This window comes from Hoplias malabaricus, chromosome 16, assembly GCF_029633855.1.
Source record: "Hoplias malabaricus isolate fHopMal1 chromosome 16, fHopMal1.hap1, whole genome shotgun sequence".
NCBI classification, from domain to species: Eukaryota; Metazoa; Chordata; class Actinopteri; order Characiformes; family Erythrinidae; genus Hoplias; species Hoplias malabaricus.
The window spans coordinates 24,814,639-24,932,874 of record NC_089815.1 but is presented as its reverse complement, the minus strand read 5'-3'; the positions used below and the strand labels follow the sequence as shown (position 1 = coordinate 24,932,874).

Genomic DNA, 118,236 nt, shown 5'->3' with positions numbered 1-118,236 from the left:
GGAATGAACTTCTAGGCCTTATCAAAAAACATGAACGTATGATGGCACCTTACTTTCTCATCCCAGATTTCTCTATGCTTGAAGGTTTTGAGAGAAAGTGGTACTCCAACAGAGGAGGGAGTGGAGTATCTTTATGTGGTACATCAGGACCTCCGTAAACACCAGGGAAGTGGTTCTCCACAACGCAAGTCTCCACTGTTTTCCACTTGGTTTAGCAGAGCACTGAAGTGTGAATGCGTAATGAAAGGATTTCTTCCTCAGTCTCCCATAGCCTCTTTTGAAGACTAGAAAACACCTGTTCTGTATTCCTCAATCCTTACTGCTGTAAAAAAAAAAAAAAGTGAAGTTCTCCTATTTTACTGATGTTGTGCAGGAAACCGTATCGTGGCAGTCACTCAGGGCTCGGTGTAGTCCTAACATGATTTGGTACATTAATGTGATCCAGTTTCCAGCTGAGTAAACTCTCTCAGTAAGCAACTGAAGCAGGTAAGAGGCAAGTGGAGAACATATTCCCAGAATCAAAAAGGATGGTCATAAGGCTCAATATGTCAGGAGAATGGCCACAGGTCGGTTTATGACAGAAGATCAAGACATGGAGGAGTCTGAAATATGCTCCAGGTTCCAAACCCTGCCTGAACACTGTGCTAGTCTTGCATCAGCAGTTGAAATTCTTCCGTGATCTGTCCACAAAGCAGCTTCTGGAATTCAGGAAAGTGCAATCTCCAAATGGACGTCATGATCGACCCACATGGAAAATATATGGCGGCATGCTCGCCGTCTTTACTCGGCTCCTGCAAATCAATCAGAGCGATGTCTCTGGAGCTGCTATTGTCACAACACAGACTTAGTGCCTTGTTTATCAATGGCGGTGTCATTGATGATTTCTTCCATCAGGCAATGGCTTGGAAAAGCTTTTCCCACCCAGAAGACAAAACTATGCTGCTGGATAAGATTCAAAGCTTGCCAAAGTCTGAAAGGCAGGTGAAACTACAATGAAACAGATCAATGACGAAACTTCCATTGAATGGAGTGAGAACACACAATTTCCATAACATAGCAATTGTCTAAAGGTAAGGATAGGACATTTGACCTTACAGGGAATGCTGGAGATGAAAGCCTTGCAATTTTAAATAAGTTTTAAAAAGGTGTTTGGTTTTATTTTTTGGTACTTGTTTGAACCCCCAAACTACAGGAAGCACTCTGCTTCCTCTGTGTTTTCCATGCCTCGTTGTTTTGGGTTTGCCTCTGGCCCCCTGGCTAGGACCATCCCCAGTGGATAGACTCCTGCATTTTCTGCTATTGTCCTGGAAGATAACCCAATAATGAGGCAGAGGATGAGGAAGGAGAGCCGAAAGTCTGCATTACTAAGACTCTCATTGAGCTCCTCTGGAACTAGTGCCAAGTGCAGAAGCCCAGTTCTGAGATTACCGGCAGGGAATGAGAGAGATAGACGCTGTTAAGGTTTTTCTTGGGCAAACTGAAATGTCAAATGAAGAACACTTAAAAGTTCTGGAGTTCTGAAAATGAGAGAAGTTATATAACTTTCCAAAGGAATTTAGAATCAGCGAATTGACAGAAATTGGGCAAAGTGTGTTAAATTCCTTGTGACTTTAAGGGTCAAAATTTCTGAATATTCAAAATGGTTACAAATAATTAGGAGCTGGAAGTGCAGAAAGACTACTGTAGCCGGCTAAGCCCTGTGCTGCTAGATGGCCATAGGCACAAAGCACAGCTATGAAGGCATATTCGAACATTGCCTGGGTCCAAAGCCTGCACGGAATCACTGGGCACAAGGGAGGAAACTAGAGCACCCACAGGAAACCCACGCAAACTCATCACAGGCAGAAACCCAAGGCAGGGCTCCAACCCACAACCCCAGGAACATATGTTTCATAATGTGTCAAACATTGTTGTTGTATATGAGAGCAACAAAAGACAGCACTGCCTTGACTATTAAAAATGTACAGGCATCAGTGACAACAATTAATTGTCTGGTGACATTCTTCATTTTAAGCCCCTTTCTGGCAAGGTCATTCTTACTGATACCATTTGGTGTTGATTCAGCCCCAAACTGAATTCTTATCCTTGCTTCATTTCTCTGTAGTAGCTTTCTGAGGACGTGTGAAGTCTTTGCTGATTAATAATGGTTTCATTGGTGTTTGGATGGTCTGCTGACTTTGAATACGAACCACGCACACAAAAGCACAATCCTTTTATGCACCGATGCTCTGCTGTCTGAGCGAGTTCAGGATAAAGGCAGCCTGGAATTAGGCTGGAATCATGTGGCAGGATTTAACGCTCCCGGGAGCTCCTCCTTTGGCACCGCTGAAGGGGAACCGGGGCAGTTGTGATTCCTTAATATGTAACTGTCCCTGTGATAATGTACTTCCTGCATTGGAAGAGACAGTGGAATCACATTGGTTGCTGAGGGCAGAACAGCCCGGCCGGCCTGTGCATCATGGAATATTTATGATTTGCTTGCCTAACTCCCAAGCCTCTTAAATACCTGAGGTGTTGTGATCATCTGACAGGCAGGTTATTTGGAATGCAAGCTGCTGACAGATGCACAGAATCATGAATGAATATTTTCAAACACTGGAGGAAGGGAAAAGATGAAATGCTATTCCTCTCTGCCAGTTTTGGGTCGGCAGGGGATTCGATTGGCCTGGCTCGTCATGGCCTGGCTGTCCAATGCCAAGTAAAATTAAGCAGAGCGCAATAATATAATATGTCCTGTAATGTAATATTCACAATTTTTTTTTGCTCAGCAAAAAGTAAAGCCAAGTGTGGTCCACCACCCACAAATTTGAATGGAAAGATGAGAATGCTAACAAGCTCTGGCTAACACCTCTAGCTCTAGATTAAGTCTAGGTCACCTGGTCATGGTGGCATTTGGGTATTTCCACCTTTACATAATCCTCAGAGATTACAGATGTTCTTTGCTCTGATGCAGGGAGCTACCTCGCAGGAATGTGTACAAAGCCCTTGAATGCAGCGCTCCGTCTTACATTTCACGCTCATGTGGTAGTGCGGACGTCTGGGGAATTTTAAAACACCTATGTGACATTTAAAAGCACAGGACTGTGTTCCGCTGCCACTATCTGAAAGGAAAGCACCGGGACATGATGCTGTTCTGCTTGCTTTGAAAGAGAGGGAAGCTCATCTCTCAAAGGCCTGCTTTTGAAACTTGATCATCCACCTTTAGATTCCGGAGTGACTAGCTGTCTGGCAGTTCCACAGTCCATCCCCAGAATTACTCCACTCATCGTTTATTGACTTAATAATGTGTAATAGTTCTAAGAGTTTAGTTATAGTTCTTTGGGTTTTCTGATTACGACTAAAATCCCTCAGGGATCCACATTAACGCCACTCATGCATAGGTTGTTACGAGTTCATTAAGACAACATGCACAAGCAAGTCTTGTTTTATTCATTATATATAAGTTGGCAATAGTTGCACTGTTAATGTGAGCTTGAAAGCAAGCTTTGTAACAGCTGAACCTTTGAGAGTATCCAGTGTCTTGTGCAATATGGTGACATGCTAAAAGTGAAATGAGCTAATTACTGAAGAAGGAAAAATACTGATAAACAGTGTTTTCCCTCACAGCCCACTTTGCCAGTTGTGCTCTGTTGTCAAATAGACTTTTAGAGCCTTAATTAAAGCCTATATCTGCAGCTATCTACTGGAGACTCCTTAACAAGTTCATGGTGGTCCAGCAATGATAAAGGACTTAGCTAAAGCTCTCCTCAAACAACAATTAAACTATCACGTTCCAACCACATCTTGGCCTGTAATCTCTTCTTGGTCGTAAACATGTACACACAGCTGATGCCGATCATCCCAAAACTGAGAGACCAGAACTCTCAGGAACGAACTACGAACTCAGACAGAGAAGATCTAGGTACTTCGCCCGGATTTGGGTGTTGGGTGATTTGCAAGAAGCTTGAAGGTGGATCAAATCAGTTGATACTGCACTAATCAATACTGTCTCCAGGAAATTGGCTCGGGGAAGTTGTGCTAAAAAGAAGCCGACCTCGCTGACAGCAGTGACAGCAGCTCCCCTAATGGGCTGAGCATTTGTCTCCCTCCCTTAGCTTCACAAGGTGGGAGAAGATGGCGATGAGCAAGACCATTACGCATTCAGCACAGGTAGCACTGATTGGACATACACTGCTTAATGGTTGCAGGGTTGTGCAATGTCACTTTGTGGGGAGTTAGCCATTGTTTTCACAGTTCACAGTTTTGCACAAACAGGGCTTTAAGGCTGTGCTGGGAGTTCATATTTAAAGTGGAATTCTAGTGGGTTTTCAACATTTTGGCAAAACTGAGCTGTTAAAAGGTGAAAAAAATAATTCAGAGATTGTTCACAGAATTTAAAGTCTTTAAAATACAACTCAGAAAATTATTAACTTGTGTTTATTGATACAGTCACTGATGCCATGGGCATTTATTTAGTTATTGTCAGGCATATAATTGCAGAAAAAGTACAGGGGTTAGACAATGAAACTGAAACACCTGTCATTGTAGTGTGGGAGGTGTCATGGCTAAATTGGAGCAGCCTGGTGGCCAATCTTCATTCATTACACATTGCACCAGTGAGACCATGTGCATCCAATGGTTCAAACATTGGATCCTGAAGGCGGTGCCGTGTATCAGGACGACAATGCACCAATACACACAGCAAGACTGGTGAAAGATTGGTTTGATGAACATGAAAGTGAAGTTGAACATCTCCCATGGCCTGCACAGTCACCAGATCTAAATATTATTGAGACACTTTGGGGTGTTTTGGAGGAGCGAGTCAGGAAACGTTTTCCTCCACCAGCATCACGTAGAGACCTGGCCACTATCCTGCAAGAAGAATGGCTTCAAATCCCTCTGACCACTGTGCAGGACTTGTATATATCATTCCCAAGACAAATTGACGCTGTATTGTCCGCAAAAGGAGGCCCTACACCATACTACTAAATTATCGTGGTCTAAAACCAGGTGTTTCAGTTTCATTGGCCAACCCCTGTACCTACAAGGTGTTAAAATGCTATATATTTTCAAAAAGTGGAAATCTTAATTGTTTGAAAGATAATTTATTGACCATTATTGAACTGTACAAATAGGAGTGTTTTCAGTGGTTGGATGGTCTATAAAATGGCTATATTTGTGGTGCAGGCACTGGAAAGCTAGTTCCCTTCACCACAACTGTAAAGGTTCTTAATTATCCAGTCCATAATTTCTCATCACACTTACTGTTGCTAACCAATAGAAACCATTTATTAATCTTCTGTAACTGCTTCATTATGATCAGGGTCTGAATCATGGGGCACAAGGCAGGAACACACACTGGACATGTGCCAGAGCATCACACGGCATCGCATATTAAACACAATCAATTCCCCTACAGGGGGGGCAGTTGGAGGAATGCTGAGAATCTGGAAAAACTCCATGCAGACACCATTCATTCATTCTCTGTAACCGCTTATCCAAGTCAGGGTCGCGGTGGGTCCAGAGCCTACCTGGAATCATTGGGCGCAAGGCAGGAATACACCCTGGAGGGGGCGCCAGTCCTTCACAGGGCAAAACAGCCACACACACATTCACACCTACGCACACTTTGGAGTCACCAATCCACCTACCAACGTGTGTTTTTGGACTGTGGGAGGAAACCGGAGCACCCGGAGGAAACCCACGCAGACACAGGGAGAACACACCAACTCCTCACAGACAGTCACCCGGAGCGGGAATCGAACCCACAACCTCCAGGTCCCTGGAGCTGTGTGACTGCGACACTACCTGCTGCGCAGAGCAGCTGATAAGTTCATATGATGTATAAAAATGGAAAAGTAATGATACACAGGATTGTTGGAGAATGCTGAAATATCTGTGGATATAATTCAAGGACAGTCTGTATCAGTCTTCATTCTGATGTGAGGAAGCAGCTGTGTTGTAATTTGTTTACTGATTGTGGCCGGATGCAGCTTGCTGTCAGTTCATTAGGAAGGTCACTGAGTTAACTCCAAGCCAAGCTTCAGCTGAGCATCCTCATACTGCCTCTGCTCTGGCCCGCTGGCTTTTCTGCGTTGTTCTATAAAGAAATGGTCATATAAAGTTTATTATGTGGTATATGACATTAAATATATAACCTCATTCATTATAGATTGTGAAAAAAGATAAACTTGCACAGCCTGTACTACAACTGGCAAAACTGATGGTATTACGACCCAGTGTTGTTCCCCCAGCCTCCTCCTACGTAGCAAATAAATACATTTAAAAGAAGTGACACAAAACAACTTTTTTTTTTAAATAAACATTTTGGCTTCATGAACCATACCTTAAAAATATGAATTATTGAATTGCAACATTTTCCTTCCAGATATAGTAAAAGGAGGAGGAATAAATTATATTATAAATAATAAATATTATTTGCATTTCTTTAAAAAATTAAAAACAAAAATTAGTGCAGATTGTAGTGAGCTTCTGGACCTTGTGAACTGAAAGAAACTATGGCCTCAAAGGGAGTAAACTGCTACAATGGGAAGGAATATAAAATTCCTTTATCATGGCGTATGGATGACTAGATGAAAGTGCTCCATTTCATTAGAAAATATTGTTTTCAAATAAAAAACAATAGTTTAGTGTCTTTTTTGTGATTTATTGACTACAAAGAGTAAAAATAAATGTAGTCAAAATCCTCCAAATGTCTTGATTTCATCATTTTTGCTGTGGGAGGGAGGGAGTACTGACTCCAGTTTCAGTGCTGGATAGCTGAATTACAATCAACTTTTCCTCAGAACAGTTCCAAACTCTACTCTAAAGTCTTCCCAGAGGAGTGTAGGCTGTTACTGCAGTGAAGGCCTCACTATATCCTTCAGTTCAGAAGAATTTTTCTTGAGCGAGTGTCCAGAAAGTTTTAGTTTATTGTAGCGGTTTTCAGGCCGCAGCTACTCCTTCGATAGACTTTCTCACGGAGCACAACATGGCGGCCAAAGGCGCCTGTTTTGGGGGCGGGGATATGCAAATTGAAGCTTTTTGATAATTGGTCGGTTCTAATAAAGCCAAGTCTTCGTCAATATCGGGCATTTCCGAAGCTATTTGTGAAGTGTGATGTTGTTGTTGTGTGTCCACGGGAAGTGAGGCGTGTTTTTTTCTGTGGATTTTATTTTACATGTTTTTTTTTTCCCCCTCAGGTTTTAATGTAAAATCAACTCATATTTGGAATCTTTTTATGCTGCGGCTCGCAGCATCTTCTCATCCACAGCCTTTGCTTTTAACACAGTAGTTTGAAAAGTAGTTTAATATAAAACTCCGCCTCATTAGCCCGTCTTGGTCCCGTTTGCACTGTTGAATGTTGTGTCTCCTGCGAAGTGCTGAGAGAATGAGAGTGGAGCTGCTTCTCCGCCCCCTCCTCTTCTCCAACACACCCTCTCACACACTCCACACACTCTCACACACCACTGCTCACCCCGTTCACGGACCACACGCGCGCGCGCACGAGCTCCCTCCCCGAGAAAACAAGGACCTACGAGGGAAGACAGAAGGAACCCAGGGCGAGCAATGCTCTCTTCTCTCGATGCCTCGTGCCGTTCGAGAGCGAGGCAGGATGAGTTTGGTGTCCTCGGGATTTTTGGCGCGCTTTTACTTCGGCGTGCACGTCGTCCTCCAGTCACTGCACGCGCACCCGCAGCCGTGCCGCGTCCTCGCGCGGATCGGCCACACTGTGCGCGTGGGCGCGCTCGTGCCTCCGCAGCAGGCGCTGCGCGTGCACGCGGCGCTGGACCGCGCGCTGGCCGGCATGGCGCGCGCCGGCGGCGACAGCGTGCTGCCCTACAACCTGAGCGTGGAGTTGGTGGCGCGCGCACCCGCCAGCGCGGACCCGGAGTCGCTGGTGAGGTGCGCGTGCCAGTCGCTGGTGGTGCGCGGAGTGTCCGCCGTGCTCGCCTTCCCGCAGAGCCACGAGGAGCTTGTGCACGTGCAGTTCATGGCCTCGTTCCTCGAGATCCCCTTCATAAGCATCATTGAGCACGGGGAGCCGCTCCAGACGCAGGTAAACCGCCGGGAACGCGCCGTGGCTTAACACACACTGCTTCAGTCAATGGCTCATGCGTAACGGGGACTTGCTTGGTGCGTAAAGCTGTGGCGCTAGGTCTGCGTTTGCCGTGACCTTCAGAGCCTTCAAAACACCTGCTCCCCCCACCTCACTACCCCCCCCCCCCTCTCCCCCCAGCAACATCACACACACACACATTACTAAGCAAAAGTTAGGACTTTACTAAAGGGAAGCATTTTCTGCATTTGCTCCTTTCATTTTTCTTTCTCTGAAAAAAATCACTTTCACACATTGTTTCCCCCCGTATATTATATTTAAGAGTATGTTCTGTGCAGAGGACGTGCCAAAACATGCAGTTTAACTACTGTGTGTGTGTGTGTGTTTACACTCACAAAGACCTCTAAACCTTGTGGGGACCCACCATGTAAATCATTAAAAAAGAAATAAGGTGAAGACATGATTTAAGGTTGGGGTTCACCAAATGTAAGGAAACCTATGAAATGTCCCCAAAATTCACAGAAACAAAGCCAGCCATGTGTCTGTGTCGGTGTGTATTATACAGAGAGAAAGATGGATCCATAATGTCATTTTCTCCCAATAACCAAACACTACAGGTTCCATATCCATTGTCCATTCAGATTAATCACACATTCCAGTGTAAACAATGACAGGCGTTAGGTTTTTGTGTTGACTGTAATGGAGTGTGTAAAATGTTGTTGATTTATGGATTTATTGGAATGTATAAATGTGAGAGCTGTGAGGTCTGAGCTCTGTTGCTGGGTTGAATCCGGGACACTGACAGCTCCTGTATGTGCAGGCTAAGACGAGCTGTGTTCATTTACCATTAAAAGCCTCAGTAGTGGTGTATAATGGAGTCAGAGATGTTGAAAGTCAGCTGGACTAAGACTTGTCTGTTTGGCTTTGTGTCTCCAGACATTTTATTAATATTCCAGTGTTTTACTTATAATATTGGTCTGGATTAAATCAATGTTATCCGTTCTCTAACATCTCTTTATTACTGTGATGTTAAAACTGACCTCTAGTAAATGATCTCTGTTCTCATTGGCTGTCCCATTTTATAATATAATGCACTCAGAAAGCAAAGGGGAACACTCTTTATAGCTTCAGCCTGAGTGGGTGGGGCTAAACAGCTGAAGGCTGAGTGGGTAAATAGCCTGTGAATGACAACAACCAATGGATTTAAAATGAAGTGTAGTTATATTGTGTATGCACTGGGACATGAAGAGTGCCCACAGCTTGTTTATGTATTGCAGCTCCAATACTTAATTCCTAATTGGCAGAGAATATTTAGTTTTCTTCCCTCACATTGGTGCATTAATCCTGTTGTAATCAGCAGTGTTCAACAGTTGACATTTGTGCCCCTCGAGTCTTGATTGGGCTTCAGTTTGGTTGGTAAACATGCTGCGCCCTGAGCTGATGAAAGAGGACTCCTCCTGATTGGCTTAGACCTGCAAATAATTGCATGACGGTGTCCTTCATTTGCTCTTTCTTGCTGTTTGATTTTTTTGACGTAGCAGAACACACGTCTTAATATTATGTTTGCAGTAGAGCAGTCATCCAGCTAAAGTGAGTGTGCTGTGTGTTGTGCACCTGTCACGACTGCTGTGTGTGTGTGTGTGTGTGTATGCGCATGCACTTCTCTGTGACCAACTGTGTGTGTGTGTGTGTGTGTGCTGCAGGGACCAGCATCTCCAAGTCGAGGGGGAAAAAAGCCCCCCTTACATCACAAGGTACTTTAAGAAATTAAAAAGGGGGAAAAATCACAGGCCGTAAATCTGGCCACCACTCAGAGAAAGCGCACACATTTGTCTTGTTTAATATCCACTCATTAAAATCGCTTTGGGGTTTTTCTGAATTTGGGGCGAAAATAACGGACTACTTCAGCAAAAAAGGGGAGGGATCTGGGGTCTGCACCTTTATTGAGCTTTATCCTTTTTACCCACTGTCTGTTCCCTGGGGTTCAGCTGAGATCAGTTGTAGGAGGTCATTCTTCTGGAACGATGGACATGACAATGACAAGAGTGTAACTTTGGGCTGGATTTTGAGTGGACTGGACCGGACTTTTTGGAAGAAACGGGGCTGATCCGGCAAATATCACAAAATAAATACCCCACTATACATCCCCCAGTAATTATAAATTGGCCTTGTATTTGTTTGTGGTGGTGGTGAGGGGGTGGGGCTTAGATGGCTGAAACATTTATATTTTGGGATGTTATGGCAGATTTGTAATTATATATTTTTTGGGGGGTACATGGCAGAGGTTTTCTTTGTGTGTGTGTGTGTGTGGGGGGGGGGGGGGGGGTTATGACTGTGACTATTCCCTCCCTTTAAATTCTCTGGGCTCTGCTCTTCTGAACAGGACTGGGAGTGAGTGGTAATTGTTCTGCTGTCATGGGACCAGCCCCAGAGAAGATCAGTGAGTGACAAAAGCTCCTGCAGCTTTACAGCCTCTAAACCTCTCCCTTCCTCTCCCACGATCTGCCAATCAGTATAAAAGCCTGGCTTGATCTGTACATTACACAGGAGAAGCAAACACAGCATAAGAGAAATAGGAAGTGGTGAGGGAAGTATCCAGATACCGTTGGAGAGCTGGGGGAAGCCTGCATGCTCCTCTAGTGGATTTATCACTGCTTTTCTTTGAAGAGTGTGTTCTTCATCCTTTTCCTCCACTCTTCCTCACTGCATGTTGATAATCATCCAGCAATGCTTGTATTTTTCACACATCTGATTCAAAGATCTCTGCCCCACTGTTGCGGCACACTCAGGGCAAACAGTCCGCTGTGTACGGAACTGTTGACGTGGCTGAGCACATGTTTATTTGCAGTGGATTGTCATTATTTCATTTATTAAGGGAACACTCCAGAGCTTTTCCAGTCTGATCTCCAGCAGCTGTTGAAGATTATTGTTATATTAGACCAGGGTTTTCCAGCTCTGGTCCTAGGCTACGCACTGTCCTGCACATGTCGATGTTGTTTCTACTCCCAAAATGCCTGGTCCAACAATCCCTGAGCTGGGTTTCTCATTACTCATTATATTACGCACTAAATTACTGCTTTATTATAGGATTTCAGGAGGATAGTGAATGATTCCGGACACTACCTCATTCATTGTCTGTAACCGCTTATCCAGTTCAGGGTGGGTCCAGAGCCTACCTGGGATCATTGGGCACACCCTGGAGGAGCCACTCACACATTTACGAACACTTTTGAGTCACCAATTCACCTATTTGGACCATGGAAGGAAACCCGATCACCCAGAGGAAACCCACGCAGACACAGGGAGAACACACCACACTCCTCACAGACAGTCACCCGGAGGAAACCCACGCAGACACAGGGAGAACACACCACACTCCTCACAGATAGTCACCTGGAGTAAACCCACGCAGACACAGGGAGAACACACCACACTCCTCACAGACAGTCACCCGGAGGAAACCCACGCAGACACAGGGAGAACACACCACACTCCTCACAGATAGTCACCTGGAGTAAACCCACGCAGACACAGGGAGAACACACCACACTCCTCACAGACAGTCACCCACAGGAAACCCACGTGGACACAGAGAGAACACAACACGCTCCTCACAGACAGTCACCCGGAGCGGGACTTGAACCCACAACCTCCAGGTCCCTGGAGCTGTGTGACTGCGACAGTACCTGCTGCACCACCCAGCCCTACCTCAAGCAGGTTTTTATTCAAACAGTGCAGTGCATTGTGGGATTGTTTGAGTAAACTGGGAATGATCCACTACAGTTTCGGACACTACTACAAAATGGCAGAATCCCAAAATAGTACACTATATGTAGTGAATGAAGTTTCGAACACAGCGTAGAACCAGGGTGAAAAACCTGTGCCAATTTGCAGTTTTTAATAAAGAACCACTTTCAAATCCCATTCTATTAAACGCAAACTATGGACTTCCATGTAGCGTCACTGTACCGAACACTTTGGTTGTGTAAACTCTGAATTATAAATGACTATCAACAGGTAGAGTAGCTGAGGACACTTTGAAGGTCAGTGTTTGAAAGGAGTCTCCCTTTAACACACAAAGCCCGTATTTCAAAAGACTCGGAACTAGTGTTTAAAAGGCTTACAGACAGAAAGAAATCCCACCGCTCAAGGCAATGAGCGCAGCCTGTGTTGTTGTGGCCATCAATGGCCATCTTGCTTGAGAAACCGGAAGAGAACTTGACAAGTCTGTCACTCAATTTATGGAGATTATCCACTGAGGACTCATGAATCAGCGCTCATTAAAATAGATAAATAAATGAGGCCTGGAGCCCGAGAGAGCACAGTCTGTCTCACTCTCTCCAGGTGGGCAAGATGGTGCTCTCCCTCTCTATCCCTCTCTCAGCACGGAGCTAGACACCTCAGGCATCTATAAGCTGATATAATCTATTAGGAGTTAGTGTTGCATTCACACTCCTGCAAGTGTTACATGTGTTAGAGCACACACACTCCTAGCTTGTGTGTGGAACTGGAAATGACCGAAAATCAGAGAGAAATTTGGCAGAAAAATAAATTAAAAACTACAAATAAGTCGGTAAATAAATAAATAAGTAGAGTGAAGTTAATAAGTCTAAAAGCATACTGGCCAAAGGCATATGGAATCACTCCTGACAGTGAATGTAAATAATTATCAGTAAGAGAAAGAACAAAGAAATTGACTTTATGGAGATTTAACATTCATCTCATACTGTAGGCCCTGTTTCTTAAATCATTTTAAAGCAAAATTAGAAGTATTTATGGTTCTGCATCCTTTCTTTCCTTGTTGTAAAAAAGCAACACTAATCCTCTCTTCCCCTGCTCTGTGTGAATGCAGTTTCTGACAGTAAAAAACGGTGCTCCTCGAAACAATGACCCGGAGTGTGTGGATCGCCCTGACACAGCAGCATTAAGGTCAAACCATAAATCGCATTGAGGGTGGTCCGAGGGAATAGGACTGAACTTGAAAGAAGGGAAAGTGGGACCGCTGCATTTTACTGTGAGGGTACTCTGCTGCTGTTTTGCTGTAAAGGTAAGAAAAGTTGCTATCTCCCAGTCTTCAGTGGGTACGTCTCAGCAGCTGATTTTCAAGGAGGCTTTGTGTTGGGCCTTGTTAGCTGTGGTCAGCGCTTCCCAGAGATACACAGGAAAGTGAAGTAATGAGGATCGGGCAACCAGCATTTTTTTTTTACTCTGCAAGATGCTTTTTGCAGCAACTCTCGTTCTGAGAGTGACCAGTTGTACCCAAGAGTTTAAGCTCCGGAACAATAAAAGAGCTTCAAAGTGAATTTGTTTTATCTGAGTGGAAAAAAACCCAGAATTTTAACATAAAGCTCTGTGTTAGATCAGGTGTACCTCAGAGCTCTGGAGGTTGTAGGTTTAAGTCCCACTCCAGGTGGCTGTGGGAGGCATTTGGTGTGTTCTCCTCTTGTCCATGTGGGTTTCCTCCAGTTTCCTCCCACGGTCCAAAAAAACCCACACCGGTAGGTGGATTCGCAACTCAACTGTCCATAGGTGTGAGTGAGTGTGTGTCGCCCTGTGAAAGACTAGCGCCCCCTCGTGGGGGACCCTGAACTGGACAGTTATAGACAATGAATGAATGTCTCCTACAAGAAAACCAGCTGTGGCCAGAAACAGTTTATCAAAAGAACAGTGTATGACACCAAGTGCTTTAATAGGGAGTTTGTCACAGTTTCTACTGCTTTGGGAAAGCATTATACTAGACGTTGGCACATTTCTGTGAGGATTTTATGGCATTTATTGACATTGAATATTTATTTCTGATCACAAGAGCCACTTTAGCTCACCCCAAGGACAACTCCAGTGCACCATCATTCTGCTCCACAACCCAATGCTGGGCTTGTATTTTTTATTATTATTTTTTTCATCTAGTTAGCATTATGTGAATTATGCTCCCGTGCATTGCCTTGTCATTTTTGTTTGCACTGTGGGAATTGACTTGAGAGCCTTTGTGATAGATGAAAGTTTATTGGTGATTCCTGATACTACCACTAGAGCTGGGCCGACTTTGGGTTTTGACTGTAGTCTCTGTTGCTGAAACAGGTCGTCCAGTAGGACGGTCAGTGGATATCTGGGTTGTCTGATGGGTCATTTAAGGCACATGGCAGAATGCTGCAGTGTGCAGAGCAAAAATCGATGAATTTAATCAAAAGCATAAAAGCCAATTATCTCTCCGTAGTGTCTGAGGAGAGCACATTCTCAGACGAATGATTTATTTTCTGTGAATGTCAGTGCACTTACACCAGGACATAGGACATAGTGTGACCCAAGCGGTCTGCTGCACCCAGAGCATGGAGGCAAGTGTCCATAGATTGGGGTGTTCAGTGACCTGTTTGCACCTAAGGTGCATCCTATGGTGGATGAAGCTGGTGTTTGGGGTTGATACAGGCTGAGCGTCACTAAACTCCAGGAGTCTAGTCTGGGCTGTACACAGTGCACTGGGTATAAGCTAGTGTGGAAAAACGGCAAATAATTTCGAGACTTGTTGCTTGTTATTGTCACTTTTCTAGCATGGCCTGTCAAGCACAGACAAGTCCAGTAAAATATGACAACTGACCTTGACACGCTTCCACATAATAGGCCTGTTGCATAACATTTGTGCAAGCTTCCATCTTGTCTCTGGCAAGGTTCCTTGCTGAGTAGACGCTAGTGAGGAATGACTGGCAAAACCCTAATAAGTATAAAATTGAAGTAGTAGTAGAAAGGGAGCTTGGAGAAACCAGCAGAAGATAAGTTGTAATGGCATGCAGGTGTGCAGCAGCGATAGGAAGAATTGCCTCCTGGGCCAGGGGCTTCACAGAGAGATATCTGGCCCAGATGTGCGTGAGTGACAGAGTGCTTACTGTGTCTGAACATCTCAGTATTGCTGTAGCTATACCCTTCTGTGTTCAGTTTACAACCAGACAACAGATTTGATTACATTTGGGGGCTCATAACACATTAGGGATTGTATGAGCAGATCTGGTCCAAGTAGCCTAAATCCATAGCCCAGTAATAGTGTTAGATCAATAAAGCAGAAATAGCCTAGCACAAAAATAACATGACTAGAAGTAAAAATGAGTGTAAAAAAATTAGCCCTGGAGATGTTTCTTTGTTGCTGTTCATACAGAGCTGCAGTTGAGCTATTAGCATAGGAACTAGTTAGCATAGCATTCCAGACACTATTTGTCTCTTTAGAATTGTAAAAATTCTCTGTAAAGCGAATCCATTTGGAACTCTCCCTGATTTATACATGTTATAAAATGTATGCATATGTATCAGCACTGGTAGATGTGTGTATAAATTATTCAATATCAATCTTAAATACTAGAAACCACCCAAAAGTTTAGCAAACGTAAGGCAAACCAGGAATTAGGAACATTCCTGTATAAATTCAGGCTAGAATGAACAGTTGTGCTTTAAAAGGTGATATACTGGTTATGACATTGCTGGATAAACCAGAAACAGACCAGTTTGAATCAGCTTTAATGTTTGTTTAGGGATATTCTTTAGTAAACGTGCTATGATTTTAAAATACTTGAGGAAGAGCAAATCCATCACAATGTCCACCTCTGTATTGAGCTAGCTTTGTCGTCCATGAAAATGCCTGCTGTTTAAGTAGTTTGCCAGCTAACAGTGATGGAAGACTGGAAATTTTCTTCTGTAGAAAGACAGAAGATATCTTTGTGCAAAGAACTATTCTTAGACACAAAAAGTGAATTTGACCAATGCTCTGATTTTCCCTAGTATTTAAAATGAACGTACCTGTTTAAGTAAAGCCATAGCAGGAGCTAGCAAGGCTAACTGTATCAGTGGAACATTGTCTTGGTGATTAAGAATGATTTCTTGATGATTTTCTTGGGAGAGATTTTTCTCCCTTGTCCCCTTCAGACTTTGGCCCAGCCACATTCTTGGCACTAGAAAGATGATTAGCTATTAGCCCAGCTACAGTGGCATCAGATAGGCAGCCATATTGATTTGACCTCTCACCCACTGCACTTTAAAGGATGCCTTGTCCCAGTAGTTACGAATGAGAGCTTGGCGTTTCATATCTTTATAAGAACAGGTCTATCCCAAGATCAATGTTTCCATTTGTTGTTTTATTGATCCAGATGTGGATTCTTATTAGCCTTATTAGCATAGCTTTTAGATTCATTCAGTGCTTGGACCCTGGAGGCTTTTTGTTAATAATAACAAAAAGCCCTGAATGTTTAAATGTAGAGGAGGTAAATAGAAGTTTTCATTGTGGCATTTTTAATGGCATATTTATGCTCTGTTCTTATATTGATTACTTGCCGAATTGGCCTTAACCAAGATCACTCAGTCAGCTAATTGTGCTCTGCCTAATCAAAAAATATGGGACAAAATGATCCAATTTACGTTTGGCTTCCTTTGTTTTGTACTAAGAGGAAACCATTTGTTCTGTACCACCCCCTCATTTGAGTATTTCTATTTCCAGCAATGGATCTCCTTTCATGTGACAGTGCAGAGGACAGAAAAAATATAGATTTTCGAGCAAAAGCATAGAAATAAGAAAACTGAGTGAAAAGTGTTCGTGCTGTACACATGAGGGTGGGGTAAATTGTGGCTCATTGAAACAAGCTGAAACCTGCCTTTTGAACAGGACAGTTTAGACAGGGAGAGAATGGTGCTCTGGTGTTTGATCTCTGTGTTATTTTGACCAAAATCATGTCACAGATATCATTAAGAGCCTAAATCTGTATTAATTTGTGGAGAAGTGTTAGAATATCACAATTAATCAGAATTTATTATGAATAAATGCTCTTTGTTTACTTACAACAAGCACAAATCAAATAAATATACAGAAATTAAGATATCCTCTTCCTTACATAAGTATCAGATCTAGATCAATTGCAGTGTGCAACTCAGAGAGCACTCATTTATTTATATAATTTCCAGGAAAAACAGCCATTCATTTCAAGTTGTTCATTTTTTCATAATGAAGTTTCATAAAAACATAGACATATATTTAACAGGAAATGACACACAAGCTTCCAACAAGGTATGTTATCTTATCTCTCTTTATTCAGAGATTAAATAACAGATAATTAGCTTGAATAAGAAAATGGAATATCAAAGGCAAATAAGTTATAATAAGTTACAGTAATAAGATCAGATTTAAAGCTTTCATCTTCGACAGACTGGAGAAAATCCAGCTCCAGACTTGCTTCATAAAAATTAAAAAATACATTCGCATTTCTGTCCGTCTTTCCATTGTGAGAAGACAGCTCAGTGATATGGGTCTGAATGGATGTGTAACTTTTAAAGAAAAACAGTTCCAGTTTTCACACCCCAACCCAGCTAATGACCCACAGAGTAGTTTTGACACGCGTTTTATGCTGGATGCCCTTCCTGACGTAAACCCTCCCATTTCATCAGTAGCTGGCACCAGGAGAACACAAGCTTATCCCCAGTGCCATGGGGAAGAACACACAGAAATTTCACATTGACAATAACAAGACAAGGGTCAAACCCAGGCCCCCATTGTCCCAGAGCTGTGTGTCAGATAAACCACCCGCCGTCCCATTGTTACTCTGTTCCTGAAATAGACAACATAGAGAAACACAACCTACCTTACAACCTGTCCTTGATTTTCTAGTGTAAACTTCTACCATCCCCCACACTTGTTGACGCAGAGACAGCCTAGCTTTGCAATTGTGATGAAGGGGTGTTTACCTATGCATGCATCCCGACTTCAGTGGAAATTTATAGCCTCCTTGAATCAAGAAAATCTGCAGTATTGTGACGCAGGTGCAAATACTCAGCCAACTGCTGAAGTGTGAATTGCGTGATCTCTAGGAGTACATCAGAAACATCAATATACTGCAGTGTGCAAAAGTCCTTTCAAAAGACCACCTTTCATTCATTTGCTTTCTAGACAAAGCAAGTTGTTCAGTAAATATTTAGTAGAGTCATTGGGCTCAAGGCAGGAAAACTCCCTGGACAGAGCACCAGCCCAGAATGCGGGCAGCCATGTTTAACACAGGTTTCTCTGATAGGTCCCAGCCATTTGGTGTCTACGCCATTTTTTAGAATATTTAGAGAAAATGTCTGCTCCTTTAAGAGATGTCAGGGTCATAATGTGAGAACAATGCTGTGCACTGTGTTGCATAATAAATTGTGTAGTTCAAGGGCAGTGATCCGTCACATGTTGGTAAACAAGAACAACAAGTGACTACAAGGTCTCTGACCAGCTTTCCTTGACACGGTGACAGGACATGCATGACAAGTAACTGTGCTCTCGGACAGTCGCACTGCTGTGTGTTTTCTGGTTACTGATGCGAAGTTATTGACCCATCATTACGTTCCGAAGCCATCTATGCCACTTTGCTGGTAATGAATTCAGCTGAGCAGGCATCGGTGGGATGAAAGAGCATGAAACTGGATGGAGCTCGTTGGCGTCCTACTTCAGAGCTAATGTATTGTCTTCTCTTCAGACTGTCTCTTGGCAGCTGTGCGCTGAATGGATTGTAGAGAGCTGTAATCCTGCCAGAGCCTGTCACACAGCACTGCCGCGTGGCCTCTGATAGCAGCCAGCCTTATAGTTATGTTATATCTTGTTCAGGTCATGACCACCATTTTCGGAGTGCTAGCTGTCCTGCTCTTTTCGTCCAGAGCAGCTCGTGGCTAAATGGGCAGTTTGGACTTTGTGGACTTTAGGGTGGTTCTAATCTCCCCACAGTGGCCCTTGCAGAAGCTCCTCCAAAGGGCAGCACAAATGCACTGTAGTGGTTTTGATAGTGTGTCCATCCACTATAATCCATCTCACTCATGGTTTTGATTTTTTTCTTTTGAAATACTGGCCACAAAGACATGAATGTGTGTTTTTTCTTCTTCCTCGCTGCAGTGTCACTGTGGTAAAGCTGCTCACTTTGTCCTCCTATATCAGAGAAAGAGTGCATTCCCGTGTCAGTGGGTGTTTAATTGAAGGTTAATGGAGATCACCCCCTTCCAGACCAACAGCTCGTTCAAGTGCATTTCCTAATGCTGGCCCCCTGCTGCTCTTGTCAGGCCATTTAGCAGCAGCAGCAGCAGCACAGTTGCCAGAATCATATCACGTCATATATAAATATATAAAAATCATTATTTTATCAATGTGAAAGCAAAGCTTTGGCCACTGACATTATTTTTCCATTCCAGGAGACACTAAAAATCAAATATTCTTTGACCAACGTTTCTGTATGTGTTTCTGTATAATATATATATATATATATATATATATATATATATATATATATTGCACATGGCTGTTCTTTTATCTGTATTTGAAATGCAAATACAAAATATCAGTATTTATTTGTATATATTTTTAATTATTATTTATTATTATTTATTATTTATAAAAAAAAATTTATTTTTATCTCATAAACATGACCTGGAGTCAATAAAACACTAGGAATGATGTTAATTGATTAAAAAATGTTTACAATAATCAATTTAAAATAATTCATTCATTCATTCATTGTCTGTAACTGTTTATCCATTTCATGGTTGCAGTGGGTCTGGAGCCTCCCCGGGCACGGTGGCGCAGCAGGTAGTGTCACAGTCACACAGCTCCAGGGGCCTGTGGGTTCAATTCCCGCTCTGGGTGACTGTCTGTGAGGAGTTGGTGTGTTCTCCCCGTGTCCACGTGGGTTTTCTCCGGGTGCTCCGGTTTCCTCCCACAGTCCAAAAACACACATTGGTAGGTGGATTGGCGACTCGAAAAGTGTCCGTAGGTGTGAGTGTGTGTGTGTGTGTGTGTGTGTGTTGCCCTGTGAAGGACTGGCGCCCCCTCCAGGGTGTATTCCTGCCTTGTGCCCAATGATTCCAGGTAGGCTCTGGACCCACCGCGACCCTGAACTGGATAAGGGTTACAGATAATGGATGGATATATATATTTAAGGCCATTGTCTTGATGAAAGGAAGTTCCACTATCTGTAAACTTCATGGATGGGTGCCCTGAAATCCTGTAGAATTCCTTGATACAATCTAGAATTCACAAATGATGGCAAGCCGCCCTGAGCTAATGACAGCAGAACAGCCTCAACCTGTGATACTGCCACCATCATGTTTTTGCTGAAACGCAGTGTTTTATTATTTATTTATTTATTTTTTGCAAGCCTAACATTTCTCATTTAATCCATAAAGTTCTGTTTTGCCTTATCAGTGCACAGAACATTTTTTTTCAGGAGTCTGCTGGCTCATCCTTGTGGCCTTTAGCAATCTTTCAACTGGCAGCAATGTTCTTCCTGTAAAACTGCCGCTTCCTCTCTATCATTCCGTACACACTGTTCTGGTTCGGTTTTTGCCTGGCAGTAGATTCATGAACACAGACATTAGCCAGAGCAAGGAAGTCCTGCAGGTCTTTAGACATTACCCTGGTAATTCTTTCAGATCTCTGTGAACATTAAATGGCTTTGTCTTTGGAGTGATTTTTGTTTTAGATTTATACAGAAATGTGAAACCATCTTTTCACTGTAAGTCTGTTTTAATCTGTAACTGCTCCCTCCCATTTATAATAATCAGGGTGAATGTGAATAAACATAAATACAGTAGGAAATACTGTAAAAACGTTACATAGTTCCTGTTCAGGTCAAGGGTTAACCCTTAAAAACTAATTTCTCCTCATTCAGATCATATATTTAAAAGTTATTTCCAGGTAAATACATTCAAATGGATCAGTAGAGGCTCACCTTAGCTTCCATTTAGCCTGAGTGTGTGATTGGTCCCTGTCTCTAACCCAACTTACCCCTCCACCGCTCGCCTACAGCTTGAAAGCACAACACAAGTTGACAGGATTGGCTCCTTAGGTATATGACATAACAACTTCTGACAGTCTGAATTCACCCCTTTGAGATTGTGTTTGGAGCACTGCAGTTTCAAAGTGAAAATGCTCAGCCATCGTTCTGACAGCTTATTTCACTCATGATACATCTTCTAGCGTACATCGACTTCATGGGTAAACACTTGATGTCATTGTAGGGGGTCATTTTTGGGGTCCTTAGAGGTTACTGTGTAAAGATGAATGCTACAAGTATGATTTATACATAGCTCTGAAAAGAACAAGCTTTGAGATACAGGGATTTGTTTAGAAGCTGGTAACTTTGCAGTTGGAGAAGGAGGAAGAGGAGGAAATAAGGAAAATGTCCTTACGTTTTAATAGAAGTTAATGCAGCAGTAATTTATTCCAAGTCATTTTGGACCATTTCTATTGGGCCATCCATCATGTGCATTAGACACAACGCAAAGGGCAGCTGTCATTTTCAAATTATGTCAAAAAATGAAAAAAGCTGTGACTGATGATATGCACTGTATGGGTAAAAGTTTGTAGCATTCTTGAAGCATTGCTGTGTGGATTTGATTGGTACTGATCACAAACACCACTCCAACTCCAGAAGGTATTGGGGAGTGTTCCATCATGTTTTTCAGTCCTATGCCGGGGCATGACTATAATTCATGCCCCTGTAGCTACAGTGCTTTTAGATGGAGATTATGTGAACTGCATGTGAACAGTGACCACAGTGGGTGCAACTGGACTCAGTAATTTGGAGAGTCATCTACAAACTTTTTTGATATATAATGTATGGACAGAGTTTTGAAGGCCCAGTCAGTTTGAATAACCAATGATAACGTAACACACATACACACACACACACACACAAACAGACGCTTGCTCTCGCTAGGAGACCACTTGTTGGAAGGGCACAGAGTTCATTTGCATAATAGAGGATGACTGATAACACACAGGAACGATGCAGAAGCTAAAGAGAGGCACAGTGCTCTTCCAGCTGAACGAACCTGTTCTCGTCGGCTTTATCTGAAGAGGCAGGTCAGACCTTCAGAAAAGCTGTCTTTCTTTTTGTCTCCGTCTCATTCGCTGAGAACAAATTGAAGTGTGACAGACATCTGTTGGCCAAGTCTTGATTTACATTTGATTTTCTCTCAGGAGTGTGCTCCGCTGAGCGTTTGACTTTAGACAAAGTCATGCTAACACTGCCACTGAACTCGGCCGAGCTGAGGATCATGGGACCTGGCAGCTCACTGTGGTGTGGGTTCACTTCGTTTCTCGTTCTCAGTTCGCACGTCCTCCTGCTCCTCGTCGATCCTCATTGTTCCTCTGTTTGAACACCGCTTTGATTAAGATGAACGTCACTTCAGATATTGACCAGACCTGGTTTCTGTTTCATTCTGCTCTGAAGTCACTGCTGTCTAATGATTCTGACTGTTGTGACTGATGCTCTCTTTTGTCTAATAATGTGTCGGCAGCTGGGCTTGATTCCCGCATTCATCAAACCAGGCATCAATACTCTGACACTGCGAGACTCGGTGGGACGCTGGCCTTAATTTTACCAGAAGCTAAACAGCGCTGGATCAAATCAGAAAGGATTTGTCATTTCCAGCGCATGTTTGTTTTAAGGCACTTTATCAACACCATACATTGGGTTTCATATAAACCTCTTTTGAGATTTTATTTAATCATATCACCCTTTTACATTCTCAACACTGGAAGGTGCTCTTATACAGAGTGACTGTATAATACATTCATTCATTCATTCATTCATTCATTCTTTATCTGTAACCCTTATTCAGTTCAGGGTCGCGGTGGGTCCAGAGCCTACCTGGAATCATTGGGCACAAGGCTGGAATCAGGCCTGGAGGGGGCGCCAGTCCTTCACAGGGCAACACACACTCACACATTCACTCACAGACTCACACCTACGGACACTTTTGAGTCGCCAATCCACCTACCAACGTGTGTTTTTGGACTGTGGGAGGAAACCGGAGCACCCGGAGGAAACCCACGTAGACACAGGGAGAACACACCATCCTCCGGGTGACTGTCTGTGAGGAGAACACTTTGTTCTCATCAGGGTGGCTGTGGGTCCGGAGCCGAACCCTGGACATAATTCCAGTCCATCAAAAGGGAATCACCCACTCACACCCCTGTGGACACTTTCACACACTCACTCTCCTGTTCACTCCTGTGGACAAATGCACTCACTCATACACTAGCACCTGTGGACAATTTCACACAGCCAATCCCCTTAAAGACGTGTAGTTGGATCCTGAGGAAACCCACACAGACACAGGGAGAACACACCAAACTCCTCACTTGTGTGGGTGACAATGTAAGAATTTCATCGGAGAGAAATGTCACCACCTCTAGACACATTCCTCGGTGCTGAGAAGCTCTCGGTGGCTCTGCTAAATTGACCCTTAGGTGGGTTTCGCCTGACACAGACAAAATGGCATTCTCAATGATAAGTGACATGGATCTCAGCGCCTTGGCGTTGGTTGGCTAGGCAAAATGATTGCTTTGCTGTTAGCTGGTCCTCGCTCTCTCTGGGATTAATGACCACTGCTCTGCGCTGCTCCAGCTGACTCTCTTTATTTTAGATGAGGCTGTTGTCTAGACACAGGCAGGCCCAGTGTGAGCTTGTTTTCCCGATGAGTGAAGAGCAGGTCACAGCGTTACTGACTAACTGACAACTTACAAGACACATAAGCCTCAAACTCTCCTCAGTGGTCAAGGCTGGAGTTTATTTTAGGGTCTTAGTGGAGTAAAGAAGGAAAGAAATCCAGTTAGAACATGTAGTATTCAAGTTTGGCTTGAAAATACATCAAATATAGACCATTTCTTACCATATGTTGCATCCTGATGGTGGCTGGTGGTTGCATGTTTTGATGCCTTCTAGAGTCCTAGACCTAGACCTAGACCTAGAAGGTGGGTGGAGAGTTGGAGAGAAACTTCCCCTTAAAAGCCCCCTCAAAACACACAGCCCCAGGACAATTCTATTATTCCAGGACAGTCTTCGGGCCTCTCTGTAATTTCACATGTTACAGGATTAGTAATACATCTGTTTCTCTCCTTCTGCCCTTGAAACTATTGAACTATCAGAGGATTTATGTTTAAACATAGTCATCTGTTAAATCGCCTCCAACTCTTAAGGGTCAACCCTGACATTGAGGAATGAGGCAGTAAACGCTGTGAAAGATACAGTGAGTTAAAAATGAAGAGAAGAAAGAGCAATCTGCCATGTTCTCCACTCCACACACAGCACCTACAGCTGGGTTTTAATTCATGCTTCACTCTCACCTAAAGAAGCTTTTCGAGGATAACACCTCCAATGACAGGCCTAATTATTTGTAAATCTGCTCTGAATGAGAGGGTGAACATATACGTTCACACTGTCGTTATTGTATATTGTCGTGTAAAATAGTTTGGGATCACTGTGATTTTAGATAACATCTGCAAACATTCATTCATTCATTATCTGTAAGCCTTATCCAGTTCAGAGTCGCGGTGGGTCCAGAGTCTACCTGGAATCATTGGGCGCAAGGCGGGAATACACCCTGGAGGGGGCGCCAGTCCTTCACAGGGCAACACACACACTCACACATTCACTCACACCTAAGGTCACTTTTGAGTCGCCAATCCACCTACCAACGTGTGTTTTTGGACTGTGGGAGGAAACCGGAGCACCCGGAGGAAACCCACACAGACACAGGGAGAACACACCAACTCCTCACAGACAGTCACCCGGAGTGGGACTCGAACCCACAACCTCCAGGTCCCTGGAGCTGTGTGACTGTGACAATACTTGTAGTGACACTACCTATTGTTGCTGTCCAGTTTGTCGATTTTTTTTTAGTTTACTACATCATTTGAACACAGCATGATGAAATTTTGTTTTGATTTTCTTTGAAAGGTATATAGTTTTTTCCTTCTACTTTTAAGTTACTATTTTGCCGTTACATGTTTTTCTTTGGACATATATAATGCGTGGTAACTGTTGTGCAATCCATAAGTCATGCTTTATTAATTTAGTAGGGTAAAATTCTAAAATAAATTAAAATAAACTGTAATTCTGCATTAAACTTTGCAGGTGTGGTTGTTGCCGCCAGCTCTGGGGCCATGAGGGCCTGGGTTCAGTTATTATCTTAGGTCACTGTTTCTGTTCAGTTCGGTGTGTTCTCCCCTCATCTGACACCCAGCCTTTGGGGTCATGCTGGTGTGCCCCAGCTGCTGGTTCCAAGCTGGAGTGAAACATAAGGGTTGTGTCAGGAAGAGCATCTGGCATAAAACCGATGCCAAGTCTGTTGTGCAGCTCGTCGACTGGTTGTGGAAGCTGCTGAAAAACAACAACACATTTGAGGAGCTGTAGATTAAAGAGGACAATTGAGAAGACACGAGCCTATAATTTCTGGCATGACCTGTATTTGTAATAGGTCTTATTGAAGCCATCACCCTTAGGTGCCCAAACAAACTATGACGTGCCAGTTTAAGCAGACACAATTATGTATCAGTGTCAGTGTGTGCTCCTAGTAATTGGCTTTTTAATCTCGACTGGTGCCATCTCACTGATGACTCGCTGTGAAGTAGGAAAGCTTGATTGTAGGCACAGAATCATCTAATTTCCCCCAACATCAAAACTGTGCGGAGTCACGGCTGAGCACAGGGATTTCACTCTTGCAGCCATTGTCATAAGAGACGAGCAAAGCTGGTCATTAGCTTGTCATTTAGGATTTAACTTGTGAACTCTCTGCACTCGGGCTTAACAAGTCCTGCATGGTTCATCTGGGAACACGAGCTCTCCGCAGCTGCTCTAGGCCTCAGGATTCAAACTCCCATCAGAGGAGCCATGTGGAATGAAAATAATGTGAGAGCTGTCAGCGGTGTAATGCTTTTCCACTGTGTCCCACCACTGACGTGATTATGCAGAAATCAAGTACCTGCTGTAAACAAGTCCTCTGTGTGTGTGCGGTAAAAAGACGCTGCCAAAGGTAGAGCTGTCACTACAAAAGCACCACTACACAGCCGAGGCTAAGTGGAGTAATTAAGAGAGTGTGATCAAAGCGCTGTGGGCAGAACTCTGGAAGTGGATAATGAGAAACAGAGGTGTCTGAGAGGGAGCCAGTCTTCGGCATTGATGTCTCCATAAGCTACGAAAACAGTTGTCCTCAGTCATAATGCTCCTCTGCAGAGTCTTCAGTCAAACTGTGCAGGTGACGGAAACAGTTTGGGATCCTTTTGTACTTATTTGGACCTCTGCATGTTTGCATTTATATAGTTCTCACAACATGACTCAAAGAAGCAGACACTTCTAATGAAGGAACATGAATCTCATTCATTCATTCATTATCTGTAACTGCTTATTCAGTTCAGAGTCACGGTGGGTCCAGAGCCTACCTGGAATCATTGGGTGAAAGGTGGGAATACACCCTGGAGGGGGCGCCAGTCCATCACAGGGCAAATCACCCACTCACACATTCACACCTACGGACACTTTTTGAGTCGCCAATCCACCTACCAACGTGTGTTTTTGGACTGTGGGAGGAAACCGGAGCACTCACACAGAGGAAACCCACGCGGACACAGGGAGAACACACCAACTCCTCATAGACAGTCACCCGGAGGAAACCCACATAGACACAGGGAGAACACACCAAGACATCCAGAGGAAACCCACGCAGACACAGGGAGAACACACCAACTCCTCATAGACAGTCACCCGGAGGAAACCCACATAGACACAGGGAGAACACACCAAGACATCCAGAGGAAACCCACGCGGACACAGGGAGAACACACCACACTCCTCACAGACAGTCACCCGGAGGAAACCCACGCAGACACAGGGAGAACACACCAAGACATCCAGAGGAAACCCACGCAGACACAGGGAGAACACACCACACTCCTCACAGACAGTCACCCAGAGGAAACCCACGCAGACACAGGGAGAACACACCACACAGACAGTCACCCAGAGGAAACCCACGCAGACACAGGGAGAACACACCACACTCCTCACAGACAGTCACCCGGAGGAAACCCACGCGGACACAGGGAGAACACACCACACTCCTCACAGACAGTCACCCGGAGGAAACCCACGCGGACACAGGGAGAACACACCACACTCCTCACAGACAGTCACCCGGAGGAAACCCACGCGGACACAGGGAGAACACACCACACTCCTCACAGACAGTCACCCGGAGGAAACCCACGCGGACACAGGGAGATCACACCACACTCCTCACAGACAGTCACCCGGAGGAAACCCACGCGGACACAGGGAGAACACACCACACTCCTCACAGACAGTCACCCGGAGCGGGAATCGAACCCACAACCTTCAGGTCCCTGGAGATGTGTGACTGCGACACCTACCTGCTGCGCCACTGTGCTGCCCACTTGAATCTCTATTTATTTAATTTACAATTTGTGAATACTTCTTGAGGAATGGAGTCACAGAAAATGTACCAAAACGACTTGAAAAAACATACTTTACGTAAACCTTACATAAGCTTTGAAGTCTCAGTTGCAAGTCATAAGATTTGGACTTGAGTCATGAGTCGATAAATTAGGATTCAAGCGAAACTCGAGTCATTAGTCTGAGACTCAAGTCCCTCTCTCTGACCAAAGGATTCTTAAAGCCTTGTAGAGGAAATGGAGAAAGTTCAGCACTGTTGCTACTCTAAATGCGAGGAGCCTAGGAGTGGGCGTCCTAAAAAGTTCAAGTCAAGGGCAGGCACAATGTAGAATCCTCAAACAAGTAACAATGAGCCCTAAGGTGACAGCTAAGGATCTGCAGGCATCACTCACACTGTTCTCGGCTGTACCATAACAGAACTCTAAGCAGGATGGAAGTGCTTAGAAGGTTACTAACAGGATTAAATTGGGACTTGGGAGGTAAAGTAGGGGAGCTTTTTCCTTTCAAGGATCCTAGCCATGAGGAAACAATATTCCTCAGTTTATGGGTTTATGAATATTTACTTAAGTATTCATTTATATTTACACTTATATAGCACTTTCCTAGGCACCCAACGTACATTTACATTCTTTGGAATATTACCCAGTCGCCTCCGCCACCACCAATGTGCAGCATCCATCCGGACGATGTGACGGCAGCCAGTACTCACAAGTACACTCGCAACAAATAAGCTACATGGTAGAGAAGTGACAGCGAAAGACAGGAAACACGCCCTGAACTGTGCGCCAGTCCATCGTATGACATCACACACTCACACCATAAATAACTGATCTAACAGCGAGTGGAATACAATAAAAAAAATGCCTTCTTTATAAAACATATACTTCACATAAACCTTACATAAGCTTTGAAGTCTGAGCTGCGAGTCGTAAGATTCGGCCATGAGTCATTAGTTGATAAATTAGGATTCAAACATAACTCGAGTCATTAGTCTGAGGCTCAAGTCTCCATCTCTAACCAAAGGATTCTTAAAGCCTTGTGGAAGAAATGGAAGCACTCGTGGAAGTGCTGTATAAGTGTAAACATAAATGCATGCTTAAATAAATATTCATAAACCCATAAACTGAGGAATACTGTTTCCTCATGGCTAGGGCCCTTGAAAGGAAAAAGCTCCCTTGCTTTACCTCGCAAGTCCCAATTTTAATCTTGTTAGTAACGGCTGTGGGTGTCTTCTCCAGGGTGTATTCCCACCTTGTGCCCGGTGATTCCGGGGCTGATAAGTGGTTATTTCTCTACATTCTGAAAACCAGTGTAAATGAAAGGTGCTCTGTAAATAAACCTGCCTTGCCCTGCATATAAATTTATACCTGGGACCACGAGCTTGGCTAATGGCCGAGTGGGAGAATGATTTACAAGCAAGCTACTACAGATCTTACACTCCAGCAGAACAAAACACACAATACCCAGTGTCAGTGATGCAAAACACCACTGTTGCTATTTACATTTTTGGTGTGTGTGTGGTCATCTCCACAACCCAGGTGAAGTAGTGTTACCCCTGCTGTATTGTCAAGGTACTCTTTGATTCTGGTGCAGCGTATGCCTAGCATGATTCTGTTTTTTTTTTTTCCTGAAAACTGAGTTACAAAAACAGCTCTAAAGGCTGCTCTGGGTGTTATTAAAACAACACAGATAATGCAAGGTTGAGGCATAATGAAGTAATTTATGTGACAAGTTGAACCGTGGAAATGTACTTTGCTTGATTGTGAAAATTGGCAGAACACGAGGAGGTGGATGCACTTAAAAAAAAATCACATTAATAATGCTGTGCCAAAGAAGCAAATGATCATAGAATAATGTTAGAAAAGTGGGAGTGTAGATGTCTAAGGGTTGTCTGTCTGGGTTGTTTATCACATCAAATGGCTAAATGGATTTGTGTAAGATTGTATTAGAAATCATTTACATTTTCATCAAATTATAGCAGTGAATCTCAGCTTCATTTTCCTTTCAAATAAACCAAAGGTGGGCGGCACGGTGGCACAGCAGGTAGTGTCACAGTCACACAGCTCCAGGGACCTGGAGGTTGTGGGTTCGATTCCTCCGGGTGACTGTCTGTGAGGAGTGTGGTGTGTTCTCCCTGTGTCCGCGTGGGTTTCCTCCCGGTGACTGTCTGTGTTCTCCCTGTGTCCGCGTGGGTCCCCTCCGGGTGACTGTCTGTGAGGAGTGTGGTGTGTTCTCCCTGTGTCTGCGTGGGTTTCCTCTGGGTGACTGTCTGTGTGGTGTGTTCTCCCTGTGTCTGCGTGGGTTTCCTCTGGGTGACTGTCTGTGAGGAGTGTGGTGTGTTCTCCCTGTGTCTGCGTGGGTTTCCTCTGGATGTCTTGGTGTGTTCTCCCTGTGTCTGCGTGGGTTTCCTCCGGGTGACTGTCTGTGAGGAGTGTGGTGTGTTCTCCCTGTGTCCGCGTGGGTTTCCTCTGGATGTCTTGGTGTGTTCTCCCTGTGTCTATGTGGGTTTCCTCCGGGTGACTGTCTATGAGGAGTTGGTGTGTTCTCCCTGTGTCTGCGTGGGTTTCCTCTGGATGTCTTGGTGTGTTCTCCCTGTGTCTATGTGGGTTTCCTCCGGGTGACTGTCTATGAGGAGTTGGTGTGTTCTCCCTGTGTCCGCGTGGGTTTCCTCTGTGTGAGTGCTCCGGTTTCCTCCCACAGTCCAAAAACACACGTTGGTAGGTGGATTGGTGACTCAAAATGTCCATAGGTGTGTGTGTGTGTGTTGCCCTGTGAAGGACTGGCGCCCCCTCCAGTGTGTATTCCCGCCTTGCACCCAATGATTCCCGGTAGGCTCTGGACCCACCGCGACCCTGAACTGGATAAGCGCTTACAGATAATGAATGAATGAATGAATAAACCAAAGGTGTAGGAGCTCTGCCTTGCTATATCAGAGCCTGAATGGATCAGTGACACTGGGTTTGTTGAGTAAAATGTTAAGGAAACTTCCTGAGAAAATCCGGGCAATATGAAATGGTCCAAAAACAGGAATAACTCAACTACAATCGTATATTCAAAGACCCTGTCAGGAGCCAGTCCTATTTGGAGGGATGCCATAGAACACTGCTACACAACAGTCAGACTCTACTCTGGGGTGTGTTCCCTCCTTGTGCCCAATGATTCCAGACCCACTGTGAACCTCATCAGGCCAAAGCAGTTACAGAAGATGGATGGAGGGAGCGATGGATGGGCGAACGAATGAATGAAGGAAGAAAGGAAAGAAGGAAGCCTGTTTTACTTAAGCTGTACAGATATTGTAGAAATACAATTATTTTATTGTTATATTTTGATTGGAAAACAAAGTTTAACAGAAATGACCAAAATCTGTTTTATTTACCTGATTTTTGACCAATTTTTTAATTTGTCCAACATTTTTAGTCCAAACTGAATGCCTAGCTCTCTCTCTCTTTCTCTCCCTCTTAGCCTTTGATTCACTCTTGATAAAATTCTGTACAATTCAGCAGTGTGTTGAGTCAGTGTGCATTTCGGAAGTGTAATATCCTGTCTAATCTGATTCTCATTACCTTTCATTAATGCTGTCTCCAGTAAATGCTGTTGAACATCACCCCAAGTTATCTTTCCGTCATTTTACGTTTAGAAATTATTAGCCAGTCGTTTATCACGATTTGGCCGTAAATCCTCAGACATTCCCGTTGACAGCACATGATCCAACAGTTCCATTGATTTCCTTTTCTGAATGCCCTGGATCATTGGAATTAACAAAAAGTCAATGTCCACTCAATTGTTGCACTTTAAAACTCACACTACTTCACTTCCTCCTCTTTCCTGCAGCTCCTTAAGTAATGCATTTGCTTAAAATAATCCCTTAAGCATTACATAAAGTTTCTCAGCTGTCATTTCCATTTCACTGAATGTTAATGTAAGAAAAGTGTTTCCTTTTGATTTTCAGGCACCACGAGGCGCTGAGGACACTGATGAGTTTTGGAGATGTTTGAGGAGAAATACCTTTGCAAATTATTTGACAGAGAGATTCCTCCGAGATAAAAATTAATGACAGTATTCAGATTTGACTGCTTGTGTATAAAGTGTGTGTGTGTATATCACACACTTATATAATCACAATGAAGCAGCATTAAATTGGTATTATAACTTTAGAAAAGCATGAAATGAAATGGAATGCTCTGGAACAGCTGTCCATTACCAGCCTTAGGTCACTATGCTCAATGTCAAGTGTAGGCTAGAGCAGTTAAAAGCTCTAAACATTTGACTGTGAAGCAGTGAAACTGCATTCTGTAGTGATTTAACTCCAGTTACTACCTCTGGGGTGAGTAGTGTTTTGTTGATACCCTTTATTTCAGAAGAAATATTTGAGCATTTTCCGTCGGTGACAGCAGATGTGTCTGGATCCTCACCCTATTTGTTCTCTTCAGTGCGTCAGCCATTTTAAAGAGTTGTCAAAATTCATAGTCTGCAATTTGAGTTCCCTATTTGTGGGGTGTATTTTGGTTCAGTCAGTCATTTTCCTGAACTGATTCTTTTGAATTGTTCATTTAGAAGAATGGGGAGTCAGATTCAAGCGATTCACTTTGGCCTCAGGAACTTTAACGGAACACAACTACATCTCTCTCAGAGGATGTCCATGATGGTGAACATACTGGCGAAGTGACGTTAATGAAATGGAGTGTGAAATGTAAGGGTGTTAATGATAATGTAAAGTGAGCTACAATAAGTCATTCTTGTGTACAATAAAAAGCATCACAAGATTTTACAGGATTCATACTGATAAGATGGCAATATAGAAGTGGTTGTGGGCATGAATACATTTGAAGCAGGAAAGCATCACTTAACTGACTCTGCAATGTCTTGTGGTGTCATGAATTTAGCTATAAATATGGTACCACTTACAAATGATAATGTTTCTGGTGCAAGGAACGATTGTCTGAATTCTGTGTATTTGGTGTTCAATATTAATCCGTCTATAAAGTGGTTAGTGAATGAGTAAATGAGTGAACCATTTCCAACACCTTTCTGATATTTCCACATTGGAGATCGGAGTAGGGGAGGGGACTAGTTTGTGAACGAAATGCTTCTAGAAGTTCTACGTAAACTCTAGAAAAACAAAATCCCGGACGTTTTTTATGTCTAAAAAGAGGAAATGACCGGGTTAAAGAGGAAGTCTTGTCACCCTACTAAAGCAAAACCAGTCACTATAGTAAACCCTACAGTGTTTTGACGCCTCAGAGATTTCCTGCAACAAACTAATTTTATCTACCATTTAATATTAATTAATTACAGGTAAAGGAAACCCTTTTCCTAAATTTGATACATAGGGGAGAACTTTAAGTTGTTTCATGAGACCAACACCTGACTCTTGATGAGTTGAGGCAGGTGTGATAGAGCAGATGAAACATTTCTGCAGGTTCTGCAGGTCTGCCGTCCTTCTGGGGAGGAGAAAGTGTCTGGACTCATCAGGCACTGGGAAAGATTTTCATTTAGAAGTTCTTTTGTGGGTTAGTTTAGTATGCATGAATCAGGAAATCACCAGCTGCGAGCTGTATGGAGATCCGCTCGCAACTCCGTCATTGCGTAACAGCCCTCCTTTATGTGGAGCTTCTGAAGGATTTCAACAGCACTGGGTTTTATTCTTTACTATTTTACTCGGGAATGTAGACACTATGGTCCTTTATACGGTGTCACTGCTTATATACACACACCAAACATTCATAACATTCAAATGACCTCTTTGCTTCAATTACAGACTGAAGCCTATATGTTGTTCTGCATACTTTGTTAGCCCTCTTTTATCTGGATAATCAAAGTCAGAAGCCCCACAGAGTTCTGCTGAGATACTGATACAGTAGTAGTGTGTTAGTGTGTGTTGCTTTGGTATACGAGTGGATCAGACACAGCAGTGCTGCTGAAGTTTTTAAACACTGTGGCCAGTCACTGGTCATTCTATTAGACACACATTCTTTGCTGGTCTACCTTATAGATACAAGGTCAGAGACAGTAGCTCTGTTGCTGCAAAGTTAGTGTTAGTCCTTCATCGGTGGCAACCCACAGGACCCAGTTGGTTGGATATTTTTGGCTGGTGAACAGTTCTCAGTCCAGTGACACTGAGGTATTTAAAAACAGAATGATCCAAATTATACCCGCCCTGTGCTGGTCCTGACCATTTGAAAAACAGAGCAGGAGATGGGACACCAGGTGTAATTAGATATTACATAAAGTAACTGTATAATCAGTGGTGTTAGTTATGGCTGATAAGTGGACACTGCTGCACAAAAGTCAGAGACCACCTTTCCTGTATTTCATTTCCAGTCATTTTCTGGAGGTATCTGAAAGTGTGAGATAGTCAGAGCGGTAAAAAAAATGATTAGAAGCTGCTGGTGTTTTCCGAAACACTGACCTTCCCCCAGAGCCGAGACTTTATCACTTAAACATAACTCATGAGAAGTAAAAAATGCAACCAACGTCTAAGACTGAACTCTGCAGGTGTGGGAAAATATTTTCCCTGAAGCAAGTACTTTTGTTGCTCTGTTTATATTCAGCCTCTCTCTCTCTCTCTCTCTCTCTCTCTCTCTCTCCCCCCTTTAGCCCATAAAGTTGCCATTTTGTTTACAGAATATGACGTTTTGTTATGACATCGGTGATGTGTAAAGAGGAAAATTGTTCAAAAGTGGTACCGCTCCCGCTCCTGTGGTGCAGTCTTCAAAGGATTGTTAAAGGCAGAGGAGGGGTGAAAAAAAGGAGTGTCATTTTCATTATCGAGGCTTTTTAGCGAAGGCTGTAGTGCTACAATGCTGTCTCCCTGAGCTGCAGAGCAGACACACTAATCTCCAGCCAATTCCGGCTGTGTTTAGAGTTTGCGGCGGTGCCATTCGGAGTGCAGATAGCTTTCAGTGCTGATCCGCTCTGGTGACAGCGAAGAGGAACTGTCGACTGCGCTAATGAACCTAGCCTGCTGCCACTGGCTTTTTTTGGAGGCCTGTACTGTAGCACAACACATCTCGGTTTACCTCGCTTTAATTCAGAGAGCTTTAGCCGAGCAGGGCGTAATTACAGATCATTAGAAATGCATTACACAGCAAAGTCTTATACTGAATGTTAAAGTGCTGTTGTTGATGCTACTTCATATCAAATCATTATTCTGTTTAAGAGCCGATTACAATGCAGTTCACATACAGACATAACTCTAGCATGGTTAACCCAAGCAAGTGTTTTATTAGCCAATAAAAGAAGTGCAGTACACTATATAATTTACTGTAAAACTCAGATACAGCATAACACCAGATGATATATACACTAGCCTTAAACTGAATGATGTTGTTGTTGATTCATTTCAGATCAAATTGCTGTGCGGTTAGAGAGCTGATTACTGGATAGCTGATTACAGCTCACACCCCAGCAGAACAAAATAGAGTACTCTTTACCCAAACAGCTTTTTATTACCCAATACTCCAAGTGAATAATGCTCTATGAGGCCTTTAGTGAATGGTAAAGTGTTGTTATTTATGTCGCTTCAAATCAAATCCTTATTCCGTTAGAGAGCTGATTACTGGAAGGAGTTCAGGACAAAATCCAGTTTTATTTAAAGCAGGAATCAGTCATTTTTACCACTGAAGTTGTAAATATTGAAATTCAATAAAAAAATTTTTTTTACAGAGCTGGTGTTGTCACAAAGCAGCTTTACAGCTTTCTGGGACCTAGTCCCAAGTGAACAAGCCGAGACGAGAGCAGAAAAAAAAACTCCCTCAGAGCAAGAGGAAGAAATCTTGAGAGGAAACCAAGACTTGAAATGGGAACTCATCCTCCTCTGGTCAACACCGGAGCTAAAAAACAAAGAGCGGTGTATAAACAGAGAAAATATGAATGAAGAAACATGGAGTTACCGGGAGTGTACATAAATCTAAAACATGAAATGACAGTTTTAACTGCTGTGCTAATGAAGGACTGTGTGAGGCATATGAACAATGAGCAGTTCTAATTAGAGGAAAGCCCAGCTCATCACTCAGTTGGTGGGCGTGAAGGTGAGACACTGGCAGATGCAAAAGACCTCTTGTGACAGTATGAATGTGGCTATTTATTATTTTTTTTTACTTTCTTCTATTAAAAGTAAGCGCTACAATTGTGGGGGAACTGCAGTTCTCTCTGGTTTGTTTACGTTCAGAAGCGCTGTGTTTTTTAAGGTGGAATAGTATGTTTGAGGGGGAAAAAACACTTATTTGTGATTGGCTGAAGTTTAAAGTTTTTACTCACTGTTTTAATTACCACAGAAAATAATTTGTAACTAGATTTAATTAGTTGTGTCACACTTTCTCTGTGTTTACTTTTATTCAGTTAGCGCTCTCCTGAATTTAGGGTGGGTTCCTAACTAAATAATCTGGAAGAGCAAAAATAAGTCAATATTACACAGGAAGCCAAGCATGTCTGATCGATCCGCTTTGTTTTTTTACTCATTTATTGACACCGGGTCTTTGAAAACACATTTGTTTCCAGGGCACAAACAGACTGAAGAGTCATCAAAGGGTGAGGAAACAGCTTCTGAAATTTATAAAAAGTGTTTTTTGATGACAAAAAGTGTAACTAATGTGGCACACAGAATCAAATAACTTCCTAGCCCTATCATATCATATAATAGGTCCCGCATATTGGGACAGCCCGGGTTCCACCTAGAGTTAGTACAAAGTCTGTGATACAGCCTGGCCACTAGGCGTCAGTGTAATGGCTGTTTTAGAATGTGAGGAAAAATCACAGGATAAAAAGGACTTATCGCTCCTTTAACTGAGCAGTGTTTTATTTTCCTGCGCTACAAGTGCCATATGAGTCTCACACTGCATGTTGAAAGGGTTGTTGTTGTCAGCACGTAATGGAATGATGACTCTGTGGGTGAGTTAATTATGGGATGCAGCTCTTTATTGGTCCTGATTGAGTTGGAGCCACAGCAAAGAGCGAGAGAGCAGTCTGTTTAAATTGATGTAAATATCTGCTGTATGCGAGACAAGGCTCTGAACTCTTCACAGGGATGTGAGTCTCTGACTGGAGAATTGCAGTAATTGGCTGCAAAAGAACTTGCAGAAACCCAGCATCCCTCAGCTCTCCGTAGAACCTCTCTCTCTCTCTCTCTCTCTCTCTCTCTCTCTCTCTCTCTCTCTCTCTCTCTCTCTCTCTCTCTCTCTCTCTCTCTCTCTCACTCTGTGTGTGTGTGTGTCACTCGCTCTCGCTCTCTCTCTCTCTCTCACTCTGTGTGTGTGTGTGTCACTCGCTCTCTCTCTCTCTCTCTCTCTCTCTCTCTCTCTCTCTCTGTGTGTGTGTGTGTCACTCGCTCTCTCTTGTCTATTTGTGATCGCTCTGTGCCTATATGCAATGTGTTTATTTCAGAATAATTTTCTCTTTTCTCCTCTTTTGCTTTTCTTGTCTTCTGTACCTTTCTGTTTTCATTATCCCTCTCTATCTCTTACTTTCCCTCTCTTATTCTTTTCCTTTCTCTTTTCTGTATCATTTTCTCTTTATAAGCTTCACTGTTTTTCTTCAGCTTCTCACACTCTTTTCTCTCTCATCAATGTTTCTTTTCTAAGCTATCCTCTCTCTCTCTCTCTCTGATTATATGCAGTGTTTTTTTATTTCAGAATAAATTCTCTCTTTGTGGTCTTGGCCCTCTCTGGACTCAGTTTCAATCCCAATAATCCATTTGCTGTGGGATTTGGCCTCCAGTGGAAATCCCGCTCAGGTACTCATCCGTGTGAAGTCTCTCCGTCAGAAATATGAGGGAATATCCGTTATTCCTCAAGCCTGGGAGAGGGATGGAGAGCAGCTTTTCACCCCTGCATGATGCAGTGAGAGAGGAAGAGGAACTGCCTTGTTTAACATGACCTACAAAAACCTGCTACACGCTTTCTGATCTGTTCAAAGCATCTGCTCTGAATGCTCCGAGAATGCTGTCTACTCTCGAATAAAAAGACTGACCTATGTCAGGACACAGTTTAGACCTTTGCTGGTGAGTGAGAATACATCACTCAGTCAGAACAAAACTGTGTCTCGGGTTGTGTCATTTTTAACATCATTTAGAAAGAAATAATTAATTCACTCATCGTGTGTAACCGCTTATCTAGTTCGGGGTAACGGTGGGTCCGTAGCTGACCCAGAATCACTGGGCGCAAGCAAGTATTACACCCTGGAGGGGGCGCCAGTCCTTCACAGGGCAACACAGACACACACACATTCACTCACTCCTATGGACACTTTTTTTGAGTCGTTAATGCACCTACCAACGTGTGTTTTTGGACCGTGGGAGGAAACAGGAGCACCCGGAGGAAACCCACACAGACACAGGGAGAACACACCACACTCCTCACAGACAGTCACCCGGAGGAAACCCACACAGACACAGGGAGAACACACCACACTCCTCACAGACAGTCACCCGGAGGAAACCCGCACAGACACAGAGAGAACACACCACACTCCTCACAGATAGTCATCCGGAGGAAACCCACGCAGACACAGGGAGAACACACCACACTCCTCACAGACAGTCACCCGGAGGAAACCCACACAGACACAGGGAGAACACACCACACGCCTCACAGTCAGTCACCCGGAGCAGCACTCGAACCGACAGTCTCTAGGTCCATGGAGCTGTGTGACTGTGACACTACCTGCTGAGCCACAGTGCCGCCAAAGTAATCAATAAACAAATTTCAGAATGTCAAAAATCTTTCTTCCAACAAACAATGAACACTAAGAGCTCAGAAAATAAACACAGCAAATACATTTAAATGTGAGTAAATGGCAGTGGCCGAGTTAAGCGTGTGTCCAACATAAATACAACAACTATCACACACTCAATATATTTCCCATTCACAGCTCACACGAATGTGTTTCACTCGTCCGTCGTTATTTGACCGCCATTACACCTGCTTGTTTTTTGTTTCTGTCTCTACTAGTAGTGGAAGAGTGTGAGTTCACGTGAGTTTACTCCATTTGCTTTAGTTCAACAGCAGTTGGTGCAGAGTGTGAGCACATGTTTTTTTGTTTGTTAAAAAATCAGCAGAAATCAGTCCGATTGAGTGAGAAACCCAGTCTTTTTGGAAATCAGTTCAGATTTAAAAAGTCATGCAGTGTAATCCAGGCTTTACACTGAAGGTTAAGAAGATCTTCTCCGTTTTCAGAGATAGGAGGTTTTCTCCTGACAGCTCTGATATGTTTGTGTAATGTTTCTGTGTCGGCGATTTGTTTCTGATTTATTTTTATTCCGTTCATTTTCAGCGGGCATGTTCTTTTGACGGTTAATGCTGAAGCGATAACCGGCTTTGAGCTGAAATTTACATTTAGATGCGTTCACTCCTTCCTGTTAATTGGCAGTTGTTAGATCTGCGGAAATACGTCTTCATCTCCATAGATTGCATTAACGCTGCCCTTGTTTCTGCTCTGCTGACGACACGTCTAAATCCCACTGCAGCATTTTTAATCACCTTAAGGCCTTGATCTGGCTATAGAAATGTTGTGCAGGAGTCTCTGAAAAAAGAGGAAAAGTTAGCTTCTCCCTGACTAAAGAGATTTTCTCCATTATTAGAGTAATGTAGCAGGGAAATATCCATCACCCCGGTTAAACGTATTATTGCACTTCCCTCCCAGGTCTTAAATTTCCACCATAGATCTCTCTCTCTCTCTCTCTCTCTCTGTCTTTCTCTCCCCCTTTCCAAATTGTTATGCATGATGTTGTGCATTGAGAAATCTTCCTTCATTGACTGCATTCCGGCAGGTCATTTGCAAGAATGGATCATCAGTAATCGCCTTAATAGCACTCAGATTCAGACATTATCTGCTTATTTCGTTGGAAACCCTGGAGTCTTCAATATTCATGTAGTCAGATGTGAAGGATGACTGTCAGTGGAGTACAGCAGATACAACTATAATTCCAGGAGATCCAAACTCAAGTTACTGTCCGTGGGATTGCTTCTGAGGTCACAATTAATGCTCCGAAGTTTGCTTTGCCCCTCAGCGGTGCGTTCTCAAAGCTGATGTTTTTCTCTGATTGAGTTTTGCTGACTGATTCCTCCCGGGACGCAGGCCCAAGCTCTGTTCCCATTGTCCCGTCTCAGACATTTTACAGTAACATAAAATAAAAGTCTCTGGGAAAGATGAGGCCATTAGCAAAACAGTGCTGCCATTAAGGCTCTGCTGTGTGTAATACAGCTCAGTGTAATGAGTGTGTTCTGGAAATTTCAGCATAAATCTGCACACCTGCACTGAAGATAATGATAGTGTTTTCCATTGCAAATTCCTTGAAGGTCAATGCCATTCAATTGATTGCTCAACGTTCATTCCATTTTGTTTTGCGAAGAGCATGAGCGAAACGAAGGGGGGCACGGTGGTGCAGCAGGTAGCGTCGCAGTCACACGGCTCCAAGGACCTGGTGATTATGGGTTTGAGTCCCATTCCGTGTTTTGGGTGAATGTGTGTCGCCCTGTGAAGGACTACCCCCCCCCCCCCCCCCCCGGTTACAGATAATGAATGAATGATCTAATGAAGCTAAATATTCATATGGTACTGAGCAAAAGTAAGTGACCACCCCTCTTTTTTCATTTCCAGTCAAAACAGCTTTTGAGTGAAAATAACAATGTAACTGCCATGCTGTCATGAAGCTATTACAGAGAAAAAAATACATTCAATTCAGACAAAAAGTGTCCTGCTATTGTCCGCAGAATAACGAGTTACAAGAACATCCACAATCAGCAATTTGTGATTACATCACCGTCAGGTTTGATAGGTCAGTGCAAAATAAAACACTGCTATTCTTGTCCGCTGCTGTCATTCTTCATAAGTGCATGAGATTGTTGTGCAATATCCCACATGTGTTCAGCTGCTCAGGCCGAAATACCTTTTTCAAGGGCACAGTAGCAGTGGTCAGTTGAAGGACACTTGAACCTAGAGTCCTTCCATACAACATCAGTGGCCCTGGGAATGAAGCATGAACCCTCTGGCTCCAATCTGTTCAGGATCCTGATGAAGAGCGCTAAAGGAGCCATTACCTTTATTAGGAAAGAGTAAATGCCATCAGACTGTCAGCCAATGGCCCAAAGCTCCTCACTGCTGCACTAGGTCCAGTGGATGATAAACACAGTCAGAACTAGTCCATTGTGTGGACCGTAAACACAGTCAGTGATGGGCATCTGACCATTGGCGGTATGATGTGGTTAATGGAAAAGACCCCCATTCCAGACAATGCTGAGTGATGGGGTCCACACGGTGGCCTTGCTGGTTGCTAGATTGTGGAGCAGTGACCAGTATGATGTCTCTGCCCACGGGAGGTTACGTTAATAACTGACAGGGGAATATGGGCTATGCTTGTGTGAGGTCACAGAGCCAATCTTTTCAAACGTCGATGCTTTTGTCGCATTCGAGGGTTGGGATCTTCACTGCGGGCTCTGGATAGACGCCTCTCAGCCTCCATCTCCTAGTCTGACCTCTGCGTCAACATGAGAGAAAGAGTCAATGATTCACCGCATAGACAACTTTATTCACCGTAGCATCTAATAACTCTAATGAATCTGGAAACTATTCAGTTCTTTGGATGGCTTCATTCGTCACGCAGCCTTGGCTTACCGAACGCATCTGCTGTTTAGATTTTATTTCCTGCCTTCGTCAGGGGTCCTGTAGATAACATTAACCGCGATTGATAAGTGCAGGAGTTTTAAGCAAAACAGTGCTGTATGTTAAACTGAGGGCACGGTGTGAGGTTTCTCATCTATTTCTATGTTCTTATTTGTCTTCTGCTTTGTCTCATCCAAGGTGCTCAAAAAAGCATTTCCACTTTACAAGTGCAACCTTTGTTGAACTACTTCCCTCTCCTCTATTAAACGAGTATGTGACGTAAACTTAATAAGTCCTTTCTTTTCGGTTGAGCTCTGGCGCTCCTCTGGTGCCTTCATTTGGCCCACGTCCTCCAGCACATGCTCACGGAGCACATAAAGTATGGAAGCCTGTGTTACGCCTGCAGTACCACGAATGAAATTCTGGCGCTCAAGACAAAGAGTGCAATTTGTTGCCTTCCTGAAGACTTCAGATAAGCTGAGGTCCATTCACCGCAGCATTGTGTACCTCCAAGTAGGAGCACAGTGCATGAAATAAAGGAAGGCTTTAAAGTGTCATTAATTATGGTGCGCGGCCCAAACTCTTGTTTCCTCGGCAGCGTCTCAGGCTGTCAGTCAAGCCTGTTTAATAAGCGTGTCTCCTCGGAACGATACAAATGAGAAACATGCCTCCACAATGGAGGACAAAAGACAAATATGGGTTCTGATCAATATTTCATTCGCCCCAGGCAGCAGGGCTTTTCTTTGGCTTGATCTCGGCAGAGCCACTGCCACACAGAGATGAGAGGAATTCGATCAGTGGTGGCCTGGCCTGAAGACCCGGGAGTTCTGAGTCACTGGAGCAATGAGCTGTTCAGCAGAAGCAGGTGCTAACGCAGGACTTAAAAAATCAGCCCAACCTGGAATTAAATTCACTGGACAAAGCTTTAATAGCAGTAAAATCCTCCAGGGATAAATATATTTAGTATTCTGGCAAAAATAAAAACAAGGATAGTTCAATCATTTGTGTGAACTGGAATTAGCCAAATACACCCAGACTCTCCCCACACAGCTGCAGTCCAATTTAGGTTCACGTTTAAGAAACACGGCCAGGACTGGTGCTACTATTAAAAATTGTAAAAGTTTTGTGGCTCCTTTTAAATCTATGCATGCCAGTTTATGGGATTGCTGACTTTACCTTAATGCTAAGACTAGAAAATGACAACTGTGTGTGTGTGTGTGTGCCCAAACATTTGACTGACTGTGTACATTGATGGATCTTGTTCTTTTAGCTGAACACTGGTGCTGAACTGGACTCTTCACGAGCTGGACATACATTTGCTGCTAATTTTTCGTGACGTCTTTGAGGTGTCCACCGCACTTAAGCAGTGGCTTATGATGGATGGAGAGGGAGGAAAATGAAATTGTCAGACGAACGCTCATCCATCGATCTAATGCTGACACAAAGGGAAAATGACAAAAATCAGAGTGGGTGTGTGTGTGTTTGTGTGTGTGTGTTTGTGTGTAAAAGCATGGTGTCTGTGATGTACACTGATGTTGGTGATTAAAGGGGATTTGTATTCTGTGGACAGCACTGGCTTGTAAAGGGACAGGTGATAAAACTAAAGCATATGGCAGGATGACACACACTTTTAAATAGGGATCATATCAAATGTCTCCCGTCATTTTTTCATGGTGGGGTTAAAAAACACACAGAAAGTATTTGTTCATCACTTTCCATTATCCTCTCATTTCACAGTGCTTGGGTACCTCACATCTGGGGGCCTCTGGAATAATTAGTTCATAATCAGCATTCACTTCTCTTAACCTCTGTTCCATCTGGTGGTTATTGACCATTTTGTACTAGACAAACCACACACTGACTTAATCTTATTCCATTAGCACCATTACTTTGATCTCTATCTTTTGAAATAGGTAAATTCTAATGGAATTAAATCATTTCAGTGATAAAATGACTTACTTTCGGAATATTAAGGAGTCTCCATGCCAGTACACTCACCACAAATTAGATATTTGGTATGGAGTATAGACATCACAGAGCAGGAAAAGGTTGTTTTTGAATTTGGGTTGTGAAAGGAAACTGGAGCACCTGGAGGAAACCCACACAGACACAGGGAGAACACACCTAACTCCTCAAAGACCGTGACTTAAAGCAAGGGATTGGCAAGGACTGAACTCGGGAGAAGAAAAAAGGAAATATAAGATACACTGACTGGATTTAGGAAGTTTTTATAATGTTTTCACTTGTTTGTGTCAGAACGCAGTAGAGATGTTTTAAAGCGCTGGTAGAAATAGCTTTAGTGACACTACAGTGTCTCAGAAATGTAGAATCAGTTTAAGACATGAAGCTAACGGGATTACAGCCCTCTGATGCTATTTTCTCGGCTGGCAGAGGTTTCACGTCGCATTTAATGCTCGTATGTGAGGAGCTTCATGCTTGGCCTGACACCACACACCACAACATAGCAATAACTTTGAAATACTTGACCACACAAATGCATCATAAACCTTGTTTTCTGACAGATGTGTTGTGGGACGTTAGGAAACAGACAGCAGACACATTTGGGTTTAATCTGTTCACACGTAGCAGTTATTAGTAGCAACATTGGCTTAGGAACCGCGAGGTATGGGGGGATGTGTCTGTATAAAAAATATATACCACAGAGAGAAAAAAGTAGCTTTTCTGTCACAAACGCCACCGAGGTTAACGTGTTTTGCAGTGAGTCAGACACAGTGGGCCTTCTTTCAGCCTTCGTTAAGGCGCCTGTTCAAACAATCATTCACAATCATTCGCCTGCTCCAATCATTCACTGGCCTCCGCTTCACCATCAGAGTCTGGTTTATAAAGTTAGTTTTTACCAGCTCTGGGCTTGAGGTCAGTAACAAGGGCACGACAGATAACAATTAAGGTTAATTACAGTTATGAACGCAGCTTGTATATAACTGTTAATGTGACAGAGGGTGACCTGAGAGTTAGAGAAGGTTAATATTAGCTCAGGTTGTGAGAAACCGCTCTAAACAGGCAGCAAGCTGACGTTAGTCTCTGGGTGTGTCCCAAACGGCACTGAATAGTGAGCAACAAAATAATGTACCACCCTTAGCAGCCTTCTCTGTATTGTAGTATGTAAAGTTCCATAGTGTGTGATTTGGGACACAGCCTCACTCTCTAACTTTAATGTTAATCAATTCTGCTCCGCATAGGGTGACCAGACGTCCTCTTTTACCCGGACATGTCCTCTTTTTTAGACTTAAAAAAATGTCCGGGGAGAATTTCACAAACGTCCGGGATTTTGTTTTTCTAGAGCTTACATAGAACTTCGAGAAGTTTCGTTCACAAACTAGTCCCGCCCTCCCCTACTCCGATTGGTTCGCTTGAGTGAGAAGGGGGCGTGGTGAAGTAGCTTAAAATCTTCTGATTGGACGGTCTGATTGTAGAGCTACCGTTATTGGTCGATAACCTTCTTTGTAAACATTTAATTGGTCAGTCTGCACGTCAGTAGTCCTTGTTTATGTCAGACAAAGCTCATGTACCTACCCTCATCTCGAGCAGCTATTGCCGAAACGAAAATGTAAGTTCTCGGACGAATGAAAAAATAAATTCCCATGTTTAGCTAATAAAGCTGTAAAGGACCTAAAAGCACACATAGGTTCAGCTAAACACACAACGGCAGCGAGGGCAACGACACTCCCCAGGACGTGTGTCCTCTTTTTCACCATCTCAGATCTGGTCACTCTAAGTATGTAAAGTTCTATAGTGTGTGATTTGGGACACAGCCTCACTCTCTAACTTTAATGTTAATCAATTCTGTTCCACATCATTATAAATGCAGTATTGTACTGCCTTATTTACATAGGAATCAGCTTATAGCTTAATGAAATTTTTTGGGAATGTGGTGGGCTTTGACTCAGCAAATATGCCCCCACCCACACACACACACAAACACAATATATATCACACTCACTCCTACGCCCTTTTTTTTGTGTAGGCTTGACTCAGGTTATGGCATGACATTAAGCCTATATAAGTTGGACTTGTGGCAGAGTTGAGGCAGCCAGACTCACTCTGAGTCAGCGCTATCATTCAAGGTCAAATGTGGGTCATAAGAGAACTGCAGATATGAGCCACATCTGGGCCAAACTTTCATTGCTATATCAAAAGGGCCATTACTTTTATGGTAAATAAAATATGAGTGGAGCAACAAGAACATGTGAACTAAATATCCAAATGTTCATAGACACCCCTTGTAAGAAGTGATTTCTGCTGGGGATGTATAGGTTCTGCTGCTAAAGGTGTATAAACTGTGATGGCCGCCACTCAATAATTTTGGGAAGACTGGGAATGACATTTTTGATACAAAACTAGTCACATATCGGTACCTGATTTCATGCTTTCATGACAATATGCCATCAGATCCTGAAAGAAATGTTCACACGTCCAGTCTAAAGCTGTAGTAGAGGTGAAACTGTTACTGCAGCAAACGTGGACAAACTCCCTATTAATAGCCTAAATATCAAAAGAAATATTGATAACCATATTTTGCACTTTTATATATTATAAAATATTATTAGATATTATTTTAAATTAAATTAAAATGTAGCATCTGAATGAAATGTAGGATCTTGGAGTACAACTGCCATTTTGAGTTTAAATGTATCCTTGCGACTCTTGAATCTCTCACTAAATTTGCTGCAGAACCGTTAGGCTCCAGTGCGTTTTATTCACTCAGCAGCAACTTAACACGTCCTGTACTTCTCCAAAACTCTGAGGAAGGAAGAGAATATTTTCAGAAGAATTAGAATAAAATGCTGGAAACTGAAGCAGAGAACTGTTCAGGAGCATGTCATGAAGCCACTAGAAAAAGCATAAAGGAATTTTAATCGACATATTCATATTCAAGTGTGCACTGAAATCAGAATTAAAATGAAAATTTCAGAATTTTATGCATAAAATGTAAAAACTGAGATTATATCCAGCTGGAATCATTCATAAATAAATATAAATATAGCTTTTACTCCTGCAGAGTTGCACATTTAATTAAATTAATGAGATGGGGATATATTAGCACAGTTGTCCTCCAGAGGGCTACAAATTCATCAGTAAATATCAGGCCAATGTCGATATTTTTAAAAGAAAATGTTATGGATGTAAAGAGCTCATAAATGTCGTAATTCTGATTATAAGTGTTAAACTGCATGTTTTCCTCTCCGCTAATTGCAATGACTGACTGGTGAACTCAGAGATGTGGGTTTTTGATCTCCTCTCTCCCCAAGCCACGTGAAATACTTACAACAGACGCCAAATTATCAAAGAGCATGCACTCAGCATCAATATCAGGTTGAAATATTAAACATGAACCTTCATGAGGCTCTCAGACATCAATCTAGGATTAGCATCTCGTTAATGAGACATCACACGGTCATTCGTCAAGGATCTAAACAAATCAGATTTTGCCTGTAGTGACGACACTAGCTGACACTTGGTTTGGGTGGAGGATGTTTTGAGAAATTTTGAGCTAACTGTATTTGAGAACCACTGGTTTGGCCAAACATCAAATATTTGGGATGTTACTTATCCTAAATAAAGCTGACCTTCAAAGACATGTTGGTGTCTGAAGGTGACATGTCTAGGTTTGTTGTGGAGCTACGTGTCTGCTGTAGCTGACAAGATTATAGCCCAGATATGGGGTAAAGTGCATGCTAAATCACTGTACACTTGCTTCAAATGAGAGAGAGCGCTAGTGCCCTTGATATCCACAGATGCTTGGACATAATTGCTCTACATTTCCAGAAAGTCTAATTGAGTATTAATTCTCATATTTGATGCATAAGTTGTATATCACTGGTCATAAAACCAATCAGTGTCATTCATTTCTTACTGAAAATATGTGCTTGTTTGAGCTTCCTCTTGATATGATTTTTCATTTCAGTAGCTCCCTCTTGTGGAGAAACTTAATCATGCTAAACACAAGTGAGTAAGTTACAGGCCAGGTCAGTGAAGTTCTTGGCATTAAAAGTTTTAGGAGGTATTATAAGTGTTTACTGCATCAAGTAGTTACCATAATATTTTTTGGGTATTTTTTCAATAAGAAACACCCCACCACCCATCATAACTACACTCCATGACATGCTACTAGTTCAGACACTGAAGCCTGAATTTTGACTGTATGTTTATGCTTTATTTTCATTCATTCATTCATTGTCTGTAACCGCCTATCTAGTTCAGGGTCACGGTGGGTCCGGAGCCCACCCAGAATCACTGGTCGCAAGGCAGGAACACAGAACACACCCTGCAGAAGGTGCTAGTCCTTCACAGGGCGGCACACACATTCACTCGCACACTCACACCTATGGACACTTTTGAGTCGCCAATCCGCCTACCAGCATATGTTTTTGGCCAGTGGGAGAAAACCAGAACGTCCGGAGGAAACTCACGCGGACACAGGGAGAACACACCAAACTCCTCACAGACAGTCACCCGGAGCGGGACTCGAACCCACAACCTCCAGGTCCCTGGCATGCGCCACCGTGCCGCCAATGCTTTATTTTACATAAAATGATTTCATACAATGTCATTAAACACACTATGTGTGTGATGGTTTGGTCAAAACAAAACAAACTAGTGATTTTTGACTGTGTCTGAATCATTAGTCTAGCTGGGTTATGGAATACATCATTGGGAATACAAATACTTTTGCTCCAGTGCATCTGTTTACTCCTTACCACAGGCAAGTTTGTTTCTGTGAGTGTTTGTTTCTGATAATGATGATGATGAGGAGGCTAAACCCTCTAGTGAATCTGTACAACAGCTGCAGTAAATAAGAGCTGATTGATTTGGGACCATGTTAATTCAGCTGGACATTGCCACACAGCACACAGGACAAGTCTCATGTAAGCATCTGCGCAGTGTGTTGGCTGCTAACAGATGGCTGGTGCAGTGCTGATGTCATTATGGAATATCAAATGTAACTATGTGGATTACATGGGCATGTGTGGCTGATAATAGATTATCTATAATTTCACACACTCAGTGTTGTGTGATTGTTTTTGCTGGGAGTAGAATACGCTCTCCTTTAGCTTTGGTTTGTAAAAATAGCTAATGTTGCTAGCAGTGAATAATCATTTTAAATGGCCACTAATTAGTGATTCTCACAGGGCTTGACATGTTCTCTTACATGAATATCTGGGGACAGCCATACAAATTTTAGATGAGTCAGTGCAGAGACTTCCGAGGGTTATATCAAACTGAAAGTGAACATTCTAAATCAATCAACATTAATGAATGTAAATTTATAGCGTGTTGCGCTAGTCAAAACTGTCTGACTGAAAAGCCTGTTATAATCCATGGTTTTAATACATGTCCATCAAAAATAACTCCAGCTTGGAGATGTGTGTTTGCTGTGTGTTACAGTGAAATTAATCAATAACTCATTGAAGAAAAGCAGTTCCAGTAGTTAGCATTAGCATTTCACTAGCTAGTTTGTTATGCTTTTCTTGTACGTTGGACTTGCATGGACTTTCTTGTTGTTTGGACGTTAAAAAAAGAATAACACACAAGAGATTTGGAGAGGGTATTTGCATTTTTATTTGTAGGATTGTAGAGCGTCCTTGGGTTTGTGAAAGGCACTAAATAAATTGAACTAATTATTATTATTATTATTATTTTTGTCATATTTTGCACTAATCCAGAATTGCAAGTTCAACCAGTTGTATTCAGATTTTGTTTTTGCAAGATTATAAATTGCCCTGTGTGACAGCTACCTACCAACAAAGCTTCGTTAGGCCAACTGTTTCCAAGATAAGCACGGCCACTGGGTGAGTTGATACATGGTCTGTTTTGTGACTCGGGTGAGCTGCATATATCAGATAAATGTGGGAAGCCCAACAAGTCCAATTTGAGGCGTACATTGGCCCATAGTGGGATGTACAGCCCAGATGGTCACTATGTTTGACCTATCCTGGTCCAATTACTCACCCAGGGGGACATCCATATGTACAGCTAGCATTTAGATAGCACCCCATTGTGTTAGCTGGGTAATTAGCATGATGCAAATAAAATAAATAAATAAAAAGGCTACAGTAATTAGTGTCTAATACCTTCCATTAATTGTAGTCATGTTAACATACTTGGTCTATAAAGTCCTGTTCAATATTTCAGTGACTCCTTTAAGTGCTAGCCTTTAAGCACCTTCTTTTGTGTATTTATGCTCATCACTTCTTAGCGCTAAGTAAGGGTGAATTCACAGGCACAGAAAGGAGTTGCTTATGCTCAAAACCCCCACTTAACCCCATAGGACTTGGATGCTTGTACGCAGTATGAATGCATGCTTTATTTTTCATTTTCTGTGACTGCACACATGCCAGGATGTATTCCCAGAGCACAGCGTCTGCCCTCAGAGCGCCGGTGAAAAGCTCTTTTAAGCTGCTCTCATGGGCATCAGCTGGGCCTTGATATCCAAAATCTGGACACGAATTTCAAGTTTGGATAAATATGATTGGAATGTTTTCCACCATCCGACTGTTGGAGAGATATCAAAGACTCAGAGCCTGGACTTTATAGAGACGTTCACGTCCCAGCAGCACCGGTATGGGCAGCTAAAGTCAGATAGGGGTTACACACAGCTGGGAAAAACCAGCGAGACAGACCATGAATAGCAATCCCCTCCACAATCACTACTGCCTGTTCTGTGGTGGCCCAACAAATTAACTTGTCAGGCAGGTCGCTGAATCCTTGCCGGCCTTTTCTGAATCAGATTGCAAAGCAGTAATTGTACACGTCCCTTTGAAACAGGTGGTCTATTGTAATTCTCTGTAGCTAGTGTCTGACAGATTCAGCCAACAAGAGGATATATGCATACATTAAATTTAGTTCATTAAAAGGACAGTATGTATAACAGTAGGTGGAGCAGCAGTAATCAGGAATTGGGATTAGATTCAGATTAGGCTAGAATTTTCTGATAAAACTGTAACACATATATAATGTTAACAATTGCCAAGAATTATCAACTGTTCCGTTAGCATGTGTACGAGTAGATCATTTCTATGACTAACCTAACACAAGTTAACACTTATGCCCTTTCCTCCACAGAACCGGTTCCACCTGCAGATGACGACCCGAATCCCTCCGTCTGGGCTGGCCGAGCTGCTGTTGGCGGTGCTGCAGCGGAGCGGCTGGGAGGAGGGCATGGCTGTGCTGTGCCAGGGCTGGGAGGAAGCTGGTCTTCTGGAGCTCCTGGAGGTGCACAGTCATGCGGGCAGTGGTGGCTCTCGCTGGCACCTGCGGGCCGCCCTCAACCTCACTCGCAGTAGCACTGATAATGTAAATGTATCCCAGTTCCTGGCAGAGCACTTCAGCCAGGACCAGCCTCCCCCGGCCTCGGTGCTGCTGTTCGGGGACGATCCGCAATGCGCCTCCTCTGTCCTTCGCAGTGCCCATGACCTGGGCCTCACCCTGCCCACAGTGCACTGGATTATGGGATACCCCTTGAGCCCGGATGCGTTGCACTCTATTGGCCTGCCTCTGGGGTTACTAGCCTATGGCGAAGTGGACCGCAAGCCTCTGGACTACTACATTGCCGACGCTCTGCAGCTGGTCAGCCGAGCCGTCGCCACGGCTACGATCATTCGGCCCGATCTAGCCCTCATCCAGAACATGGTCAACTGCTTCGACAAACCCAACAAACATGAACTGCCATCGTCTGGGCAGTACATTTCCAGGTAAATACACCTTCATGTGAATTTTTCAGGTGAAGAAGAGTAAATAGATGACACTCTGCCAAGCTGCATGTTGCCTCTACAATGCAGTGTCCCTTACACCCTCAAAATGGGCTTCTTAAGGTTTTTATAAAGAACTATGTATACTACACTTTTTCAATACTATAAACCTTACTACTAAACTTTGTGGCTAACTGTACATCTCAAAACCCAGCCAACACAACCACGTCGCTGGGCTGGGGTTAAATGTTGCTTTCCAGGGTCAGTGATTGGATATAGATGGGTAAGACATGGACAGCCCTTTTAAAAGGGCTATTTAAGTAGGCCCTGTCCATATGGATCTGGATTTTTTAAAAACTAAAGATGATATCTATGTTTTGGCTTCCATCCAAATGAAAATGGAGTTTTAGGTTACTGGAAAGGAGGCTTTCCAAAAAACACTTTCCAAAGTGAAGATTTCGGAAAACCCAGTTGTCACTGGTGTTGTGTTTACGGACAAAACACAGCTTTCTGAAAACGCTGACATCACACAGCATGCCTGTATCTGTCTGAAATTCAAATAACTCTTAAGTCTCTATAGAGTGAATTATATAAGACTTAAAGCTACAAATGTATACATGCAGATAGTAGTAGATTTCATATTCCCTCATATATACACTATATATATATATATATATATATATATATATATATATATATCATGTTTTATTACAAATGTATAATGCACTATTAAGATCTAGATTTAGTAATTTCATGACTTGCACTACAGAGGGATATTGGAGTGATTTGGGATTCAACCTGTTTCTCTCACGCTTCGTGGAGTTTAATTATAGCCCAACTATCTGGATATGTGTTGACAGGGCCAAAGCTTCCCACATTTATCTGACAGGCCGTCCACCTGGGTCCCACTATTAATCCCTGTGCCTTGAATTCTGCCAATGGTGAAGTGAGGCTAGAGTTATGTTTTTCAAGCACATATTGGGCACATTTGATTTGATTTGGCATAATGAACTTGTAAAGTTTCATACACTCTTCAATGTACTGTGTTTGACTTTGTCTGTTTGAACTTGTCAGCTTGAGTTCAGCAGTGAGTTCAGAGCTCTGAGCCATGCCTCATTAAGACGCAAAAAAAGACCAGTGAAAAGGAAGATAATCACTTTAGAAAAAAATCACAGAATTTCTAATGCTGAAATAAGGGTCTGAACTTGAGCAATCTGAATTTTTTGAGAGCTGTCTGTTGTTTTAGAAAAGGTACAAAACTACTGGCATTTAGCCCGGAAGGCAAATGGGATTTACAAAACAAACTGTGGTTAACAGTGTAGCACAGTGGGGAATTGAAAGTAAATGGCCTGGTGAGATTCGAGATTTATGCTCTGTTGCAGACTTTAGATTTGTTCCTCTCCACACTCCACACCTGTGTCTATTGCCCCAATATTGTAATAGAATTGAAGAGAGTATAAAATGTACCGCACCGTGTAAAAGTCAGAGACCACCTTCTATTAACTTAATTTCCAATAAAAACAGCCATCCTTTGAAAGTATAGAAACTGAGTATCTCTTGTATTTTAAAGACAGAATCTTTAGGTGCCGTTGATCTGATGCGACATACTTTTTGGTGTTTGCATGGTTTTATGAGTTCCATTTGCCAGAGGATTTGAAAGAACTTCTCAAACCTCTGCAAACTCCTGTTTTTTATTCCTACAATAGATAGCATTATAACTAATGTTATACATATGTCATCCTAGCAAAATGCTGGGCTATTAGAAGGCATGTTGAGGTCAAAAACAGGGCTTCTCTCCTTAGGCTGGCTGCTGAAAATGCTGGTCTGGCTCTCAGGCACTCAGCTGGAATGCAAACATGTTTTGGAGCTTTAAGCTGTATTCATGAGTTTCACTCGGCTGCCTTCCCATGAGGTGGGGATCACTCTTATCAAAAGAGCCCACAGCAGCACACCATGCCACACCACTGCAGAGTGTCTGGATCAGTGTGGCATGTTGTTTCTCTCTCTCTCTCTCTCTCTCTCTCTCCCATCTCTCTCTCTCTGAACACAAGTACAGATGCTCTGCACACAGCCTTGTCGACAACCCTGCCACACAGCACAATAGGATAAAGGCAAATAAAGCCAAACCAGACCAGAACCAAGCTGCACAACAGCGGACAATCACACAGGGCCAAAGCCTCCACTCCAGACCGACAGATCAATAGCCCTGAGCGGCACTGAGGCCAATCGCATTGTCATGAAAGTAATCGTTTTCTGATTTGATCTCCCTCCAGAGCAGATTAGCCTCATGCCTCAGACAACATCACCAAATATTAATAGCAGTCCTCTTTGAACACATAAAGTTAAAATGCATCCTGTTGTCAACTGGAAACATTCATTCATTCATTATCTGTAACCGCTTATCCAAGTCAGGGTCACGGTGGGTCCAGAGCCTACCTGGAATCATTGGGCGCAAGGCGGGAATACACCCTGGAGGGGGCGCCAGTCTAACGTGTGTAACGTGGGAGGAAACCGGAGCACCTGGAGGAAACCCACACGGACACGGGGAGAACACACCAACTCCTCACAGACAGTCACCCGGTGCGGGAATCGAACCCACAACCTCCAGGCTCCTGGAGCTGTGTGACTGTGACACTACCTGCTGCACCACCGTGCCACCCATCTAGAAGCGTTACTTCTTCAAAATCAATTCTAAAGGATGTACTATAAGTACTTAATTTCTCAGTTCACTCAGTAATACACTTCATCAGAGTGTGCCACTGTCATTAGAAAGTGTATAATCACACTTATTAAAAATTATTTACATATTAACATGTAACCAACATAAACTGAAGGTTTGACAGACATAGCAACAGTAACCACATGAGGTGAGACTTGTCAGGATTGTGTAAATGGTGAGTCACACTGTTTAAACCATCAACAAGCATACTTTTTAGATTATTTTATTGTTGATTACATTGACAATTCTTAGTTTTATTACTAGGCAGTAGTTATCATGAAATGACAAAAGATTAGAAGAATGTTTCATTTTATTCATTCATTCATTCATTCATTCATTCATTTATTATCTGTAAGCGCTTATCCAATTCAGGGTCGCGGTGGGTCCAGAGCCTACCTGGAATCATTGGGTGCAAGGCGGGAATACACCCTGAAGGGGGCACCAGTCCTTCACAGGGCAACACACACAGTCACACATTCACTCACACACTCACACCTACGGACACTTTGGAGTCGCCAATCCACCTACTAACATGTGTTTTTGGACTGTGGGAGGAAACCGGAGCACCCGGAGGAAACCCACGCGGACACGGGGAGAACACACCACACTCCTCACAGACAGTCACCCAGAGCGGGAATCGAACCCACAACGTCCCTGGAGCTGTGTGACTGTGACACTACCTGCTGTGTTTGATTTTAGAATTACAATTTTAAACCTTAATTGTACACCACAGATTATGTAAGAATAATCTAGATGTAGATGAAAGAATTGTTGATCATTAAAATTTGTTTATATGATCATGACAATGACGGCACTGTGGTGCTGCAGGTAGTGTCGCTACCACACAACTTCAGAGTCCTGGGGTTGTGGGTTTAATCCCTGCCTTGGGTCACTGTCTGGGATGAGTTTGCCGTGTTCTCCTCATGTCTGCGTGGGTTTCCTCCAGGTCCTCTGGTTTCCTCCCACAGTCCAAAAACACAGTGTTTTGACAGTGAACGTGTGAGTGACTGTGTAAGTAGGTCCAGGGTGTGTTCCTTCATTGTGCCTAATGATTCCAGGTAGGTTCTGAACCTACCTTGACCTTGACCAGGATGCAGCATTTTCAGAACATGAATGAATGAAATAATGACCCTGGGAGTGCAGAGACATAAGTCTATTTTCATGATCTGTGTATCACTACACCATGATGCATTGTTTGTAAGTCTATTTTAAGTGCATGGGCTTTTTGAACATCTGAATACTTGATTAATCATTTAAATCATATGTAGATAAGTTGATTGGTGATAGAATTGATACTAACAACCTTAGTTCAACATCTGAGGTGGTGCTACAGAACCATTGGTGAATTAGCATGATCTTCTTCAGTCTTCTCGGAGTGCTGATCACCCTGTGAACGAAAGAGATGAAGATGGATTTTAGGTAATTACAAGCTGCCATTTTAACAAGGAAGAAGTGTAGTCTCCCAGCGTCATTCAGCAAAGAGTTGCATGTAGGAGCCTCTGCATGTGGGGCATTCCAGTGTATCTGACAGTTTAAATTAATGACAAAGAGGTTTCAGGCCAAATTACGTTTTCTTTTTTTTTTCCTTCCTTAACTTTTTATGAAGCGAATCAGCACTGGATCCATGCCATGTCTTTTATTAATGACTAAAGACATTCGATTGGGAGCCCAGTCTGGCTGGCTGTAGCGCTGCCTTGCCTTAAGTGACCTGATCTCCTGCCTGTAGTTTCCGCCCAGCCGGTCAAACAGCCCTAATTTATTGAAGGAGATGGAGTTTCACAGCTGAATATACTGCCCCATGAAAGCAACTTCTAAAAGTTTACAATGTGAAGGGAGCCAGATTGTGTCAGACTTCCCGATCAGGTCGCCCCCCTCTCAGGCCTGCCCTCTCAGTATTTACTGTCTGCCGGGCTGTAGCTCTGGATAAGACAAGCTTAACTGTGAGTGCAATCCTGTTAGTGACACCAGACATCTACTTTTCTCGAAGCACAGGAGAATTATGACCACACCTGACCCAGAGCTCTTTATCTCTATTCCCCTGACATATCTGGGAGCACCAAAACATCTGCAGCTGGACTATTTCCAGCTGAATATATGGAACAAAAATGATGCATTTTGTTTTGTCCTGAGTGATGCTGCGGTCTAAGGCCTTATCTTCAGGAAATCACGGGTTTGATCCTCAGTGAAGTTCTGGTTATCCAAGGCTGGGAGTCCTAAGAGAGCGCTAATGACCTCTCTCTCTCTCTCTCTCTCTCTCTCTCTCTCTCTCTCTCTCTCTCTCTCTCTGGGTGTATAGGATGACTCCCTCCCCTTATCACATGGCATGGATGCAGCCAGCCCATGCGTCTCTCAGCTGATGTGATGGACCTGGGCATTCAGGGCTCTCCTCTGGCATAAGAGGCAGTCCAGTGACGGTTCATTAGCCGCAGTGTGAATATAGGCAGTGGGCAGCATCACGTGTCCGAGGAAGCACATGTTTGTCCTTTCTTTCCCAGTGCTGGTGGCATCGTATGTGGCAGGGGGAGTTTAGCTTACAGGGTGGAGGACTTATGATTGCATGAAAATTCTGCAAAAGCCGCAGTATAAGAATGTCAAGATCTGTCCATCATTCTCACATCAGTGCATCCTCAAAGAAGGAACATGTTTACAAAAAAAAACAAACAGGAAAAAACAGATGTGTTTTTATCAAGTCTGATCTTCTGTTCTCTCACCTATAGGTTCTTCTCTAACACCACCTTCACAGGGCTGACTGGCACAGTCAGTGTGCAGCGCAACATCTCCCGGGTGCTCACCTCTCAGCGTGTGCACGTGTGGAGCCTGCGGCGGGACGCCGTAGGTCAGCCCACCTGGGTGACTGTGGGCAGCTGGGAGGGTGGAAAGCTGGAGGTTGAGGAGCAGGGACTGTGGCAGGGTTTGTCCCGTCGTCATCGTGCCGATGGGCAGAGAGGCAGAGAAGGCACTCGCTGGAGGCCAGGCTTCCCTGTTTCTGGCAGCCGTGTGCGAGTGGTCACTCTGGTGGAGCATCCGTTTGTCTTCACCCGAGAGGTAGACCCAGACGGGAATTGCCCGGCTGGACAGTATTGCTTGGACGCAGGAACCAACCACTCAGAGTCACTGGACCGGTACTTTATGAGTCGGGCCCTGGGCAATAACACGTTCGTCCCTTTGGATTACAGCAAGTGCTGCTACGGCTACTGCATCGACTTGCTGGAGAAACTGGCTGAGGACATGGATTTCGAGTTTGACCTCTACATCGTAGGGGATGGCAAATACGGTGCTTGGAAAGGTGGACGCTGGACCGGGCTTGTAGGAGACCTCTTGAACAGCGTGGCCGACATGGCCGTCACCAGCTTCAGCATCAACTCAGCACGCAGCAAAGTAATGGACTTCACCAGCCCCTTCTTCTCCACCAGCCTGGGCATCCTGGTACGCAGCAAGGATACGGCTGCACCCATCGGTGCCTTCATGTGGCCACTGCACTGGTCAATGTGGGTGGGCATCTTTGTGGCGCTGCACATCACCGCCCTCTTTCTCACCCTCTACGAGTGGAAGAGTCCCTTCGGCATGACGCCACATGGACGCAACCGCATGAAGGTCTTCTCCTACTCTTCGGCCCTCAACCTCTGCTATGCCATTCTCTTCGGCCGCACCGTGTCCAGCAAGACGCCCAAGTGCTGGACTGGCCGATTCCTCATGAACCTCTGGGCTATCTTTTGCCTGCTGGTTTTGTCCAGTTACACGGCCAACTTGGCCGCAGTCATGGTCGGGGAGAAGACGTTTGAGGAACTTTCAGGCATACATGATGCCAAAGTGAGATCCTTATTTGATGCATTTATTCCAAAGATGTTTTAATCACCACGACTAGGACTAGGGCTGCTGTTTAGGGTCACTAGTGTGAATATTAGTCTGAGGTCATATAGCTAAAGCGGACCTCCTCATCCATGTTTCCAAATATAAATTATACACTAGTTACACAAGCACCAAGTCTTAACTGAAGGATAGCTGTACCTGTTTCCTGTGTATTGGCTAGGATTGGTGAGTTATGACTCATGGTGGTTCTGACTGTTTTCTCTTTGTGTTTTTAGCTCCACCACCCGTCCCATGGGTTCCGCTTCGGTACTGTACGGGAAAGCAGTGCGGAAGACTACATGAAGAAAAGCTTCCCTGAAATGCACGAGTATATGAGGAGATTTAATGAGCCCACCACTCCGGATGGTGTAGCTACTCTCAAGTAAGAGACCATGCAATAAAAAATAAACAAGCACTCTGGACATTTTTATGTCAAGTTGCTAACCTTTCATTTTAAAATGTCCACAAACAAGTGGTTTCTAACTGCAGTCTCCAGATGATCAGGAGAGTGTGAGCTGTGTTTGGCTCATGTTAATTCAGAAGGCTGGTTGGCCAAAGGTTCTATTTTATATAGTTAGTACTTACCAGAAAATCCACAATTCACGTTACTATCGTTTTTTTAATCATTATTAATAATATTTAAAATCCCCAAACTTTTGCCATTGCCATTTTTAACCTGGATAGCCAGGACTCCCCAAGTCACACACAATGACTTCACCAAGTGCTATTCCTTTGAGACTTCTGAAATGAATCACTGTCTCTCTTAGAACTGCTAACACAGCACCACTGGAAAAGTTAACACACTTGAGAATGCTGCTTACTATCCAGTTCTGTCACCACAGCCAATAGATACTAGCACTAGCTAGCTCTGATCTTGTGTGATGAGGGATACAGAGGGACACCCTACCCACCCAGAAAGAATGAGGCCTGATTGTGCACTTGGATCTTGGGATTACAAACCTGGGACTTGCTACGGGTGGCTGATGGCTGAGAGATAGTGAGGGATCAAACCAACGATCTCCTGATGATAGGGTCAACACTGAGACCATGTACTGCAGAATGCACTGCAAATGTACAGTGCACTAAGCAATGCGTAAAATTGCCGTGGAAGACTCACAGGATCATTTAAAGTGGAAGGTATTGGAAGGGGCAGCGCAGCAAGGAAAATAAATGAATGAGGGGTGTATCAAAGTGGGGGGCCATGCTCACCCAGCCAGTCGTAGTGAATTCTCCAGACACAGCCTCAATTACACACCAGGTGGGGGCGCTCTAAAATATTGTGATCTACAAAAGTGGGGCACCAAGGTTCAAATGTTTTCAGTTTTTGAACACCATGTATAGACGTTCCTTCCAACGTAAAGCTAGGGTTAAGTTTTGGATCCCTCTTTCACCGCTGCAGGGGGTCGTCCCACTTTTACGTTTGAACGGTGCGTCTACCTTCAGCGTGAAAGCAGCTTAATTGAGACTAATTTACTGCCACCAGCTTCTCACTGCAGGTTGTTATGAGAGGTTTTGACAGAGTTTTTCCTTCACTTGACTGATGATTAATATCGATTCTCTGAAAGGTGTGTTAATCTTCATTTTACAAACAGTCAATTAGCTGATGAGTTAATCAGGTGTGCTCTCATTGTCTTCAGTGGTCCTTACGTGACCTTGGATTCATCCGAATGTCCAGTATCAGGTCAGAAGCAGAACTGTTACCTTCCTGTTGTTTTTGACAGTGGTGGGCACTGATATAAATAGCAAGGCATGGGTTTTTCTCCTCTTTCTCTGGGTGAGGAGCGAAGGTTTGGGAATCCCTGTCTGCTCACAGCTCTGTATGCTAGGAGAGTTGTTTTTTTATGCTGCAGTGCTGTCACATTGATGCAGGAATATGTGTGTGTGTGTATGTGTGTCCACTCCTATCTCTGCGTTTGTGTGTGTGTGTGCGCGTGTGTGTTTGTGTTTGTTTGTTTGTTTTTGTAGGCCTATATGAAAAATAGATAGCTAGGACAGTCTTTGTTCCTACCTTTGTGTCCACATTCCTTCCTGTTCCGACTGTCAATATAAGTTTGTAGATTTCTTTGCAAAGTTCAACTTTTTTCAGAGCAGATAAATTCAGCGTCGCAGCTCATGGACGAAGACAGAGGCCTGGCACAAATGCATGCATTTACCAGGGTCTAGAACTCATTTTATCCTATTAAATACTGTCTAATGGATTGATTCTCTTCACCAGATGGTGGGATAATGGCACACATTTGCCTTGGTCCATTTCAAATTCAAGTTATTATCTTTGATTTGGAGGGGAAATCTGGCCCTTGTAATTAGTGAAGAACTTAAAAGAAATTTGTAAATAATAAAAAGCCTGTCAGACTGTCTCAAGGGCTCCCAGCTGGATGGCAAATTGGTATTAATGTGTATTAATATGTATTTCATCTTGTGTCCTAGTCTCAGTAGTTCTAGTGAAAACAGTCATTGGCGAAAACCGCTCAGTGCTGAACCCTCCAGTGTTCTCTGCTGCCTTCAAAAGCAGTCGTGGTGTTTTATAAGACAGGACTTCTTGTTTTTTTTTGGACAGTTCTTTTCACAGGACTGTCATGTAACGCCTCCAGGACTTCAAAATGATCTGCTGTTTACTTGCAGTAACACTTGCCACCCTCTTCTCACTGATTATCCACAGCTTAAAACAGACTAAGGAAGTTATTTCTATGTAAACATTGGAAGTGGTTCCCCCTACAGGTGAGGATTGTTGGTGCGGTTTATCCATCATTTTGCTGCAGTCCTTCTGGTGCCACCGGGCTGCTGATGGTTCTATTCAGACTACTGTGTATTAATTTTCCATCTCGTTTAGTGTGCTTTTAGATTTATGGCTGTGCTTGGTTAGGAACAGTTCGCCTGGACAAATGATGACTGTGTCCCATTTGCAACAGACGGAGAGACGCAATCTGACTGATGAAAACCTTGCTGTGAATGTGTAATGAAACGAAGAATGGCCAGAAACCTCTATAAAGGGTGGTGTGTGTGTGTGTGTGTGAGAGAGAGAGAGAGTGCAGGATGATGTGTCATGTGTACTGATGCTGATTTTTAGTTTTTTCAAAATATTCACTAATAGAAATGTATTGATTATGTATAGTTCTGTGCATAAGTCAGAGAACACCCTACATTTATTTCATTTCCATTAGGGACAGGTTATTCATTCTCGTATTCGGCCTGTGATATTACTAAGGGAGGTTAGATAGTCCACTTACATAAACAAAGTCAAAGACTGGTTTCCTAAAAAGTACTTTCAAAAACTTTCAACAAATGTTCAACGCCGTATAAACAGCATTTAATCTTTCATCTTTATGAGACAGGAGGAAAATTAGCTCCATGCTCACTCCCGATTTAACCAAACAGGTGTTTCTGTTAATGATTCCACTGTGGCAAAACAACTCAACACCAAGGGTCTGAAAGATTGTGGAGCCAAGAAGCTGTTACTGAGGAAAATAAAAATGTATGAATATGAATAAAGGGCGGCACGGTGGTGCAGCAGGTAGTGTCGCAGTCACACAGCTCCAGGGACCTGGAGGTTGTGGGTTCGATTCTCGCTCTGGGTGACTGTCTGTGAGGAGTTGGTGTGTTCTCCCCGTGTCTGCGTGGGTTTCCTCCGGGTGACTGTCTGTGAGGAGTTGGTGTGTTCTCCCCGTGTCTGCGTGGGTTTCGTCCGGGTGCTCCGGTTTCCTCCCACAGTCCAAAAACACACGTTGGTAGGTGGATTGGTGACTCAAAAGTGTCCGTGTGAGTGTGTGTGTCTGTGTTGCCCTGTGAAGGACTGGTGCCCCCTCCAGGGTGTATTCCCCTCCCCGCCTTGCGCCCAATGATTCCAGGCTCTGGACCCACCGCGACCCTGAACTGGATAAGTGGTTACAGATAATGAATGAATATATGAATATGAATGAAAATGAAAGTTGGCCATCAAACAAAGAAACTGCTTTTGTTCTGCACCCAGGGTCTATAAATATATATATATCAGTATTATTAAATGTGTGTGTGTTTCTACATGCGGTCCTATAACCCCTCTCTCTTTGTGTTGTGAAGGACAGATCCACCTCAGCTTGATGCTTTCATCATGGACAAAGCTCTGCTGGACTATGAAGTGTCCATCGATGCCGACTGCAAGCTTCTGACCGTTGGCAAACCTTTTGCTATTGAAGGTAAGATACACCTTCCCCTTTTTTTCTAATGTCAAGACAAATGTGAAAACAAACTCACTTTTTTAACTTTCTGCAAAAACACATTTACAAACGACAGGAAATAAACAGTTAACTACGGATACTGGAAGCCTGTGCTAGCATTTCTCCTGCAGTGTTGCTATCAGTGTGTGAAGAGGGTTGCATTGACAATCCAACACAATGGGCAGGACTTTGAACACAATTTGGTCAGATACTTATAAATAACTCATAAAAGAGTAAAGTTACATTAAAATCAAGCACACCATTCTTTTTCTTGTGAAATTCCCAATGCGTTTGATGTGTCACATGACCCTCTTCCCATAGAAAAAACAAAAGTTGGATCCAAAAATGGCCGACTTCAAAATGGCCGCCATGGTCACCGCCCATCTTGAAGTTTCCCCCCTCCCATATACTAATGTGCCACAAACAGGAAGTTAATATCCCCAACCATTCCCATTTTATTAAGGTGTATCCATATAAATGGCCCACCCTGTAGACCTTTGGTAGCACAGTGTTTTCCCCCTGGAGAAATGAATGTAGTGTAATCTAAAGGTACACCCTCCCCTTTTTTTCTAATGTCAAGAAAAATGTGAAAACAAACTCACTTTTTAAACTTTCTGCAAAAAACACATTTACAAACGACAAGAAATAACAGTGAAGTTAAATTAGTCGTGTGTGGGTGCTGGAGTCCGCATTTATGACAGATTTACTTTAGTTATATCCAGTGTAAACGTCTATAAACATCTCATTTTAACATATGGCAGGTCTCTAAGCAGCAGGGAGTTGAGCTCCTGGGGCGGAGGGGTATTAACAATGAGGATGGCCACCTACTGATGTAAATAAAAATGTGTATAAGAGGCTGATGGAAGATGTCAGAGAAAATACTTAGGTAGACAAGGACAGTTTGACACTTCGATTTCCCTTCAGCACGTTGTTTGACAACAAATACCAGCTGCTTTGAATATAAAAGTGTGGACATACATATATAAATATATATATAAAATGGTGGCGTGTGTTGGACAGATCATGAATATCTTTGTCACACTGAAGAAGATGTGCTTGAATTCCAAATAAGGTGCAGTTGACATTGACTCAGAGTGAGTGCTGTAATATATTACTCTTGAGTTAAACCTCATATCTGTAAAAGTTTACAGGAGAAGGAGGAAATCTTTAGTTCTCAGTGTAAACTTATGTAATGAGATTTAATTTAAAGGTGGCATATACAAATTTTCCACAAGTTAATGGAATCCTGGGCTTCTTGGTGATTTGCTTTGGTCAAAATACCAAAAGACTCCAACACCACAGCAGCATTCTCCCCCTGTCTAAACGGCCCGGTTTCAGTTCCTGTTCCTTTAAATGAGAGTAAGCCTCAAATCTGTTTAGTGCGAGAGCCCAGGAGGAAGTAGTGAAGCTCTGGTTTTTAGCCATTTTTACTCGGTTTCCTTTTTTTTGTTGTTGTTGTTGTGTTAGTTTTACACCGTTTAAACTCATTAACCTCAGTGCTGTGGTGGGAGAGACTCAGACAACCCTCACTCTACGTAAGAAGCAGCAAAATATTAGAACAACTTGTTTTAGCCCATGTTTTCTGAATCAGGAAGCCCACCAAAAATGGAGTGTGTGGTCTTGTTTCACAGTTTGTGTAGTGGTGGTCTCCAGATCCTAATGCACTTATCAAGTGATTTTTTTCATAATTTATCTTTAAAGCATTTGTATTGCTTTGGGTTCATTCATTCATTAACTGCTTTATCCTGATCAGCCCCTAGTTGGAGCTAGAGCCTACCTGGAAATAACAGCTGTAAAAAGTGAGAAATGTCAAAAATGGAGCTTCAGCAGTGAGGATATTATGAAGTCACCACCAGAAGGTGTCTCACTTCCTGTGGTTTCCCTTTTAGAATCACTTCAGCCACCATGCCGTGCTGAAGCAGCCGTAACTAAGTGGCTGTGGATGTCTGCAGCTGCTTTAAAATGTTTAAGAGAGTGAAGGCAGCTGCTTTAATCAATGACAGACAGAGGTACGGATTAACACAGAAAGATTAACAGTCTTTCCTCTGCTTCCATCACACACTAGGGCAGTGGTTTCCAAAATGGGGGGGTGCCAAGGTATTGCACCGTGGGTGCAGCAAGGCAAATGTATGAGCTACATAATGCATGTCCCTTGTGATAATCCCCCTGTAGAGATGATTTGTCAATGTATTTTGTTGAATAAGTAAGTGCATTTTTGTATGAATTACATGTTTTTATATTTGATTTAATGTTTCAGATGAATTCCAGTGGATTTTGGAAGCAAAAGATCCACTGGCTGGAAGGTATTATTTTGTAGAAAAGAGGGGTTACTGCAGAAAATGTTTGGGGACCACTGCTCTAGGGGGAAGCCTGGGGTTGTGGTCATTCACACAGGCTTCTTATAAGTACAGGGTGGGCCATTTATATGGATACACATTAATAAAATGGGAATGGTTGGGGATATTAACTTCCTGTTTGTGGCACATTAGTATATGGGAGGGGGGAAACTTTTCAAGACGGGTGGTGACCATGGTGGCCATTTTGAAGTTGGCCATTTTGGATCCAACTTTTGTTTTTTCAATGTGTAGAGGGTCATGTGACACATCAAACCTATTGGGAATTTCACAAGAAAAACAATGGTGTGATTTTAACGTAACTTTATTCTTTCATGAGTTATTTACAAGTTTCTGACCACTTATAAAATGTGTTCAAAGTGCTGCCCATTGTGTTGGATTGTCAATGCAACCCTCTTCTCCCACTCATCACACACTGATAGCAACACCGCAGGAGAAATGCTAGCACAGGCTTCCAGTATGCGTAGTTTCAGGTGCTGCACATCTTGATGGTATGGTGTTGTATATGGGGTACAAAGATAGTGGGGCCATCCTTCATCAATGGAAATTTCAAGGCCACAGAATATGCGAAATTGCTACATGATGATGTGTTTTCCTCTTTATGCACTGAAGCTGGCACGTTCCCTGAGTTTTTCCAGCAAGATGGTGCACCACCACATTATGGGTGTCAGGTCCGAGCATTCCTAGATGAACAGTTTCCTGGAAAGTGGATTGGTCGTCGTGGGCCAGTTGAATGGTCCCCAAGTTCTCCCGATCTAACCCCCTTAGACTTTTATCTTTGGGGTCATCTGAAGGCAATTATCTATGCTGTGAAGATACGAGATGTGTAGCACCTGAAACTACGGATACTGGAAGCCTGTGCTAGCATTTCTCCTGCAGTGCAGTCCAACACAATGGGCAGCACTTTGAACACATTTTATAAGTAAACTTGTAACTAACTTGTAAATAACTCATAAACTTTACTCATAGAGTAAAGTTACGTTAAAATCAAGCACACCGTTGTTTTTCTTGTGAAATTCCCAATAAGTTTGATGTGTCACATGACCCTTTTCCCATTGAAAAAACAAAAGTTGGATCCAAAATGGCCGACTTCAAAATGGCCGCCATGGTCACCACCCATCTTGAATGTGCCACAAACAGGAAGTTAATATCACCAACCATTCCCATTTTATTAATGTGTATGCATATATATGGCCCACCCTGTACACTGCCCATCAAAAGTGACAAGAGGGAGGACCATTGTTAGCACAGTATTTTCCCCTGGAGAAATGAATGTACTGTAACTTAAAGGTACACAAAGGATGTAATATACATTAGAATCACAGATGCCACTCTAATTCATCCTAAAGGTGCTGGTGCTACATCTCTCCACAGAACACAGTTCCACTGCTTCACATCCCAATGCAGATGGGGCTTTATACCCTTTTACCCCACACTTTGCATTGGGTTCGAAGACCTTAAGCATGTGTGGCTGCTCTAAAAGGTAATTTGAAATTTCATCTCAGTATAACTACCCCTGGAAGTTGGGACAGTGAGAATAAGTGTCCCTAAACATTTGGCAGCCAATATATCACAGAGCAAGGTCAACTCAGCGCCAGCTGTGGCTCCAAAGTCCACTTAGTGATTTGATAGCTGCACAGCCCTATTTTTGGATCGACTTGGAGAGAGGGAGAGGGAGAGGGAGAGAGGGAGAGAGAGAGAGAGAGAGAGTGGGAGGGAGAGAGAGAGAGAGGGAGAGAGTGTGAGAGAGAGAGAGAGAGAGAGAGAGAGAGAGATGGAGCGAGGGAATTCTAGAGAGGGAGTGCCCCTTTTCATTGCATATTTTTCATATTTTAAACTCCTTAACAAATTTCACAGCTCGCCAGCTTTGAAATGGCAAAAAATTCGTCTGGTTGTCTGGCAGATATCTTTTTACGAGGCTCACTCACCCACTTTTGGATTGAGGCAGTGATTCCGCAGCCGAGCAGGCGCTGTTTCTCCTCGCTCAGCCTCCAGGAACAACAGGTTCCTCCCCACGGGCCTGGAGAAAGGTTCCATCATTTTTCTCCGGAGGCGAAGAGATGAGAGGTGATGAGAGGAGAGCAGAGAATGAAGAGGGAGGGGCTCGAAAAAATAACTCTTCCCCCTGCAGCCACAGAGTTTTGAGCATCCTCAATTTTACGGCTCTGACACCGAGATGGGATTCTGGAGTAAAACAATAATTGGGGTTTGGCTCAATTAGACCTCCAGCCACCCATCCACCGCTCTTCCTCCTCTCCACCTTAATTACCAGCCTTACCTCGCGGTTCTGCCTCTGATTTCTTGCGGCTGCTGACTCACTGTGTGTCATGGTTCATTCAGCTCCTCTCCATTAAATTATTACAGCCACATAGAGCTGACGGATACAAACCCGTCTCCCCTGATCCGGCAGCTGCGGCCGGCCATGTGCTCAGGCCATAATTTATCAGACAAGCTCACTCTGAGCCTTAAATGATGAATGTGGAAGATGTGAGGTGGTCAGAACACGTACAGGGAGAGCAGAAAACTAGTATTCAGACACTTTTGCGTTTAATATTTAATTTACATCCACACATATAGACACTTTAACATTTTTTTCAGGTTTTTATGCCACAGCTTTGCTTTAATGTCCATTTACATGAAGTGATTGTTGGAAATCATACAGAAAAATTAGCTTTCAATAAAATAGGTTTTCAATGTCACTTTTGACTTGGTTCGAAGAAAATATATGTAATAAAAAGTGTTGAAAAATGAAATATTCAGGAGATGAAGTTTTGTTCAGTGATGTATGTAAGCAGTTCCTCAAACTCCATCTAGATGTTAGTGCTGCAAAATTCATGGTGCCTTAAGAATGCTCATGGCAAACCTGCTGTCAATATTTACCAATTTTTATAATGAATTCCAGACAAGGTTCATGTTAAAAAGATGTTCATGTTAAAGTCATTTCACAAAAACAAAGGGGTCTGGAATTGTTTTTCACTCACTGCATTTTTACAGTAAGGAGAACAATCCTAAAGCAGTGGTAGAGCTCAGGTCCAGGAGTCGGGGCCTGTACTAAAGCAGCAGGACTGGATTAAGTTTGAGCTGCTGTCCATTTCAGAAATGATGAAACATGTTCATCGCTGCAGTACTCAGTGTTCAGCTCGGTCTGTCAGAGTGGCCTGGTTTTGAGTGTGTGTGTGTGTGTGTGTGTGTGCCCACCAGAATATTGTGTTTTGGGGACATGGTTTGTCTCAAACATGGTAGGTATGTTTTAATGTAAAGGGAACGTTAGTGTTAGGTTTAGGATTAGGGTTGTGTTTAGGTGGATGGTTCGGACAGTAGAACACTTAAGCTTTTGGGTAGTGCCGGGCAATAATTAATTATCCATATTTATCACAGAGAAAATGTGATATGATTTTTAAACACATTTTCGATATTTCAATATTATTTACAGCATCTGTCACTGGCTAATGTTCATTCAGGGCAAGTGAGTGAGTGAGTAAGTGTGTTTATAATTAGAAGAGCCAAGAGCTGGTCATTTCAGATTAAAAGTCCTCTAAGCAGCAGTGGCAGTATGTTATACATACTGCAATTCTCTCATTTAATTCGATGTTTATTGTGGGTACAGATGATTACTTATGTCCAGTTAAGTATGATTACTTAACTCTATGAATGCTGTATTCATTAGAACTGTGATTTTGAAGAGTCATATAAATGAAAAATAATTGTAGTCAAAATATAAATACAAAGGAGAACTATACACAGCAATATTTTTCTTTATGTACAGAAAAGGTGGTGGATTTGTTTATAAAATATTATATGGTTTTATAAAAGGAGGTTTCATAGACTGTGATTTATATTTTGGCCATGATGCCCAGCTCTGGCTTACGGTGAGTCTCCACAAAATGAATGGAAATCTGAGACCCCACAGAAGCAATGTATATGAATATCTGCCTGTCTGTTCATGTGTTTGATTGTGTGTGTACCTCCTGTGTGTTCCTTCAGTGCTGATGGAATTTGCGTACACTTGATCAAGTCTGGCGTCTGTCTGCAGACACACAATGATATGACTGACAGAGGATCGCCAGGGAGGGGGAAGAGGGAGGGGCAGTGGGAGAGGGAAGGCAGAAGCAAACTGATTAATATTTTTGTGGGTCTTCCAATGGGGAACACTGGCGTCTTTGTGATAAAGGCTCTTAAGCTCTGCCCAGAACGCTGCTCATCCCTCTCCTCTCCTTTCAAACATGTGGGTGGGGGTTTGTAGGGGGATTCGTTTACAACCGCTTCCCGATGGAGGCGGTCAAATGTTAGTTTGTTTCTTCTTTGTGCTGTGGCTTGTTTCCCCTGACACTCTGCTGCTGTCAGGCTTTATCTTTCCTTCTCACAGTTCTATTGCAAGGGCTATAAAAGTGCATCGTCATCATGGAATTACACTTGAGTATGATGGATTTGACCTAATGCTGTCAAAAAATTATACCGAAGTTATTTTACTTTTGATTTTTAAACCTAAAATATAACATAGTTCTTGTTAATATGAGGGTATTCATATATATAGTGTCTACAGTATTAGTATTAATATAGATTTCAGTGATTCACAAGCATAGAACTAAGCCATTAAATTTAGCAGTTTACACAAACCTTTACAGGAGAACTGTACTAATTACTAATTCTGTGTTACTTTCTGCAGTTTGCTGGTGTGTGATATGACTGTGTGTTATTTTTATCATCTGAAGACAGATATAAAAGTAAACAGGCATAAAATCGTGCATTTTGGATGCTGCCAGCTGCCAGCTAGTCTATTTCAAGAGTCCAGTATTCTAATTTAACAACTTTATAAAGATATGAACCAGTCAATGTTATATTTATCATTGCACACTTTTACAAATACATTTGTGCTTTCAATTACCCATTACTCATATTCTTCATCTGTCTAACAATTCTAATTGCACTAGGGCTGCAACTAATGATTATTTTGATAATCGATTAATCTGTCGCTTATTTTTTCGAATAATCGATTATTAATCAGATAAAAGGGAAGACAAGCCAAATTTGGTTTATTGTCTGTTACTAGCATATTCAGGATACCATCAGTGAGAACAGCTGCTTGCTGTGGTGTGCAGATCTTCTTCAAAAAATAGTCAGCAATGCTGGGCTGTTTTTATCTGAGGTGAGAGAGAAAGTGTAGATATGAACATACACCTTTTTTAAGTTAATAACTACTGATCTAAAATGCAGACAACAATGAAGGCAAATTGAAATTACATAAATGGATATTGGGGGATGATGCCATGTGCTGAGAATAAAAGGGAAATTCATCTAACACATGATCAGATATCGTTAAGATATTTAAGATTTTAGAGAACTAATGTTGTAATTGTATAAGGAACACACCACCTACCATTATTAAAAATTAGTGTTTACATGAAGAATTAATCCAACCATTACATTAATTTTATATTTATCAATATTTAACACAGTGTATGTAATGTAATATACACTTATAATGTAATATACACTTGGCTGTGATACTCAAACATTAACACGCAATGCCGGTCAGAAAAGACCTTGAACAAGGCTTTAAATACATTATTTTAAAAAATGCTTGGATTTTTTTAAACTCTGAATGTAACTGCCGCCACATTTAAGGTGGAACAGAAAACTCGCTAAATACAAGAGTGATATAAATTTACTAAAAATGAGACCTCTTGTTTAACTACTCTAGCAGGCTCTAGTGACATTGAGTGAAAGAAAAACTAACGTCGCTAATGCTAGCTTGAGTAAAACTACGGCCTGTTTTGAAACTGCTGGTCGAGCTGACACATTTAAGGCGGAAGAGAAAACTCGGGGGGATGCTAAGGCTTGTTCGCTAAACGCAAGTGTAATAGCAATGTACTACGAAAAACAAATGTGGTTTAATTACTCTAGCAGGCTCTAGTAACATTGAGTGAGAGAGAAAGTAGAATTAACTTACTATACTTCATCTCTTTTACACATAGCTCCAACAGACTTCCTTTTCAGGTGCTCATGCAGTGATGTTGTGCTGCCGTGCCATGCGAGATCAGCTGTGCACATTTTGCACCTATCGCTGTTCTTTGAAGGCGTTAATGTAAAGTGTTGCCATACTTTTGATGATTGGGTCGTACATTTTTCTCTCTGCTTGTGCTAACATTATCCTCTGCTGTGACCGCCTCCGCCATTTTTCAAACCCTTCTTCCAGAGTTCGTCACGTGTAGCAACTGTACCTATGTGTATAATAACTTAGACCCAACTAATTGATTATTAAATTAGTTGCAAACTATTTTAACACTCGATTTTAATCGATTTAATTGATTAGTTGTTGCAGCCCTAAATTGCACCCTTCTGACATTTTTTATGAATTTGTAATGAGTTTGTATACTGCAATCTATGTCCAAAAACGTTTGTCTATTGTTATCTGTATCTAGTTCAGTGCACTCCTTATTTTACTTTATCAGCTCCACAGATGTTTGTGAATACACACTAATTCCAGCCAGCTACACATTCCAGATGCCATCTACAATAAATATATATGTAAAATGCTGGGATGGGGCAATGCAGAACTGAAAAGTGTGTGGAAGGTTTTGTACAGGTCAATAGGGGAATAAGACTTTGTTTGTTTATCTGTTTTTATCAAAGCCTTATTTAGGTGTCACATAGCTTTAATAATGATTTATATTTTACTGTTACCAGTGATTGTTATATGATGTCAATGTTGTATTTGTATATTCTGGGAAACACTTAAGTAAAGTGGGACATTATAACATTATTGTGTCCTTTTTAAGTTGTAACCAGCATTACAAAGTAATAACTGTGATGAATACAGCAGTGTCCAGAGGGTTTTTGTGTTATACAACATAATCATTGCACTAACCTGGGTCTATATGGAACATACATATTAATAATGTCTATACATCTTTTTCCCTTCTTATTTTATGTATCACACCAGAATAAACCACGTCGAATCAGGGTGGAATCCTCAGCCTTGATTTGTCTCCTAAAGAAGTTTAAAGAAGGTCAGAGATTTTCACGCTTTACGTTTGAACTTCCGCAGCCCAGCAGCGAGGGCTTCACAAAACCTCATTTGCATTTTTCATTAGAGATATCAAAGCACAGGTAGTGAAAGTGAGAGATCAGCAGAAAGGTAAAGGAAGGATGGAGAGTTTAAAGAAAGTGCAGCTTTGTAGCCGTCATCCTCAAGTCATCTGCAGCTTGGGGACCACAGTCTCAGCGCTGTCTGACCGCTATCGATCGGTCAGAGTGGGGGAATGGGATTGGAGGGAAATCCCCAGTGGACCTGCTGCTTTTGCTCTGACCCCACCCCACTGTTATGGACTCACCTTAACCCTTTACTCTCTGGATGAAATGAAGAGCATAGAGCTCTGTCTGACTCTGATTCTCCTCTATTTGCAGGTTATGGGATCGGTCTCCCACAGAACTCCCCCCTCACCTCCAACATCTCTGAATTCATCAGCCGATACAAATCGGACGGTTACATGGACATGCTGCACGACAAGTGGTACAAGGTGGTGCCTTGCGGGAAGAGGGTCTTTGCTGTCACAGAGGTGAGTACCAGCATTACATACACTGCAACTGGAGATAAAAAGTCAGTATTTTGAGGGAATACATCTTTTTTTTATCTATCAGTCAGAATATTTTGGAAGCTGTAAATCAGATTTATTTATTTATTTATTTATGTAATGTAATAATGTAGGGCAGCACGGTGGCGCAGTCACACAGCTCCAGGGGCCTGGAGGTTGTGGGTTCGATTCTGTCTGTGAGGAGTTCGTGTGTTCTCCCTGTGTCTGCGTGGGTTTCCTCCCACAGTCCAAAAACACATGTTGGTAGGTGGATTGACGACTCAAAAAATGCTTGTAGGTGTGAGTGTGTGAGTGAATGTGTGAGTGTGTGTCACCCTGTGAAGGACTGGTGCCCCCTCCAGGGTGTGTTCCCGCCTTGCGCCCAATGATTCCAGGTAGGCCCTGGACCCACCGCAACCCTGAACTGGATAAGGGTTACAGATAATGAATGAATGAATGTAATAATGTAATCAATTATGTCAGTATTTAAAGAGGACATATTACAAGTCTTAATTAAACTTTAGTGATATGCTCTGATCAAAATAATACCTCTCTAAACAGCCCTGTTTTGAGCGACTGGCTTCAGAACCTGTTCCTTTAAACAGTAATTAGCCACTGTTCACCCCACCCACAAGTGCACAGCAACAAGCTCACATTTTTTGTCATTTTTAACCTTTGATTAGCGTTTTGGTTTTTATTTTACATGGTTTTACCTCATCTTTGCACTTTCACATACACACAAGCCCAGCACTGTCTCAGAAGGGTACAGGACAATTCTAAACTGTCCACACTTGATGTAAGAAGCAGCACAAAACTGAAGAGTTCATGTTATATTCATTTATCAAAACATGACTGGGTGGTCAGGTAATGGTTATCAAACCTACAGAAAAGACTTCTTACCTTCTGACAGTGACAGTAAATCAGCCGAAGAGAGCCTTGAACACCAACTTTCCATGGATTATTGCCTTGGATTAACATGCCATTGAATATTCCAAGTGGTAATCCCATGTAATGTGTATGTGCGTGTTCGTAAGCCACGTGTCCAGCAGGGCTCCTTCCACTGCCTTTATACTCTGTAATGAATTTGTGAGAGAACAGGTAGCACGTTGTCCATGCCTTCTGTCCTGAGCCACTGGGCCACATTATTGCACAATTAATTGCTGTTTAATCTGATTAAACAAAGCTAATGGGCTGTTTTAAAGAAGGACTGGACGGTAGGCATCAAGCATTACAATGAAGTTCAGGCCTCTGCCATCTGGACCATGAGGCAAAGGTATACCCAGGGTTCCAATTATCGAATTAACAACCGCCGTCTCTTTCCTTTTTCTTGATTTTATTTTAACAGAAAAAATCCAATAGTGTCTTCAAATGTTTGCCTTTTCCATATTTTGCCAGAGCGGCTTTCATATCTTACTTTATTCTTCAGTGGGTAGCGAGCTTGAGTTGCTTTGACGTATTGATGTGCCGCAGCCCCTACACCGAGTTCCTCTTGTATCATTATCTCTCCGGCTGTCAGGGCTGTGCTTTGGATCAGGTAAAAAACCTTCAGAAGATTCCGGAGTAAATGACACGTTGAGAGGTTTCTGACATTTCCTACAGGAACCAGCGGGAGGAAAGGGTTTTGCTTTTTCACTTTTTATACCTTGCTACAGCACACGTCCTGCAGACTGCTGGGAAACTTGTGGCGGAGCATGTGCTGCTCCTAATTTTGGACAGGAAATAAATGAACAGCCTTATACATATTTAAGCTCATGGTGGACACGTTCCTAACTGCAATCCAGGATCAACTCTGTTTACATTTGGCAGACACTATTCTCTGGAGTGGCCCTTACTTTTAATTACGCAACAGGAATAGTGTTAATGCAGGGTTGGGAGTGTGGTCCAAGGACTCTTACTGATATGTCAATTTCAACATCATTTGAAGAGCTGCCCCATGAAAGGATATTACGATTGGTCCTCCATCCATCATCCGACTGGAGAGGTCATGGTGCTGAGCTGTCAGTGGACCTGGTGGGTTAGGGGAGGGTGCACGGTGCACTTACTGATAGAGCGAGACAGTGGGTTTGTGGCGTGCATCTTACAGCTCGCGTTTAGCACTTCTCTGGGCCCCAAAACAGGCCCTTAGAATAGTCCTAACTTCCCACCACAGTCAATACCCCTGAGTCAAGCTGCTGCACACGTCCGGGGTCCTGTGTGCAATCCTCAATTCGAGTCACTGCTTCGGAGGAGTTTGTTGTGTTCTCCCTGTGTCCGTGTGGGTTTCCATCTAGATGATTGTTATATGGATTGGCCATGTGTGACTGGGTGAGTGTGTGAAGCCCTGTGATGGACTGGTGATACGTCCACGGTGAGTTCCTGCCTTTCTCTCAGTGTTTCTGTGTAGGCTCCACACCAACCATGACCCTGAAGAGGATAAAGCAGTTATAGAATATAATCCAAAGGAACCAAAACGACTGAGGCATAAATAACTTGAATTGACTTACGTTGAGAGTAAAAGAGTGTGTGCCTTCTCATGTAAGGTCGGTATTTTTGAAAACCTCCATTGTCTGGAGAGTTTATTTTTTAATAGCTTTACTGAATTGTGAATGGCACTGAGAAGTGGACGGGTCTGGTGAGCATTAGGAGCTAACAGGATGAGCCGCTGTGTTCTCCAGCTCAGTGTGTGTGGAGCCATTGGGGAGCTGTGTTCACAGGGTTTCTCACCCGAGGGAAAGCTGTGTGTGCACTCTCCAGGAGACAGTCCACCAAAAGCCTGCTCCCCGATCACAGTTCTGCACCGGAGCCGGTTGAGCAGTGACCCGTCTGAGCCGGGCAGACAGGGAGAATCAAACAGGCTTTATCTGGAGTGCAGGAAGGTTCTTAAGTGCCCTCGGGAAAGGCAAGTCTTCAGCAAGTCTCCCCGAACCTCTCCTCCACCTCGTCGTCGTCCTCCTCCTCCTCGCCACATGCCCTTAGGTCAAAACACTGCGAGAAGTGAGACTCCACTCTCAGAGATTCTCTGGGATCTTCCTCTGACTTTACACTTCATTTCCAGGTTGTAACAGGGGGAGTCATTTATGACAGTGACAACTGTGAGAGCTTTCATGGTCGACATTTTAATTAAAACAACCTCTCGCTCAGCTACTGTGCCCCTCAGGGATGGAGTTTGCTCTTAACAATAAAAGCTGAAGGATTCCGTAGCTAAAGCCATTCTTCTGCGACAGGCACAGAAGGGGTTTTTTGTTATAGCGCTCGTTTTCAAATTAAGGGACTTTTTTGTGAGGGGCTCCCTGGTTATTCTGGTTTTGTGCTGCTCCTTGTGGTACCTGCAGACACCAAAGAACTCTGTTCACTTGTGAAAAAAGGGTATGTCTACTGTGAAGCACATGGACAACCAAATTTTGCTTTGCTGTGTTAAAATAAGGGGGGGGGGGCACTCATAGAAGCCTACAGAACTCTGCTTCCTCCCAGTGGTGTTGAAAATAATGCACTGATAAATAAACTAACATTACAGGGTCCTTGTTTCAGTCTTATGTGGTAAGTCTTTAGCACTATAACACTAACATAATCATGGCAACTTTCGGTTGCCATCCGTGACCTGCTGAACTGTTCCTGTTGATTGGGGGAATGTCGTGATATGAAACAGCCAATCAGAACAGAGCATACATTTCAGTCTTAAAGGCACAGTAATAAAAACAGCACCTTTAATTCAAAGCTTTAAATAAATGAATTAAATCTGTGTCTTTTTCCTTTTCAAGGTCACAGACAGGGCACCACACACTCGACCAGTCACTCTCACAAACACACACCTGTAGATCCTTTTTTTTTTTTTTTTTTTTTTTTTTTTTTTTTTTTTTTTTTACTGTGGGAGGAAACCCACACAGACACAGTGAGAACACACAAAACTCCTCACAGACAGTGACCCAAGGCAGGGGCTGAACCCACACAATCCCAGGACCCTGGGAACAATACCTGGTCATAAAATGGTGTAAAATGTTGAAAATCATAAAACTGACCTCAGGACTGGAATTAAAACACAATGAATATGCAGAATATGGGCTCTTTAAAGGGCCTTTATTTGGCACAGAGAGTCAGGGGCTTGGAGACCGTTGGCGGTTACAGAAAAGCACGTGGAGCGCCTTTACGACTGACGTGAACGTGGCTCCTTTTTTCAATTAGCCAAGATGTATGTTTTTTTTTTTTTTCAAATTCCAATTAGTTCTAGTCAGTAGGATTCCTTCTCCATCAAAGCCGCTCCTGGGAGGATTCACACGAATCCCACTTCACCGGGACCTCAGCTGGCCTCGAAAGCTGAAGGAATACAGTGCCCCCTACTGACCGGCCTGGCCTTTCAAAACACTCCCTCAAGAGACTTCAAAGAGTTTTTCCACAAATGGATTTTAGGCTTCACGCCCGCTGACAAAGACAAGACGGCCGAGAAGAGCTGTGTCACAAAAGCCTCCTAACCTCCTGCATTCACTCCCGGCTTATGGCACACATCTGCAGGCGTGTGGCTTCACAGAGGCCTGGAGACGCTGCACAGGCTCGTCCTCCTCATCCATTTTTGCAGCACTGCGGGAGGCCTTTCAGAAGACCCTGTTATAAATAGTGTGTGTGTGTGTGTGTGTGTGTGTTTGTCCTCTCCAGACTTTGCAGATGGGTATCCGTCACTTCTCAGGGTTGTTTGTGCTGCTGTGTGTGGGCGTGACTGGGGCGTTGCTCACTCTGGCCGGAGAGCATGCCTTCTACCGTCTGGTGCTTCCTCACATTCGCCGCCGGCAGAAATTCAAATATTGGCTCCACACCAGCCAGGTGAGACCCCAGTGATAAGAACATCTATCACAGTAAGCGAACATTATTGGCTTTCCAGATTTTTCTGGTTTCAAGGCTATTGTGGTCCTCTCCGGTGTTCCACACAAAGCCCTGAAGCGACCTGACCTTAGTTTGACCTCTGAAGTTATAGTTATAGAAGTTACTTGTCAGTATTCACAAGATGTTCCAGATGATATATGATGATACCACTGTCTGCAGCTTATATATGTGTGTTATACCTTGTTTTATAAAATGTGTATATTTTGTAGACTTAATTATATATCTCTTATATGTTTATACTAGTGTTGTTATGTAATGATTTTAAAGTGAGGCCTCAGGCTGAGAGTATAAACAGCAGCCGTTAAATTTAAAATGAGAGTAAGAGCGCCATCTGGTGTTTAAACGTGGCACTGAGCGCGAGCGCGTGGATGAATATTTAAATGAGATGTAGGAGGTCCCTGAGGAGGTGCGGCGATTTAACACATTCTTGAATGTAATAATGATTTTGAAATTTAACGTACGGCGTGGTAATCTTTCACTTCTCTGAGATAAATATATGTTCTGCAGAAAATCCACAGAGCACTGAACATGACGTATGAGGACGTTAAGAGGCAGAGGGCCAACTCGGAGAAAAGGTATTTATTTTGTGAGGACACTTCACTACATCAACTTCTTTCACACGGGTGCCTAGTGTCTGTTTTAAACTGAAGTCTGAGCTCAAAATAAGGCTGTTGTGAATGTACTGGGCACAACCACATGGACGTATTACTCAAAGCTCTGGGCAGGGAGTGAAGTAAGTACAACATGGACACTGCTGCTGCCACACAACCTTCAATCTTCACCTCGGGTCACTGTCCGTGAGGGCCGTTCTGTGTGGGTTTCCTCTCACAGTCTTCATACACATTTGTTGTTGGCCTGTGTGAGAGTGAATTTGTGAGTGTGTAAGTTCCAGACCACAACCCTGAAGTGGCTATGGAGGATGTGAGTGAATGGATCAATTAATTTGAAAAACGTACCATGTACCAATGAATAATCAATGATTATTCGGGGTAGGGTTAAAGATAAGCCCCACCTGTATGTAGATGTAGTCTTGTTTTTGACTGGTAGTGATTCAATACCATTGTTCTTTCCTTGTGAATGTGTGCGTCACCCTGTGATGGACTGGCGCCCCCTCTAGGGTGTGTGTGTTTTTTTGTTTGTTTTTTGTTTTTTACAGAAAATGTATGAATGAGACCTGGAGGTTGTGGGTTCATGTCATGTTCCAGGTGACTGTCTGTGAGGAGTGTGGTGTGTTCTCCCTGTGTCTGCGTGGGTTTCCTCCGGGTGACTGTCTGTGAGGAGTGTGGTGTGTTCTCCCTGTGTCTATGTGGGTTTCCTTCGGGTGACTGTCTGTGAGGAGTGTGGTGTGTTCTCCCTGTGTCTGTGTGGGTTTCCTTCGGGTGACTGTCTGTGAGGAGTGTGGTGTGTTCTCACTGTGTCTGTGTGGGTTTCCTCCGGGTGACTGTCTGTGAGGAGTGTGGTGTGTTCTCCCTGTGTCTATGTGGGTTTCCTCCGGGTGACTGTGAGCAGTGTGGTGTGTTCTCCCTGTGTCTGAGTGGGTTTCCTCCGGGTGACTGTCTGTGAGGAGTGTGGTGTGTTCTCCCTGTGTCTGCGTGGGTTTCCTCCGGGTGACTGTCTGTGAGGAGTGTGGTGTGTTCTCCCTGTGTCCGCGTGGGTTTCCTCCAGGTGACTGTCTGTGAGGAGTGTGGTGTGTTCCCCCTGTGTCCGCGTGGGTTTCCTCCGGGTGACTGTCTGTGAGGAGTGTGGTGTGTTCCCCCTGTGTCCGCGTGGGTTTCGTCCGGGTGACTGTCTGTGAGGAGTTTGGTGTGTTCCCCCTGTGTCTGCATGGGTTTCCTCCGGGTGACTGTCTGTGAAGAGTGTGGTGTGTTCCCCCTGTGTCTGCGTGGGTTTCCTCCGGGTGCTCCAGTTTCCTCCCACTGTCCAAAAACACACGTTGGTATGTGAATTGGCGACTCAAAAAGTGTTCGTAGGGATGTGTGTGTGTTGCCCTGTGAAGAACTGGCACCCCTCCAGGGTGTATTCCCGCCTTGCGCCCAGTGATTCCGGGTAGGCTCCGGCCCAACTGCGACCCTGAACTAGATAAACGGTTACAGACAATGAATGTATGAATGAACGTACATCACTATCATCACTAATTCTAAACTTTTTTTCCCTGCAGCTGTAATATTAAAAAGGCACAGCCTCCACAAGCTCCAGCTCCAGCTCCTGCTGTATCCTTCGCAAAGTGGAACAACGCCAGTAGAGAGGCAGCCAAAGAGACCAAGGACAACAAGAAGGTTCACTTCAACCTGGAGACACTCAATACTCGGCGCCTCCTTGCCCGAGTGGTGGCAGAGGGAGGTCAGAGCAGTTCTGGGTCGGGGTCGGGGACAGGATCTGGATCTGGCCCTGGTACTGGTGCTGGTGCTAGCTCCGGGACGCCATCTAGTGGAAGTCTTCTATCGCGGGTGTGTGAAAACGGTGGGCCGGTGCCTCTGCGGCCCACCACCCATCTTCCCTCATCTCCACCCCCTGTAACCAGCCCTCCGAGGGATGGAGAACTGGAAGAGTTGCAGGAGAAAATTGAGGAGATCCGTGGTCAGCTGAGGACAGCGCTGGCCCGCAGAGCCCAGCTTCAGACCGCGCTGGCCAAAGAGAGGGCGGCTGCCATTACCACAGCAACACCTGAAGCTCCGCCCACAGTCACAGCCACCATCTGCCGCTCCCTGGTTAAAGACTCTGAAGGGAAAAGGTGATGCCTTCACTTTTTCGAGCCAATGACAGTTCACTGAAGGACAAGTCTTTGATATTTGTCACGTCCAGAAGCTGGGACACTGGTGCTTTCTGTAGGGTTTATTCAGAGTGGACGCAATGCAGTGAAGGACAGAAGACTTTGATGTCTCTCATATCCGAAAGGATTTCCCTCATGCCCAGGAACTTCTGCAGTCTTCATGCTTTGGCATCATTAAGCAAAAAGTACTGTTCTGCTTCCAAGAACAGCTATGGCACATGATGCAGCCCGTTTTCTAAAGAGATTCAGGATTAAATTCAGCATCTCATCCCCAGCCCCAGCCAAGAGAGAGAGCCATGTAGGCCAGTCGTCTTGAGAGCCACGGCCTAGAGACCCACCGTCCTGCAGATACACGGCAAGAGACATCAGCACGGCTGGGTCTCCTCCTCCTCAGTGGCGAGAATGCACAGAATTAGCTTTCTACACTCCAGGGAAAATTCGCTCTCCACTCTCTGCAAACTTGTTTGTCTGATATTGTGGTGGTATAGAGATTCACTTTAGAGATTGGGAAAGTAAATGTGACCGTAATCGGACAATCTATGGAACCAAAAGGCCTCAACATGAAATTATGAGGTCAGAAACAACAACAAAAAATAACAACTGGGTTTTAGATGATTTTGTTCAGTGCACAGGATTTGATCTGAAATTATAGTATGGTGAATTTGGCCTGAATGTTTTTCACAAATAAAATCTAACATAAGGATTAACCGTCACATGAAGTTTTGTATTTATGAACACTGAAGAATACTGTGCAAAAGACTCAGGCACCTAAGAGAATTGTTTTTATTTGAAACACCGTATCTTCTCAATAAGTGTGGTGCCTGTATACAATTATATACAACTGCAATAACCACAAAAACAGTAAAAGGATTTTTGGTTTCTAAAAGTAGTAGCTGTGTTGTGAGAGTGTGTGAAGAACAAAGCTTGTTTCCAGATGTTCTCCTTTTGTTAAATTAACAACACACTTGATTTAACATAAAAAATATTTATTAACTGAAAAAACTGGACTGCCAAGAGGTGTGAAGGGTTAAACCAACAAATTCACAAACACATCACTACTTACTGTAATATTGTTAAATGTCTTTATTCAAATATTACGTTTGTTTGCTTTGTGTTCACAAAGATGCAAACAAATACCCTTTTACTGCTCTGGTAAATCACTTTAAAAAGGTCTTTTTCTCAGGTGTCTAGAACTTTTGCACAGTACAATGTTTTATTATTCATCAACGGTCCTCAAAAAGCCCCAGATGATCCACATTTTTCCTGCATCTCAACACAAAAACACAGACCACACAGAGTCCCTGAGGACAGGTCTGAGGATCGCTGTGACAACTGTTACGACATTCTTGGGAGGGCCTAGTTTTGTAAAACAGGGCAAGTCTAAAATGGAGTCTCGGCCAAATCCCATAATAGACGTATTACTATACATGTCATTCCTGGTTTCTATTAAAAAAGACAAAAAAAAAAAAAATACAAAAACAGCTGTACATTCTAATGGCAACATGCAAAAATAAAAGGTGATTTGCTATATTTCTTGCCACAGATCACACTGCACTTCAAATGACATCTTACACTTGTATTTTAGTTCAATTCTACCTCACATTTTAATGGATTAACGCTGGAGCTGCGCCTGAATAATAACCCTGAACACACCGAGTTCTTCTCTACTGCAGGAAGTTTATGTTATAAATCCGAAACATTACACATTCCAGTGGGAAATTCTGTGTTACGTAACAGTACAAGATTGTTTCCATTCAAAAATAACCTAATGGTGACCATGTTTTGAGACAATATTTGGAGCTGGGAGTAGAAATGTTCAAAACATCAGGCAAGGTTTTGGATCCACAAGAAAAATGCATTGACCGACATCACTCAATACCACTACAGACATTATATAACCAGCTATAACTCGCTTTATAAAATAAGCACTGTTACACTGTAGAGCTCGGAAAAATATACCTTTTAAACCCTTAAAGTCTGGTCCAGCACAGAAATAACCACGAGCAAGCGTTCTGAGTGGAAAAATCCTTTTGTCCATTTATGCATTTTGTTTTTGTTACAGTTAAATACATCTGAATGAAAGAGGAAATCTAGAACTGTGGATTTTCTTCATCTAATAGACCTCAGTGGAAAGCAACTTGTCGTTCTGCATTCTGACACAGAACTGCAAATAGGCACAGAAAAAGAAACAAGAGAACTGATCATAAAAGCTCACTTGTGAAGCACTCATGCTGAAAACTGCTTTCAAACTGATGACATATTGCACTTTTTTTTTTCTTTTGGATAAGACCAACCCTCCCAGAGCCATTGGCATTTACCTTGCCATTTTGCATAGCCTTTAAATGAAAGCCTGCCAAGAAAAGGAATCATACTTTTTCTCCCAGTCTTATCTCGGCCAGAGTGAAGGTGCCTTCATTCACTCACTGCTGGCCCGATTTATTCACCAGAGTACGGATACGTTTACAACATGTACTGAGCTTGTAAAGCCAGGAAGGATTTGTGCTGGTTGGTTAATTGGCTTTACCTGTGTGTGTGTGGTTAGTGTGATCTGTAAGGCAAATACAGCTTTCTCAATTCAATTTCCCTCACTTTTAAAACGAATTACACTCTTTTCTAATGTACAAAACATTGGACAATCAATCATTGACGTTTGATATTTTCTCTACTGGGTACTGATGTACAACTGCACACTTCACAGACTATAAACGTTAGATGTATAATGATATGCTCTTCTGTGACAGAACGTGCATTATAACGTGATTTATCAACTGTAAGACTTGGTCTCAACTTGTTCAGCAGTACCTATAGGTAGAAGTAAGTGAAATGATTTTGCTATTTTGTACTATGCTCTCACATTCCACATTCCATAACATTTATTATTTGGCAGATAATATTCATAAGGGACATTTTGGGGATAGAACCCTTTTTTTTAATGATGTAGTTATTACCTAAATGCTGTGTAATAAGCAAAGAGCAACAAACAAACAAATATTAGCAAGCACCTAAACAACCTTGTAGCGCATTTACCAAATTCATGGGACTAAGGCAACCATCTCAATGCCCTCAAGGAAAACTCCTCTGAACAGTAAATCCACATTGGAAAGAATACAGCAGAGACCTTCAATGTAGAGAAAAAAAATGAAGAAAAATTAAAAAAGGGCCAGATATTCTATTGTAAACCAGAATTAGCTGTACCTTAAAAAAAAAAACCCTCAGATCATGTTCTGTGAAACAAGCACAACAGAGAGTCCCTAATAATCACCTGAATATAGTATTCAATGTTAGAGCTTATTGTCAAAGCACCAGTGACTGAGATTATACTTGTCTCCAGGTGAACTTTTTCCAGATGTGAGTTCTACCTTGGGTTCCTCTGTACACTGTGTAGCCCGCTATTGCATAAGAAACTCCTACATCAAAAACTGGACTCCTGTAGCATTCGTGTTTGGCCTTAATTTAACTGAAATAGAATAAAGACACAATCCTCCTGTACACAACACGGACCGATGCTGAGATCTGAGCGACCCAAAAGGTCAAGAGAATTATTCAGTATTATAATCACTGAACACACCCAGCGTTTCAAGAAATTAATCATCTATCAATCATCTTTTATAAAAGGAGGGAGAAAAAGCACACAAATGCTCTCCAAATTATCTCACCCCAACGTGGTGTCTTTTCAACATAATTCGTGAAGCATCTACTCTCACTTTCAAGTCCCTAAGAAAAGAAAAAAAAAATTCCATCGCCCGATTCTTGGCCATTGCTGATGCTACTCCTCTTCCTCCTCAAGATCTTTCCAGATGCGCTTAGGGTGAAGAAGCTCGGTTGAAGAAGCTGCTAGTTGAAGAGGAAAGGAGGTGGAATCACGAGTTTGGAATTGAGGGCGAACAAGCACCAAGCTCAGGACGGTGCTGTTGTCGGTCCAGAGGGACTTTCGCCCTCTTTCTTGACGTTCCAGTCTAAGGTGCGTTGCCGTGTGTCCACTTCGCCAGTCTCTGCCTTTCTACAGTCTGTGAGAGGAGGCGTTGCTCCTGCTTCATCTTTTTCTCCTCCTCCAGGGGGCCCCAGGCCCTGAGCGCAGCCTCGAATTTTTATCTCTGGATCCTCAGACGAAGTACTTTGACCTGCCTGGTTCTCGCTTCCAGTGCTTTGGCTTTGGCCCTGCGTCTCTGTCGTCAAACTCACGCTTACGGTGGACGACGGGGTCTCCAGCAAGGCACTGTCCAAGTGTGGGCCAGACAATGCCTCGGTTATAATGGCCTCTGTGATGATGGCCGCGGTCTCAGCCATCCAGTTTGGGTCGCTGGGTGTTGCAGCAGTTGGGCTAGGGTTGGGCAATCCATTTGGTGCTTCTGCTTGCGGCTGGACTGGAGCAGGCTGGTGGTCTTGGCCATTGGTTGTAGAGGCTGCGGTGGCGGCTGCGGCTCGTCCGGCGGGGCCCACAGCACTGGTGTTGTTGTTCAGGTTGTCTTGCAGTGCGGTCTGGTTTCCTTGCCCGGCCTGCTGGTTCTGCAATAGCATCTCCTGAATGCGGATCTGCTGCAGGATGGCTGGCAGCTCGTAATGGTGGAAGAAGTAGATCATGGAGTGCTGTGGCAGAGTAGTAAGCAGGACATCAAATAGTCAGCTTGTTTACTTGCTTGCAACCATCATTATAATTTTATACAAATATTTAAAGTAACAAAAATAAAATAAATACAACTTTTACATACAGTTGGCCATTTTACAGTTCACAATTTTATCTGTACACTACCTTTCAGGACACAGAGACAAGGCAACCTAGAACATAATAACTTGTATGCACTGAGTGCTGGAAGAAAACAATGTGGACCCTGTGGACTTTACTAAAAATAACCTTACCTGAATGAAGAGCCAGGATGTGACAAGTGCCAGACTGCTGTACTGCCCATTAAATCGATAATGGTAGGCATAGAATGCAAAATGGTACAGATAAAAGAACCTGTGAAAAAAGGGGGAAAAAAGGCAGAGAAATCTTAGAGGGGACATTTGGGTCTTAAGATAAGTGTCACAAATTGTGAGAACCTCATACAACTGCAAGAGTGTTCCTTCTTTGCCGTTTATGGTGGTATATATAAAATTAGCTGTTTTTACCGTTAACAATAGTTAACTGTTTTTACAATAATTTACAGATGATTTGGCAAATCAATACTTCAAGACACCATGCCCCTAAAACTCATGTGTTAGATGTCGGTTAAAAACACAGCTAAAAGAGTCACGTCTGTTAAAGAATAGCGAATCCCTGCTCTGGGGCTTGAATATGGAGCAGCAGGGTCACCAACTTGCAACAGAAGCTCTGTGAATTCGATCTTTGTGTTGTGGAAATCTAATCTTACACTAGAGAGCTGCAGGGCTGAAGTTTAAAAGGTTTCTGTTCTGAAAACACTGGCTTTGTTCACATGACTAAAGCACTTAGTTGCTCTACAATTAAATATTTGAGGTCATTCCTGCCCACGCTGCAGTAGATGCATTTTTTCCAACTTCAGCTCCTATCTATCAGAACACTTTCCTGCGCTTCTCTACGAATGGACTTTTAAAAGACTTGATGACCATGGTTTTGCTATGCACAAAGATGCTGAGGAAGAGACTGTTGCCATACCTGAGCCAATGACGTTTGCTAGTGTTGGTGTGGCAGCAGATGGCGTCATACTGGTCAGCCAACCACACAATGAGGATGATGTAGAATGCTGTGGTTGTGTCATTAAAAAACTCAGACATGATGGCCTCCATCCCTGCAGATGTGACCGAAAGGAACTTGATACAGCAAGTTTCATTATAATATAACATTTGCTACTATTAATTTGAATGTTACATGACTATATCAAATTTTGGTCTTCACTTATGACCATGTATTAACACTTCACAGTACACAACATTAAGTACACTCAGTGCGATTGGCTGTGACCTACCAACAAGAGCCAGGATTACTGTAAGAAGAGGAGCAGCTGGAAATGCAATGGTCATGTTCATCTCTAGCATCTGCAGGAGGTCCACTGCACACAGAAAACAGGGTCAAGAGCAAACCCCCATTTATACAAACAGGGACAATTCATTTCAACCAGAAAATCATGGGTCATGTCAAAGTGTACAGAGATTGTATATGACATACTGCTGTTTAATTATTCTACACAGACAATGGTGAACTGATCAGTATGAGCTTTCTTTAAGTTTACCTATGAAGACAAAAATCTGGTGGTGGGAATAGCGGAGCAGCATGGAGACAGAGAGAGTCTGTGTCAGGTGGAGAAAAGGGAAAAGAATTCCAATTAAACAGATTCAGTTTCAGGTAAACCAACAAGGAAGTTAGAAGATAAACAGAACAATCATGTGACATCAGATTATTCTGTCTGTCATATATTACTTAAGCACTGTTTCATTATAGTAAGTTTGTCTTGTGAAGTAAGAAACTTACAAATATCACCATAATCACAAAGGCAGCCAGGTAGGAGGTACGTGCCATCCACATACTGACAAAACGGTAGTGTTCTCCAGAAACCACATTCCTTAAGAAACCTAGGCGTGCACACAAATACACACACGATGTGAGTACATGTAGTGCTTCAAAGTAAACAGACATGAACCTGCCAGACCAACATCACCCAAGTAAACACTACAATAACAAATAAATAAAAAAGACTAATTATTACCTTTATTTTCCTCATTTTCTGCTAAGGCCTTTACACTGGACATTAGTATGTCATCATAGCCAAGAAATTCATCTAAGAGGAAGCGGCTAAAGCCATCTCCGAAGCACTGGTCCTTCATTGGGTCTACAAACAGAGAACGAAGATGTTACAAAGCTGTTGTGCAAGATTCTGGAATGGTATTTTCAAACTGTTAAATATTTCCCATCCAGTATGCCATCACAGGCCATAAATTCTGAAAACATTTTAAAGTTTTCCAAGCAATATTTATAACGATTGCCCCTGGTGGCACTGGGTGGGGGGAATAAACAAAAAGACACTTGTTCATGCAGAAAAGAACTGTTCATCTCTGTGATCATTCTGAAAGGTTTCTGACATGCTGTTACCACAGGAGATTCATGTGGAACTCACCCAGGGTAACCACCATGACAGGAATGTTGAGACGCTGCCTTGTGTTTTGAGACAGCCGCAGGAAGCCATACTCCAGAGAATACTCTACTATGTACTCCTCCTGAGGCCACACTAAAAAAGGGAGGGGGAAAAAAATAAAATAAAACACACAAGTCCATCATATTTCTACACAACAAAATGTTTTTTTACTCAACTCATACACTTACTCCACCCAATCACATGAGCTGAAAAGCTGACAGGTCAACTCTGAGACTATAACTATAATATGGGTTCATAGTACATCAAAACTTAACTGCGCTTAGGCAACCTGACTAAAAATGCTAGTTGAATCCCACCCATATTACTGACAACAGAAATCAGCCACACTTGACTTAGCCTGGAGCTCAAATCTAATCGAACTGATCTATAGGAACACTATGACCCTGAAGACAGCTAGTGTGTAGTGCACATACACATACATTCCAAAGACTCTTTTGTTCCAGTACTGATACAAAGCCTCTGAAAATGGCAATGTGCCACTCCAGTTTTAAAATCAGTAACAAAACCTATGGTCCCAGGTCAGCACTATGCAGCAATGAGATATCACTTCATAATTACATATATTCATATATCACATTTACAAACACACACATACAGGGGAAAAAAACAAAGCTGCTGGGATCACACCCAAAGGTTTACTGGCGCTCAAGAAATCTAATTACAGTCCAGGAGTAAAGCAGATCTATAATGGTGGAGCAGGCAGCTGGCGCTACTAGGAATGCATTTCAGCAACTTAAAATCCCTCCTTCCAGTAATCTCACATTAGTTACGAATGCAGTTTCCAAAGCTAACCTGTTGGCACTGATCTGTGACGTATGTACTTGTTCCTGGAAGGACTGAGGGAGTAAGTAAAATAGGGGAGTTGTAAAAAGAAAAATAAATAAATAAATAAAACGAATGCCAGGGCAGGGGTATCGTAGCCAGGAATGGATGAATGGAAGCTAGTGAGCAAGGAAGGCATGAGATCACAGAAGAGGAGGAGGAGTGCAGCAGATGTCTACGGCCGCAGGGTGAAATAGGTAGATATGAAGAAGTTTACCTGTTCGAGTGAGCATCTCAAACTCGGAAACAGTCTCCTTCAGCGGCTGCATACCTTTAGAGGGCGCCTGGCTGAAGGAGAGGTCCTGTGACTCGTTCAGGCCCAAGCCTGGGACTCCAGCACTCAGAGTGGGCTTCAAACGCGGCTCTATATCCAGCTCAAACTGCAGCAATGAGAGAGGAATCGTGTGGTTAAATGAGTTGGGGTGTAAAATTTAAAAAAAAAAAATAATAATCAGGGTAAAATTAGTTGTGGGGCCATACGATAACCGTTCACATATTCGTGTAGCTTACTCTCTGCCCAGGTTTGGAAATAGCTTTGCTTTAAGCAGGTATTTACAGATACTGACCCTCACAGAGCTGTTATCAAACATTTCCACGGTCATCTCCTCTTCCTCCTCCTCTTCGTGAGGCACAGGAACTCGGCCAGCATCTTCTGCATCTCTATCTGGCTCCTTGACCAAACCCTGGAAGCCCTCGGTCTCGTAGAATTGCAGGAATATGGGGGCACGGCTTGAGTTGCGCTGTATTTCCACACGCAATATACCATCGCGTGGCCATTTCTCACGCACATGTTCCAGGCAGTTAATGGGTGATCGGGAAAAGGCAATGTGGATGTAGGCCAAAATGAAGAGCACAAACAAGGCCTGCCAAAGAGAGGATGAGTTTAGAACCAATCATACCCTTATACAAATAATGTTCAAAAATAAAACCCTGGACAAGAAAGTTTTGGATTTTGTATAAAATGTTTAAAAATGAACATCAGAACTGTGGATTTCTCTGCACTGAAAATGTCTGCAAAATATACGAATATACAAAGGTGTTTTACTTGGAAATGTTAATACTCTGTGATAAATATCATGTAGAAGGTGGGATTTCTGTTTAAAATTACATTGCTTAATGAATTCTACTTCATATGAACTATAACAGTAACCAACAAGAAACTGGATATTGATTTTAACTTGATTTTGAAATATATACGAATACAGCTGCTTTGACTCACTGGTCCTTTAAACACTGCTTTTTGTGGAACCCCGGCTGAGTAAACTACAGGCTTACATGTTTTAATGCTGAGTAAATTATTAGTATTACAAGACAAACACACTGACAAGAACATTTTCAAGGATATGTCAATGCCAAGTGCTCAGTGATAAGCAGATGCTGAAAGAACAAGGCTCATTTTTCATTACTGCTTATTTGAGGGAAAAAAAATACCATCAAACAAACTAATAATTTATGGAGATGAAATCAGCATAAAAACAGTTACCTGATTACAATACCACACTGAAACATTGAGTAACAGCTAATGTCTGCACTAAAGTGGTAACCTAAACTTATATGACAACCCGTAATGCGAGTCTGAGGAATCTGGTCTGATACCATCAAAATGAACATACCATCTCCAATACAGATGCCAAAATAATATGCAAGTGCCTGTATCAAGGAAGATACTGTAACACTATCTTGCAAATTACATGTGGTGACAGATGTAATAACTGGTGAAGAGCTATTCCCAGCACCTGGTCAATGAAAACCCATGCATAAAACTGCAGAAATTGAAAAGAGAACATGTGTGTTTGCAAACCAGGTCAGAGCATTAGCGTGAGGTCAAATTCTGCCTTTGTTTTACATAACCAAGAATTACAACCCATCTTAGATGTTGCTGCTCCACTTTTGTCAGCTCCCGCGAAGCATGACCACTACCACATTAAACTTGGCACTGGTTTAACACAGGATGCCATTCTTGGCCTAACCCTCACATGGGCTTTGGGATTGAAACAAGGAATGGACTGAGCAGTGCAAATACACCTGATCATAGACCTGTGTTCTTATCCTGGGATGCTAAATAAATAAAGAATCAGGTCCAAGTGAGTGTAATGACCACTGGGAGTTGCTTTTCCCTGCTGGAAAAAAAAAATGTTAGGACCTTTGGAATTAACTCCTGATAACACTGCTTACATTTTAGCATTGGAGACAAGAAGGCACCTGTGGTAAACAATTATAAACATGTGGAATCAGTTACAGGTTACGTGTTAAAGCATTAGGATTTTTACACTGTATCTACAACCAGGAAAACACACAAAACACCATTACGGACTACTGGACACCAAGAGGAAACAACAGACACCTTTCGGGGTTTCTATGCTTTTTTCCCAGTGGTTTTGGTTGGGGAGGGGTTTGATGGAAATGAATTAAAGGAGATGTACCTTCAAAAGCACGAAGAATTCAAAAATCCGCCGAAAAGACGGCGGGAAGAGCCTGGCGTAGGTGACTGCCATCTTAAAGAATAGGGCATGGAAAAGGCGGTCCCGCACGTTGATGAGCGGGTTCTGGTTGAGGTTCGGGTTGCGGATTCGGTTCGGTCCGCCATTGTTGTTCAGCGGCACGTTGTTGTTGTTGAGGTTGCCCTGGTTGTCTGACATTTCTCACCAGTGTCAAGACTTTTAGACTTCAGGAGAATGTGATGCCCATGTAGCTCAGGCAAGGAGCCACGAACGCAGACAAACTGACAACCAGAAATAAGCGAGTAACACTGTGCTGAGGGGGAAGCCTGGGCCTGGTTAAAATAACGCTAGCGTTAATTCGCAGTTAGGATTTTGTAGTTTATATGAAAATGCACCAGACTGACGTGTTAGGTCTGGGTTCTAGCTGATAGCTTTGCTGTGACATGAAGCGCTAGCTCTGACGTGTAACATGTAACATTGACTTAGTACGTTAACTTTAACGTTACACAAGTTTTTCACTCAAAATGAACACTAACGTGTATGAACAGGAACATGTCACACAGTACAAACCTGCAGAAAAATCCCCAGACTCAATTTTACAGAACACCTAGTTAGCATATCTAACGTTAGCATTACTATAAATCAGCTAACTCGCATTTGTTATTTTAGATGATACCAATTTGACAGTCTCTTCATATTCGGTTCGTGTTGCTGGACGCTTACTGGGGAAGCTATGTCGTTTAATTATCAAATTAGTGACGTTCCGTTAGATAAAATCTTCCCCAATATTTTCTAACTGCTCGTTAGCTTTAGCCGCTCGCTCCTAGCCTAACGAGCTAAGCTCCAGCTCCAGACTCCCGTATGTTCTGCTTCCCAAACCACCTCCGTGGTAAATAAACCGACTCCGACACTGAGACTCCACATTAAAATGTCCAGAACTCTGAGAAACACAACGTTAAATAAAATCCCACGAGAATATTTTTCGACCGACAGGACCAACGGCTCGCATCTTATAGCAGAGGTCCCTGTTTACACGACCATTTTCTAATCCAGGCGTCTCACTTTGGGAGTAACGAGACTGAAGAAGGCGAGAGGAAAGACAGTCAGGCCGAAATGTTAGACCGCGTCTCTGAAGCAGAGCTCTTTTTACAGCGCCATCTCTATGTGGGACGACCTTTATAGCACTCACACAATCAGCTGTGGGTCTGCGGTGACCAGAGACTGTAAATAAAATATACCCTGACCAGGCAAAATATTAAAATCACTCATGGGATATATATTTATTGTCAATTTAAATAAATACAATTAAATGAATGAATAAATAAATAAACAAATAAGATCCACTGAGTATATACAGGGGTTGGACAATGAAACTGAAACACCTGGTTTTAGACCACAATAATTTATTAATATGGTGTAGGGCCTCCTTTTGTGGCCAATACAGCGTCAATTCGTCTTGGGAATGACATACACAAGTCCTCGACAGTGGTCAGAGGGATTTGAAGCCATTCTTCTTGCAGGATAGTGGCCAGGTCTCTACGTGATGCTGGTGGAGGAAAACGTTTCCTGACTCGCTCCTCCAAAACACCCCAAAGTGCCTCAATAATATTTAGATCTGGTGACTGTGCAGGCCATGGGAGATGTTCAACTTCACTTTCATGTTCATCAAACCAATCTTTCACCAGTCTTGCTGTGTGTATTGGTGCATTGTCGTCCTGATACACGGCACCACCTTCAGGACACAATGTTTGAACCATTGGATGCACATGGTCTCACTGGTGCAATGTGTAATTAATGAAGATTGGCCACCAGACTGCTCCAATTTAGCCATGAAACCTACCACACTACAATGACAGGTGTTTCAGTTTCATTGTCTAACCCCTGTAGGTGCACACAGTAACTCCACAATTTACAGATTGCTGCCCACCCATTTTTACGTTGGTAGCCATCACGGGGCAGGTATCTCTTGGGTGCTGGATCATTGTAGCACTGTAGTGATACTGATGTGTTGCTGGTGTGTTAGTGTTTGTCAACACAGCAGTGCTTCGGGGTTTTTTAAACATAAATTGAATATATAGACTGGATCATTCTGGTTGGTGGACTATTATCACTCCAGCATTGACTTTGAAGTGTTTAGAAACTCCAGCAGCACAGTTGTCGGATCCACTCCTACCAGCACAACAGACACACCACCATGCCAGTGTGACTGAAGTGTTAAGAACAATCCCAAATATAAGCTTCATAGGGGTCCTGACTATTGCAGGACGGTGAAAGGGGCTAACAAGCATCCACACCGTGCATCTGTATTGTCAGTGAATGTGAAAAGTAAAATGTGAGACTTTTATTTATTTATATACTAGAGAGGCAGGCAGTGTATATATCCAATGTTTACAAAGAAGGCTCCTCAAAGGTTCTTTATTAAAGGTAGCGGTACTGTTTAGAACCATGAATTCTTTATAAACACTGTGAACAATGATTCTTTGCATAGTAAAATGGTTCCTCAGATTTACAAAGAATGTGTGGTATGGTTCTATACAGCACCAAAACATTTATCTTCTAAGGTAACAGAATAACTCATTTTGGTGCTACATAGGACGGTTCTCTAAAAGGTTCACGGAATCAAACAAACACATTCTCTCTGAGGAACCATTTCACAAATGTAGGGCCTTCTGGTTTTTTAGGGGTAACCGTCATTACACTCCAGTCCAGAGAAGGCGCTCTTATTGTTTTCCCTATGAACAGACAACACCGTAGAAGGAGGCTCAAACTCTAATAACCATTCAACTGTTCTCTGTCTGAAATAACAATTTCTGAAAGCGTGTTGTTTATATTCTCTCTCAGAAAAGTGTGGATTAAGTGTAGTTTATTAAATGCGCTATATTTGTCCCGCTCGGTTTTGTTCACTTAAAAGTTCGCGCTTTGTTTGGACGAACTGACGTTACCTCAGCAGCCAGTTAGCTATCACTAGCTAGGAGCACTGGCATTGAGGGAATAACTACACGGTAGAATAAATATATGTATACACAATTGAAACGTCCATGAATTAATCATGGAGGTTGTGTATGTGTGTGAATGGGAGAAGAGACCGAAAAGTAACCATTGCCCGTCTATCCTGCTGGTGTGCGCCTGGTCGTGTAGAAACCTCATTGCCTTCACTACAGACCTGAAAAATGAAGAAGAGGATAAAGGTAAATGTTTTCTTGTGGATGTTCTCTTTTTTTTAAAAAAAGGTAGCAGTAAATATTTAATGTAACATTACACACTGGCTAATGAAAAACGAAATCACAGTATTATTCTACAGTCATGGTCCATTTGATCAGCTCCACTGAATATATAGTCCATCTGTTGTTCTGTATACTTTATTAAACCTCTTTAGCGCGCTCTTCTTCAGTGTTCAGGTCCGCCACAGGACCACTACAGAGTAAATATTTACTGGGGGGTGATTGTGTGTTAGTGTGTGTTGCACTGCAATGATTGGATCAGACACAGCAGTGCTGCTTGAGTTTTCACACACCTTACTGTTACTACTGGACTGAGAATAGTCTACGAACCAAAACCATTCAGCCAAATTTTTGTTTTCGAGGTGTCCTTTGGCCACAGGTGAAGGACTTGAGGATAACTGAGCTACATTCTATGACTTTTCATCTACAAGGTTGACCAACAAGGTGTGTGTATCAAATAGAGTGGACAATGAGCTCCAGCAGCACTGCCATGTCGGATCCACTCATAGCAGTGCAACACACCACCATCACGTCAGTGCCAGCGGAGGGACTAGTGTCTTTAATAGGAGAGCTACAAAGTGCCTATATGGCCAGTGAGTTGATTAAACAGACAGTGGGTGTAGAATATCAGTCCATGCTATGTATACAATTTTTTTTGTTTGTTTTTACAGATCTCAGTCATATGATTCACATCATTGACACTGAACATCCTTGGGATGTCTATTCCATCAACTCTGGTCACACAGAAGTCATCTCATGTTTGGAATGGGATCAGTCTGGTGAGTACGCCTGGTCTATCCAAATTTCTATTATATGCTTTTTTTTGCTGGGACAAAACAAACACATTTAAACAGCCCAGCTCTAAGACATCAGATATTTCAAGCATGTGGCATACTTTCATGCGTATCTATTCAGTATTTAGAATGGCAATACTAAACGTAAGACATGGCTAACCTATCTATCAGATTACAAGCCTGTATTCAGACAAAAATAATGCAGTGATTTTTGCCTTCATTAGAGGCTATTATAACTGATTGTTGATTTTTCACGGAATTTGTGTATGTGGCTAGGTTCTAGACTGCTCTCTGCTGATGGGGATGGACAGATTAAGTGCTGGGCAATGACAGAGCACTTGGTGAACAGCTGGGAAAGCACTCACAGCAGTTCTGTTGATGGAGATCCCATTGTGACACTATCTTGGTTGCATAATGGGGTCAAGCTTGCTTTGCATGTGGAGAAGGTAAAAGAAAAATAATATTTTTAAAGCATTAAATGTAGTATTTCAACCAGAATATTCCTTGCTGCCAGAGGCGACATTTCATAGTACCATTGTGAAATTAAATTAAACATTTGACATGTTATTTTTTTAATTTCTGTTCTTGTTGCACTGTAGTCTGGCTCCACCAACTTTGGTGAGAAGTTCTCCCGAGTGAAATTCTCTCCATCGCTCACTCTGTTCGGCGGAAAGCCCATGGAGGGCTGGCTTGCTGTGACAGTGAGTGGCCTGGTGACCGTTTCTCTGCTGAAGCCTAACGGCGCTCTACTGTCAGCCAGCGAAAGCCTTTGCAGGCTGCGTGGACGTGTGGCTCAGGCGGATATTGCTTTCACCAGTGGTGGAAACATTGTGGTGGCTGCAACAGATGGAAGTAGCTCTTCCCCTGTGCAGTTCTACAAAGTATGTGTAAGCGTGGTGAACGAGAAGTGTCGAATTGATACAGAGCTGCTGCCATCGCTTTTCATGCGCTGCACCACTGACCCACTTCGGAGGGACAAGTACCCAGCTGTTACACATCTCAAATTCCTCACACGGGAGAACTCTGAGCAGGTAAGATAATGGTGCTTCACATGTCATGGTAGAGGTGGACCTAGGTATTTAGACACTGGAGTTATTTACTGAAAATCATTTTATTTTAACACACAGGATAGGTCTTTTTACAATTTATGGCTTTTTCAGTAAATGTATCGCTGTTCTAATCTGCCACAGTTACTGCTTAATCGTGATTTTGTCTGTTTTATAATGCCATTTGTTTCTAAAGGTGTTGCTCTGCGCATCCAGTCAGATGGGCAGCATAGTAGAGTGCTGGTCTTTACGAAAGGAGGGACTTCCAGTAAATAACATATTTCAGCATCGTTCACCTGTTGGTAAGTAATATTTCTAAAACTTGTTTGAATTTGCCTGGGAATGCTACAATATGTATGACAGTCTTTTTTATTACCCTGCTACGAATTTATATACTATTCATTCATTCATTCATTATCTGTAACCACTTATCCAGTTCACGTTTGTGGTGAATCCAGAGCCTACCTGGAATCATTGAGCGCAAGGCAGGAAAACAACCTGGAGGGGGCGCCAGTCCTTCACAGGGCATCACAGACACACACACATTCACTTACGCACTCACACCTACAGACACTTTTGAGTCACCAATCCACTTACTAACGTGTGTTTTTGGACTGTGGGAGGAAACCCACGCGGACACGGGGAGAACACACCAACTCCTCACAGACAGTCACCCAGAGCGGGAATCGAACCCACAACCTCCAGGTCCCTGAAGCTGTGTGACTGCGACACTACCTGCTGCACCACCGTGCTGCCCAATTTATATATACTAGACTTTGTCATTTGATTTTGCCTTGCGTTTGCAGTGGGTGAGAAGCAGCCAATGATTCTGAAGTGGCGAATCCTTTCAGCCACTAATGATCTAGACCGTGTTTCTGCAATAGCACTTCCTAAACTGCCCATCTCCATCTCCAACACTGACCTTAAAGTCGCCTCTGACACAAAGTTTTGTCCAGGGCTTGGTAAGCATCTGTTTTTATATAAAATAGTTATATCGCAAATGACTTCTATTATAAATATTCAGATTTTAATATATGATTTCGTTTCTGCACAGGTTTGGCATTGGCTTTCCACGATGGCAGTATTCATATACTGCACCGTCTGTCTCTCCACACCATGGGGATGTTTTACGGGACCTCTGGCTCCTCTCAGCGAGTGGGGGAAGAGCCAGCCATCAAACGGCAGAGAGCTGGAGGCCCGACCGTCCACTTCAAAGCCCTTCAGTTCTCATGGACGTCTCTGGCTCTGGTTGGTGTGGACAACCACGGAAAGGTGCATATGTCAAAGTTTCTATTAAACTGTAAAGAAGAATATGAGAAACTAACTAAAATATAAACTCAGTTTCTTTCTCTTGTGTCTTGTTTGTGAGAAATACATTAGATTTACACAGTTCAATTACATTCAAAAGATTAGTGTGACTAAACCTTAACTGTTTCTGACCTTAGCTGCACATGATCCGAGTGTCCCCCTCCATGGGGCAGATACTGGACATGAACACACTCCTGCGCCACCTGCTCTTTCTGCTGGAGTACTGTATGGTGACAGGTTATGACTGGTGGGACGTGCTGCTGCATGTGCAGCCGGGTATGGTCCATAATTTGGTGGAGAAACTCCATGAGGAATACATGAGACAGAATCAAACTCTCCAACAAGTATGTGTACATATTCTTATTCTTCTTACTATTATTATTAATGTTATTAGTCAATAATTTATATATTATAAAAGAAATTAAACTAAGTTAAGTGTTTTTCTGAAATTCATACTATAATTTTGAATGGTCGTCTACTTTAATGTTAGAATTACAAAGCAGCATTGTTGAGCGACTACATGATTTCTGATTGTTGGTTTTGTTTGGAAGGTGTTAGCTACCCGCATTGTGGCTGTAAAGGCCTCTCTGTGTAAGCTGTCCACTGCCACAGCGGCCCGTGCGTGTGATTTCCATGCCAAACTGCTTCTCATTGCCATCAGCTCCACACTCAAATCTCTGCTCAGGCCCCATGTCCTCAACACACCAGACAAAAGTCCGGGAGACCGACTGGCAGAGATCTGTACCAAGAACACAGACACTGGTAATAAACTCTGCTAAAACTTACATGGGTGAAAGAGCTTATTCCTGATATCACTTCTACATACACAGATATAATTCTATTAACAGTGAGATTAAGTCAGTTCTAGACTAAAATGAACTGGTAGAAGTCGATCTATACAGTATAATTTATGGCCAAAGACCTACACTTAATAAACTATAGTCGAGAACAGATAGCATAATATTTTATGATCTTAGGTTCTGTATTGTTATTGTTTGTTTCTTTGATGCCTTGGCAAAAGCAATCACAGTCGGTTACTTCTGTGAAACATTCACCCTTGTATCTCACATCTCTTTATTTTGACCAGACATAGACAAGGTGATGATTAACCTAAAGACAGAGGAGTTTGTTCTGGATGGGCCTCCTCTCCAGTCTCTTCAGCAGCTCATTCAGTGGGTGGGCGACTTTGTCCTGTACCTGCTTGCCAACTTGCCAAACCAGGTCAGTATTGTTTTGATTCTAGTATACATAAATGTTATACACAATTTATAGAAAAAAATAGAATGAAAATTTAGCAGCATATGGGTTTTTTTGTTTTTGCTTTAATATGTGGTTCCCGCTTTTATTTTGCCCCTTATTTTTAACTAATTCCAGAGTTTTGAATTATAGTGAAACTTACCGATGTTTATATATTGCTGATTGAGACTAATGTTTACTCCATTACTCCTTTGCATAACAGGGCTCTATAGTGCGCCCAGGCTTTGGCTTCCTGCGAGACGGGTCCTCCCTGGGCATGCTGAGGGAGATGATGGTGATGATCCGCATCTGGGGCCTGCTGAAACCTGGCTGCCTTCCCATCTACACAGCCACCTCTGACAACCAGGACAGCATGTCTCTGCTTTTCCGCCTCCTCACCAAGCTTTGGCTCTGCTGTGAGTTTGCTGCTCTACACGCCTTAAAAACACCATCTGCTGGAGCTACAGTCCTTTAGCTATTTTTAAGTACCAGAACGAAAAATGAAAGAATCAGGCACAAATGTATCTGAAACTACTTGTACGGTGCTTGTTTGTATAATACGGTAAATATCTTCTGTTTTAACTCCCATGTACATTCTGCAGCCCGCGATGAGAGCCACCTTCAGGATCCGGATGAGACGCTGATGGACGAATGCTGCCTGTTGCCCAGTCAGTTGCTCGTACCGACCATGGACTGGCTGCCCATTAATGACGGTGTCATCACCAAAATCCAGAGCAAACACCAGCTGCGGCTGCAGTTTGGAAAGCCCTACTCTCTGCCTGGACTCAACCCCAACTCGCAGATGGAGATTTTCTCCAGGTAAATACCACGTACATTGCATTTTTTTGAGAAATATTCATTTTAAAACAGAAATGTATAATTTAACTCAGTGAGATATAAACCAACTTCAGTGTCTTTTCTGAGGTCTCAGTTCAGTTGCTGCAATGATTACTTGCATTTAGATGCAATGGTTTTCATTTAATATAGAGCACATTTTGGGCTCAACAATGGCTCAGCTGTTTAGCTTCTTAGTTCTATTCCTCAGCTGTCCAAAGCCTGGCAATCCTATTCCCATCCTCTGTGGGTGGAAATGACGGCCCCCTATCCACATATCACTGTCCGTGGTTTTAGCTAGCACAGGAGTCTGTCAGCTGATGTGACAGATCTGGACACTTTGCGTTCCCCTCACTAACTCACTAAGTTGTGAGTGGAGTAGCATCAATGGCTTGAAAAAAAGTGGTAGGCTGGTCTCATATGCATCAGATGAAAACCATGTTTGCCTCCACTCTTCTGAGACTGGTGACTGGTGTATGATTGGAGAAATTAACTGATGGAGTGGAATTGAAAACATCTAAAAACTGGGGCAGAAAATTCGCCTAAAACAGGGATAAATTAAGAGCTACAAATTTATCTTAGTTATTGTGCACATTTTGCCTCATGTACATATTATCACATCCCATATATTTCTATGGATGAAATATGCTTTACTGGGATACAGTCTTGGTGTTTTGTGGATAACCACATCTACTGCATGATTGGCTTTAGCCTTGTTAGAGGCAGAGAGCCGAAAGTCACACATAACTGGGCATGGATAACATACTATAAATGACCGCTGGCTGTAATTAAATCATGACTGATGTGATCAGTGTAGAATTTGTTTGCTGGATGAACTGTGTTAAATTACATTTCTACCTCATGTATGTGCTGCTGGGATGATAAAGCTTCTAGAGAAAGTCATTGGGGAGTTTTTATTGGCTGTGTTCTTTGTTTACTGTGCAAAGCCACATAATATAACCTCAAATGCTGCTTTGAGAAAGCAAATGTCTGTGTAATCCTATAAGTACAGTTTAGTGTTTAATTTACTGCGGTAACTGAACGGTCTTTAAACAACAGTCGTTCCAACAAAATGTCAGACACCGTCTAAATATTTACTCAGCTTAAATAATAAATGTCAGTGAGTTTAAACTGTCCTCTCCATGAAGATTGTGGTGATTATGGTCTAACGTCAGCTTTAAATGTGCGAATGTCAGAAATGCTGTGCACCAGTCGCACCTTCATTTTGTAAATGACACCCTGTCTGTCTGTCTGTCTGTCTCTGTCACAGTCCACACTAGAGCTCTGTGCCTCTGGCGACTTGGAGGAATGAAAAACAACCAGAATATTTCTGAACAAACCCGACCCTCCCTGAGTCGAGCCACTTTCTAGGACTGCTGTCTTTACAGGGTTTATCTCTATTATAGAAGCTATTTTTTTCTGTCATTAAATGAGAATGTTATCTTTTCAGGAGTCCAGCATCTCAGAGGATGGACAACCTACGCTGTTTACACATGGGCATCTGTCCAACTGAGGACAGCAAGGCCTGCACCAGGTACAAACACACATCATTAAGTAGTAGTGTTGGTCATTTTGAAATGTGGAGTAGGCATTTAATGTTACGTACATTTCTTTTTGTTATACCCTTAAGTTTTTTTTCCAAACCTTACTTAAACATTATTATTTTTCCCTTTCACTCCAAATGTAGTAATTCAGCCGAGATATGTTTAGCAAATGTTCCAGTAACAAACCTAATGTGGCTAATAGGAGTCTAATATTTCAGTTACAACATATAGTTCACCAGACTTTAATAAACTTCCATATGTGTTTTCTGACATATAGGGGTTGGACAATGAAACTGAAACACCTGGTTGTAGACCACAATAATTTATTAGTATGGTGTAGGGCCTCCTTTTGTGGCCAATACAGCGTCAATTCGTCTTGGGAATGACATATACAAGTCCTGCACAGTGGTCAGAGGGATTTGAAGCCATTCTTCTTGCAGGATAGTGGCCAGGTCTCTACGTGATGCTGGTGGAGGAAAACGTTTCCTGACTCGCTCCTCCAAAACACCCCAAAGTGGTTCAATAATATTTAGATCTGGTGACTGTGCAGGCCATGGGAGATGTTCAACTTCACTTTCATGTTCATCAAACCAATCTTTCACCAGTCTTGCTGTGTGTATTGGTGCATTGTCGTCCTGATACACGACACCGCCTTCAGGATACAATGTTTGAACCATTGGATGCACATGGTCTTCCAGAATGGTTCGGTAGTCCTTGGCAGTGACAAGCTCATCTAGCACAAGTATTGGGCCAAGGGAATGTCATGATACGGCAGCCCAAACCATCACTGATCCACCCCCATGCTTCACTCTGGGCATGCAACAGTCTGGGTGATACTCTCCCGGATGTGGGGAACACAGTAAAGGTGGACTCATCAGAGAACAATACATGTTTCACATTGTCAACAGCCCAAGATTTGCGCTCCTTGCACCACTGAAACCGATGTTTGTCATTGGCATAAGTCACCAAAGGTTTGGCTATAGCAGCCCGGCCGTGTATACTGACCCTGTGGAGCTCCCGACGGACAGTTCTGGTGGAAACAATCCGGGTCAGCACCCGAACATCCCTTTCAGACAGCTTCCTCTTGCATCCACAGTTAAACCTGTTGGATGAGTTCGTCCTTCTTGGTGGTATGCTGACATTACCCTGGATACCGTGGCTCTTTATACATCACAAAGACCAGCAAAACCTGCACCAACAATTTGTCCTCTTTTGAACTCTAGTATGTCACCCATAATGTTGTGTGCATTACAATATTTTAAGCAAAACTGTGCTCTTACCCTGTACTAACTGAACCTTCACACTCTGCTTTTACTGGTGCAATGTGCAGTTAATGAAGATTGGCCACCAGGCTGCTCCAATTTAGCCATGAAACCTCCCACACTAAAATGACAGGTGTTTCATTGTCCAACCCCTGTATATCCATGTGTTAGGGAGGGTCAAATGATAAAAAAGAATCATGCTTAATTGCCTTATCTTATACTTTATGTAGATAAATGCAATAAATGTGTGGTTTTTGGCTCATATTTAATGCATTTTAGTACCTTTAGCTATAGATATAAGAAGGGAGGGACCAAATAAGCTTTATCCGATGTCTCTGGTGCCGACTAGGCTTCATTTCTCTTGTAACTATGGATAGTTCAAAGACACAAACTACAACAAATGCATTACCAGTGTTAGAAAAATAAGTGCCATTAAAACAACAGCATAAATGTGTTAACTTTGACACATGAGCTTTGCCTACGCTTTTGATCACTCTCATAGAGGACTGCTCGTACAACGGTGTCTAAAACCACTTAAGCAAGTATATTTGAGATGACAGCTCAGCATGGTTTGAGGCATGTGTATGGTGATTTAAGTGTACAGTTTACACACTGCTAATTTGTTTACTTAAGGCTCCATTACTTGCTGAGCTGCATTTGCCTTGTAGAGCTTATTGATATAGACATTTGCACACCAAATATAACTGCTCCCTTTAGTTACTGTATTGTGTATATAACTTTAACTTTCCCTACTCCACAAATGCCTCGAGTATAACTGTATTCCCTTTGTCCTTCAGGTGCGGCTGTGTTACGATGCTGCGCTCTCCAAACAAGACCAATGCAATGAAGCAGTGGGAACAACGCTGGATTAAAAACTGTTTATGTGGAGGTCTCTGGAGAAAAATACCCAGCAATTTCTCATGAATCTTTCCAAACTGGCAATAAGACGTTTTGATGGACTGATGATGACAAGATCATACAGCGGATTATGTTCAAAGGGTGTGTCTGTCCAGCTCTATTGTCCTGCTTCAGTGAAACGCAGGACCAATATGTTCCAGATCAAAGAGACTGACGTTAGCTATAACTGTGAACATGCACGACACGGTTTAGATCCACAACAGACTGATGGTGTTATCACTTTTCTTCACACTGCCCACTTCAAACTCCAATTAAGCATTGAAATGAAAAGTTTATCCCTTACCTACAAACAATGAATACATGTTTTAACTGTAATGTAAATAATGTTGTTTTTCATTTCTTCTTTTGTAGTACGGTAGCTTGCAATAAACTCCAAAGCAGATTTGTCCATAATCAAAATCCCACTTTCTATATTCTTTTGTGGAAACTGTTAACGTGTCACGTGAGTCTTTAAATACTGAACCTAAATCGTCTCTTGCTGGTAGGTTGGTGTTATGCCACAGAGAGGTGCAAGATCTTGTGTTGTAAAAAAAAAAAGAACTGAAAAAAGAGACACCTTAACAGCTTTTTTGAAAGCATTACATTGCGATACCAAGAGTGATATAGAGTTGACCAGCTGTCATCTGTAACATCTAGTGATTTTTGTTTTAGGAAACAGGCAGTCTGGAGTTGTGAGGATGTCTGATTCCCATCACCATCACTGAAGAATTACTGTCTGCTTGTTACTCTGGAATTGAGCAATATATATCAAACCAGTCATTCATTATCTGTAAGCGCTTATCTAGTTCAGGGTCGCGGTGGGTCCAGAGCCTACCTGGAATCATTGGGCGCAAGGTGGGAATACACCCTGGAGGGGGCGCCAGTCCTTCACAGGACAACACACACATTCACTCACACCTACGGACAATCCACCTACCAATGTGTGTTTTTGGACTGTGGGAGGAAACCGGAGCACCCGGAGGAAACCCACGTGGACACAGGGAGAACACACCAACTCCTCACAGAGAATCACCCGGAGCGGGAATCAAACCCACAACCTCCAGGTCCCTGGAGCTGTGTGACTGCGACACTACCTGCTGCGCCACTGTGCCGCCCTAGATCGCACCAATCTGAGAGAATTTGTTTTCATTTTTAATTATGCAGAAATATTGCTGGTGTTCCCTAGTCCTGCCAGATAATGAGTGTTTTCATTGGCCTTGCAACATGAACATGAGATAAACACTATGAAAAAGAGTGTCTGAAAAACAACACACACACACATCAGGGTCCCCTCAGTGTTCATGTTAAAGATTCATAGTGCAGTGCATTGTGAAAGCAGGAACAATGTCACAATCCAAGGGTAACTACACTCCTCAGATTTCCCATTTTCAACAGAAATGTTAATGAATGAAAATAGAATAGAAATGTGAGTTGGTGAATTATTAGTGTTACTCTAATAATTATAAATAATGTCTAGGCCTTTTGTGTACCGTATGTATACTTGCAGCTTTAACAAAGAGTTTGTTTGTCCTAATTCGTGAAGTTGACCTTTGAGAAAGATTCAACGTACAAAAGGCCTGATAATGGCCATGCCATGGGATGGAAATCAGCTGGCACACATCCTATTTTCTTTAAAGTTCAAATCTTCAGGTAGAGGAGTCATGCTGTGTGCACGTTCACACTACAGAGAGAAATAAATCAGAATCTGAGCTTTCTGGGTGCTACTCTGTTGTCTCTTTTCCTCAAGGCAGGAATACACCCTGGAGGGGGCGCCAGTCCTTCAAAGGGCAACACACACACACACACCTACAGAGACATTTGAGTCGCCAATCCACCTACCAACGTGTGTTTTTGGACTCCCATGCGGACACAGGAAGAACACACCAACTCCTCACAGACAGTCACCCAGAGCGGGACTCGAACCCACAACCTCCAGGTCCCTGGAGCTGTGTGACTGAGACACTGCTACTTTATCAGAGTAATGATAAATATAATCAATATGCCAGTTATAACTCTGCTTCCTCAACAACAAAATAAAAGGTTTTTTTTTCAGAATTCTTAGACTGCATTCATTACAAAACAAGTACACAAACAACATCAGTGACACATTAAATTATTAACAAGGACAGTAGATGAAATGTCAAAAATGGTGGCCATGTGGGGAGCTGGCAGAAGCAGGTTACCAACAAGCCTTTGATTTGCCAAAGAGGATGACGTTGCCTTAGTAAGACCTAGTTTTCAACCCTTGCACATAGGGATTATGTACGCTAACTTAAATATATCTAAACTTTATGGCAAACACTCCTCACACACTGCTGAGGTAGTATTCATTCTAAGAGGTCTGGTCATTTTCTGAAATTTTCCATTAGTACCATACTTTGGACATTCATATTGAAGTTCTTAAATATTCATTCATTCATTCATTATCTGTAACCCTTATCCAGTTCAGCGTCGCGGTGGGTCCAGAGCCTACCTGGAATCATTGGGCGCAAGGCGGAAACACACCCTGGAGGGGGCGCCAGTCCTTCACAGGGTGACACACACACATTCACTCACACCTATGGACACTTTTGAATCGCCAATCCACCTACCAACGTGTGTTTTTGGACTGTGGGAGGAAACCGGAGCACCCGGAAGAAACCCACGCAGACACAGGGAGAACACACCACACTTCTCACAGACAGTCACCCAGAGCAGGAATCGAACCCCCAACTTCTAGGCCCCTGGAGCTATGTGACTGCGAGACTACCTGCTGCACCACCGTGCCGCCTTAAATACAATCAGACAGTATAAATTCATCTATCTTTAAAGAATTTTATTTTGTGTAATAATTATGTCTATTCATTCATTGTCTGTTACTATTTATCCAGTTCAGGGTCGCGGTGGGTCCGGAGCCTACCCGGAATCACTGGGCACAAGGCGGGAACACACCCTGGAGGAGGGGGGCAACAATATCTTCGTAGGGTAAAAATGTCTAGCGTTTATTTAATATTTACCCACAAATAGAAAACTTCACTCCACCACTGTGTATCATAATATCATAATACAATGTAAGTGGTGCCACTATTGTCAGGCCTTTCAAAAATATATAAATGTAAAAATAAATAAAAAATAAAAAGTTTGTGGAAATCTGCTCATGGCAAAGGTGTGGTAAGGAGCTCTATTACTTTAGAGAACTTAATCTCTTGTCGACGCTTGACGTTGAGCATGAGGGACAACAGGCTGTGTCTGTGTCCACATTTATGCTTTGATTTTTCACTGAAAATATATAGATGGGGTATCCACAACTGAACATCTGAACCCACAGAGAATGGACCATAGGCGCTAGGGGAATTCACTATTCAAGACATGTAGTCTAGTGTATCTACAAAACTGTCCAAATGGTTCAAGGAACATATAAACAACCTAATTAGCATATCAGTTTTAGAACTAACCAATTTATTCGCCTCAGAAAGCCAACTTCATGTTCCAGAGAGCTTTTTTTAACGAGAGTAAGTCCTGGAAAGATGAGCAATAATGAATAACAAACAGAATGGAGCAGTGGGTCACACCGCAAGCTGAGGCAGAGCTGACAGTGGCTTCGTGTGTGTACAGAGAAAACCGAGCTGTTTCTCCCACCCTCGTCGCCCACACACTTCCACACCGAAGACCACTGTCCTTCTCTCTTTCTGACGCTTTATTTCCGTCTGACTGTAACTGCTGGGGTCGTGTATTTACCGAGGAAACAGAGGTGCGGTGTGTCGTCCCCCCTCCTCCTCCTCGGTGAGAGAAACACTCGAACTGTTTCCCCTCCGCCTCAGCGCCTCAGCTCAGGAGCCGCTTCGTGCTTCGTGAGAGAAACGTGAGCAGAAAGAGGAATGAAAGCCGAGAGCTCTGCAGTGTAACCCGCTGAAGGAGAAACGGCTTTGGACACCCGAACCGGAACGCTGAGGTTCTGTGGAGAAAACCGCGTCGATTTTTTTCTGAAGTAGTACTGTTTTTTTCTTCTGTGAGGTGAGTAAACCTCGGTTACCTGTCTGCCCCGAACCGTTAACGGTAGCGCTGCTGTGGTGAAGGGAGCAGCACTGTCGCAGTGAGGTTACAGTGGGCGAGAGACTAGACTTTTGGGCAACGTTCTGTCATTTAACGGAGCTTCTAATGTCTGTTTACGTCGCTTATTCCACCTTTTTTCGCAGTGTGAACTAATTCATAGTCACTTCTCTTTCACGGTGTCTAATTACTGCTGTATACCGTTCTGCAGCAGCAGCAGCGTCCAATAATAACTGCCACCAGTCAGTCATGGCAGATTTGTGAGAATTCAATGATTTACCAGTCAATCAGTAACGGATTTGCTCATATCCTAGCACTCAACTTACAGATGTAGTGTGTGTATATGGGACCCATCCTATCTATCTATCTATCTATCTATCTATCTATCTATCTATCTATCTATCTGTAAGGACACAATCATCCAAAAAACATTCTTCCATCAAGATCATTAATAGCTTCTACACTTCAAGAAAATCTTTGGAACATTGCTGTGAGGATTTGATGGCACCCGGCCAGAAGGACATTAATGAGGTCATGGATTCTGAGTCACAAACACCACTCCACTTTATCCTGAAGATATCTGTTGGTGATCCATCGCACCAGAAAACCTAGGTCCCTTGCTCCAATGCCCAGTGCTGGGAGGCTGTATACCTTTGTAGCTGGTGCTTGGCTTTGAGCTTGTCGCTGTCTGTACAGCAGCTCCAGACCATTTCATTTATTATATGCTGGAGAGTGTACAGATAAATCTGTGTGTGTGTGTGTGTGTCTACATGATGACCTCAAAGTAGCTACCTGTCTAACAATCAGTATTATATATAATATTATAACTAATATACTAAGAATATATATATCATTGATTTATTTATTCTCATCGGCTCCATTGTCAGTCTATAGCAGATCAATCATCCAGCTTATAGGTGTTTTATCACAGCCCTGATACGGAAGTGAGTTATGAAACATTGGTAAGCAGAAGCTAAATGCCATTAGCAGTGTTTTGCCGTATGTAAAGTGCCTGTTAACCTTACACTAATCTCACAGAGAGCACTGGGAACAGCATGTACCTAGACCGATCATTCTGAAAACATCCTTTTTGCACAAGGTCCATTTTAGGCTCGTTTCAACTGAGAGCAGCCTCCTGTGGGCTTACCCCATTTCATTAAATTGCTCTTTATTGGAAGCCCTTGGAAGTGTCACAACGGATGTGTGACCACAGACATTGGTCTGTTTGAGGAGCAGGGGCAGCAGCTCAGTGCCTACAGACATACATACACACACACACACACACACACACACACACACAGACTCTCAATATTCCTTCATTGCCTGGAAGGCATATGTGCCTCCTCAAGATAAACAAAGCTTGTCTTCATGAAAAACAAGCACCCTGTTAAGTTTAGCCAAGTCTCACTTACTCCCACTTGAAAGTTGAATGTGTGTCTTCAGGCGAGGAGTTTCGCATGGCCACTGCTGGTTTAGCACAGGCCAGTATCAGCCATTTTCCTTTAAAATGCGCATGAAGGTTTGGGTCTGACCAATGCGAAAGTTTCATGAGTGAAACTTACGCAGAGCTGATAGTTATCATAGCTGTGAATGTAATATGTTTCTTATTACACATCATTTCTCTTTATAGAAACGATACCAATCCTACAATCAGCACAAATAAGCAAAGCACCTGGCTCTGGAACAGTGGAACTGGGTTCTCTGGAGTGGTGTTCTCCTTTGAGATGAGCTGGAGTGGGTGTTGTGATGCAGAACTAATGTAACATCGATACCTAACCTTACTAATGCTCTTTTTTCATGGTCGAATGCCAAGAAATCCTCACAGAAAGCTACATTCGTCTAGTCTTAACATTTCCCAATAGAGCAGCATTTACTACTGCAGCAGAGGGTAAAAAACTGCCCATTATTACCCTTAATTTCAAAGTAAATTTTAATGAGGGCAGAGAGGTGGTGCTATACATAGTGCTGCTACCAACCAGCTCCAGGGTCTCGGGTACTGGGGTTGCTCCCTGTGTGCTCACCCTGTGTCTGTGTCTTCTGTGTGCTCAAGTTTCCTCCTGTAGTCCACAAACATGTATTAGGAGGTGGGTTGGCTGTTAGTGTGAGCGTGCGAGTGACTGGGTGATGTTTGATGCCCTGTGATGGACTGGCACCCAGGGTGTTGTGGCCAGTGATTCCAGGTGTTCTTTGGACTGAGCGTGGCCCTGACCAGGGTGAAGCAGTTACAATAGTGAATGTTAATGAGCAAGTGTTCACTTGACCATTTGACCATGTAGTGTACCTTGAAGACAATTACCCAGGAGGCAAAGATAGGGGCCAAGTTTGGTTTCCCATCTGTTTACAAATAAATGTCAATTATCTCAAAAGGTACATTTATTTTTAGACTTGCGTAAAGCAACACTAGGTAGTATTTTTACCTTAAAATTACAGTTTTAAAATCATTGTGACGCTTCACTGCTCTGTAATAAAGAGAATAAAGCCTCTGTTGTAGCTACTCTGGGTTCAGCACTGCAGAAACTGCACAATGTAACCTTTGTAGGAGGGTAGGAAACCACCCCCCTCCCCACTTTATTTCAGGACAGTGCTGTAAAATGAATTACAGTCAACTGTAGGGGGAGCCCAGGAGCAAAAATACCAAATATTTCCTAGTGTTGCTTTAACTGGAGTGTTTATGTGGACATCCATTTTCACACACGTTACAGTGTTGGAAATTTCAAGCTCAGATTATTCCCATCCCAATTTAATCCAGATTTTCTCAAGGCTGTCTCCAGACGTCCTCAAGACGAGGACATATCTGGCCCGCAAGACCTATTCCAACCAAGATAATATTCCGTATTCACTCTCAGCTTGTACAGTAGGTGTGTGAGGTAACTGCCAGTCTAGTGTTCTAGGGCTCTTTTCATTGTAGATCTGTTTAGTTAAATGAGAAATAAGTCACTATGTATTGGTAATTGATATCAATTATTTGTACCAATACCAATAAATCCATGGGTGTTCAATGCTGGACAATATTATGGGCTGCTGGTATATCCACAGGACCCTACTCTCCTTGAGAGTCTTCAGTAAGAAATCGTTTGATTTCTTTTCCTCTGGCACTTACAGTTTTTCTCTGGAACTCTGTCATTACTTACACTGGCATCAGAGATCATTATTTTCTCATTTTCCAATCTTCCACCATCTCAGAGCGGAGGATTTTTTAGACTGGAAATAGTACTGCCTCTGTTTTTTTTCCCCCGTCTCTTACTGCATGAGATTTGAAAGGATTATTCTGCCTATTGAAATGGAGGGGAACTGAAGAGGGCTTTATCTGTATGCGTCTCTGTAAGGGGACATGTCCGTTGAGCAGCTTGTATAATATTAATTATCAACTCATCTCATTTCTCTTCAGGTCCGTGTGGTTTTTTTGGAGGAGCCATAATGATGCCCACACGAGAAAAGATCAAGAAGAAACCCCCCAAAGACAGTTTAACATTATTACCCTGCTTCTATTTTGTAGAGGTGAGCTCCATCGTGTATTGCCTTTGGGTGCTGTGTAACGATTTGTGATTAGTCATTTTTCCCCTCTAATTACACTGTGGTTTGGCAGCAGGTTTTCCGCAGCCATTCAAAGACAAATCTGTGATTTGAGGCATAATGAGCCTGGCATTCCACCTACTAGAGCTGTAACAATATTACTATGTATTACTTTCTGATAGCTTTGTAATTAGGTTGTGAATACACCGCTGCAATCTTGTTTCCCTTCTGACCTCCAGCTGCCCATCGTGGCCTCCTCCATGGTATCCCTGTACTTCCTGGAGTTGACGGACGTGTTGCAGCCAGCTCAGGTGGGCTTCCGTTGCCATGACCGCTCCCTCAGTATGCCCTATGTGGAGAGTGGAGAGGAGCTCATCCCACTGCTGATGCTGCTGAGTCTGGCCTTCGCAGGTCCTGCTGCTTCCGTGAGTACAATCACATGCTCAAGTATGTCAAGGATAATAGAAGGCTGAGTGTTTGTGTTTTTTAGAGCCTGACTGATATGAAGACTTCACAAAGAATACGAGTTACTGAAAATTGTGTCTGGTACGGGTGGCACGGTGGTAGTGTTGCAGTCACATAGCTCCAGGGACCTGGAGGTTGTGGGTTCGAGTCCTGCTCCGGGTGACTGTCTGTGAGGAGTTGGTGTGTTCTCCCTGTGTCTGCGTGGGTTTCCTCCGGGTGCTCAGGTTTTTCCCACAGTCCAAAAACACATGTTGGTAGGTTGATTGGCTACTCAAAAGTGTCCGTAGGTGTGTGTTTGTGTGTGTGTCTTTGAAGGAGTGGTGCCCCCTCCAGGGTGTATTCCTGCCTTGCGCCCAATGATTCCAGATAAGCTCTGGACCCACCGTGACCCTGAATTGAATAAGCGCTCACAGATAATGGATGGATGGATGTAGAGTTAACTGCAGCTAGGGAGCTCTGCACCCACCGCAAAAAAAGTAGAACAGTAGCTTTTGAGTGTCATCTGAATATATTTTGAAGTATGTCAAAATTCAACATTTCCATCCAGGTGATTTTAGCGAGTACAGACAGAGCCTGTGTTTGAGGCCAATTACCCCAATCCCAGAAGAAAGATCTTGTGCAGTAGTAAGTGGTTTGGATGTTCTGCCTGAGTGAGTGTCTTGTGTGTAGATCATGATCGGAGAGGGCATTGTGTACTGCATGCAGTCCAGACTGAAGATCCGACCTGGCAACGAAGGCAGCATTAATGCTGGCGGCTGTAACTTTAACTCCTTTCTACGCAGGACTGTGAGATTTGTTGGTAGGTACCAGTATTTCACCTCCTACGAAATTAAAGGCGGTTCATGCTGCGACTGCATTACGATGCCTGCTTCTTTCCCAAACCAAACTAAAATATGAGAGATGTGAGATATTTAAGCTTTTATCTGAGCACGTTTCTCATCAGTATTAATCACGAAGGAAATGTGTCTCTTTACAGATCATTGGTCACTAAAATTCTGTCAGATCTGTGTCAATTTTTAGAAAAAGCACTGAGAAAGCAATGAAATCAGTACAGTACTGACATAATAAGTGTTTTTTTTTTCTTGTAGCTCACATTTGGAATTGGACATGTTGTTTTTCTTTGGTCAGTGCTTTTCTGTGGAATGTGTGTGACACCTGTCGACTGGATTCACACCTGAATTCCCTCACAGATTTTTAGAGATGTAGTGTATATGGCCACTGCTGAAGCTTTCTTTGCTGTGGCTGTTTGAAATAGAGCTTGTCAGTAATTCATTGGGTCGTTTTACTTATATACCCCCATCACAATTTCATGTCCTCTAAATGTGCTTGTTTGATACCAAGCTCATTCTTTATTGATCTCGCTCACTCTCATCTCCTCAGGCGTTCATGTGTTTGGTCTCTGTGCCACGGCGCTGGTCACTGATGTCATCCAAATTGCCACTGGCTACCACACGCCCTTCTTCCTGACTGTGTGCAAACCCAATTATACCCTCCCTGGAGTCTCCTGTGAGAAAAACCCTTACATCACTAAAGACATCTGCTCCGGCCAAGACCAGCACGCCATTCTCTCCGCCAGGTAATCCCACGTCCCCCCAGGACATGGCAGGGGATCAAGATAATAGCTGATAACTGCTAAAAAAAAAAAAAGCCTCAGTCAAGGAGGATTTTGAATTAGTCTGTATTTCTTTTTTGATTTCTTTATCTCCTTTGCCTTACCCTTAATGCTCATATTCAAATCTGTGTTTATTTGCGGCAGAAAAGATCTCGTTTCCATGGTTTTGACTTACTCTAGAAATTTGCTTTCCTTTGTGGCAGGAAAACCTTTCCCTCCCAGCATGCAACTCTTTCTTCCTTTGCTGCTGTTTATATTTCAGTAAGTCTCTTCGTCCCAGTGTGAATGTGCGTTTGTTGGGTGTCAAGAGCAAAGCTAGCTATGTTTACCCATGCCCCACTTTTAGCACAGTTTGTCTGGATAGCAAAGAGTGCCTAGAAAAAACAAACCATGTTAGCCAAGGCTTAATTTGCAATCTGACTCTTGTACATGTTTAAATTCACACTCATATTAACACTCATAAATTTGAGTATAGTCTTGAGCTTGGATTACATCAGTTCAGGGAGTTATTGTTGCATGCTCATTTCTGGTGTTCAGCAAAGAAAGGGAAATGAATTCTGGATACTTTCAAAGTACCTGGCAGATTCAGGAAATGTCCTGTTGTGCAGAACAGTAGATAAGGCAGTCACCTCTCATTATCAGCCCCAGTCTGTCCTTATGAAATTATCAGGAGTTGCCAGGCTGATAGATAGCAATTGGTGCAAGCTGCTCTGGACCATCTGCTGCATTCTCTGTTCTAGATGTACTTCAACTCCACTATCTCAGACAGCACAAAGCTGTTGAAACCTGTGCTGGTGTTCGCCTTCGCTATCGCAGCCGCCTTAACGGGCCTGACTCAGATCACCCAGTACCGCAGCCACCCCATTGACGTCTATGTGGGCTTCTGCATTGGCGCCGGTATCGCTGCCTACCTGGTGAGCCATTGTTTCTCCTTTGTCACAGATTATCCTTTATTCAACCTCACAACTGAAATATATTCATGATTCCCCTTGCCAAAATTAACAAGGGATTCCCTGATTATGCCCAGTCGTAATGTTACCGTTCACTTGTTACTGCAATATGCAGTGTACCTCCCTTTTCTTAGATGCTTTTCCTAATTGGGGAAGACGTCTCTCTTCCTCTTCTTGATCTTTTTTTTCCCCTCTCTGACAGAGACTATAATGTCAGGCTGTAGACTCATTCTTGTCAGTGAGGCTCCTGCTTCCTTTGCTTCCACTCATATCTTCCACTCATATCATATCTATGATTTCCCATGTCATCCCATCTCTTTACTCTGCCTTGCTATTGCACGAGTCAGCAAAACAGGAAGCCTGCCGAACATCGGTTTCCAAACTCAGATTGGGTACTATGTCTTTGAATGCTTGTTCAAGTGCATCCTACAACTTGTATAAGGGCTGTGTAATGGACAAGGCACTGATCCATGTGGTCAGGTAGAAATCTAATTAACACAATATACCCCTCATCTCACCAGATTTGAAAATCCATGACAAACCTTGTTAGATAAACCATCACTCACTTGAATCTTTTTGAAATTTTCTCAGGCGTTCCACGCTGTTGCTAACTTCAAACCAGCAGAGGACGCTGTTCCCCTACCTCCCCCGCCTCCTCCTAAGGACGCGTTAAGAGCTCTGGCCCAGCGAGGTCACGATTCAGTGTACAACAAAGGCCATGCCTCTGAGAGCAATGAGGAGATCACATCACCAGCCTCCTTGGACGGACTGAACCGGCCCTTGCAGAGGGAGAAGGCATCCTTGGGCAGCTTGAAACGTGCCAGCGTAGACGTCGAGCTCCTTGCACCACGCAGCCCTATGGGCAAGGAGACTATGGTGACCTTCAGCAACACTTTACCACGGGCCACCGCGGGCCCTGAGGAGCCCGTAAGGCGTCTTGTGACGGTGCCTGTACCTGTACCTATAGACCCCATGCGCTCGCAACAACTGGTCTCTGAGTGGAAGCAGAAGTCCATGGAGATGCGTAGTGCCAGTCTGCAAAGTGAAGAGGGTAGTAAGGAAAGTTCAGAGATGGATGATGACACTACGGAAGAGGAACGTGCACCATCCCCTTTGTACACCACCACTGTACCACAGCCTAGTAGGCAGTCCAATCCGCAAGCTGGGGCGAGGGTTGTGATGTCCCCTAGACCACCAGTACAGCCCTGTGCCCCTCCACCCGTGTCACCCAAGAGTGCCAGTACCCGTGCCAAGTGGTTGTCAATCACAGAGAAGAGTGGTGCCAGTGTCCCAGCTGCCATGAGAGCAGGGAACCAACCTCGCATCATGCAAGTCATTGCTATGTCCAAGCAGCAGGGTCTCCTCTCTGGGTCGGCCAAATCCTCAGAGGCCTCATCGTCCTCTGCTACATCCTCTCTTGCAGGCACAGAGTCTCCACCCTACCGCCCCCCGTCTGAACGGGACAGCTGTTCTGGCATTGTCACGGTAGATGCTCATGCACCCCATCACCCCGTAGTCCACATGGTGTCAAACCCTGCTAACCCCTGGGAGCGGAGAGGAACTTCTAATGGGAACATGGCTCCTGAGTCTTATGAACTCAATGACCTGAATCGCGAGAGCTCCAGGGGATATCGTCAGATCAAGAACAGCTCGCCATGTTCTTTCACCAGTGAGCCTGACCACGAGTCTCCTCACCCTCCTCAGCCTCCCCAGCTGCTCCTCCTGGATCAGGCTGTGGAAGGACGCAGCCTTCGGCGCAAAACCCCCTTGGTGCTCGTGGATCACCAGAACCAGAACGAGCAGGAGAACTTTTACAAAAAGCTGCAAAGTGGCCGGCGTTTCAAAGAGTGACGGGCAACAGCCAAATGCATGAACGCAGATGCAGGGTGGACAGATCTCGCTATGCATCACACAGAATCTCTCAGTCATTTTGTACATTTTATTAGATTTAATGACTTTGTTTTACTATTGACGGGAAATACCTGGGTGGATTCGTTAAGGAAAAGACGTATCTCGAGGCACTGTTTGAGAATAGCTGCTTCAGACAGCCTAATGAGCACAATGGTTTTCATCACACCTCCGTTAGACTGGAATGCAAACCAATCTATAGCACCAAGACTCAGTGAAGAACATCTACATTTACATATTGTATTTTCAACGTTATAAAAAGAGTACTGTAAATTATGGAAATGGCTATTTGGTATTGTGGCCTTTTCTCTGTTAATACTTGATTTGAAGCACATTTGTTTGTGCCTATGATGTCAAGTGGACTTCACGTGTTAGTGTCTTTGGTATTTATTATTATGGAAAATATTCTTATGGGGATAATACTGCTCAAAAAATCTAATTTTATTGAGTTGAATATAATTTCGAGAGCTGGATTTCTTTTGCTTACAGAAATGTTTCATATCAACATGCTAACAGAGAAGGAATTTGGTGAGCTTGCTAGTTAGCATAATGCTAACTCTGTCGTCACAGATTTTATTTATCTCTTACAATGTTAGAATTCTGGAATGTTTTGTACCTTTGGAGGGGAATGTAACTCGTTTTAAATGTGGAGCCCACATACATTTACAGTTCATACATATTGATTGACCAAAGATGGCCCAGTGGAAAAAAGCTTTGGGGTACTCTAATGGTAAGTTCTGTGTCTATGGTAAAGGCCATAGTTAAAGGGATAGCTCCTTCTCGTTGTACCAGTGTAGCATCAAGTTCCACATGTCAGAAAGAGCTACCTTTACCCACAAGTAAGGAATATCAGTTTACAAAATAATAATAATAATAAGCATTATACCAAGCAGAGGTTTAGTTTTATTGTTGTTTTGAATGAAGGATTGAATTTTTCTAAGCACTTAAAAAGCACAGGAAAGTGCCTCTAGTGGCAGGTTGGTTACAGCAATAGGGGGGTTTTAATAAGAGAGTTTAAACAACTGAATTTTTTTATGATATTTGCAGTCTCCATGTCTTGCTTTTGTTCGCTGGTGTAAGAAAGCCTGCGGCTCATGCTCTTGTGCCGGTTGACTACTGCATGTTATGTAAGTGGTTGTCAAGTTGGAAGTTCAGCCTTGTCACAGTGATGAATTAAAAAGTTGTTAAGAGTAACTGTGATTGTATTGTGTGAGAAAAATACAGCACACTGAGGCTATGATATAACTTTAAATGAAGATTCAGATTCTGAAGCCTCTCAGGAAACCTCCATCTTGTCCCCCCCTCAATGATATGATTGGTTTCTAGAGTGACAGTTGTGACACAGAAATAACAAACATCTAATAGCCCTTAAATATGTTTTTTAAATATGGAGTAATTGCAGTCATCAGTGGTTTCACATTGGTCACTGGAAACGTGTTGAAAAGAGGCCAGATTGTTTTCTCTGTGTCGCTGCTCAGGGCATGAAATGTACACTTGGGATTATTAGTGTGAGAAAAGCCTCGGGCTCAGCAGTGTGGCAGTGACCACTGGAGGACCAAATGCATGCACTCAGCCCTGGAGTAAAGTCCTGACAGAGCTTTTAAATGCAAATGGCCATGCCAGCTAGCCACAAAATAGCAAGATACACAAGCACAAACATTCATGCATGGATTTCATCATGTTGCCCACAAGAGTACTCACACTGTAATATGCAACTTCTGGTAAACTTGACTCTGCCCTGTGGAATATGAAAATAAAGACCTTAATGTGATCATTTACAGTGATACTGCAGTTTCCCCCTCACCTCAGCCATAGCACATTAAATGTAATTAGTTCTGCTCTGAAATAAACAACTAGACGCTAGTCAACGAGTGCCTCTGTTAACTACCAGAACAGGTTCGTGGAGTTATTGTTCACCTCCAAGTGTGTTGAGGTTCAGTGCTGAACTGGGGAGAAAGACATTAATTGAGAAGACATATTATACCCTTTTTCCTCAAGTGAACACAGTTCTGAGGTCTTAATAGGCCTGTGACAAGTTTTGGTTAAAATACCACAAGGATCAAACAACACAGCAGCTTCCACAGCCATGTTTGGAACGATCCGTTTTAGAGCCTGTTCTTTTAAATGAGGCTGAGGCTCCAGTTGTGAGACACAAGTTTCTCTATCTAATTCCTTCATTATCTGTAACCCTTATCCAGATTAGGGTCCCAGCGGGAATACACCCTGGAGGGGGCGCCAGTCCTTCACAGGGCAACACACACTCACACAATCACACCTACGGACACTTTTGAGTCGCCAATCCACCTACCAATGAGGAAACCAGAGCACCCGGAGGAAACCCACGCGGACACAGGGAGAACACACCAACTCCTCATTTAGTGTCCTCCTCCATTGACATTGCAGTTGCAGCAGTTGTAAAACAAACAGTGGTTCGCTTTATTTACCTCAGGAGAAGCATGTTAACCCCCACTCTCCCAGTTTGGTAGAGCCATCTTGACTTGGAGAACCCCAGTAAATGAGAGCACTTAGCACTATCTAAATAGCAGAGAATACTGGGTAAAAAAAATCCAGATACAAATAGATGAAGGGTCAGGTAAATAAACAGTGACATAATGCGCACACGATGCTCCAGTAAGAACCATGAAACTCAAACCTGGGGCTGTATCATACTGTTGCCAGGCAATGGTCAGGGTGCTTATTGTAAAGATGTACACGAGACCCACGCTTTCTCGTCTCTTTCACACCATCTCTCCATCGTTCACTACGGTCTTTCTCTATTTCATTAAATAAATAGGTGGGATTCCAGCAGGAAGGGTGATTATAACTGAGGTAATTAGCTAAATCAGGAATTTGTGCCCACACATTAAACCTCTTAGTCTAATTAATGCAGAGGTTATCTTTAGAACAAATGTGGCCTATGACACAGGGTTTATTACTAATCACGTATAACCAAATACCTCATAATGACAATCCTGAGCCACTGCAGACCGCGGCTGAAGAGAGAGAACAGTACTTTCAATTAACTGATCTGTTGCCGTCATCAGAATGAGAACAGTGCCTAAGCATACGAGATATTCATCGTTTCGATGAGGCTGGAAACACGAGGGTTATCCTCTCAGTTCTAAGGGTCTGAAAGGATGTGAAGAAACAAGCCATTACTGAGAAAAGGAAATAGAACAAAAAGAAGAGCAAAAGAATGAAGCAAAGATGATATTCACAACACTGCTGGGATCATTTGGATCATGAAAAACAAAATGCCAGCAACTCCTCAGAAGTTGCAGCAATTTCCGGAGGACAGTGTAGGTGCACTGGGGTTTCTCTGAGAGCAGGTGCGTGGGCTTCAACAGCTGCGATGTCAGGCCTCTAACAGCTCTGCCATATTGGTACGGCATGTGCAGAGTGATTCACTGCAGCTTTCCACACTTTCTCAGCCCCGCAGCTCAGTGTCATGGTATAGGTCTCATCAGCAGACACAAGCTACACAAAGCTCTGATATGTTTTATTTGTTTTCACTAAACGTGACACCAATCTCATTTTTTAGGAACAACCGCGTGTAAAGAAAAAAATATCATAATCTTTCACTGACTCCAGCCAGATGTCTCCAGCTTTAAGGGATTTGGTGCACTGCTGTTTCAAAGTGAGTCATGACATCGACAACTAGCAAATAAACAACATAACATGGCATTGTTAACCAGGATAAGAAGTTGATTTTCACTGGAGGTGGGCTGCGACATAGAGGCTTTGAAACACAATGTGCTTTTACAGCTTGTTTTGGCTGCTGTGCCAACTCCTCCACACCTTTCCCAGCCGTTCGATGGGTTCTTTTTATTAAACGGCAGGACCTCCTATAACACAGGCACCATGTGGGAGCTATGAGCTGTCACTTTCAGTTTCTACCCAGTGAAATGTGTCTTGCGCCTGTATTTATGTCTCTGTAAAAATGCACTTAACCCCTCATTATACTGCATTAACTCATAATCAGATTAAGCCACTGTTAGATTAGTAAAATAAAAATAAACATTAGCATGAATTAGCTGAGTAAGGTCTCACAGATTGTTAACAGCACTGAAGTAATGACCACAGGGCTTGTGGCAGATTTTTCTGGGAGAGGCCTAACATCGCCTGGAGGACTAGGGTGGATGTTGTCCTTCACTCCACAAAGCCCACCTGGCCTCCCTCCACACGTTACCAGCGCCCACTCGATCCACCATGGAACTGATGAAAAAACCCACATTTTTCTTTTATTTATTCACTCCTTCGTGGCGAACGTGGCCCTAGCTGTTGCCATGGCGACTGGGGGGGCTGAGCTGCGAGCTGCCTCAAGTGTGAAGCAATTTATCATTTTAATGGGAA

The 118,236-nt window shown here is 43.0% G+C and overlaps 4 protein-coding genes across 5 annotated transcripts; 3 read left to right on the top strand and 1 right to left on the bottom strand.

Moving 5' to 3' along the window:
* The first annotated feature begins 7,564 nt into the window (after nucleotides 1-7,564).
* On the top strand, nucleotides 7,565-79,408 carry grin3bb (glutamate receptor, ionotropic, N-methyl-D-aspartate 3Bb). The gene is made up of 9 exons (XM_066646996.1): nucleotides 7,565-8,038; nucleotides 49,957-50,585; nucleotides 56,019-57,111; nucleotides 57,387-57,532; nucleotides 61,207-61,322; nucleotides 71,105-71,256; nucleotides 75,898-76,062; nucleotides 76,630-76,697; nucleotides 78,281-79,408. Exons 1-9 carry the CDS (start codon nucleotides 7,565-7,567, stop codon nucleotides 78,855-78,857), a joined length of 3,420 nt encoding a protein of 1,139 aa, XP_066503093.1. The 3' UTR covers nucleotides 78,858-79,408.
* A 226-nt stretch (nucleotides 79,409-79,634) lies between these two features.
* Nucleotides 79,635-90,418, bottom strand: tmem259 (transmembrane protein 259). Of its 2 annotated transcripts, none has more exons than XM_066646997.1 (11): nucleotides 89,247-90,418; nucleotides 87,390-87,686; nucleotides 87,041-87,203; nucleotides 85,963-86,073; nucleotides 85,555-85,677; nucleotides 85,320-85,420; nucleotides 85,081-85,138; nucleotides 84,817-84,900; nucleotides 84,507-84,639; nucleotides 83,750-83,849; nucleotides 79,635-83,479 (listed from the first exon to the last, which is right to left on the bottom strand). In XM_066646997.1, the coding sequence occupies exons 1-11, from the start codon at nucleotides 89,460-89,462 to the stop codon at nucleotides 82,790-82,792; spliced, it is 2,076 nt and encodes a 691-aa protein (XP_066503094.1). In that variant the 5' UTR covers nucleotides 89,463-90,418; the 3' UTR covers nucleotides 79,635-82,789. The 2 variants fall into 2 exon arrangements, with proteins under 2 accessions (XP_066503094.1, XP_066503095.1); XM_066646998.1 differs by having other exon boundaries at nucleotides 87,095-87,203; nucleotides 89,247-90,417.
* A 1,541-nt stretch (nucleotides 90,419-91,959) lies between these two features.
* med16 (mediator complex subunit 16) lies at nucleotides 91,960-101,812 on the top strand. Its single transcript, XM_066647636.1, has 14 exons — nucleotides 91,960-92,452; nucleotides 93,157-93,264; nucleotides 93,556-93,725; nucleotides 93,879-94,310; nucleotides 94,522-94,627; nucleotides 95,132-95,287; nucleotides 95,380-95,597; nucleotides 95,771-95,977; nucleotides 96,185-96,395; nucleotides 96,721-96,854; nucleotides 97,093-97,285; nucleotides 97,472-97,688; nucleotides 99,154-99,237; nucleotides 101,307-101,812. The coding sequence occupies exons 1-14, from the start codon at nucleotides 92,314-92,316 to the stop codon at nucleotides 101,431-101,433; spliced, it is 2,502 nt and encodes an 833-aa protein (XP_066503733.1). The 5' UTR covers nucleotides 91,960-92,313; the 3' UTR covers nucleotides 101,434-101,812.
* A 3,166-nt stretch (nucleotides 101,813-104,978) lies between these two features.
* On the top strand, nucleotides 104,979-115,619 carry plppr3b (phospholipid phosphatase related 3b). Its single transcript, XM_066647592.1, has 8 exons — nucleotides 104,979-105,399; nucleotides 108,824-108,933; nucleotides 109,188-109,373; nucleotides 110,083-110,212; nucleotides 110,794-110,989; nucleotides 111,229-111,286; nucleotides 111,766-111,939; nucleotides 112,567-115,619. Exons 2-8 carry the CDS (start codon nucleotides 108,853-108,855, stop codon nucleotides 113,824-113,826), a joined length of 2,085 nt encoding a protein of 694 aa, XP_066503689.1. The 5' UTR covers nucleotides 104,979-105,399; nucleotides 108,824-108,852; the 3' UTR covers nucleotides 113,827-115,619.
* Nucleotides 115,620-118,236: the final 2,617 nt, after the last annotated feature.

Bases quoted from the DNA above. Each gene is read 5' to 3' on its own strand.
- grin3bb (XM_066646996.1), top strand. From the start codon at position 7,565: ATGCCTCGTGCCGTTCGAGAGCGAGGCAGGATGAGTTTGGTGTCCTCG. The intron at 57,112-57,386 runs GTGAGATCCTTA...TTGTGTTTTTAG, and splicing joins CAGGCATACATGATGCCAAA to CTCCACCACCCGTCCCATGG. The intron at 76,698-78,280 runs GTATTTATTTTG...TTTTCCCTGCAG, and splicing joins AGGGCCAACTCGGAGAAAAG to CTGTAATATTAAAAAGGCAC.
- tmem259 (XM_066646997.1), bottom strand. From the start codon at position 89,462: ATGTCAGACAACCAGGGCAACCTCAACAACAACAACGTGCCGCTGAAC. The intron at 87,204-87,389 runs GTCAGTATCTGT...TCATTGCTGCAG, and splicing joins TTGATAACAGCTCTGTGAGG to TTTGAGCTGGATATAGAGCC. The intron at 85,678-85,962 runs GTGAGTTCCACA...CTCTGTTTGTAG, and splicing joins TGTCATGGTGGTTACCCTGG to ACCCAATGAAGGACCAGTGC.
- med16 (XM_066647636.1), top strand. From the start codon at position 92,314: ATGGAGGTTGTGTATGTGTGTGAATGGGAGAAGAGACCGAAAAGTAAC. The intron at 93,265-93,555 runs GTGAGTACGCCT...GTATGTGGCTAG, and splicing joins TTTGGAATGGGATCAGTCTG to GTTCTAGACTGCTCTCTGCT. The intron at 96,855-97,092 runs GTCAGTATTGTT...TTTGCATAACAG, and splicing joins TTGCCAACTTGCCAAACCAG to GGCTCTATAGTGCGCCCAGG.
- plppr3b (XM_066647592.1), top strand. From the start codon at position 108,853: ATGATGCCCACACGAGAAAAGATCAAGAAGAAACCCCCCAAAGACAGT. The intron at 109,374-110,082 runs GTGAGTACAATC...TCTTGTGTGTAG, and splicing joins TCGCAGGTCCTGCTGCTTCC to ATCATGATCGGAGAGGGCAT. The intron at 111,940-112,566 runs GTGAGCCATTGT...AAATTTTCTCAG, and splicing joins CCGGTATCGCTGCCTACCTG to GCGTTCCACGCTGTTGCTAA.